The sequence below is a fragment of the Oratosquilla oratoria genome, chromosome 11 (assembly GCF_046742065.1).
Source record: "Oratosquilla oratoria isolate Oo_2021 chromosome 11, ASM4674206v1, whole genome shotgun sequence".
NCBI lineage: Eukaryota > Metazoa > Arthropoda > Malacostraca > Stomatopoda > Squillidae > Oratosquilla > Oratosquilla oratoria.
Genome location: NC_134787.1, coordinates 27865785 through 28009963, shown reverse-complemented (window position 1 = coordinate 28009963; position 144179 = coordinate 27865785). Strand labels below are relative to the sequence as shown.

The 144179-nt window shown below is 41.9% G+C and overlaps 4 protein-coding genes and 1 long non-coding RNA gene across 6 annotated transcripts; 2 read left to right on the top strand and 3 right to left on the bottom strand.

The window, feature by feature from the left end:
- Positions 1-37475: 37475 nt before the first annotated feature.
- On the top strand, positions 37476-78898 carry LOC143029694 (mitotic apparatus protein p62-like). 2 transcript variants are annotated; one of them, XR_012966865.1, is made up of 6 exons: positions 37476-37615; positions 39477-39580; positions 40868-40999; positions 44415-44585; positions 54118-54185; positions 78716-78898. XR_012966865.1 is itself a non-coding variant. In XM_076192533.1 (5 exons), exons 1-5 carry the CDS (start codon positions 37579-37581, stop codon positions 78737-78739), a joined length of 468 nt encoding a protein of 155 aa, XP_076048648.1. In that variant the 5' UTR covers positions 37476-37578; the 3' UTR covers positions 78740-78898. The 2 variants fall into 2 exon arrangements, 1 of the variants encoding a protein (XP_076048648.1); XM_076192533.1 differs by lacking the exon at positions 54118-54185.
- On the bottom strand, positions 70498-72515 carry LOC143029469 (uncharacterized). The gene is made up of 2 exons (XM_076192118.1): positions 72180-72515; positions 70498-71985 (listed from the first exon to the last, which is right to left on the bottom strand). The coding sequence occupies exon 2, from the start codon at positions 71367-71369 to the stop codon at positions 70641-70643; it is 729 nt and encodes a 242-aa protein (XP_076048233.1). The 5' UTR covers positions 71370-71985; positions 72180-72515; the 3' UTR covers positions 70498-70640.
- On the top strand, positions 73858-78709 carry LOC143029524 (uncharacterized). The gene is made up of 6 exons (XM_076192179.1): positions 73858-73871; positions 74098-74170; positions 74392-74636; positions 74744-74809; positions 75012-75356; positions 75514-78709. The coding sequence occupies exons 1-5, from the start codon at positions 73858-73860 to the stop codon at positions 75043-75045; spliced, it is 432 nt and encodes a 143-aa protein (XP_076048294.1). The 3' UTR covers positions 75046-75356; positions 75514-78709.
- A 32036-nt stretch (positions 78899-110934) lies between the features above and the next one.
- Positions 110935-124897, bottom strand: LOC143029468 (dynamin-1-like protein). Its single transcript, XM_076192117.1, has 4 exons — positions 124857-124897; positions 116550-118011; positions 115895-116085; positions 110935-113108 (listed from the first exon to the last, which is right to left on the bottom strand). Exons 2-4 carry the CDS (start codon positions 118002-118004, stop codon positions 112355-112357), a joined length of 2400 nt encoding a protein of 799 aa, XP_076048232.1. The 5' UTR covers positions 118005-118011; positions 124857-124897; the 3' UTR covers positions 110935-112354.
- Positions 124898-137284: 12387 nt separating this feature from the next.
- On the bottom strand, positions 137285-143866 carry LOC143029693 (uncharacterized). Its single transcript, XR_012966864.1, has 3 exons — positions 143587-143866; positions 138784-138916; positions 137285-137639 (listed from the first exon to the last, which is right to left on the bottom strand). It is a non-coding gene; the product is annotated as an uncharacterized LOC143029693 (long non-coding RNA).
- Between the last annotated feature and the right edge of the window lie 313 nt (positions 143867-144179).

Below are 144179 nucleotides of genomic sequence, written 5' to 3'. Positions count from 1 at the left end.
GTCAGGATGGTTAAAAGTTTGGGAATAAAATCGGAAGGATAAGAAAGAGAAGGAAATAAGATCGGAAAGAGAAGGATACGAAGGAGATGGAGGAGGAGACTTGGCGAGGGGAGAGCAGGGAGGAGGAGGATGTCTAGCCGTCCAAAGCCGTTTACTCGGCGTGTGAGGTGTGTTTGGGGGGAGGGGGAAGGAGGGGTAGGTGGTTTACGACCTCTCAAACACGGCCACACTAGCACCCTCGTTCAACTTATAAACAAGCTCGGCCTCGGGCGTTTCGATTCTTCCTTTCAAATTTCTTTTCCTAATTGTAGCTGCTACTGGCTCAGCTAGTCACTGCATCTGTGAGCCAAGCTTAGATTATCCATTCACGAGTCACTTAGAAACCTATCCCCTCCTTTGGCACTCCCCCCGCGCAATAAAAACCCCCAAAACACGGGAGCCACGCACACACACGTCTGCACACACACACGATGGTTTTCTAAATTGCTCTTTGTATTCTTTCAAGTTTTTTTTTTATAAGTTTTTTTGTACTTGGTGACCACATCGTTGCTGCATATTCCAATCTTGGTCTTATCAGAGTGATTAGTATTTTCTTCACCATTTCTTCATCCAGGTATGTAAATGCCACTTTGATTGTTCTTATTAAATTATAAGTTTCACCAAAAATCTTATTTGTTTCTCAGGTGACATATTATTCATAATGACTCCCAGGTCCTTCTCATTTTCAACTTTTTTTATTCTTTCTTCTCCCAATTTATATGATCCTGTTATTCTGTTTTTGCTTTTTCCAAATTCCATTATACTACACTTTTTAGTATTGAACTCCATCTCCCACTTCCTACTCCATTCCCAGACTTTATTTAGATCACTCTGTAGTGATTCACAATCTTCTTCCATGTTCACTTTTTTTTAATAGTTTTGCATCATCTGGAAGAAAGCTCATATAACTTTCAATTTCTTCATCCATATCATTAATATATATAGCAAACATTATTGGGGCCAAAACTGTTCCTTGTGGAACACCGCTTATTACTTCATCCCAATTTGAGTGTTTGTCTCTTATCACTACTCTCATTTTTCTTTCTTGCAAAAAGTCTTCCATCCAATTAAGCAGTTTGCCCTGTATTCCTCCATCAGTTTCTAATTTCTTTAGCAACTTCTTATGTGGTACTTTTTCAAAAGCTTTTTTTAGGTCTAGAAATGCACAATCAGGCCATCCATCTCTTGTATTATATATATTAGCCTTGAATAGAAACATTAAATTGGTGACGCATGATCGTCCTTGTCTGAATCCAAATTGTCTTGGATTTAGCACTTTTTTTTTTCTAAATATTTTACCCATCTACTTTTGACCATTCTTTCACAAATTTTTGCTATTGTACTTGTTAAAGAGACTGGTCTATAGTTGGTAGGGTCTTCTTTATTTCCCCCTTTATATATAGGTGCTATATTTGCTTTTTTCCAATCTTCTGGAACTTTTCCTTCTTTCAAGGAACTGTTTATTATGCTATGTATTTTGTCTGCCAGTTCATTCCTGCATTCTTTCAGAATCCATTTTGCTATTTCATCTGGTCCATGCGATTTTCTGACATCAAGATTACTCAAGTGTTTCATTATTTCATTCTTTGTTACTTCTATTTCTTTCATAGGGGGGACTTTCTCTTTCCATTCGATCTCTTCCGGTTGTATATTCTCCCTTGTAAACACTGATTTAAAATGCTTGTTCATCATTTCCGCCATTTCTATTTCCTCTGTGTATTCAACTCCTCCTTGTCTTAATTTCTCCGAATCTTGTTTGTTTTTCAGTTTGTTGTTTACAAATCCGTAATATAGTTTTGGTTGATCTTTACATTTTTCTATAACATCTTTTTTTCATATTTTCTCTTTTCCTCTCTGCACGCTTGTACATATTCATTTCTATAACAAGTATATATTTTCCATTTTTCAGGTCTTTTGTCTTTCTTCATTTTGTCCAAGCTTTGTCTCTTTTGTCTTTTAACTCCCTACAACTTTTGTTGTACCAGCACTTTACATATTCTTTTTCTTATGTTTGTCTTGGGACATATTTTTCCACTCTTTTTTTTTTATATAAATTTTTGTCAAAATATTCCATTTCTCTTCCACTGTTGTTTCTTCTTTGTATATTCCTTCCCAGTTTTCTTTTTGAAAGAATTTCTTATTTTATCAAAGTTTGTTTTTTCATACATCATTCTTCCTTTTCTATATTGATATATTTCATTTCTTTTCATGTATTTTTCATCATTTAGTTCCAGTTCAATCAATATGTGGTCACTTTTACGTATTGGTGTTTTATACTCAATTTTTCCCCTATTCTAGGTTCAGATGTGATTATTATTTCTAGTCTCGATGGTTCTTCTTCATTTCAATACCTAATGTTCTCCTGTATCCACTGTGTCATTGTATGGTCAATAATCATTTCGAGTAGAACATTTCCCCATGAGCCGTCTCCACCCTTTACTGTCATCTCTTCCCAGCAGACTTCTTTGCAATTAAAGTCGCCCATCATAACTATTCTTCCTCCATCTTCCATTATCTTATCTAATGTTATCCTTGTGTCTTCTAACATACTTTTATGTTCCCTCTCTTCCCACGAGGCTGTTTTTGGAGGCACATTATTTATCATAAACTTTCTGCTCTTCTTATCTCTGTCTTTCAATTTCGATCATAATCATCTCTACTGTATTCTTTCCATATGTGACACACCTCACGTTTATATCCTTCTTAGTCAGGAACATAACTCCACCCCCTTGTTTTGTCTCTCTGTTTCTAATCCAATAATTATATGCATCATGTCCTACACTGTTGGGTGGTAGTGGACCTTTTAATTTCGTTTCTACAATTCCCATTATGTCATGTCCTTTTTCCTTCAGATAATCATTCAGCTCATTCAATCCTGTTATTAATCCATCTATATTTGTGTAAGACACTCTTAGTTTTCTGCCACTTCCGTTGTATTCTCTGTTTCCCTTTTGTTTTTCTCTAGTATGTCGTATTTCCTTACTTTCATATTCACTACTCTCCAATAGAATTTCTCTTTTTCTGACTCTGTTCTGTTCTCGTTTTTTCCTTAGCTTCATGTCTTTTCATTTTTTCCTTCTCTCTTTCCTCTTTATTCATTTCTCTTTTTATCCATACCTTTTTATATTGTCCACTTGCTGCTAGTTTCCCTGTTTTTGCTAAGATATTCACTGCCGTTGTTTGTGACCTGAATTTAATCTTAATTGGTCTGGTCTTATCTGTACTATACTTTACGATTCTATACATCCCTTCAATTTGTTTCATTATTTCAGGTTCATCTTCCTGAAATAATTCTAGTCAACTGTTTACTTTTTCTTTTTCCTCATTGATTCTTGTGGTTCTATTTAGGTTATGTTTTTCTTCGATTCCTAATATAATTATACATTTCTTTTTATCTGCTAAGTCTCTTACCATATTCTCCTCCTGTCTCATCACTTTAATAACTGAGTCTTCAGTTTGTTCTTTCATTTGCTGTTTAATTATGTCAGTAAATGCAACTTTACTGTTTTCTTTTATTTTTTCCAACCCTGTGCTTCTTTTGCTATGGCCTCTTTGTTGTTTTTATTATTCCTCTTTAATTCTTCATTCTCCTCTTTTACTTCTTTTAACTGTCTTTTTAATTCTTCTATTTCATTAGTTAAGTTTTTGTTCACCTTCTCTAGTTCTTCCAATTTTTCAACTCTGCGCAATCTTTGCTATGTTACCGAACCTATTCTCCCAATGTTCGGTCATTTGTTCAAGTTTTTCCTCTAGTCTTGCTAATCGGGGTAGGTTGGTATCTGCTCCCCCCTCATTAAATCCCTGGAAATTATTATCCTCACCTTCCATTGTGCTGCTCTTATCTATATTTCTAATCTTTACATTTTTGTTAATCCCTTCACCAAAATCATCGGTCCTTCTCTTGTTTACAAGACGCCTGGCCTCCTGGACCAAGTCCTCCCCTTCCTCATTTCCTTCCATTTCCCTCAGTAATCCCTCCTCTTCTCCTTTTTCCTCACTTTCCCACTACACCACGAGCTTTCCCCTTCCCTATAAATACAATAAGGTACTTCCTTGACGTTGAGATCCACGAAAATTTCACTTTTTCTTCAGAACTCCAATCTTCGCCGTCCATCCGACGAAAGTGCGTGTGTGTGTGTGTGTGTTTCTTGTGATTGCTGGGATAGATTGCGTACATATACAGTAGTGTTCCCACTGGTGAGGAGCAAACGAGCTTCGCTGCCATTGTCAAGTACCGGACGTCGGGGGTACTGTCGGCTCTCAATCTATCGTGGGCTGAATCTGGGTCGCCGAGGAGGGTCCTTAGTTCCCGGAAGTGGTCTTCCAGTGCAGGGCAGAGGAGAAGGCAATGCCGGAATGATGCCAATTCCGTGCCGCAGACGCAGTAGGTACCAGTGTACTGGGTACGCCAGTGATCTACCCGTATCCTATTTATTGTGGAGGAGATGTGTGAGGGCAGTGAAGCTAGGGTGGGAGGGTTTGGTCCAAGGTAGGACGTGGGCCATCCACGGGCGGAGGCCGTGGCAGCGTAATCCTTCCATTGGACCCAGGCGGCACGGTCGATTCTTCTGATGGCGTCACTAGCTGTGGGGTGGATAGGAGTCTCACTATCTTTAGGTGCCAGGGCACCGTGTTTGGCAGCTTTGTCCGCCATCTCATTGCCGTGGAGTCCCACATGAGAAGGAACCCATTGGTACCGGAGACGGACTCCCATTTTGGCAGCCTCGTCAGAAAGGTGCAGGATATCGTTGAGGATTTCTGGACTCGAGGGGCAGTGGCCTCTTTGGATGACTACCAGACTGGATCTAGAGTCTGATAGCACTGTGACGCGCGATGGTGGGTCGGGAAAGGCGATGATTTTGTTCAGCGCTTCCTTGATGGCGACAAGCTCAGGCGTGAGGATTGTGGTGGGGGTAAGCTTCACGGAAAAGGACTCCCTTGTGGCTTCTAAAAAAAAATGCCCGCCTCTGTGCGACCATCTTCAAGTACTGACCCGTCCGTGTACACCAGGAATTCTTCTTGATACTTGAGAGCCAGCAGCTCCCGGGTGCGTGCAGTCAAGAGGTGAGGGTTGTCGTGTCGTCCTAGCCCGGGGATGTCAAGCTCGACCTCGGCTGGAGAAATTGTCCAGGGAGGAAAGAGGTCTACTTGGTATTAGGCAACCCGTCGACGGTCACTGGGCTGGAGTCCGGCTCTGAGGCAGAGATCCCTCACAGAGCTGGGCAATCCATGGATGGGTGCTGTGGGCGGGGCTGAAATCCATTCCTCGTACATTTCATCTTCTGTCGAGTTTGGCACCCTTGCTGAGCTGAAGAGGTATCTGCCGGCGTCCTTTTTTAAGCGGTACCGGAGTGGGAGGACGCCAGCCTCATTATACACCTGTTCGTGTGGCACTGAGTGTGGCAGGTCAAGTCCTAGACGGAGTGCTTGACACTCTATCTGGACCATTTTGTACGTGCTCTCCGGGGAGAGATCGTGGAGGGCAGGAGAGCCGAAGAGGAGTCGGGATCGTACGAGGCTCCGAACAATGGGGATCAGAGTTTCTCTTCGCTGGCCCCAGGGTTCACGTCGGATGACTCTGACTAGGTTGAGGGCCTTTCGAGCATTCAGACAGACTTGTTGGATGTGTCTGGTCCACCGTCCGTCTCGCTGAAAGATGACACCAAGGTAGCGAACGGATGTCGCGGGTTTCACGGGCGTGCCGCAGACTGTAAGCTGGTTCCAGTCCGGGTAGTCCCCTCTGTTGTATCCAATGCTGTGAATTGGCATATACATCGTCCGTCTTGGCCGCAGAGAGTGTGAAGCCGAGGTCCACAAGGTGAGACACAACCATGTCCACTTGCCTCTGGAAGAGCCGAAGTTCTGCTCGGTGTTGGGCAGAGTCCTTTTTGGGCCGCCGATGTCTTGATTTCCTCCACATGGCTATGTCATCTGCGTATGCTGTGATGATGGTGTCACTGCGCACCCCTTTTCCCACGTATGCCAGTAGCAGAATGAAGAGGAGAGGGGCTACAACAGAGCCTTGTGGGACCCCCCATGTCAATTTTTGCTTGGGAGCTGAGTGTTCCTCTCCATCGTACCGCTATGGAACGGTCGGAGAGGAACGTTCTGGTGAAGTTGTAAACCTCTGGAGAGACCCCGATGGCTTTTAGCTTGCAGAGCAGTTTCGTGTGCCAAACAGTGTCAAAAGCTTTGGCAATATCAAGAAAATATGTGTGTAGGACTCTTCTTTGTTTTTGGGCCCTGCGGACGTGCTCCGAGAGTCATACGACGTGATCGATGATGCTCCTTCTCTCCCTGAAGCCAGCTTGAAGCTTCGGTAGCTCTACTCTGGTTTCAACATGGTGCTGGAGGCGGCTTAGCACAATCCTCTCATATATCTTACCTATATGAGAGGTGAGGGACACGGGCCTATAGTTGTCAATCTGGTTCCTGCGCTTGCCTGCCTTGGGGATGGGGACCACAATAGCGTGCTTCCAGGCCTTCGGCACTACACCCTCCCTCCAGCACTTATTGTATATGGCAAGCAAGGCCTCTTGCAGGGGATGGGGAAGGTGTCTCAGGAGTGGGTAGGTGATGTTGTCGGCACCTGGGGACTTCCTGGTGGCTCTGGTTGCCCGTAGGGCCCAACGTAACTCGAAGAGGGTTAGGTCCGTTTTTCTCTCCCCGTAGGGAGAGATAGGTCTGCTTGGGCGTCTTGACCTTCGCGGAAGCGACGTTGTGCTTCTGGGAGGCTGGCTGTGGAGCTTGCACTGCTCTTTCTTCGGGAGTGCACAGAACCCTACCGTCAGGGGGATTGTAACGGCTCTTCAGTTCCTTGAACCACTTCCAGGCTGCAGTGAGATCTTGATGGTCGTCCTTGCTGTTGCTCCAGTAAGCAAGTTTGGCAATGGCCCTCTTGCACTGAGCCTTCTTCTCCTTCATGGCAATGTATGCTTCCTCGGAGTCGTCCGTCATGTAGCGTTGGTAGGCCCGCTTCTTTCTTTCCACGGCTATCTTGCAGTCGTCATTCCACCAGGGGTGACCTCGCCTTCCGCGTCCTGCGCTGGTCACGGGGATGGCATGTCGAACTGCCTCGAGCACTGTTTGGGTGAGGAGTGTGTTTAGTTCTTCCACCGAGCTGGTAAGGTCAGAGCAGTAGTTCGTGTCTACTAGGAAGGTTTGATACGCAGTCCAATCTGCCCTTTCCAGTTTGAATTTACCCTGCGGTGGAGGGAGGTGGACAATGGGGGTGAGATGGACGGTGATCATAATGGGGAGGTGATCAGATGACATTGGGTTATTCAGAGTTGACCAATCCGTGATCCCCGCTAGATTGGAGGACACGAAGGACAGGTCAATGGCGGACTTTCTGTGTACCGGGTTGTCAGGAATCCTGGTGTGACCGCCGTCGTTGAGGAGTACCATATCTGCTTTGTCTAGGTGGGAGACAATTTCTGGGGAGGAATGGGGATAACCCTCTTCCCATAAGGCGTCGCGGCGATTGAAATCGCCTACCACTATCCAGTTGTCAGGAAGGGCTCCCAGCCACTCGAAGTGACGAGATGTTTCAGGGTTATAATAGTTCAGGACCAGGGAGAAGCCAGGTAGCGACCCGGACTTAGTAGCCAATCCTTGAGAAACATAAGTGGCGACGCGCACCATTCCTGAATCATCAGTCCCTACAAACGGAGAGTTGTGGTATCCAGGCAGAGCCGGTAGAAGGTGGGGACGTTTCAGTAAGGACTGCAGTGCAATTACTTCGTATGATTTGTTTTCGAGATGTTGCACTAAAAGGTCCCAGGCGGTGTTGATCGCCCGGCAGTTCCACTGCATGATCCTAAGCACAGCCATTATTTGCAATTTCCAAAATGGTACGCAGGATCACGAAGATACCGTCTAATAACTTGGCCGCTTGTGGGTTAGAATGGGCCATATTATCTTGCAGGGACTTGACGGTGGACCGAAGGCTCCCGATGGTGCTGGAGAGAGATGTATCTTTGTGTGTGTGGTGGGGGGGGGGGAGTGCTGAGTGTATTGAGGACTCGCCAACTCTCTGTTTGGAAACTGCTCCCATCTCAGCAGGGGGGACAGCGTCCTCAGGTGAGTTGGATTCAGTGGTGGTCGCTGGGGTGGTGGGTTTGACGCGCTTGGCCTTTCTTTTGCGGTTCTTCCCCTCTGTTACGACAGCACCGGGTGTGTCTGAGGAATCTTCTTTTGGTGGAGAGCGTACGTTGGCGCTATAGCTCTTGCCGACTTCGGGGGGAGATGCAACGTCCAAGGAGTCGGGGGTTGGGGTGGGAAGGCTTAGATTTGCCTCCTTTTTCGGGGGTTTTGGGTTCTTGGGGGGAGCAGCGAAGTCTCTCTCTTTCGCCCATTCATCCTTTGAGTAGGATTCCCAACGTTCCCTGGCGATGACCAGAGCCTCTGCGAAGGGGATATAGCGCTGGTTTTTCACTTCATGCGCTATTTTCCGGATGGCTACCTCCGGACAGTTGGGGTACGCTGCGGAGTGTTTGCCACAGCAGTTGACGCAGAATAGTTGACTTTCCTTACAGTCTTGCGTGGCGTGACCCTTACCACATCGAGCACACCGAGGAGCCTTGCATCGACAATCCTTCCTGGTATACCCCAGTAGCTGGCACCTGGTGCATCTACGTACGGGGGCGACATAGGGAACCACCTGGTGAAGGGTGTACCCAATTTTCACTGTGGAGGGGAGGATGTTCATTTGGAAGGCTACTCTCACTGACCCGGTTGCAACGCCATCTCTTGTAGTGAGACGCTGGACTGTATCTACGGGTAGTTCCTGGGCCTCCAAGTCTGCCTTGAGAAGCTTCTCTGCATCGTCGTCTATGGGGACACCTTTCACAACTCCCACGACGATGGTTCTGGGTATTCTGGTCGTGATCTTCATGGATGGCTGCCGGGCTGATTTCAGGGTCGCCGTCCGTAGGAGCTGGCCCTGCTGCTTCTCCGATGTACAGCTTATAAGCCATTCTCCGGATGGTGTTCGGCAGATGCCATCAACAGGTCCTACTGCATCCTTTACAAGCTGTGCCTGTCGCCAGGATCCCAGCTTGAGGAATTGGGAAGGGTCCTCATTAGGCTTGATGAGGACCCGATATTTTGTGGGGCTCGAGTCGAGGCGGGGCTTCTAGGGACGTTGACGACGGTTGTTGACAACACGCCATTCTCCCTGTCCAGAGGAAGCAGTGATGGTCGCGTACGAATGACGTGCCGGTTCTCTCCCCTCTTCGTCGACGTTGCTGGTAGCGTCCGTAGCTGAGGGGAGGGTAGGGGGCTGGTCGGCTATTGGGCCGTCCGGCTGTGGGTGGTGTTCCATAGGTGGGGAGGATTCTTCTTCCATACTTTACGGTAGATCCCAGTATGTTTGTGACCTTGCGTCAGAGGCAGCTCCTCGTAGGCGCTTACTGCGGTGGAGGGTGCCCTGGAGTCTAGGTTCTTCATCTTCTTCTTCGCTGGCGGAAAAAATGCTCTTTGTACTCGGGGGTTCTTCCATGGCCGCCATGATGCACTCACGATGGCTCGTGGAGGATTTCCACGATGTGACGTCCACCGAGACCGCTAAGAGCAAGACGAGTGAATTGAAGCGTGATGAGCCAGCCAGTGATCTAATTGACGTGCTCATCTCGGCGAAACGCCGACCTTTTAAAGGAGGCTGGCGGGAACGTGGGGAGCTTTCCAAGTTCCTGATTAGCTGACCAGCGGCGCGTCACCACAATACTCCCCCCTTCTTTGGGAGCGAGCGCCGCGGATGTAGGGCGAGGCGCGAGTGATGTGGCAGAATCGGCTGCAATGGCGACAGTGGCGGTGGCTACAGCTGCAGTGGCGACAGCGGAGGTGGCTGCGGCTACAGTGGCGGCAGCTGCGGAGGCTGCAGTGGCGACAGCGGCGATGCGGCGATGACTACAGTGGCGGCAGCGGCGATGACTGCAGTGGCGGCAGCGGCGATGACTGCAGTGGTGGCTGATCAGAACAGTCCGGGCCTGAGCAGACCGGATCTGCGGGGCTGGGCAGGCCGGGGCGGCGGAGGTGGGCTGGGCATGCCTGGGCGTGAAGTGTAACTTGTGGGCCTGCCATCTTCCTGGTTGTCCTCACTCGGGGTCACCACTTTGGTTAATATGCTCGGAGGGAACGGACGTAGTCTCGTTGGGAGAAGGTCCGGAGTGAAGGCCTCATCAAGCGTCGTGGCTGTGGGCGAAGAGCCACAGGAGGGAATGAGACGACTTGCTGGCGGCTTGCTGGAACGAACTGGTCCCGAAGCAGCTTGCTGGGGAGAACTGCTGCTTGGAGTTGAGCCCGGGAGAGAAGTCGGTAAAGAACTCGGTAGAGAAGTCGGGAGAGATCTTCTCATCTCGGCGAAACGCCGACCTTTTAAAGGAGGCTGGCGGGAACGTGGGGAGCTTTCCAAGTTCCTGATTGGCTGACCAGCGGCGCGTGGTGTCTCTACCGACTTCTCTCCCGGGCTCAACTCCAAGCAGCAGTTCTCTCCAGCAAGCCGCCTCGGGACCAGTCCCCTCCAGCAAGCTGCCTCGGGACCAGTCCGCTCCAGCAAGCCGCCAGCAAGTCGTCTCATTCCCTCCTGTGGCTCTTCGCCCACAGCCACGACGGTTGATGAGGCCTTCACTCCGGACCTTCTCCCAACGAGAATACGTCTATTCCCTCCGAGCATTTTAACCATTAAACCTTAGTTTTAGTGTTATTGTGAGTCTCATTTTCCCTGGCTTGTACATACCGAACCAAACCCACCACAGAATGATTGGTAAAATTATTTAATGTGTGTTTAAGAGAAGGACTGGAAGAGTTGTATTGTTCCATTATATAGTACTGGACAAAAGTGATGGCTGGGTGGGGCAGGAGGACAAGAATTTTGCCCGTTTTATAACTGTGCCCATAGGAGATAGTATTGAATTCGAACAAATATGATGGCCGGGCTGTGTGTAGTGTAGGATAGTCTGAGTCACGTGGCAGCACAAAATGGCGGTTAATGTGCATCTAGCTGTTGTGGGAAGAGGATTGCTGCAGTGAGTGCTAATAGAATTTTCTCTCCGATGCATTGCATTTTTACCACTCCAGGCATTCCTACGACCCTAATATGAGCTCTAGGAGCGAATATTCACATGAAGCAGTTGCTCAGATAATTGCTTTAAAGGAATATGGCCTTCAAACCAAGCAAATAGTGCAGTAAATTGGTGCCAGTGATGGGTTTCTTCACAGGGCGGCACCTCTTGTAATTCAGATCCTTGATGTGGCAGCGTACTGTCCTCACAGACACACCACCAAACAGATCTGGGTCGTCCTGCTTGATTTTCCTGGCTGTGGTTCTTAGAATAGACTCCAAAATACATTTCAAAATATTGTGGGCCTGACCTGAAGTCTTCTGAGGCCTACCAGACCTTAGTTTTGGAGATGGCAGGTTGTTCCCTCCCTCCTCATAAAATCTGAAAACCCACCAGCGCACTGTTCTCTCACTGGCACCATTTTGCTGCACTATTTGCTTGGTTTGAAGGCCAGATTCCATTAAAGCAATTATCTGAGCAACTGCTTCATGTGAATATTCCCTTCTAGATGTCATATTAGGGTTGTAGGGATGCCTGGAGTAGTAAAAATGCGACGCGTTGGAGAGAAAATTCTACGAGCACTCACTGCAGCAATCCTCTTCCCACAACAGCTAGATGCACACTAACCACCATTTTGTACTGCCATATGACTCAGACTATCCTACACTACACACAACCTGGCCTCACTCTTGTCCAAATTCAATAATATCTCCTATGGGTATGGTTATGATATGGACAAAATTCTTGTCCTCCCGCCCCACCCGGCCATCATTTTTGTCCGGTACTTTAGGCCTACAAGAGAAATGGGGCCAAGTATGAAAGTAATAATTCAGAGGGATCAGTATTAAGTGCAGTTGGTAAGATGTATGGGTGTTAATGAGGGGAAAAATAAAAACTAAGAGAGGAGTAGAGGAAGAGCAGAAGAGTTTAGGAAAGGAGGAGGTAAATTTTCCTACTCCACAATACCCATCCGAGCACACACAGCCTCAAAACTAGAGGTATGAGCAAAATTCCACCTTATCTCAATATCAACCACACACATATACCACCAATTTCTGTGTAACACGTCTTATAGACTTTCCAGTGATGCCATGAGACTCAATAGGAATGAATGAATGTGTGTCAAGTTCAGACTTACCCTCATCCACCTCTCTCCTTTCCTGAACAACACTAAGAAATATACACCATTGTTATACAACCTAAATCGACCTCCATGTTTGACCAACCAAAATATTAATAAATTCCATCAGACAATGAAGTTATTGAAGATTCATCCCAAACTGGGAAAATATGTATATACTTTTCCAACAAACCATATGTGACTATACCTGTTTATAAGAAACATAAGTTGTATGCACATCCCCTACCTAAAAGGTTATTTCATGTACCTAATCCCCTCCCTTTCCTTACACAAGCCAAACAAAGAGGGACAGCAATCTTCATCTACTCAGCCATTTGGTATATCAGTAAACAGAATGTGAAATATATGAAAATGTGTGACAGCAGCGCAAGGATAGAAGTGTTGGAAACCACAGCCCATAATAACCAAATAACCAATTATCATACCTTGTTTTAAATTCATGTATGCTTCCAGTTTCAATTATATAATTTTGTAGGCTATTCTGTAGTATTACGGCACTTCCAGGGCTGATACCCGCTCAGACCTCAACGTTGTTGGTGGTCTGGAACTGTTCATATATGAACAGTTCTGGACCACCAACAGGAGACAGTGCATAATATACCACTGCAGTGACAACACCAGGAGAAAGTTGATGTATTACATACAGTACACAGTGGTACCCAAGTTGCCTCAGGTCCTGAGATGAACACCGGTCGGAGGCTATTACAGTACTCAGAATGGATGCCTTTCTTAACCTCTGTGCTGTGGCTAGGGTTTGAACAAACACCACAGCAGCCCCCCAACTCTCAACTGAGGCAAGCCTCAACCCTCCACCATGGTGCCCAGCTATGGCAGTAACCTCCCCAGCAAACAGCTTAGCTCACGGGCCCAGTTGAGGCTCAATCTGCCATCCCCGTGATTATGAGGCCAGTGCATTATCACTACCAGGAGGCACGCCACCTATTGTGGTGCACCAAAAAACATTATTCATGTTAACAATGTGTTGTTATTTTGTATATTTGGTGTTCATCACAGCATGAATGAGTATTGCTGTAATAACAGTAGAAATATGAATAAATGTTGATAGCAGTGGCTACTGGAGGAAAGCAAGGAAGCTGTACATGGATGTAATTACAAATAGTTTCCTGTTTTCTCATTTGCAAGTTTTGCACTTTTTCTGTAATGTAGCTGTATATTTCAAGAAGAATTAAATACTTAAATATACGATTTTTATCTATATTTCCTGGTGAATTCTAGGGGATCTTGAATACCCAGGGGTTTTACATGCAATCAGCTATGGCACTTAAGGGTGATTTATTTAGGTGATATGATAGCTGTCTTTAAAATCATGAAAGGTGTGGATAGAATTGCGGATTTTAGTATAGGATGAATGAATATCCAGCAAACATTGCAAAAGAAAATATACAACTATATTTTTTAAGAAATATAAAAAATGCAGCTTTCTGCATAAATCCATTGATTTGTGTAAAAAATTAGAAGAAATGATACAGGTAGACACCATAAATGAATTTAAAGCAAAGCTTGAGATAGAGACACAGAGATGGGACTTTATGAGCACAATTGCCAATCTTGTAAGTAATAGTGATTGTTACATATATACATACATATACCAAGGGTTTTCCCCCTTACAAGGAAGGTAGCCAAAAAACAAAGGCATAAAACCCACTCCCATCCATTCCATCCCCACATATTCCACTCCTATCCACCCTACTCCCTCCCTCTTATCATTGCGCCTACTGCCCTGGGTCAGAAGCAGTGTCACAAGATACAGCACATCCACAGCAAGGCCACTTCATTAAGTCAGTGACCCCCATCTCTGTCCTCTCATGCAGAAATGGAGAAGATGGGGAGAAATCCCTTCAGCCTGCATCAATTTATTTTTCACACATACTCCCTAACCCCCTTCCCCCACCCACTCCCCTTCGTGCATCACAGCATCATCCACACACAACCATTCTCCATTCACCCCTATCTTCTGTCTTCTCCCATATTTCCCCAACAGACATTCCTCTCTTTCCCAAATAATGACTGTTACCTTCAGTTATATTAACATGAAATTTGTATCTCCACAGCAACTAGTAACAGTTCTCAGGCTTTCTCATAGAACTCTCTGGGAGAAAACTTTGGACTGTTATCTGCATTGCATTAATGTGAGATTCTTTTTTATGTCACCAGCTTGTTGTTGCTCCCTAGACCATTTGGCCGAGCAGTCCCATCTCCCAGAGGAACACCACAGAACATAACATAACATAAGAACATAAGAATGAAGGAGACTGCAAGAGACCATAAGGCCAACACTAGGCAGCTCCATATCCATCACCACCTGTCATATCCATCCATAAAGTTGTCTAATCGTTTCTTAAAACAACTGATAGTTTCAGCGCTTTACTACATTATTACTAAGTCTATTCCATTCATCGACCACCCTATTAGTAAACCAATTCTTGCCTATTTCCTTCTTAAATCTAAATTTGTCCATTACTGTGAGTCCTGCCCTGTTGTTTTAATATGATGACCTTGTTTACATCACCCTTGTTAAAGCCTTTGATCCACTTGAATACCTCTATTAGATCACCCCACACTCTGCGTCTTTCCAGAGTGTAAGTTAAGGTACCTAAGCCTCTCTTCGTAAGACAAATTTCTGAGTCCATGTATCATTTTGATCATTCTTCTCTGTACTGATTCTAGTGAATTGATGTCCATTCTGTAGGACGGAGACCAAAACTGTACCGCATAGTCAAGGATGGGTCTAACTATCGCTAGATAGAGTTTGATAATTACCTCTGCACTTCTATTCATTACCATCCTAGCAATGAAACCTAATGCTCTGTTAGCTTTATTCCTGGCGCTAATGCATTGTTTCCTGGTTTTAAGGTCCGGACTCACTAGAACTCCTAAGTCTCCCTCACACTCAGTTTTCTCTAAAAGCATGTTACTAATCCAAGCTCTCATCCATTCTAACACTTTTCCTCCTATGCCATGGGCTTTGATTTTATTTAGTAGTCTCTGGTGTGGCACCTTGTCGAACGCTTTGCTAAAGTCAAGGTAAATAATATCGTAATTATCATTGTTATCTGACGCCTTATGCCGCGTCCACACGGTCGAGCTGTGCCTGGCAGACTTTGCCCTTACCGGGCAAAGTCAGCAGACTCTGCCCGCGAAGTTTTCCACACGGCTGACGATGGTGGTTGGAGGTTAGTTGGCCGCAAGCAGAGGTTGGGAAGGAGTGGTTCAGTGCGGTACGATAACCATGGTTCCCGCCATACTTGGAAAGAAGGTAGCACTTTACAGCATTATAATTGCTGCCTGCATTAAAAAGAAAAAAAAAATCACGGAGACATGTCTGATGCCGGGAGTGGTTACAAAGACATGATTTAATGGGAAGCTCAGTGACAATCCTACGTAAATTGCAAGATGAAAATGAACAATTGTTTGGCAATTACATTAGAATGAACATCATCAGCTTTTCTGTTCTTTCGAAAGTGGAGCCATATATACAAAGGCAAGAGACAAATATAAGGAAAAGCATAGCACCAAAAGCACGTCTTGTCGAGACCAGTACACACTAGACTAGGTGCGGACATGGTGGTAAGGTAACTTCGGTCTGTACTGAGCGGGTCTGCTAACTTTGCTCGCACCTCACCTCATGCGTTTGGCAGCGATGTCAGCCCTCCATCCACTCAAAGACTATATAGGAAAGACGGGAAAGCTCACGGAGAGCCGCATCGTCCACATACATTTTACTGTGCGGCTCTCTCAATAGATGGCGTGTACGCCAATCACCAGTTTTAACTGCATCGTCTGTTTGTTTACAATTAAGCGGGACATTCAATTATAGAGTGTGGGCGTTCATGTGTGGGCGTTCATGTGTGGTGTGCAAAAATTCCCCATCTAATACTTCAAGTTTTTCCTAAAGATAGAGAAAGGTAAGAGATTCAACATACACAATACATGGAAACTTTAACAGAAAATGGAGGAATAAAATAGAACATAGTTAAAATCTTCTTTATCTTTATGTCAGACTCAGTGCAGTGTCACTTAGCTTGGAAATGAAAATTATAGATGAATACCTTACAAATATCTAGAAATATGAATTGATCATGTCAAATTCATACCATATCTTTATGGCAGTCCCAGGCAGGCACAGCAACTTTGATATAGTTATGTCATGTTCTTAGCTTATGTGGTAAAGTTATAAACTTTTACCTTAATTTTGAATAAATGGCCAAATACACAGCAAAAAAAAAGTTGAATCGCATGTATGTTTCTTCTTCTTTTTTTTTTTTTTGGTAAGTTGTGACTGCTTCTTAAAGTTCTTTGGTAGTTTTAAAATTTAACGGTTTTTGTTGAATGATTTCTTTGTGTTATGCTTGTTCTTTTACGGTCTCAATAAACGTCGACCAACGCCGACCAAAGCCGACCAAACCCAAATAATGACGGCTTTTGCTCAAATGCATAATTTTATATAGAAATTAGCATGTGGTTGCATTATTTGACCAATTTTCTTTTTAAATGTGTGATTATCATGTAATTTGATCAAAGAGAAGTTACGTTTTTATCGTCTCCAAAATTACCTAAGTCGACCAACGCCGACCAAACCCAAACAATGACGGCTTTTGCTCAAATGCATAATTTTATATAAAAATTAGCATATGGTTACATTATTTGACCTATTTTCTTTAAAATGTGTGATTTTCATGCAATTTGATCAAAGAAAATTTACGCATTTATCCTCTGCAAAATTACCAACCACAGCTACGAATGCCGTCCGACGGTCCGACTCACTAATAGCCGACCAACGCCGAACAAGGACGGTTTATAATCAAATGCACGATTTTGTATAAGAAACTAGCATATGGTTGCATTATTTGACTTATTTTCTTTAAAATGTGTGATTTCCATGTCATTTGATCAAAGAAATTACGTTTTTATCCTCTGCAAAATTACCAACCGCAGCTACGAATGCCGTCCGACTCACTCATAGGTGACCAAATCTCAAACAAGGACGGTTTTTGCTCAAATGCATAATTTCATATAAAAAACTAGCATATGGTTGCATTATTTTACCTATTTACTCTAAAATGTGTGATTTCCATGTAATTTGATCAAAGAAGTTATGTTTTTATCCTCTGCAAAATTATTTTATGTATGATTGCAAATCTTGTTTGTTTGATTTTGTGACTTATTTCTTGCATGTTCATCCTTTTATTTTTGTCTATGTTTTTTACAATACAGTACCTGTCTTGCTACATATGTATATATTTTTGTTTGTTTGCTTTTGGGGTTTTCCTTTGTTCTGTTAAAAAATTTTGCTTTATTTTTGCTTAATATGCATGTTATGTCTGCTTCTTTGTTTAATTTTGTTTCATATTATTGTTTTTGATTACTGATTTTCCAATGTTTTGTTTGGTATTTAATATCTGATTGCATGTTTTGGTTGCCTGATGTATGGTTCATTTTTGAAGTTGAATAATGTTATTTCTTTTAGTTTGTTTGGTATATGTTCTTTACAAGACAGTATTGCTTTGTTGCAAATAAAAGAATCTCATGTATACCAAACTTTTACTATCCTTGTTTGTATAATTTGTGTACAGATACTTGAATAAGTATACAAAGTTCAAACATAAGCACAAGCACAAACAAGAAAAACATGATATTACAGAAATAATAAGATAAATATAACTAAAATAACCTTTTAAATTTTAACTGTTTACTCAATTTCAAATATTTAGTAATGAATGATGCATTGTGCAGAAGTATTTTACCAACTTTTGATTTTATAAATGTGATCATGTGTGTAAAGCATATATTAAATAGTCTTGTTTGCATGCAAAAGTCATAAAATTACTACTCATTATTGTATAAAGAGAAAGTAAAACTTTTTCGAGATGTTGATTATTTTAGCGAAAGGATCAGTTTTAAAATTTCCATAAACACTATATATAATACAAGTTAAGTATGATTTGAAAGCCGCGCTACGCCACTTCCGATTTATAGTTTGCGGCTTTGTCAATAGATGGCGCGCATTCACGCTGGATGGATGACGTTTTCTTATTAGTAAAAGATAGAAGCTTTCCCATCTTTCCTATATAGTCTTTGATCCACTGCCCGCAAATGGCGCCGGGAACGGACAGTTTGATGGTTTGCCCGATGAAATTGCCCGTTGTCGAGCAAAGCCCTCGTGCCCGGCGGATAGTGCTCGACCATCTGGACGTGGCATCATATACCTTAGTATCAAAGGATAGAAGATTAGTTACACATGACTTACCCTTGGAGAAACCATGCTGTGTATCATGAATTGAATTATGTCTTTCGATGTGTTCTCTAAGTCTATTTACTATTATTGATTCAAGCATTTTACCTATAACCGATGTCAAACTGATTGACCTGTAGTTGCATATAGATGATTTATCTCTCTTCTTAAAAACAGGAACAATGTTTGCCTGCCTCCAAGCATTAGGCACAACACCAGTGTCTACCGATTTCTTAAATATTTCAGTTAATTGGTTGCATATTTCAAATTTACTCTCATTAAGCATTTTCGGAAAAATTTCATCTGGACCCGGCGATTTTGTAGCTTTAAGTATTTCAATGTGCTTGACTACTTCTACTTTACTAATACTGATATTAGATAGACTACTTTCTTCATCCCCACTGAAAATTGGATCGCAGTCAGGTACTTTATCTAACCTCTCATTAGTAAACACCAAGAGAAAATATTTGTTAAACTCCTCACTGATTTTTTCCTCCCATTCTATCATGATATTTTCATAATCTTTAATTGGTCCTATTCTTTCTTTATTTTTTGTTCTATAGAGATGAAAGAAACCCTTTGGGTTGGATCTTGCTTGACTGGCAACCTTAATTTCATAATTACGTTGCGCTGTACGTGTATTCTTTTTAACCAGCTTTGCCATTTTGTTATATCTTGATCTTAGGTGTGTTTCTCCATTTTTTTATTTTTACATAAAGTCCTCTTTTCATTCCGATCTCATGTTTGGGAGTATTACTATTTTTCTGTATTGACTTCAGGGGGATAAATGTATTTTGTGCATTAATAATTAAATCAGATTACTATACACAGTTGGAACAGGGTTTTCCCACAAGTTCTACATAGAGTATACAGTATATTGTGTTATTGGTATGGCATAATTGTGTACAATGTAGTCTTCCATAATGTGTTGTATAGAATGGGGTGAAGTTTTGCATCCTGGACAGTTATCTGCTATGCAGTCATTTAACTTCTTCTGGTAGCATAGAAGGGCTGGATGATGGCCACACTGTATTCTGACCAGGTGGACTCTGTCCTATTGGTTGAGAGAAGATTCAGAGGGATGGCTATCAGGGGGTTTGGTATGCAACAATGTATTGTCTTTCAATTTGCTAATGGAGCAGGGAGTGATATGATTATGGATATATTTTTGGAGCCTGGTGTCTGGTAGAAGAATATTTGTTTGTGATATGGGTATTTGGGTGTTGTTTTGATGTTTCTTTACATATGCCAGTGTTCTGCTATGTAGTGTCGTGGGTGTGCTGTGTTTGTGGAGGCTGCAGTAAGTGTTTGTGTGCCTCTTGTGTCAAGGTGATTCATGACTTTGAGGACTTTCATTTCATGGTGTAAATGGTCTGTAGGTGTTGTATTTGTGCAGCCTGTAATTGTCTTTAGGGTTTTGTTTTGTATGGTCTATAGGGTGTTGTGGTGTGTCTTAGTGAGATTAGGGGCCCATGTGGGGCTCTCATAATTCATCACAAAGCATATGTATTGTTTGTATACCCGTTTGTATACGAGTTTCTTAAAACCATGTACTTTAATGCTCGCAGTATTAGGAATAAATTTCAAGAAATACAGGCGTATGTCAAAAGCGAAAATCTCGATATGATAGGAATAACTGAGACATGGTTAAATGGTACAGAGTTCGAAGCTGAATTTAATATTGTGGGATTTAAACATTTGCATCAAGATAGAATACCACAAGAAAGGTGGGGTGTTCTGTTGTACGTTAAAAACAATGTTCATGCTTGTGTTTTAGAGAAAGTGAAACAGGATGCATATGATAGTTTGTGGGTTGAGTTAACCCAAACAAATGGACAAAAAATGAATATAGGTGTAATATATAGGCCAACACATTATCATTAGCAGATGACAAACTGTTATTTCAAGAACTGTCTAGTTTCTGCAACCGGGATTTATTGATAATGGGTGATTTCAATTTTACTGACATTGATTGGATGACCCTTGAACATGGCCATATAGGTAGTCGCTTGATTGATTTTCTTGGTGACTATTACTTAATTCAGCATGTAAAAGAGCCCACAAGATATGGAAACTTACTCGATCTATTGACCACTAGCCGCGAAAGCATGGTAACTGATGTAGAAGTCGGTGAAACTTTTGCAAATAGCGATCACAAATTACTTAGATTCAAACTCCTAAAAAAAATTAGAATAGATACTTGTGTTTCTAGAATACCCGATTTCAGTAAAGCTCAGTTCATAGGACTACGTCAGGAGCTTCAGCTTACAGATTGGGAGGCAAAATTAAACAAAAGACCTGTAGATCAGATGTGGGAAATATTTAAATATACGCTCACTAAGATGATTCAAACTTATATTCCTTTTAAGGACAGACGTCCCCCCAAATCAGGCTCGCCCAAAGTGGCTCGACAAAGATACTGAAAAAAGAATTGCTAAAAAGAGACAGGCTTATAAGAAATATAAGTGCTCGGGTGCATCTAATGACTATGAAAGTTATGTATCAATACAGAGAGATTTAAAAAAGACAATAAGAAAAAGAAAACGACGATACGAAATGAACATCGCTGATAAATCCAAAGAGAATCCCAAAGAATTCTATAGTTACATTAGAGATAAAAAGATTGTTAGGAATCACATTGGTCCACTATTATCTGCTGACGGTCAACTTCAATATTCAAATGAAGGAATGTGTAATATCTTAAACAATTATTTTAGCTCGGTATTCGTAAACGAAACACCTCAAAGTGAACTCCAAACTGAAACCTGTGAAAAGTCTAGGGTAAACTTACTACGGTAAATATAACAAAAGAAAAAATTAAAAGGTGTATAGCTAAACTCAAAGTTAATAAAACACCAGGGCCTGACGGTTGGCATCCAAGAATCTTAAAGGAAATGAAAAATGAGATTGTTGTTCCATTAGAAATTATTTTCAAGAAATCCATCATATCCGGAGATGTCCCAAGAGAATGGAAGCTAGCTAACGTTACTCCCATATTCAAAAAAGGTGACAAAAAGAAGCCAAATAACTATAGGCCTATAAGTTTGACTTCAATCGTAGGAAAAACAATGGAAACTATCATCAGAGATGCTATCGATCATCATTTAGAAAGTAACCGTTTGATAAATGATAGCCAGCATGGTTTTGTGGTGGGAGTCAGGGATAAGGAAAAATGACTAAGCGGTTCGGGTTATGCAGCGGTACTGACTTCTTCACAGAGACTGAATTCTGAATTCTGAATTCCTAGGAAAGACCACCCGCTTGCGCGGGATCGGTTTCTGTGGGAGGGGAAGAATGTCTGTAAGAAAATGAAAAGATAGTAGCGTATAAAAGAGAGCTATTGCCACCGGGCGAATTAGCGAGCGATTTGGGGCAGTTGGTGGTCGTGGCTCGGGAGAAATAGACTGGGAGCTTGGACAGGGGCGCCGACGCTGGGATTAGGATCACCAACGAAAATTTAGAAAATGGTAGGAGGCGTAGTAGTAAAGGTGGAAAAACGGAAAAATCTTTAGTGGGAGGTAAACTGAAATGAGAAGATGTAGCAGAAGAGAAAGAAAGGAAGCGAATGTTAGTCGAAGAAAAAGTAAGTGTAGATGTTTGTGCGTGTGTCGTGGCTATGTTCGTGAGAGGTGTGTGTGTGTATCCTACGGGAAGCGAGTAGAGTTCACTTCCCGTGTGTAGAGCGCGTTCCTGATAAGCCACAGGTGGGGCCTGAGTAGCCTGCTTTTCCCCAGGTTGGGTTTGAGATCCTGTAGAGTTGATCCAGTGGCGGTGCGAGGGGGGGGGGGGGCAGGCGGGCGGTGTAAACCCGTCTGCCGACGTCAACGAAGAGGTCGGCCGGCAGCAGCAAGGGAGATATATCTCCTCGCCACCACCGGCGAGCGTGTAGAGCGCGTCCCTGATAAGCCACAGGTGGGGCCTGAGTGGCCTGCTTTTCCCCAGGTTGGGTTTGAGATCCTGTAGAGTTGATTCAGTGGCGGTGCGAGGGGGGGCAGGCGGGCGGGTGTTGTATTATCTCTCTCCTTCCAATCACAACTCTGAAAGCAGAGAATTACGTAATTGGGAATTGTGTGTGAAATGTCAGAATGCAAACTCGCTCACCAGCGTCAGCGAAGAGGCCAGCGTTAGGTTGCGGGCCGGTTGGACAGAGAGGCGTCCCAATTCCTCTCCGTCGACCAGCCTGCGAGCAGGTGAGGGTTCTGTGTAAGAGACGGTTTGGGCCTCTGTTAAGCCAACGAGCAAGTTGTGCGTGTGCCTCTTTTCTTCCAAGCACTACTCTGAAAACAGAGATTTACGTGACTTGGGAAATGTGTGTATTTGTCTTGGTGTAAACCCGCCTGCCGACGTCAACGAAGAGGTCGGCCTGTGCCAGACCGGCAGCAGCTAAGGAGATATATCTCCTCGCTACCACCGGCCGGCGAAGATTCCTGGGCGTTTGTTGAGAGAGCTGGAGTGCAGAGACGTCCGACCTCTAGGAGCGGCTTGCAGTAGATCTTCGAACGCTGCACGCGCGGCCTGTTCTTTATCTGGTGTCAAACGACGGGGGCGAGCAAAAACAGGTGCTGCACTGCCGGTGTCAATATAATGGCATACTGGCATGGTAGTGCAGGTGGATGAACGCGGTGCAACCAGGGCAAGGTGACTGGCGAGCAGCGGCTGTACAGGCTGAAGTCATTTACTACCAAGCCCACAGATTGCTCACTGCTGACGGTGGTAGGGACACATAGCGACGTGGTAGTATCTCTGAGACATCTTCCGTGGCAATCAACTACCAGGCGAAAGTGACTGAGGAAGTCGTGACCCAGTAATGGCGAAACTGCGTCAGAAACGATGAAGGTCCAGTTGAATTTACGACGCAGTTTTTGGAGCACAATATCAATCCTGACCTCACCATGCACTAACATAAGACGGCCGTTGGCTGCTGATATTCGGACGGAAGAGGGTTGTATCATCAGTTGGTTCACTAAGTTCCTCGGGATGGTGGAAACACCGGCACCGGTGTCGACTATGAAATCCACCCATCTGTTCTGGATACGGGCTGCGACTTTGAGGAGTGGCAGGCCATATGGTGCAGCAATCATGACCTGCCGGTCTAGTTTTCCGGCGTCGATGGTTTGGAGCGTACAACTGGGGAGGGAGAAGAGCTTCTTGACGACGGCTGCATGCTTAGATTATTTGGCTTATTCGGCCACTGACACCATGGCTGCAGGTGCGAGCTGTAGTTCCAAAAAATATATGGCCACGGCAGACTTTTGGTCGTTGGTCACTATAGAAGGGTTGTAGGCCAATGTGACGACTGGTGGCAGGCCGCGTGTGTTTTTGGCGCTCTTCTTGGCGGTGTGCAGGCTGTACGGCTGTAGCAGCTGATATAGCGAGGCACTGTGACTGCGCTTGTGCTAGTGGCATCAGCTCGTCAGCCAGTTTCCCGAGTTGGTCCAGTGGTGTTTGTCGTTGTGCTGCCAGTACAGGGCCGATAGCTGAAGGTAATGCTTGGGTAAACTTGTGCCGGACGAAGTCTTCCGACACACCAGCTTTGCGGGCTTTGGACTGGAGTTCCAGAAGGTACGCTGATGGACGGCCCGTCATAGTAGTAGTCGCCGTTAACTCTTCGAAAAGCTCTGGCTTGGTTTGCTCGAACAGTTGGATGACGGCAGACTTCAGCTCTTCATATTTTTGCGATGTTATGATGGAAGGCGACAGTTGGCTGACGATTTCCGCCGGAAGTGCAGCAACGACGTGAAAAAATTTGGTCGTATCTTGGGTGACGCCTTGAAGGTGAAACTGAGCGTCCATGATGGTGAACCATCCATCCACAGCATTGTGCATGAATGCAGGGGGCTTGATTGCAACCCGGTGCACCGTACTGCCGGAAGCAGGCATTTGGTCGGGCGGGTTCACCTGTTCGTCGGTCTTCATGTTCTCCATCTTCTACGTGTTCCTCACTCGGGTCACCACTGTGGTGGGAGTCAGGGATAAGGAGAAATGACTAAGCGGTTCGGGTTATGCAGCGGTACTGACTTCTTCACAGAGACTGAATTCTGAATTCTGAATCTCTAGGAAAGACCATCCGCTTGCGCGGGATCGGGTTTTGTGGGAGGGGAAGAATGTCTGTAAGAAAATGAAAAGATAGTAGCGTATAAAAGAGAGCTATTGCCACCGGGCGATTTGCGAGCGATTAGGGGTTTATTGGTGGTCGTGGCTCGGGAGAAATGGACCGGGAGCTTGGACGGAGGTGCCGACGCCGAGGTTTAGGATTAGGATTAGGATCACCAACGAAAGTTTAGAAAATGGTAGGAGGCGTAGTAGTAGAGAAAGGTGGAAAAACGGAAAAATCTTTAGTGGGAGGTAAACTGAAACGAGATGTAGTAGAAGAGAAAGTTAGAAAGGAAGCGAATTTTAGTCGAAGAAAAAGTAAGTGTAGATGTTCGTGCGTGTGTCGTGGCTATGTTCGTGAGAGGTGTGTGTGTGTATCTTACGGGAAGTGAGTAGAGTTCACTTCCCGTGTGTAGAGCGCGTTCCTGTTAAGCCACAGGTGGGGCGTGCGTTGCCTGTTTTTCCCCAGGTTGGGTTTGAGTTCCTGAAGAGTTGATTCAGTGGCGGTGCGAGGGGGGGGGGCAGGCGGGTCGTGTAAACCCGCCTGCCGACGTCAACGAAGAGATCGGTCCGTAACCAGACCGGCAGCGGCAAAGGAGATATAGCTCCTCGCCACCACCGCTGGCGAGCGCGTTCCTGATAAGCCACAGGTGGGGCGTGCGTTGCCTGTTTATCCCCAGGTTGGGTTTGAGATCCTGTAGAGTTGATTCAGTGGCGGTGCGAGGGAGGGGCAGACGGGCGGGTGTTGTATGATCTCTTTCCTTCCAATCACAACTCTGAAAACAGAGAATTACGCGATTGGGAATTGTGTGTAAATGTCAGAAGTGTAAACTCGCTCACCAGCGTCAGCGAAGAGGCCAGCGTTAGGTTGCGGGCCGGTTGGACAGAGAGGTGTCCCAAGTCTCTCCGTCGACCAGCCTGCGATCAGATTGAGGGTTCTGAATGAGACGGTTTGGGCCTCTGCTTTGCCAGCGAGCAAGTGTGCGTGTGCCTCTTTTCTTCCAAGCACTACTCTGAAAACAGAGATTTACGTGACTTGGGAAATGTGTGTATTTGTCTTGGTGTAAACCCGCCTGCCGACGTCAACGTAGAGGTCGGCCATGCCAGACCGGCAGCAGCAAGGAGATATATCTCCTCGCTACCACCGGCCGGCGAAGATTCCTGGGAGTTTGTTGAGAGAGCTGGTTTGAAGAGACGTCCGACCTCTACGAGCGCTGTGTTGATTCTGTCACCTGCATTTATTAGGTCTATTTATAGGTAACATAGCAGAGCATTGTGGGAGCTTTGCCAACGTGGACCAATCAGGAGTCAGGTATAATGTGTAACAATTAGATAACAGATTGACAAACAGACATGAGGAAAATATTATAAGTATAAATCCAAAAAATATTAATGACAAGTGTGTGAAATGTTATGAAATTAAACAGAAGCGAAGAAATCATTATTTCCATCCGATCACAGCGACACGGGCCAAAAAAACATAGCAACGGGTACACACATTTTCAATATTTAACACAATAACACACTTGTACGTGAGTAAACAGGAGTTTTTAATAACATATCGATTTATGGAACAAACTTCGTAGGTATACAAGTGCCATTTCTACAGAATTTGCGTCATGCGGCATTTCCCTTTCTTTCGTATGTAACTTCGTATCCTGCATTTGCCGCAGGACTAACTTACTCGAATTCTACAACACAGTTATCTCGAATTATGACAAAAGAAACAATATAGATCTAATATATCTAGACTTTGCAAAAGCTTTTGATACCGTCCCACACGAAAGACTACTTACTAAATTAGCTTCACACGGAATAAGTGGTAGCCTATTAAGTTGGACTAGTAATTGGTTGAATGGTCGAAAACAAAGAGTTGTTTTAAATGGAAAAACTTCTGGATGGAAAAATGTTACATGTGGAGTTCCTCAGGGTTCCGTTCGTGGGCCACTTCTATTGATAGTATAACTGTATATATAAATGATATAGACCATGGACTAAAATCTACTGTTTCCAAATTTGCTGATGATACAAAACTGTGCGAAATGGCAAATGATCACTTAAACCAATTAGATATTCAAGAGGATTTAGATCAATTACAGCAATGGTCTGAAAAGTGGCTAATGAAATTTAACACAAGTAAATGCAAGGTAACATAGGTAGAAATAACAGTAAGCACGATTACAAGTTATTTGGAAATTCATTGACAAAAGTGGATAGTGAAAAAGATCTCGGCGTAATTATCAGTAACGACCTCAAATCATCCAAGCAGTGTATTTCAACCTCTGAGAAAGCAAATAAGATTCTAGGACTGATTGCGCGATCTTTTGATTTCAAAAGTCCATCACTCATTAACAAGCTATATAAATCGTTCGTTCGTCCACATTTGGAATATGCTGTTTCCGTATGGTCACCGAATCTCATTAAAGACATTGACAGACTGGAAAAAGTACAACGGCGAGCCACAAAACTGATTCCAAATATCAAAAATAAATCATACGAAAATCGACTAAAACATATGAATCTGTTTTCCATAAAAAAGCGTAGACTCAGAGGTGACTTGATACAGGTCTTTAAGATTTTAAAGGGAATTGACAACATCAAAAGTGACAAAATTTTCACGTTGAATGAGAATCCGACAAGAAACAATGGTCTCAAACTGTCCGGAACTAGATTCAATTTGGAAGTAGGTAGAAACAACTTTGCCAACCGTGAAGTTAATGAATGGAATAAACTTCCTGCACAGGTAGTGCAATGTAGTTCAGTTCGAAGCTTTAAGAATCATTTAGATAAACACCTAAGCAATATGCTGTAATGATTATAATTTATTTTATATTCTTTGTTTTTGTTTTATTATCATTTGTCTGTTTGATTTTCATTTATTATTAGTTATATGTCAATTTATCATTATTCACTATTTACCTGTTTATTCATTATTTAACTATACCTATGCATTTATTTATGTATTTAATTGTTATTTACGTTATTATAGTTTTTATTTATTATCTTATTATTATTATGATTTTTTCGCATCCGACCTAGATATGGACCAAAAGGTCTCCTGTCGGCATGCTCCGCCTTTGTAATCCTTTGTAATCCTTTGTTTGTTTTTCCAAATGTTGTTCCTGCAATTGATTTAAGCACGTTAAGTTTGGATGTGCATTTAGTCCTTATGTTTATGATGTGTTGTTTGAATGACATGGATATATGTTATGCCAAGATTCTTGGGTGTATGGATGTGTGGTATGGAAGTGTTGGTGATATAGAGGTGTGGTGTGTGTTTCTGTTCCATTCTCCAATTGGTTAGAAGTGTGACTGTAGATTTAGTTGGAGCTATTTTGAGTCTATTTGTAGTGAATAAAGTATTGGGTTCTTAGAGCTTAAAATCTATTTTCAATTTCTAACTGAAATTTCTTATTATTATCCTTAACCTTTGTGAGGCTTCTTTTATATTTTAAAACTAGTTTATTTCTCTTGGCCCTGAGATTGAATTTAGCTGTGCAACCTACCATTCTATGGTCACTACCTATGTTGACTTTATTTATGACCGTAACATTGCTAACGCTTTTGCTCTCATCTCCTAATATGAAGTCTATTTTGTTCTTTGTTGTTCCATTTGGACTTCTCTGCGTCCATTTACGACCTACACACTTTTGAAAGTGTTCATTATCCTCATATTGCAGTTCTCTGCAAAACTGACTAACATCTCGCCTCTGTCATTTCTTTCACCTACTCCAAACTTCCCAACGCACGTCTCATCTCCCATCTTCTTCCCTACTTTAGCATTAAAGTCGCTTATTACCAAAGTGTATTTACTTATTTCTTGGTCCATTACTTGAGTTAAATCATCATAGAATGACTCAATTTCATTGTCTGAACTCTTAGAAATTAAAAATAGAATTAAAGCTCTAAGAACTAACGAGGATATCGTGGAAGATATTTATTTGAATTTAGAGAATATCATTGAGGAATCGGCAGAGAAATTGGAAGTACAAAAAACATTAGAGAAAATAAATACTCTAAAGCTACAAATGACCTAATTAAAAGAAGAAGGACTCTGCAGATTAAAAGCAGAAGAGACGAAATAGAAAGAGTAGAACTAAACAAGTTTATCAACAAATGGCAGAGATCAAAGAAAATAAAGAGAAACATTGATGAAATAGAGGAAACTATTCGGAAAGGTAAAAGTATTAAAGTGACCGAGCACAGACATGCTTTAGGAAGACAGCAAATGATATGTTTGAAAGATAGAAATGAAAAAATAATTAAATGTAGAGATAAAATGGTAAAAAGAGTAGTAGGATTTTACCAAGAGCTTTACTTGTCAAAGGCTGTAGTTGAGTCAGCAAATTCATGTGTAGACGTTAGTAGTGTACCAGAGGTTACAAAGGAAGGATTCTTCCTTAATTCTACTTAAGTAGAATTTACTCTAAAAACTATGAAACGAGGAAAAGCACCTGGGGAAGATGGTATATCAATAGATCTGTTGGAAGACGCGGGGAAATTAGTTCATATTAAATTAGCTCAGTTGTACACCCAGTGCTTACGTCAAGAAAGCGTTACTGATGCGTGGTGCAATGCTATAGTGATTTTGCTTCATAAAAAGGAGACCAAAAGGACCTTAGTAACTATCGACCGATTAGCTTGCTATCAAATGTATATAAAGTATTCTCCAAGATCCTTACAAATAGACTAAGTAATTTTTTAAATGGAAACCAACCGAGAGAACAGGCAGGCTTCAGGAGCAGATATTCGACTCTAGACCATTTGCAGGCAATAAACCAACTAATCGAGAAAACGACAGAATACAATATACCTTTGTGTTTAGATTTTGTAGATTACAAGCAGGCCTTTGACTCGATAGAACAAATAGCAATACTAAACTCGCTACGCAAATAGGGTACAAACGAACAGATCGTAAGAGTTTTAGAAAAGATTTATGCGAAATGTATCGCTATAATTCGATTACATAAAGATACAAAAAAAAAAAATCAAGATCGAGAAAGGAGTATGGCAAGGCGATACAATTTCACCCAAATTATTTACAGCTTGTTTGGAAGATATTTTCAGATTTGAGTTGGGAAAAGAAAGGTTTGAAGATTAATGGCGAATATTTGAACCACCTATGATTTGCGGATGACATTATTCATATTTCAGAAAGAGCAAAAGACTTACAAGATATGCTGAGCGATCTAAACAAGGAAAGTATCAAAGTAGGTTTAAAAATGAATAAGAGTAAAACCAAAGTAATGTTTAACACGAAAGTTCAAAGCAAAGAGATTGTAATTGATGGTGAGAGTCTTGAGGAAGTTGAAGAGTATAATTATTTAGGCCAGATGGTGAAGGTGACGAAAGATCACGATAATGAAATAAAAAGACGCATTGCAATTGGTTTGAAAGTGTTTGGTAAGTATAATAAAATCCTGAGAGGCTCTCTACCTTTATACTTAAAACGTAAAATTTACGATCATTGCATTATACCAGCAATAATCTACAGTCGTGAGACTTGGAAGCTGACGAGGGCGATGGAAACAACGCTAAGGACTGCACAGAGGAGAATGGAGAGATTAATTATGGGAATAACACTGAGTCACTGAGAGACAGAGAGTAAGTTGGGTGAGAGAGCAGACTAGAATAAAATATATTTTGGAGGCAGTAAAGAAGAGGAAGTGGAATTGGGCAGGTAAGTTAGTGCGAACGACTGATGAGCGATGGAACAAGTGTGTTACCGAGTGGACGCCGCGAGATAGGAAGCGTGGAATAGGGAGATCAGACAGAAGGTGGAGAGAAGAGATCGAGAAGTTTGCAGGAGTGAGTGGCAGAAAATGGCACGGTCGTGTGATTCAAGCAATGCCATGAAGGAGCAGTGGACTCAGGATGGCTGATTTGATTGATTAAAGTATTGGATATGCTGAGGTATGGTTGTAATATTTTTGCAGCTTTGTCTGTATTATGGTGTGTGCATATAATTTTTATGTCTGTGTAAGAAGAGATTTGTATTTTTGAGGTGTCAGGTGGTACCATGTTCTTAAAGTTTCTGGTGTGTAATGATTGGCCATTATAAGACACATAGGCATTTCTACTTGCCAGATAATTGGCCAGCCATCTTTTGGTATTGTTATGCATATCTATGTTATATATTTTGTTTGTGAGACTGTGACAGGGGGTGGTATTGAAAGCTTTACAAATGTCTAGTGTCATGAGACGTGTTCTGTGTGGGAGTTATCTGAACTGATACCATCAAAACCTCTGTGTGAAGTTTATCAGAAGAGTGGTGTAGTGGTCTAAAATTCATTAAGTGGGGTACGTGGAGTGATGAGTTGATATGAGGCATTCTGTGACTTTGGAAGGGGTGCAAAGAAGTGTGATGCTAAAAATGTTAGGTCTTTCTTGAGTTTGGGGATAGCGATAAATTTCCCATGCTTCTAGGCCTGGGGTATATTGGATGTATGCCATGTGGTCTAATATAATTTAGGTGGATGTTACTTATGTTATCAGGGCCACTAGCAGACGAGTGTTTGAGGTTATGAATTACATGCTTCATCTGGCTGTCTATGAAGGGTGTGTAGTCTAGGTCTGTGGGGAAGTCTTTCTTATGTTGAATGATGTGTCGGTCATGAGGGATGAGATGACTTATCTGTGCAAAATTATTTATGAACGTGTTTGCTTGTTGTCCGTTTAAGGATAAGTTGACTCTAGTTGTAGTTATTACAGTGTGAGAGCTTGTTGTATTAATTTTGGATTGTGTAATTCTGTTGGATGTCTTGTATATTTTTTTTATGTTTGTTTCATTAACAAGTGTGTCGAGACAAACACTAGCTTGTAGTAGTAAGAGGAAAGGAATAGTTGCCTGTTGTCAGCTCTCCTTGTGTTAAAAAGTGAAGGAAATACAATGTTGATAGAGGTCTCGGACACAGTCCAAGGGTCAAGTGTCAGCCCCTAGGGACTGCATCTCCAGACAGAAGGTACAACACGCTATACTAACATGTTTGTAGATAATGCAAAAATCATAAGAAGAATGAACAATAAGTGAGATTTCAAAAGGTTCTAAGAAGATCTAGAGAATGTGTATAAGCATGGGCTCAAATATGAAAGAGGAATTTTACACAAAAGTGCAAAGTGCTGGAAATTAGTAAAAAGTCAGATCAATTACTCAATGGAAAAATATTTAATTACTAAAGATAGGGTTGATGAAAGAGTATTATGATGGTTTGGACACATGGAAAGAATAAGTGAAGAAAGATTAGTAAAAGAGATGTAGAAGGCAGAGGTGGAAGGAGTGAATATGAGGGGGCGTCCTAGGATGAGATGGATGGATGGGGTGAAAGGGGAATTACAAAAGAGAGGAATGTCTGTGGAGGAAGGACGGGAGAGAACAGAAGATAGGGGTGAATGGAGAGGGTTTGTGTATGGATGATGCTGTGATGCATGAGGGGGAGTGGGTGGGGGACGGGGGGTGAGGAAGTATGTATAAGAAAAAAAATTGACGCAGCCCGAAGGAATTTCTCCCCGTCTTCTCCTTTTCTGCATGGGGGGACGGAGAGGGGGGGGGGTCGCCGAATTTATGAAGTAGCCTTGCTGTGGATGTGTTGTGTTTTGTGACACCGCTTCTGACCCAGGGCAGTAGACAGGATGCAGGGATGACCCGTCATCCAGGAGGTGCCAAGATAAGAGGGAGGGTGGAGGGGAGTGGAATATATAGGAAATGGAATGGGTGGGAGTGGTTTCTATGCCTTTTCCTTTTTGGCTACCCCCCATGTAGGGGGAAAAAGCCTTTGGTATATGTATGTATGTACTAAAGTAAAAGAGGATGAGGATCTGGGAATGGTCTTGTATGCCTTATTGCATAATAAAGATAGCAAGGGAATTGTTGGTGAAACAGATTTTGACTAACATAATATAATTTTTGCACTACATAAATGAGAGATGGTGGAAAAGTAAATACAGTGTCTGGTATGCCTTAAATCAGAATATGTAGGAAGTGTGGCCAGGGAAATCTTCGCTAATGATACCTTTATTGTAACCCATTAGTACCTGCCACATGGTCTGCTGCCTTGCAGTAACACACATTAATGGGAAATGCTTCAGGAGTAAACTTCAAGGAAAAATCAGGAGTTGGAGTCCCACAGGCAATTCGCTGTTGTATAACAACATTGCTCTGGCAATTCATATGACGCTGCTGGTGCCAAACTGTAATAACTTTGCTGTTCCTTTAGATTCATGAGTGACATGAAAGGGGGTCCTGTAGCCCGGGTGACTGCTGGTCCTCTATATCAGCTTGCCCTGTCTTGCGCCCTGCAGGGGTACCATGTCCATGATCAACATTGGCTGATGGAGGCCATCAAAGCAAGTGTGGTTTCCACATAGAGAGTAAAATAAAGACAAAATTGAGATGATTCAAAGAGCAGCAACTGAATTGGTTCCCAACTTTGAATATAATTAAAAATACTAGGCTTGTGATCAGTGGCGGTTCTTCCTATGGGCGGTCGCCCAGGGCGGCACTTGGGAGGGGGCGGCATTGGCCCCTTCCAAATGCAGATCAAACCATGAGCGCCTGAGTCTATCTATACCGAATGTATAAAAGTCCCATAAAAGGAGAGAGAGAGAGAGAGAGAGAGAGAGAGAGACGGACTTTGACGCGTACGATACTCGTAACGAGGAGAGAGAGAGAGGGAGAGAGAGAGAGAGAGAGGGTGGGGCTTTAACGCGTACAATACTCGTAACACATTACTGGTGACAGCGTCAATGCTCCACACTCTGCTTAACATCCTTGTGAGTGGCATCAGAGGTAAGTGAAATTTAAGGGTGTGTTATACTCTCTTTTGTTCTTTTTATCCTATTTTTTTCCACGCAACTATTCAATCTACTGTCTATTTGGGGTTGTGAATAAGTGGTGTGATGGATGAATCCTCATTTATTCAAGGTGAGAAAAGAAAAAAATTGTGGAAGGGGGGCGCCGAAGGTGAGGTTCGCCCAGGGCGCCATGTAGGCTAAGTCCGCCACTGCTTGTGATCATAGAAAAAAAGAAGAGAAAGAAGGGATTTGCTAGTAGTATTTAGGTCATTAAAGGAAAAAAATAAATGACAGAGAAGATGTTATGGTCTGTGACAAAAGAGTTATGAGGACATGGGAAAAACTTTAGAAAAGACTTGTCCATAAGTGTCTAGAAACAGTTTTTCATATACAGTATATGCACCAACTTCTAAAACAACTTAGTAATGAAATAACTCAAGTTAAGATGACACTGCACTTGTAAGAGGAGGGATTAAGGAAGTTAGTGGTGGAGTTTGGGAAGATGTGCGAAAGAAAGAAGTTGAAGATAAATGTGGGTAAAAGTAAGGTGATGAGATGTACAAAGGGAGAATGTGGCAGCAAACTGGAAGTGAATATTGAGAGATTGGAGGAAGTGGATATTCTTAGATACTTGGGTGCGAATGTGGCGGGAAAGGGAATAGAGGTGGAGGTAGAATGTAGATTGAGAGAAGCAAGTAAATTCTTTGGTGGATTGAAAAGTGAAATGAGAAATAGACATTTAGGAATTGATGCTGGGAGAAGATTGTATGAAGGAGTGATTGTGCCAACAGGACTGTATGGGGCAGAAACATGGAACATAAGAGAGGAGTTTGAATGTGTTTGAGATGAGGTGCCTGAGAAGTATTATAGGGTTACTAGGCTGGATAGAGTGAGAGACAAGAAGTTGAGGAGGAGAATGGAGGTGGAAAGGGAGTTGGGAGATAGGGTTGATGAAAGAGTATTGGGATGGTTTGGACACATGGAAAGAATTAGTGAGGAAAGATCAGTAAAAGAGTTGAGGAAGGCAAAGGTGGAAGGAGTGAACATGAGGGGGTGACCAAGGATGAGATGGATGGATGGGCTAGAAGGGGCATTGGGAAAGGGGAATGTCTCTTGAGGAAGGATGGAAGAATACAGAAGAGAGAGGTTAATGGGGAATGGATGTGTATGGATGATGCTGTTATGCATGGAAGGGGATGGGAGGGTGAGGGAGTATGTGTGAAAACAATTCGACACAGCCCGAAGGGATTTCTCCTCATCTCTTTTTCTGCATGAGGGGGGGGGGAGAGGGGAGGTCGCCGATTAAATGAAGCGGCCTTGCCGTGGATGTGCTGTGTCTTGCTACACTGCTTCTGACCCATCATCCAGGAGGAGCCAAGATAAGAGGGAAGGAAGGGGGTGAATGGGAGTGGAGTATGTGGGTATGGAATGGGTGGGAGTGGATTTTGTGCCTTTGTTTTTTGGCTACCTCCCTTGTTAGGGGAAAAAAGCCTTTGGTATATATATATATATATATATATATATATATATATATATATATATATATATATATTTATATATAAGATCACAAGCGAATTTAGAGGTAGATATGATAATTGGAGAAAAAGAGGGGCCCATGAGTTTAACAACTTTACTGTTAATTATATTGTGTTAAGGGGAAACTGGTTCTCTCATAGAACGCGTCCCCTCAGTGGTTTAAAACACGCTTCGTTGTATTTCACACATTACACGATTGGGTTTATTTGAGGTACGTGATTGGGGGTAAACTTATATCACTTCCGAATCACGACTCGCTATCACTTTTGGTCAGGACATGAACTACGTAAACAGGGAATCACGAGGTATTCGTCCCAATAAATTCACATGGTGCACACTTCAAATACAGTGTTCATGAGCATCACATTATAAAATTTTCTAAAGTTACTAAATCCTGTAACCTTAGAAACTAGAAAGAGAGAAAAGAATGAAAACGCACAAATACAAGCGCAATATGCCGGCCAGCCCCAAAGTTCACAACACTTCAAAGTTCAAAGTAACGTTTGGAATACTTTTTAATACATACCGAAATGAGTAAAAGCAGCAACGACTGCAACAACACTGTAGGAGAGAGGCCAAACGCAGAGTATGGGATCCAATATATTTAACGTTTCGCCCAGTAGGGCTTCGTTATTTCTGAAGAAGCCCTGCTGGGCGAAACGTTAAATATATTGGATTCCATACTCTGCGTTTGGCCTCTCTCCTACATAACGAAATGTTCACACAATATATATTTTTTAAAGACGCCGCAACCAATTTTATTGGTGGCTAATGAAACGAAATCGAAATGAATATATAATTGATTTAACACAGACAAAATAACGTGCAACTCTCAAGGTGCAATTAAAACTGCCCGCTTGGGGGACACCAAGCTAGGCGGAACTCTCGAATGAGCGAGCATAATATATGGTTCATATTTAAATGCATATATATAAGATACAAATAATATATACAAAAATAAATATGCAATGTTTCAAGTATACTATATTGTCCGACCGAGCGCCGAACGCCTAGTGACCTTCGACCTCTCGTTGCCAATGGTCTACGGGAGGTACAACCTCATCTTAACTGAGGTGAAAATTTTAAAACATAACATAAGAATAAAGGAGACTACAAGAGACCACAAGGCCTACACTAGGCAGTTCCATGTCACGATATACATACGTATAACAGATAATCCCCATATATGGGTATTATGGGTAATACACCAGAACCAATGCTCATGACAGAGAAGTCGCCAGATGGTAAGTTAAAGGATTAATAATGAAAATTATATATCGGTAACTCAACATTCCTGGAGAGGGTAGTAATTATGCTTGGTCCTATATGGTGTCGAATCCCTTACATAATGTTTTATGTAATATTTTCGTATATATAAATAAAAATATAGGCCATTCTGTCTAAATGGAAAAAGTAAAGTTGTATAATTTGTTATACATCCTTTTATACACTAAGCATTCTAGAATACTGATTTAATCATACAGGTTAACATGTTTAATTGCTGTGTCTCAATATTAGTCCTAATTCTATTTATGAATTCACTAAATTAACCTAGATCGTAACCACATGCCTACATTAATTTGTAATAAAAGAAACCATCTCTCTCGGAATCTATTCCCTACACCCTCTTGGCGGCAAAGGAGCATGTCTGGTTACAATTATACATTGTCAATCAGGGATTGCCTCAATCTAATCCCCTTTCAGGCTACTTGTATCATAGGACCTACTGAGGGTGACTCATTCTCGTCAATGGTTTCTCCACCTATTATGGGTGTTGGCTCTCGGTGATGGATTTCTAAGGGAACTAGTTTGTCCAGGGTTCTACTAATCATCCCGTTGCATAACACATCTACAATGCATACATTATATTCCACATCCTGATATAGCTTAACAATACATCTTAATGGGCACTGATGTTGTGGTCAAAGTATCTTTACTATCACTACCTGAAAAACGCCTCTGTCGGAACTTATTCCCGACAGGGACATAGAGCGGGGCGAGGGGTCGCGTAACACATACATCTTCTACATCTAAATATAGCTTAACAATATGTCCTAATGATAACTGATGTGGTCAAAGTCTCTTCACCATCACCACATTAAAAACATCTCTGTCGGAGTGTATTCCCGACAGGAACAGAGAGCGGGGGGAGGGGTCGCCGATTAAATGAAGAGGCCTTGCTGCATTGCTTCTGACCTAGGGCAGTGGGAAAGAATGCCCATTCATCCTCAGGAAGCTAAAATGAGTGGGAGGGAAGGGTGGTGGATGGAAGTGGAATGGGTGCGTGCTTTTTTACTTGGCTCCCTCCCGTATAAGAAAAAAAATGGTATGTACATAGATAGAAAAAACAATAAGAAATTCAGATCCAAATTTGGCCTTCTTGAGCGTTCATTTATATGCATGTTAATTTCTGTTAATTTTTCACATATTGTCACTTAACTGATTCTATAGTGACTTATGTATTATCTAATGACATGTTGTCTTTAATCTAAAAATATATGAATATTTTTCAATGAAGGTCATGGGAAATATTTAGGTTGTGGGAAAGAGAACCAGAATTCATAATTGTGACGTCAGAAGGGCGCCAACCAATCAAACTCTGGTTTTCATCCAACATTCAGAGGAAGCCGCACGTGTAAACACTTGGTAGACGCGAAGAAATCATGCGTTCGGGAGCGTTAGAAAAATCACATTTTTGGGGTAAGTAAAACAAAATTATATTCCTCGGGCAATAAACTAAGTAGTTTAGGCATTAGAGATAATATAGGGAAATTGTATAACCTATTGTATGTCTAAGAAACACAGAAAAGAAGCTGGAATTTATCGGTAGAGATGGGTGGAGACCAGTGAATGCAACTGCTCTCATACAAGCAAAGTAAGATTGGCGCGAAATAGCCACGGTATGAGGCGCAATGAAAATGTGAAATTTAAAGTAGCATTGAGTCTAGCTCAGATGTTATTAGTTATGCTATAAAAACGTAAATGTGAGGAAAGGGAATTTGAATCCTGATCATCAAATGCTTAGTACATGATTTTAGATCCGTCGGCTTTTTCTTGTTTTTTATATTGCTTTAATTCAAAGATTGAACCGGGTGAGCGTCTTCATGTGAAGGCGTTTTGGGAGTATATATTTGTACGTGTTGTATTAGGTGTTGGTGTAATTTAATACCGCTATTCTGAACAAAATAAAACGAGCTCTGCATTCTTGAAGAGTGACGCCAACGGAACGCGTCTTTCCGTTATCACTTCTAATTCTCCATTAGTGGAATCTAATTCTACACTAGTGAATAGAGAACTAAAGAAGACCAATAACTAATTATACTTTTTTCATCTAACTTGCAGTACACCTGGGCACATTTTAAAATGGGCATGTCTTTTACTGTCAGAGCTTGGGTGTGAAAACTACACTAGTAGCATTTACACTTTTTTTTTATCTGCTGGTACAGTAATTTTTCTTTTGCCCCTAAACAACACCAAGACTCAGGAGGTGGTGTTAATTTGTCTCAATTTTCAGGACCTTGTCCTTCAAACTGAGGCTGGGATATTATTACACTGCATACTAATTATAATAGGTATTCAGTTGAATTAATTGCTTTATATACAATCCACATGATAATAATGATTAAATATGCCTCAGTCATTTAGTCTAAGTCTTGGTAATTTCCATGTCGCCTTCCATGTCCCCTATCGTAGAGATGTTGATCTGTCATCAGTCCAAAACCAGAATGTTCGTGGTATGGTCCCCACATTGTAAAAGATATAAGCAAGATGTAGAGATACTAATTGTACAAGGATTACAAAGGGGGAGCATGCCGACAGGAGACCTTTTGGTCCATATCTAGGTCGGATGCGAAAAAAATCATAATAAAATAATAAATAAAAACTATAATAATGTAAATAACAAATAAAATACATAAATAAATGCATAGGTCATAATTAAATGGGTTACCAGCCTGGCAGATAGACTGACCATACAAGGAAAGATTAAAAGCACTGTATGTGCCAGCTTTGAAATATTGAAGAAAAAGAGGCCATATGATTAGTGTTAAGGTCACTAAAATGGATAGACTATTGACAGATCTTTTTGATTAGATATAGAGAGGCTTTAATGGGTCATGAGAATATTTTAATGAAGACATTATTCTAAAGGATGTGAATAAATGGTTATCCATATAGATGCATAAATATGTTGAGTAGCTTAGGTGATAGTCAGTTCATCACATTAACTGAATTGTAAATATGGTATTTGTGAATTTTTGTGAGATGGGCGAGATGGTTAGGTTAGGTTTCATGAAAAAATTGTGAGATAAAACTTCACAAATTAACAAAATATAAATTTGAAATCAAGGATATTGACTAAGTTGGAACCATACATGAATTTGAGGCTAGGTATGATAAATTTGAGAGTTTGATACAGGACCCAACTTGTTGCTCCTCTCCTGTATACTACAATTAGGTTAAGTACACACTCTTACATCTTGTTCTAGGATAGGATTGATGTTTTGATACATTGTCTTTCGTTGGAGCCACTTCAGTTATTTGTACAATTGTTTTCCATCAGCTGTCACCCTTGATTCTGATCACAAGGAGTACAAATGGGAGGGAACTGCTACAGAGAACACAGAAGATGGCACAGTCACAACACACACACTATATGTCAGACAGGTAAGATGTGTATAGGTGAGTTTATGAAATAAGTGTTAAATATAAACTTATATGGCACTTGTTGAAAATGAAGACAATGCTGTGAAAGATTGTTGCGCTCACTAGTAATGATTTATTCATAAACTTGGCAGTCAACCACTTTTGCAACTTTCCCTCTTCCTTCCCCCTACTTACTTCTTCCCCCTCCCCTTTTCTTCCACTTTGCTCCTTCCCCCTCCCCTTTTCTTCCACTTTGCTCCTTCCCCCTCCCCTTTTCTTCCACTTTGCTCCTTCCCCCTCCCCTTTTCTTCCACTTTGCTCCTTCCCCCAAGTTTTTCCTCCCTTCTTACCACTTCCCTTACTCATTATTCCTCCCCCCCTCCCCTTTAATTTCCACTCCTGTCTCTCCTCAAATCCTACCTTTCACTCTTCCAACCACATTTCTCCAGACTTCATGCTCTGTACCTCTCTTCATTTAACTTTCTCTTTCCTCTCTTCCCTCTTTTATCTCCCATTCCCTCCGTTCTCCCCCATCACCCTACCTTCATTCTCCCTCTTCCCTCCTTTCTCCATTTCTCCCAGCATCAATCCTTCCTCCCATTTTCCATTCTTCCTTTCCTCCCTCCTTTACTTTCCCTCTCATTTCCTCCCTTCCTCTCCACTCTACTCTCATCTTTTCCCTTCCCCTCCACTGTCATCTCTTCCCTTCGCCTCTACTCTCATCTCTTCCCTTCCCCTCTACTCTCATCTCTTCCCTTCCCCTCTACTCTCATCTCTTCCCTTCCCTGCTACTGTCATCTCTTCCCTTCCCCTCTACTCTCATCTCTTCCCTTCCCCTCTACTCACATCTCTTCCCTTCCCCTCTACTCTCATCTCTTCCCTTCCCCTCTGCTCTCATTTCTACCCTTCCCCTCTACTCTCATCTCATCTCTTCCCCTCTACTCTCATCTCATCTCTTCCCCTCTACTCTCATCTCTTCCCTCCTCTTCCTCATGCTCTATCACTTTCCTTTGTTACCCACCTTGCTTTCCTTCATTCCTCTTCTCATTGTCAATGTACATGACTTCTACATCCACTGTATAAAATTTAACTATGTTCCATGGATTAGGTTTTTACAATGGATGAATTTATCAGTATTAAAAAATGTTTACTTAACTAAGGGATTTATACTATAATTAACCTATCAAGTCTATTGTTATTCCATCAACTAATAGAATTTGTTGTTGATAGTTTAAAAGCATTTGAGAAGGACAAGTTGGTTGGAAGGAGTGGCATACTTTTTCATTCATTCTTTAATTTTCTTTTCAGGCAGTATTGTCTCCAGATGCAAAGGATGAAGCCAATGTGGTAGAAGTAGAGTGTGTAGGGTACAATGACAAGAAATACAAGTCTCCTGTATGTGTCATGACAACTGGGAGCTCGTACAATTCTGTACTTGAGGTGAGGTCATGTTTGAGGGATAAGCTCAAGGCTGAGTTTTTTAATGAAATAAGCTACTGTTCTTCGAGTCATTGTTAGGATCTTGTATCATTATATAAATTAACTTAATACATACATATACCAAAGGCTTTTTCCCCCTTACATGGTGGGTAGCCAAAAAGAAAAAGGTATAGAAACCACTCCCACCCATTCCATTTCCTATATATTCCACTCCCTCCCTCTTATGTTGGCACCTCCTGGATGACGGGTCATCCCTGCATCCTGTCCACTGCCCTGTTCAGAAGCAGTGTCGCAAGATGCAGCACATCCACAGCAAAGCTGCTTCATAAATTCGGCAACCCCCCCTCTCCATCCCCTCATGCAGAAAAGAAGACGGGGAGAAATCCCTTTGGGCTGCGTTGAATTTTTTCTCATACACACTTCCTCACCCACCATCCCCCACCCACTCCCCCTCATGCATCATAGCATCATCCATACACAACCCTTCTCCATTCACCCCTAATACAGAGTTAAATAATAAAACAATCATCATATGAGTTGGTTTACATGTTTGTAAATGGTAAATTGAAACTGAAAGAAATAAAGGTAATGGTGAGTAGTGGTTTTTGAAGAGGCTTCAGCTTCAGCAGAAGTAGTGAAAGTTTCCCATCAGTCTTCATCACATAGGGTCGTCTGACTTTTGTCACAGTGGGCCAGATAAGAGACGACAATTGCAGCCCACATAACCATTTTGTTCAATACAATACAGTGAATACACCAATAATAAGGACAACCTACATAGTACATGTATTTCAAAGGTAGAATTTATATTGTCAGCATTAAAATCATGCTTAATATTAAACCAATGTAAAGTCACAGGATTTTAATGCATACACCAAAGGCTTTCTCCCACTTACAAGGGAGGTAGCCAAAAAACAAAGGCGTAAAAACCACTCCCACCCATTCCATCCCTAACATACTCCACTCCCATCCACCCTCTTCCCTCCCTCTTATCTTGGCACCTCCTGGATGACTGGTCATCCCTGCATCTTGCCCACTGCCCTGGGTCAGAAGCAGTGTTGCAAGACACAGTACATCCACAGCAAGGCCACTTCAATAAATCAGCTACCCCCCTCTCCATCCCCTCATGCAGAAAAGAAGACGGGGAGAAACCCTATGGGCTGCGTCAATTTATTTCTCACATATACTCCCTCATCCCCCACCCAGTCCCCCTCATGCATCACAGCATCATCCATACACAACCATTCTCCATTCACCCCTATCTTCTGTCCTCTCCTGTCCTTCCTCAACAGACATTCCCATCATACATTGATGAATTTATAATGCCCTCTGAGTAGTTTATAAACAAGGAATTCCTCAATCTTCTTTTTCTTTTTTCTTCTTTTTTTTTCTTCTCCCCTCCTCCTCCTCCAAATTTGGGATGGTCTGCTCTACAACATCTTAACTGTGCCTCAAAATTGGTTGCTACTACACCCTACTGCCCACTACCTGGGTCAGAAGCAATGCAGCAAACACAGTACATACACAGCAAGGCTGCTTTACTTAATCAGTGCCGTCCTCTCATGCGGAAAATACAGAAGACTGAGAGAAATCTCTTTGGGCTACATCAAGGTATCATCCATACACAGCCATTCTCCATTCACTCCTATCATCAACTTTATCCCATTCTTATTCAACAGACATTCCCCTCTTGCTCAAAGCCTCTTACACCCCATCCATCCATCCTTGTTTGGCACCCTAAGTTCACTCCATCCACCTCTTTTTCTAATCTTTCTTCACTTGTTCTTTCCATATGTCCAAACCATCCCAATACTCTTTTATCAGCCATGGGATAGTCTGCTCTACAAAACCTTAACTGTGCCTCAAAATTGGTTGCAATACTACACCCTACTGCCTACTACCTGGGTCAGAAGCAATGCAGCACAGTACATACACAGCAAGGCTGCTTTACTTAATCAGTGCCCCCGTTCTCCTTACCTCCTCATTTCTTGCTATCCAATTTTGTAACCCCTATTTTACTTCTCACACTGCATCTTGAACACATTTAAAGGTCAGATATCAACAGATATACCATTCGCTAAAAATCATCTTATTGCTCGAAAAAGTACTTTTTAAAAGCATACAAATAAAGTTTTTACCTATTACAGAAGAATTTATTCAGAAAATTCACTTTTAATTGCGCCTCGCATACCACTTTTCCGAAGTCTAGTTATTCAGAATAACAATATTGTTTGTTTGGCAACTGTGACGTCACGAACGCGGAATTCCCCGAAGCGCACGGGCGGAATGTTTCGAATAGCAGACGACGCAATGAAATGAAGACAAAACTGATTTTTGCCAAATTTGATAAGATGTAGATGGTGGAATTATATAGAATACTGTTAGTATGTTTTTTTATGTACATTAAACTGTAAATACAAAAAGTTATTGAAGTCTTGATATCTGACCTTTAAAGGTCAGATATCAAGACTTCAATAACTTTTTGTATTTACAGTTTAATTTACATAGAAAAACATACTAACAGTATTCTATATAATTCCACCATCTACATCTTATCAAATTTGGCAAAAATCAGTTTTGTCTTCATTTCATTGCGTCGTCTGCTATTCGAAACATTCCGCCCGTACGCTTCGGGGAATTCCGCGTTCGTGACGTCACAGTTGCCAAACAAACAATATTGTTATTCTGAATATCTAGACTTCGGAAAAGTGGTATGCGAGGCGCAATTAAAAGTGAATTTTCTGAATAAATTCTTCTGTAATAGGTAAAAACTTTATTTGTATGCTTTTAAAAAGTACTTTTTCGATGATTTTTAGTGAATGGTATATCTGTTGATATCTGACCTTTAAATCCCTTTCTGCCTCTCTCAAACTCAGTCTTTGCCCCATAAAGTGTTGTCAGCACAATCACCATTTCATATAATTTCTTTCCATCCATTCCCAGATGCATATTTCTTGTAACCTTTTTGCATTCACTTGAACAAAGTGGGATAAAACTGCCAAGAAAATGGGAAATCTGTGGTGAAACATTGCTCATGTGAACTGTGCTTTAATGGAAGGGAGAATTCTGATGGCAGTACATAGAAGAAAAGGGAAGCAATCATCATGGATGGTGGTTAAGCTGTGGTTACACTAGCCAGTGGGATGGTTGGAGTCCTACTGAATCGTTGAATCAAACCATTCCATTGACTAGTCTAACTGTAACTTTAGGGTGGACCTGCCTTACCCTGAAAATCAGTTTATGGTATTGCATAGTAATGTAACTGTCATAACTAAAAGACCCCCTGTACTAGTGCATGTCAGTCAGTCCTGGTGCTGTGAAGTTTGGGTTTTAGGTTCAGCCATTTAACTTGATATGGTACAGAGTAGTCTTGTGGAAATTTTGATTGGGTTGTTAGTGTTTCTGGATTTTACAGATTTTGCTGGAGGACCAGGAGGCAACGTTCCGTCTGACCAGGGGAAGTGGACCCTTGACACTAATTGGCTCCCATCAGACAGAGATGACTCTACTTGGGGAAGATGGTTTAGATGAGGAGGAGGAAGAGGATGGGGCAGATGATGAAGAGTTGGATGAAGAGGAAGTACCGGTAAGTATATGATAGTGGAGCATAGTTACTCAAGTATTCTTCAGTGCTCTGCAGCCAACACCAAACTCGACTTCAGTTATCTGTGATGTTAGCAAGACAGGGCTGGCTGCCTACCCCATCTCTATACAGTGATCCCTCGTTTTTCGCAGTTAATGGGGACCAGAACCCCCCACGTGAAAGGTGAAAAACAGTGTGGTAGGATTCGCCCCTCCAGGAATTTTCGCGTATGTGGGTACCAGAATGTTTGAAATATGTAAACAGTATTTATACATACATACATATACCAAGGCTTTTTCCCCCTTACAAGGGAGGTAGCCAAAAAGGAAAAGGCATAAAATCATTCCATCCCTGAATACACTCCACACCCCTCCACCCTCCCTCTTATCTTAGCACTTCCTGGATGACGGGTCATCCCTGCACCTTGTCCACTGCCCTGGGTCAGAAGCAGTGTCGCAAGACACAGCACATCCACAGCAAGGCCGCTTCATTAAATTGGCGACCCCACCCCTCTCCGTCCCCCCATGCATAAAAGGAGAAGACTGGGAGAAATCCCTTCGGGCTGCATCAAATTTTGCTCACATACTACCTTACCTCCCATTTCACCTCGTACATCACAACATCATCCATATACAACCATTCTCCATTCACACATATTTACTTATATAGTTAATTATAAAACCTTATACAGTAATTAACATTTATTATACAGTAATTAATGGGGATCAGTAACACTGATAGAAAAATATTAATAATTTTTTTTTCTTTATATATATAGACTTGATATTTTTACAGTATAATCAAATTATTATTTTCCATATTCCATGAGCAATTGAATGATGTATGTCCATCTCCTCATCTGTCAGTCCGTATGTCATTGATGTCACAAATGTTTTCTGATCTTAATACTTTACCTAGACTAACCTGCTTTTGCATGTAAAATCTCAAATACCATACAAACGGCATGTAATTTAGTTTTTTCCTAAAATTTTAATCAAGATCAAGATACATATAGGTCATAAAATGCATGGCTTTGTGATGTACCGATAGCGTTTTTCCGATAAAATTCCCTCTAGTGATATTATTTATCATTTTAATCATTTATCAAAACACACAAAAAAAGGCCATGGGCACTGCAGCAAGACCTAGCACTTACATAGGCCCAACAGCTAGAACTAGTTTAACTTCGGTTTTATTATTTTCTTATTGCAATTGTCTTTGACCTGAACAGTGTGCTGAAGGACAGAGATGACCCTGCATCCATGAAGTACTAAGTTGGGAAGGACAAAGAATGGGTGTAAAGGTGGATATGGGATTGGTGAAGGGTGGATGTATGCTTTAACACAATCACCCCCTTGTAAGAGGGAAAAAGGCCTTTTGGTGTATGTCTGTATCTACCTATAAAGGTAAATTTTCTCCTTACAAGGGAGATAGCAAAGTCAAAAGGCAAGCACTCACTTCCATCCATTCTACTCCCATCCACCACCCTTTCCTCCCTCTCAATTTAGCTCCTCATGGATGACAGGTCATCCCTGTATTTCGCCCACTGCCCTGGGTCAGAAGCAATGCAGCAAGACACAGCATATCCACAGGTAGGGCGCTTAATTAGTGACTTCACTCCATCCCCTTTCCATCCAGTGGTGATGCCAAGGGGGGCTTGAGGCCCTCCCAATAATGAACCAAGGCCCCCTCAGCCACCCCAGTATTGCTGTCAGAAATGCATATAGAACTTGCCTGATTTGCCAATATATTGTAGCACTGGCTTTTTTTTTTCTTTCTATAAGTGCATAGCATTATGTGAGGCATGTATGTAGTGGGTTTCCATCAAATTTGGCAACTGTGCTCCTATTTATGGTGGCAGTGACATGAAGCAATATGCAGTGGACAGAAGAAAGATCAGAAAACTGTGGTCAGCATCTCTTCTTTGTTAATAAACGTTTTCAGTTTATGGCTGGTTATATCCTTGGTGAGTGATTGTGATAATTTCATAAAATATCAAATAACTAAAGAACGTGCCATCAGCCATAATTGGTGACCCTGATGATTTAGTTTCATCCAATTCATTCTTCCACCCAAATTATACTTGGATCAACGTTGGATTGTTTTTATTTGAATTTTGATGTTGGATTGAATTATGGATTTGATTTTTAACCTCTTCCATACGGTGCCACATATGTAGGCGGCATGAGGAGCAAGTGGATATGCGAGGCTGCCATATCGGCGTCTTGATTATATTTATTGTAGTTGCCCCTGCGTAATGACATACTCTCTAAACTGTCTTCATCACATTTTCTATGGTTATCAAAATTCACGGGTGAAAGAGAGAACGATCAATATAAGCAGTGACTATATTTTATAATGCGAGTATTATTACGACACATCGTACGTCTGGCAGATAATGCTGCCCGCGAGATTTTGGCCCGAAGTGAAGAGGTTAATGTTGGGATTGAATTTTGGATTTTGATTTTGATGTTGGACTGCTTTTGGATGAGTATTATCAAGTGAACTTAGTTTTGAGGTGGATATACTTAGAAAAATGGTATTACTTTACAAAATCTCAACAGCAAATGGTATTACTTTACAAAATCTCAACAGCAAATGGTATTACTTTACAAAATCTCAACAGCAAATGGTATTACTTTACCTCAACATCGAATTAAAAAAAAAACTCGAATACATTGCAAGTATCGGGAAATGTGGGAGAAGTGGGATTTGTGGAAGGGGGAAACATTTTAAGAGATACAAGACTAAGAATTTGAAACAAAGGATGAATTTATGATGTGAGAGACTGAAAATGTGAATTTTATCCACAATTGAAATCAAAAGTTTTGTGAGATGTAAAATATCCACAGCTGAGGACTCCCACTAAATTTGCATGCTGGCTGAGTCGTGGTGCCATGCTGTCTCATTAGTACGACATACAGCAGGAGATTGCCACCTTCCTAGTGCTGATCAATTCTCTGATCTGCGGTGGCTAGCTTGCCTGGCGCTGATCACGGCACCTGAACGCCCTGAACATGATGCTGCAAGGCAAAGATATTCTTGTGACAGACATGTACATGCACATCACTTCTTTCGAGGTTAAGCTGTGCTTGTGGGAGGCTCAATTGGCTTCTGGTCAGTTTGTGCATTTGCCTTGCTGCCTGTGCCTCTGACAATGTGGACCTGGACACTTGCATAAGTGTCGTCACCTCTGCGTGAGGAATTTGCTTCCTGTTTTGCAAGAGTCAGGGTGCTGGCTGCGGACTTCAGGCTTTCCACTGCTCCCATTGACTTCCCTGTGGAAGACACCCCTGCCTCTCTGCAGATGGAGTTGGTGGAGCTGAAGTGCAACGATGAAATGAAGGCAAAGTTCCGTGATCTCGTCCTCCCTTCTAATAATTTTCAAAAATACATCGCACATGTTCAGTGCATTGTGGCCATGTTCGGCAGCACCTACTGTCGCGAACAGCTCTTCTCCAAAATGAAGTACACAAAGTTTCACCTTTGCTCCCAACTCTCAGACTGCCACTTCAATGACATTCTTCTGTTGTGTACCTCAACCATCAAGCCAGACATGGAAATACTTCTTCATGGCAAACAGCACCAGCAGTCTCATTGATTTGTAGGGTGTTCAATGCAATTCTTATATAATTTATTCAATGTGTTGTACAAAATAGTAATTCTGGGGATTTCGTTTTTCATTCTGGCCCACGGCCTCCTTCCAAACGTCATCTGGCCCTCACTCTGAAAAGGTTGCCCCGCCCCTGATCTAGTTTTGCAAAAATGTCTGTGTTCCTGTACTGTTGGTGCCTGAAAAAATATTACAGTAATTCTTGTATTTAATGTAAATATGCCTTCTTAACTTATGGTGAGAAGTATATAAAGTAAAATGAAAATACAGTGGTCCCTTGTTTATCATGGTAGATTGGTTCCAAGACCGGCCACAGTAACTGAATTTCCACGAAGTAGGGACATCATATTTACAGTATTTATTTAATGTGTATTTGGACTTTTAAAACCCTCCCTATATTGTTAACAACCCACCCATTACAGTACTCTATTAATAACAAGGACAACTGTTAAGCAAAAACACTTATTATTAAAAAAATAAAGATTGTTACTGTACTCAACATGAAAGAAGTTGAAGTAAAATTTGAATGATGGTGAGGAATTTGCTGTGCAGTAGAAATGATGAAGAAGCTGATGATGACTTCAATTGTGCAGCTGATGATTGTATTTTATGTCTCTTCAGACAGTGGTGCCCTTTCCTGCGACACCTCTTCCACTTCTTCCAAAGGTGCAACCATAGTAGTAGCAGCAGGAACTGGCTCTTTTTTGCAAGGCTGCAAAAATATTGTGATAGGAAGTTGCTGCCGCTGCTTCTTTTTCCGTTCAAAGAGCATCTTGTAGGGATTCATGACTTTGTCGACCTTGTTGCAAAATTGCACAGAACGAACCATATCGTTGTCCCATTCCTGTGACCCCCCTTTCAATTCTTTAGCCAGGTTGCAGAGCTTGGCCAGCTGTTCCAAACTCAAGACAGTTTGTTTGACATCTGTTTCTTGCTGCGTTTCTTCTTCGCTGGCCAACTTTGTCAAGTCTTTGAGGTCTGTGTTGGTTAGCGGCTTGGAGTGGCAATCTAATAACTCGTCGATGTCTCCTGTGGTCATGTCTGCAAAACTGTCACCTCCAATGATCTCTTCCATATGGGTGATATTTTTATTATGAGCTGTAACCACTCTCTTCGCCGACTTATTAAGGTGATGGCAGTCGTCTTCCTAATGTTAGCCTAGTCCTTCTTGATGTAGCAAACGGTGGATTCGTTCACGCTGAAATGACAGGCTATGGCAGCGAAAGTTCTCCCTTCATCATATCCAGAAGTTTCACCTCGGCGATCGTCGTCATTCTTTGTTTGCATTGGCTCAGTACCAGGCTTGGAAGAAGCAGCATCCTTGGGAGTCATTGCATGGGATGAAAATGCAAAGAAACTAAAAAAAAAATCACACGCAGCACAGTGTAAAGTAGTACAGTAAACCTCTCAGCGAGAAAGCTTGAAGCGAAATGGCCGAGAGAGACAAAAGAAGATGCTGCGGATCTGAGCGTCAGTCAAAGCACCAATCACAGGCCAGATTACAAAGTGGAAAGCTGTGATTCATCATCTCTCCATTGCACCAATCACAGCCCGTCTTACAACGCACTTCGTCACCGAGATGATATGCTTTGTGTTTTCTCAACAACAGGATATGCGGGTACTGTATGCACATCACATTCAAGAAAATAGATTGTTCTTTTTTGTCATGTGAGTTACAAGCTCAAATACCCCTGTATATGTTTTTTTTGCTATTTTACACTTGTTTTGTTGTTCCTAGATTAGGAAATAATATTTATTAATATTTTAATGGATTTAATGAAAAATTTTAGGTGTTCATATATCACAATTTTTCTAGAATTTCCAGAAACTCCGCAATATATTTTCCATATGTATATTTAAAAAATCCATGATAGTTGAACCGCGAAGTAGCGAGGGATCACTGTATGGTTAAAGTTTTGCCTTTATCCTTTAAATATTAAATAGGAATAAGTGACATATCTCAAACCAGTAAATATCACTGGAAAACATTTCTAATTCTAGAGGGCAGTGTTGAGTAGAAAAGCAATAGACCTACTTTATCAGCCTCTGTAGAGTGTTTTGTTGTGAAAATCTACTTGATTCCTAAAACTGTTCCAGCTAAAGCTGCTCATTGATTTGATTTGTGCTGCTGTATTGTTCCGTGTTGTTGCACGCCACTCAGTCCACCATGAACATATTTTGCAGTTGAAAAGGTAGTTATATATCTGGGTCTGGTAGTCTTGGTTGCTTAAAAAAAAAGGAGCACGAGGCCCATGCAGCTCGGCCAAAACAATAGTGCCGAATATTAGATAATTTTGTGGTGGAAGGTTAAGTTGAGAGTGGAGGATAGATGAAGAAAGGGCAGAAGGTAGGGTGGTGCTTAAAGTAAACTACTTAAAGGAGGAAGAAAAGGAGGTTTACAAGAAGCTGAGAGAGGAGTGGGAGGGAGTGAAGGAGAGTAGAACTAAGAGTGGAGGAGAAATGGTGATGGTTCAAGGAGGGAGTCACAGGGTGTGCAAAGACGGTGTACGGAACAAGGAGGATGGGAGGAAATAGGAAGGATAGTGAGTGGTGGAATGATGTAGCAAAGAAAGTTGTAAAGAGAATAGAGCTTTCACAGATTGGTTATAAAATAGGATGAGATAATCATATGAGGGGCAAAGAAAAGATAAGTAAAACATAAGATAAAGTAGGCAAAGAGGAGAGCAGATGTGCAATGGGATAAGGGTATGACAAAATTTTGAACATCAGGAAGAGGAGGTGAATCAAGTAGAGAAGAAAAGGTAAAAGGTGCAGATGGAGAGATGATAATGGAAGAGAAGGCAGTGAGGGGAAGATGGGCAGAGTATTTTAGGGAGTTACTAAATGTGAGAGAAGGGTAGGGAGGGACAGGTAGTTGCATAGGGAAGTGCCAAGAAAATGACTGTGATAAGTGAGGAGAAATAAGGAAAGGTGAGGTGAAGACAGTTATGATGAGAGCATGTATAGCACCTGGTTTGGATGGGTGTCATGCAGAATGTCTATAAAAAAAAAAAATGTACAGTGATGGTGGACAGACTGGTGAAGTTATTTAACCCCAACAGCATCAGCAGCATACATCCTATGCCACAAATTTAAAAATTTGCTAAAAACGAGCGTTATGTCAAGGGTCACATCTGTGGTAATGACCAAGTCGCCCTATCCATTGGCTCTAAAAGACATCCAAAATTTTTTATCTATTGACAAAACTGGCAACCCTGGTAGCGATTTTTCAGGGGTAACTTGGGGTATAACATCGGCCTTTAGGACATAATTTAGGCAACTCTGGTGTACGAAACGGAGTACGGGGAGGTGAAGTTGTACTTCGACAGTTAGTATGTACTCAGATGTATAGAACTGGCTATTTCGTACTGCCAATTTTCGTAATAAATGCATAATACAAAATGTGGCCAGGCAATAATGATGTGAAAGATGCTTATTAAAACATTTACCAAGACAATAAGGAACACCACAATCTTTTATCCTCCATGAAATTATGAAGAAAAAATTACCGAAAAATCAATTTACCACATAACAGTGATAAATATTTGCCAAATCCACAAAAACAATAAACATGTTTTCCGTGACTGTCAGACTATTATGGGCGACTGTACATTGGTTTGAAACATCATAAATGTAAAATTCCTTCACTCTGAAATTCTAACGAAGCCTCCCCGAAAAATACGACCTCATTCGACCCACGTGAGGAGCGAAAGTCTATAGATGTTCTACCAAACTTTCACACGCATATCTCGAAAAAATCGACCCAGTTTCTTTACTTTTAGGCAAAGATGAATCAGAATAAGCAAGATTTGTTGGTTTTACATAATTTTGAATTGATTTAAGCAATGAAAAAAAATTATTTTGGCTCCGAGACTGTACGGGTTAATGTTTGTTTAAGATAGGGTAGAGTGCTGGAGAAGTGCCTGTATAGTTCCACTCTACAAGTGAAAAGTGAGCAAATGCAAGTGTAGTAGTTTCAAAGGGATCATTTTAGGTAGTTGAAAAGGCTTATGGGAGGGTTCTGATTGAGAGGATTAGGAGAGGAACCGTAATTGGTGAGGAAGTGTGGGATTAGGACAGGTAGGGGTTGCGTGGATCAGATTTTTGTGGTAGGACATAAATTCGTACGTGAGAAAGCTTTAGGAAAAGTTAAGGATGTTTTTGGGGCCTTTATGGATTTGGAAAAGGCTTATGACTGGGTAGACATGAAGACATTGGGAGGTACTGCAGATATATGGGATAGGAGGAAAGCTGTTAAGAACAGTCGAGTTTTTACAAGAATAGTAGAGCCTGTGTTAGAATTGGAAATTGAGAAAGTGAGTGGTTTGAGGTAAAGATGGGACTTTGTCATGGATGTATTATGTTGCCTTGGCTGTTCAGTTTATACATGGATGGGGTACTGTGATAGATAAATGCAAGGGTAATGGGTTGGGGATGGGAGATGGTTAAAGGAAATGGAGAAAAATGGGAGATAAGCCAGTTGTTTGTTGATGACACTGCTCTTGTGGGAGGATCTCTATAGGTAGGGATTGAGGAAGTTGTGACAGTAGAGAAGGTGTGTGAAGATGTAGGTAAAAGTAAGGTGATGAGATGTACAAGGGGTGAAAATGGCAGCAGACTGGAAGTGAGTATTAAGGGAGAGACTGGAGGAAGTGGATAGATTTAGATAGGTGTGAATGTGGTGGGAAAGGAGTGGATGTGGCAGTAGAATGTAGATTTAGAGAAATGAGTAAATGCCTTGGTGGATTAAAAAGTGTAACAAGAAATGGACATTTGGGAGTGGATACTAAGAGGAGATTGTGTGGATTGATTGTGCCAACAGCACTATGTGGCAGAAACATGGAACATAAGAGTGGAGGAATTTGAAAATATTTGAGATGAGGTGACTGAGAAGTATGATAGGGGTTACTAGGGTGGATAAAGAGGAATGTGTAGGTGAGGAGAAGAACGGAGGTGGAAAAGGAGTTGGGATGTAGGGTTGATGAAAGAGTATTGGGATGGTTTGGACACATGGAAAGAATGAGTGAAGAAAGATTAGTAAAAGTAGTGTGAAGGCAGAGGTAGGAGTGAACGTGAGGAGCTAACTGAGGATGAGATGGATGGATGGGGGTAATAAGGGCATTGGAAAAGAGGGGAATGTCTATTGAGGAAGGACAGAAGAAGATAGAGGTGAGTGGAGAATGGTTATGTATAGATGATGCTGGTGCATGAAAATGAGTGGGTGGGGGGTAAAGGAGTGTGTGAAAAAATATTGATGCATCCTGAAGGGATTTCTCCCAGTCTTCTCTTTATCTGCATGGGGATGAAATAGGTGGGAGTTGGGGGGGGGGGAATCACTGATTTAATGAAGCTGCCTTGCTGTGGATGTGCTGTGTCTTCCTCCAGTGCTTCTGACCCAGAGCAGTTGGCAAGATGAAGGGATGACCCATCATCCAGGAGGAGCAAAGATAAAAGGGAGGGAGGGGAGGTGAATGGGAGTGGTGTTTGGGGATGAAATAGGTGGGAGTGGATTTTGTGCCTTTGTTTTTGTTGCTACTACCCTTGTTAGGGGAAGTATAAGTACGTATCAGTTAGTAAAAAAAAAATCCGTATGATTCAGCTGTTTGTTTATAGCCGACTTGTTTTCTCTTTTATACTGAAAATAAAAGCTAAAAGTTGTGAGTAGCAGGCTGATATTAGAGAAGGGGTATCAGGTTGACGTTGAACTTTGGGGTATTGGGACTGAAAAAGTTTAGGAACCAGTGGTTTATGGTGTACAAGTACATGTGTAGTTCTTCATGGGGAGTACATCAATAGATACATATGCAGTTCAAAAAAATTGGGAAATAGGAACTCGGCATGAAATAAAACTTGCAAAACTAGCAATAAGAGTTTTTAATCAAATGAAAGCTTAAAACTATGAAGTGATACCTGGTATTGCAGTGAATGTAGAAAGGAATGGCTCCAGGCTACCACTTCGAGTTTCAGCTTTTCCTGAAAGATTCATCCTGGTAAGTAGAACCAAGGAAACTAAGTGCATACTGCATTTTTCAGAACATCTTCAATATTCTTTATGGTGAGGATGCAAGCTCTGTTTTTATGAAATGCAAAGAATGATACATAGGAACAAGAGCAAGGTTTAGGGGAGATGTTGAAAAATACACAGACATGACAGAATTGAATAGACACAAAAAATTGTTTAATTTATCAAAGAAGCAATTGATACAATTAAAGTGCTTATAAATGGTTCCCGTCTGGGGTATTGGCTGCAAGTTATTGTGGCAGAGTAGCATGCAGTTGATACTTTAGGGTCTATATGGGGTGCCCCTATGGACCAGAGCCATACATCATTTGTCTGTGATAGAGGAAAACTGTTCATAGAGAAATGATGACACTTTTATACAACGACTGTCCCTCCATTATGCTGTCCCCCAACCCCTTGTTACTGTCCTGTACCATTTCTCTGAATATTCATTTTATTTATTTTTTGCTTACCCTGTGGTGGGGGAAGAGAATGCTACCACCAAGTCTTTCCACTTGAGTCATAAGAGGCGACAAAAAACGGGATGGAGGATGGGATTAAGAGTCCTGCTACCTGTAGCCCCAAAGGGGACATTCCTAAAAAAAAAAAGTAAAAGCATAAGATGGTCTGGGAGTTTTCCAACCAGTACCCTAAGGTTTGGGTCTTTTAAGGGGGTCGTCGCGATAAATTTCCGAAAAAAATCGAAATATTCGAAAAAAAATCCCTGTCATCTAGTGGCCTTTGGCAAGCCAGTCCTGAAATATTTCAGCGAAATACCAAAAAATAAAGGAGTTATGGCTATTTTTCTGCCCCCCACCCCCACTTTCTAGTACACTTTCGCTGCACAAATGTTCGATTAAGTTATTTCATCGCAATAAAAATGGCACAAATGCGTTGTATTTTGTTATTTACTAATATAGACTACTTGGAAACACATCCTAGTCTGCGATCTGTTCACTCGGTACGTAAGTTGAGCGAATCATTGTGGAGAGAAATCGAATTCTCGTTCCTTGGAGATAGATAGATATATATAGAACTTTTATTTACTTTTATTTGAAGCTATAATCATTTCAAGAATGCCTAAACATTCGAAGAAGAAGCGTGTGTTTCATGAAAGCTAAGAAACTGAATAAAATCATTGAGATACTGGTGACGACTCATAGCAGTGACCTTGAACAGTGCTGCTGCTGCGCCAGCCCGCGACGCGCGAAGCGGGACATGTGTTAACCCTTCCTCCGCCCCCCTTATCCTCGTTTCTCACATGACGCCACCGCAACCATCGAGCATACGTTTCATACATCACGAGACTACAAATGACGCTCCGTGTGCTTTTTTTTCATCACGAGCGACTGTCATTGATCATAACTTTGGAAGGACACATAATCTTCTTTCTCACTTGGTTAGAGTCAATTCCATCATTACAAAAGCACTTGAACAAGACAAAAACGTTGATTCATTGCCAAATAAAGTCTATCTATCTCTATCTAACTATCTTTCAGCTCCGATTTCAAGCCGGGGGGTTTTATTAAGCAAACCTGGAGACAATGAGAGACGTCACTTCCTGAAACCCTCGCCTTCTGACCTCCTGATACCTCGTAAAACGGGGGATCAGGTACCAGCTACACTTTATAATAACATGTGAATGACATAGAATTCATGAAGATTGGCGCAGAGAAAAAAAATCGAAATGAAAAATACAAAAAAATGCAAGGAAATGTATTTTGAACTTCAAAGCTCAATATCTCAAAACTACCCTTTTCTCTACATTTTTTCTATCTCCTCCGTAACTACTCGGGCGATTTTAATGGGGTTTGGATCATTTGAAAGCTGAATAAATTTGCAAACTTTTTATTGTGGGGATTTTTTTTTTCATGATAGAAGTTGATATATTGCATTTTGAAAAAAAATATGACACGTTTCAAAAATTCTTTCTCCTAAACAAAGAGGAAATTCCAAAAACGCCACAATGATTTTTTAGGTATTGCTATGGAGCATTTGTGGAATTTATTTCAGCATGCTCAGTCAATGGATAAGTGAGGAGATAGAACTTTTGTAATTGGTCAAAAACTTTTTTACTAATAACTTCATTGTTTTTCAACCAAATGATATGAAAATTGGTGGTGAACATCTCAGTATATGTATATATAACATATTAACAATTCGCGAACTTCCGATCATAATTGACGAAGTTCGTTTTCGAGCGCGACGACCCCCTTAATGTGCGTGGATGTGGTACAGATGAGAGTAAAAGGGAAGATATAGGCAGTATGTTTGTGAGTGAAACTAAAATGAAAGGGAAGGGCGAGTGTGAGTTTGGGAGTGTAGCGGGTTGGTACTCAGGAGTGAAGAGGGGATGAGGGAGAGAAGGGGTGGCTATACTAGTAAGTGAAGAGATAAGTAAGCATGTAGTGGAGTGAAAGGAGGTTTCATCAAGGTTGATGTGGATGAAGGTGTTGCTGTGAAGGGAGATGTGGGTTTTTGTAAGTGTGTATGGGCCTGGTAGTGAGAAGAGTGTAGAGCAGTGGACAATATGCAGGGATGACCCGTCATCCAGGAGGTGCTAAGATAAGAGGGAGGGTGGAGGGGAGTGGAGTGTATTAGGGATGGAATGGGAGTGAATGGTTTTTATGCCTTTGTTTTTTTGGCTACCTCCCTTGTAAGGGGGAAAAAGCCTTTGGTGTATGTATCTTGTTTCTCACATTAACCCCTACAATTTAAAAAAATTGCCAAAGGCATTATGTCAAGGGTCAAATATGTGGTAATGACCAAGTAGCCCTATCTATTGGCTATAAAAGGCACCCAAAATTTTTATTGAAAAAACTGGCAACCCTGGCAGCAATTTTTTGGGGGGTACTTTAGGGTATAAAATTGGCCTTTAGGACATGATTTAGGCGAGTCTGGTGTATGAAATGAAGTATGAGGAGGTGAAGTTGTATTTCGACAGTTAGGCAGGTGCAGTACATATTCAGACGTATAGAACTGGCAATTTCGCATTGCCAATTTTTTTTAATAAATGCGTAATACAAAAATGTGGCCGGGCAATAATGCTGTGATGGGTGCTTACTAAAACAGATACCAAAACAATAAGAAATGCCAGTCACCTATCCTCCAGGAAATTATGAAAAGATACCAAAGAATCAGTTTACCACATAACAAAGGGATGATATTTGCAAAAAAAAAAAAATTCACAAATCTATAAACACGTTTTCGGTGTCAGACTATTATGGGCGACTGCATAGACTTGAAACATAATCGTCAAATTCCTTCACTCTATGAAATTCTAACGAAGCTTCTCGGAAAGAATATGACAGACATTCTCGTTCAACCTGTGTGAGGAGTGAAAGTATATGGATTTTCTACCAAACTTTTGCATGCATATCTCAAAAAAATTGGCCCAGTTTCTCCACTTCTAGGCTGAGGTGAATCAAAATAACCAAGATTTGTTGGTTTTACATCATTTTGAGTTTAAGAAAAGAAAGGAAAAAAAATATATATATATATATATATATATACATACATATATAATTTGGCTCCGACACGGGGGAGGGGGAGTATATACAACATTTGCCCAGTGACATACGAGTTAAACCTTGAACCCCTATTGTACTTCTCAGACACATTTTAACTTCTCTTGCCTCGCTTAAATTCTAAGTATGCCCCATACAGTTTTGTTAGCACAATCACCCCTTTATATAATTTATTTGCATCCATTCCCAGATGCCTATTTCTCATGACACTTTTTAATTCCCCATGGCATTTACTTGCTTCTCTCAATCTACAATTTACCTGTCTCTACTCCCTTTCCTTCCACATGCAACCCCAAGAACCTTAAACTATGCACGCAAACAACACAACATACACTCTATAAAGGATTTGTGGGAAAACCCAGTTTCGGCTGTGGCCTTCCTTGTGGAGATGGGACTGCTCGGACAGACAGTCTAGGGAACGACAACAACCTTAAACTATTCACTTCCTCTAGCTTCTCTCCTTTAAGACCTTCCAACTCTGCCATTCTCTCTCCTTGTACATCTCATCATCTTACTTTTACCCATATTTACCATCAACTTTCTCCCAGGATCTATCACATACCTTCCTAAACTCCATCACTAACCACCATACTCCCACCCTGTGACCCTGCCACAAGTGCACTGTCATCAGCAAACAACTGGCTCACTTCTCCACATTCTTTAACCATCTCCAGTTCCCTGCCCATTACCCTTGCATTTACCTCCCACACCACTCCATACATATACCAAGGCTTTTTCCCCCTTACAAAGGGTGTAGCCAAAAAGAAAAAGGCATAAAATCATTCCCACCCATTCCATCCCTGAATTCACTCCACACCCCTCCACCCTCCCTCTTATCTTAGCACCTCCTGGATGACGGGTCATCCCTGCACCTTGTCCACTGCCCTGGGTCAGAAGCAGTGTCGCAAGACACAGCACATCCACAGCAAGGCCGCTTCATTAAATCGGCGACCCCCCCCTCTCCGTCCCCCCATTACATAAAATGAGAGGACGGGGAGAAATCCCTTCAGGCTGCGTCAAATTTTGCTCACACATACTACCTCACCCCCCATCCACCCGCCCATTCCACCTCTTGCAATCACAACATCATCCATATACAACCATTCTCCATTCACCCCTGTCTTCTGTCTTCTCTCCTTCCTTCCTCAACAGACATTCCCCTCTTCCCCAAAGCCCCCTTCACCCCATCCATCCATCTCATCCTAGGACGTCCCCTCATGTTCACTCCCTCCACATCTGCCTTCCACACCTCTTTTACTAGTCTTCACTCATTCTTTCCATGTGTCCAAACCATCCTAATACTCTTTCATCAACCCTATCTCCCAGCTCCTTTTCCACCCCTGTTCTCCTCCTCACCTCCTCATTTCTCACTCTATCTAGCCTAGTAACCCCCATCATACTTCTCAGACACCTCATCTTAGACACATTCAAACTCCTTCTCTCTTCTTCTCTTATGTTCCATGTTTCTGCCCCATACAGTGCTGTTGGCACAATCACTCCTTCATACAGTCTCCTCTTAGCATCCATTCCCAAATGTCTATTCCTCAGTACACTCTTTAATCCACCAAGGCATTTACTCGCTTCTCTCAATCTACATTCTACCTCCACTTTCACTCCACCTTTCCCTGCCACATTTGCACCCAAGTATCTAAAACTATCCACTTCCTCCAGTCGCTCTCCCTTAATGCTCATTTCCAGTCTACTGCCACTTTCACCCCTTGTACATCTCATCACCTTACTTTTACCCACATTTATCTTTAGCTTTCCTCTATCCATATACACACTGAAATACCATGGTGACATGACACAGCCTTGACACAGCCCCACCTTTACCAGTTGCTCTCCCAATTCCCAATTCTATCAATGGGTCTAATGTAATAAAAACTAGACCACCCTTAATTGCTTTCCTGACTACCTTGCCCAGCATTTTCCTTATAAAAAAAAAAAAATCTTTACCTTTTGCTAAAGCTTTCTCACAGATCGTACCACAAAAATCTAATCCACACAACACCTACCTTTCCAAAACCTACTGCTGCTCCCCAGTTACTCTTGTTCCTCTCCTAATCCTCTCAAGACTCTCCCATAAGCCTTCCCTCCCACACATGACAGTAATCCCTCTAAAACTTCTGCAAACACATTTGTCCCCATTTCCTTTGTAAAGTACAATGCCACAGGCACTCTTCTAGTCTTCTGGCATGCTACCCTCCCATAGGCACAGATTAAAATCTCGCTAGCGAGTCCACTATTACTATACTATTTGTTTACTTAATTGATATTTATGCAGTTGGAACAAGGTTTGAACAAAAGGAAAAATAAAGGTTGCAGAGCACTGATATAATTGGATTAGTCTTTTATGTTAGGAACATGTATGTGAATGTTTAGAATATTGTGGCAACATGTTTTGCATCTCTGGATGAAAATAGTTTTTTGATTTTGTTCCATGGATTGAGTAATACACAACAGCTTTTAAATACAAAGTTTTTATGCTGTTTGTAGTTGCTTATGCATTGTCAGCTTCATCTGTTCTTTGTTCCAGGTCAGGGAATTACGCAATCATAGATTTATTCAGTACACTCATAGAACCAAGGCTTTGTCAAAATCATTTTAATTGCTGCAGTTGTAATGTTTTATTTGCTAATTGCATGTACTGTGCAGATTAGACTGTAAAGCTGAATTGGATGAAGAAACCCTTTAATTTTTGAAACCTCTGCAAGTGTGAAGTTTAGTAAATGGGAGTAGAAGAGAGTGGGATTACTGGGCAAAGGCTTTTTGTTTAAAAAATCAGTAACTGTTAAAGACAAGTCAGCCTGCCCTAGATTACTGTTTATTAACTGCTCCCTCTCTCCCCCCTTAAATAAGGGGGGGGGGGTATTATTTGAGCTGAGGTTACTGCCTTCACTCATATGTTATGTAGATTTAAATTGTTTCCATTTCCTTGTATGTAAATATTTATTTGAATGAAAGTCATTTGTTGTTAAAGCACTACATATTTGTACCTGTGGCTTTATCCCCCTTACAAGGGGGGTAGCTAAAAACAAAGGCACAAAATCCACTTACCTATTCCATCCCCACATACTCCTATTCATCTCCCTCTTGTCTTGGCTTCACCTGGATGACAGGTCATCCCTGCATCATGCCCACTGCCCACTGCCCTGGGTCAGAAGCAACGCAACAAGACATGGGACACCCACAGCAAGGCCGGTATATTTAATCGGTGACTCTCCCCCTCTATTCCCCCTCATGCAGAAAAAGAGGGAGAAAACCTTTTGGGCTGCATCAGAATACCAATCGCACATACTCCCATGTATGACAGCATCATCCATACACAACCATTCTCCACTCACCTGTATCTTCTGTTTTTACCTTTCCTTCCCCAACAGACAACCCCCTCTTCGCCAAACCCCTTTTTACCCCATCCCCCCATTTCATCCTTGGTTGCCCCCTCATGTTCACTCCTTCCACCTTTGCCTTCCACACCTCTTTTACTAATCTTTCTTTGCTCATTCTTTCCATGTGTCCAAACCACCCCAATACTTTCATTAACCCTGTCTCCTAACTCCCTTTCTACCCCAGCTCTCCTCACCTATTTTCTCACTTTATCCAGCCTAGTAACCCCTACCATACTTCCCAGGCATTTCATCTCAAACACATCCATTCCCAAATGTCTATTTCTTATTACACTTTTTAATCCCCCAAGACATTTCCTGCTTCCCTCAATCTACATTCTATCTCCACCTTCTTCCTTTACTGCCACATTCGCACACAGGTATCTAAAGCTATCCAATTCCTTCAATCTCTTTCCCATAGTATTTGTTGCCAATTGGCTGCCCTGTTCTTGTGCATCTCATCACCTTTTACTCATTTATTTTACTTTCATTTGCACACCTTCCCAAACTCCCTAACTTCCCTAATCCCTCTTATCCTGCAATAAACAAGGTCATCAGCAAACAACAACTGGCGTATCTCCCATTTTTCTTCCATTTTCTTTAACCATCTCCAATCCCCGGCCCATTACCCTTGTATTTACCTCTCACACCAACCCATCCATGTATAAATTGAACAGCCAAGGCAACATAACACATCCTGGGTGAAGTCCCACCTTTACCTCACGCCACTCACTCTCTCAATTTCTAATTCTAACACAGGCTCTACTCACTTACAACTCTTGACTGCTCTTAACAGCTTTCCTCCTCTACCATATATCTGCAATACCTTTGTGTCTTTCTGTCTACCCAGTCATAAGCCTCTCAAAAATTGCCCTTGCCTTTTCCTAAAGCTTTCTCGCATACCTGCCTTGCCACAAAAATCTGATTCACACAACCCCTACCTGTCTTAATCCCACACTGTACCTCTCCTAATCCTCTCCATCAAACCCTCGCATAATCTCACCTACACAAACTGATCCCCTCTGAAACTACACACACACTTATCCCCTTTTCCCTTGTAAAGCAGAACTATACAGGCACTCCTCCAGTCCTCTGGCATTGTACTCTTTTAGACAAAATTCACCCAGTCCACCATTACTGTACCTCCCTTTTTTAAGACACTACATGACAACCATCCAACCCAGGTGCCTTACCTGCTCTCATCCTTTTAATAACTGCTTTCACCTCGTCTTTCCTTATTTCTCCTCCATGTATCTCATTCATTACTCATTTTCTTAGTGCTTCCCACTGCAACTACCTTTCCCTCCCTCTCCTTCACATGTAGCAGTTCCCTAAAATACTCTGCCCATCTTCCTCTTACTTTTCTCTGCCATTGTCATCTCTTCATTTACACCTTTTACTTTTTCTTCTCATCTTGGTTCACCTTCTCTTCCTCTTAATTTCCTTCCAAAGCATCATTTTATTACTTTAGAAAATTTCTCTCATAATCTTACCCAATTTCACACCTGCTTTCCTCTTTGCATCCATTATTTATTTTTTATTTTATTTTATTTATTTATTTATTTCTTTATTTATTTTATTTATTTATTTATTTTTTTGTACTTGTATTCTCATCATATTTTGAACCAATCCATCAGTGCTTATTTCTACTTTTCTGCAACCTTCTTTGCTCTATCATCCCACCACTCGCAATCCTTCGTTCTAATTCCTCCCATCCTTGTTCTACACGTCTTTGCACACCTTGAGACATACCCATTCATTCTTTACTCCCACTCTATCAGCATATTGTACTCCTTTTCTTTCTCACTTAAGCAGTTTACTCTAAGCACCTCCCTACTTTGTCCTTTTCCTCTTGCTCCATCTATCCTCCACTTTAAACTTGCATCCCACCAAAAAATTATCTCGTATTCCACACTCTCTCCCCTTAGAGCAGGGGTCACCAAACTTTTTTCACTGCGGGCCAGATAACTGAAAGAATGACGAGCGCGGGCCGCATAATCATTCTGTTCAATACTTGCAAGCCAGAACGAAAGCTCTGGGAAAAAAGACGAAAAACTAAGTTTAGCATTCCATGTTAATCATAGGTGTGGTGTGCATTGCACAAAAAACAAAAACAACCAACATGTTTATTTACTAAAAAGTTATCAAAGAAGCGACGTTAGCAAAAAGATAGTTACGTCAGACATAATGTGCACATATCTGAACCTTACAAACTAAGCAGCAAAAAAGGTTAGTGAGATTTGTGAAACTGACATTTGGCTTTCAAGATATCATTGTTTGGTTTGGAATTGCTGCATCCAATCATGAGAATTGCTTTCAAATGTTCATCAGTCAATCACATTCTATGTGTTGACTTCACATACTTCATTTTTGAAAATGTTTGCTCACAGACATAAGTTGTTCCAAACACTGATGCCATACCAGCAGCAAAGTTCTTCAGTTTCGGAAAGTCGTCATCAGGTAAGCAGCAGTAAAATTCAACAAGTTTTCCTTCTGTGTTTCCCTTTCAACAAGTCATTTGCTTGCAAATCAATGAGCTCCATCTGTAGTACAACTGGCACATCATCAAGGTTACAATCAAACGGATTCTGGAACAGAAGAATGTCACTCTCAATTCTGTCAAGATCTGAAAATCTCTTCAAAAAATGCTCCTTCAAGTTACGAATACAGGTAAACGTCGACTTACGATGGCATTAGGTTTCGATAGAGCCATCGTAAGACGATCTCATCGTAAGTCGATCCCCACTCTGTTCCGTGGTCACTGTACCTAGCCTACCTGTATATTAACCACCAGAGATACTGAATATAGCCTATTAAACATGTACAGTAGTTTATTTAATTATTTTTATCCTTTTTACCATATTCAAACACTATAATATGTATTTTCAGTACGGAACTTAAATCTCGCGGGCAGCAGCCAATGCCAGCCGTACGACGTGACGTAATAATACTCGCATCATAAAATATAGTCACCGCTTATATCGATCGTTCTCTCTTTCACCCGCGAATTTTGAAAACCACAGAGAATGAATCATTTGAGAGAATGTAAAAACACAGGGGCGACTACAATAAATATAATCAAGACGCCGATATGGCAGCGTCGCGAATCCACTTGCTCCTCATGACGCCTACGTGTGCGGCACCGTATGGAAGGGGTTAAATTATCATATCGTCGTCGTCGTCGTCGTCATCGTAAAGTCGAACAATCGTAAGTCGCGGCCATCGTAAGTCGACGTTTACCTGTAATCTTTTTCGGAAAATCGAGGTTGACATCTTCGGCGATTGTAGTGCAAAACTCTTTGAAACTGTGAAAATGAGAAGTTTTCTCTTTCCAGTTGTGCTTCAAACAATGACAGCTTTCTTCGAAATCCTTTCTGTAGAGATCACAGATGAGGTTATCCTTTCCCTGAAGTTTCAAGTTCAGTTCATTCATGTGGGATGTGATGTCGACCAAAAATGACAACTTTGACAGCCAGGTAGGATCTGACAGCTGTGGATCAGCTCTATCTTTTTCAGTGAGCATACATACATATACCAAGGCTTCTATTTCGTTTTGGAGGTTGTAAAAACGAAACAGGAGTTTACCGCAGCTGAGCCACCTCACTGCTGTGTGATAAGGCAAGTCACAGAAATCAGAATCAATTTCTTCAAGAAAAGCCTGGAACTGATGGTGGTTGAGTGCATGTCCCCGAATGAAGTTCACAGCAGAAACGACTGTTTGAGTTTCTAAACAACGTTTCATGGACTCATATTTCTCAGAGTGTAACTTTCCAGAAAACTTTGAATATGTTGATAGATGTTTTGTTTCATAGTGACGCCGAAGATTGTACTCTTTCAAAATGGCAACGCTTTCGCTGCATATTACGCAACTAGCTTCCTGGTCCTTTGCGCTACAATCGCCGAAGATGTCAACCTCGATTTTCTAAAAGATTATTCGTGACTTGAAGGAGCATTTTTTGAAGAGATTTTCAGATCTTGACAGAATTGAGTGACATTCTTCTGTTCCAGAATCCGTTTGATTGTAACCTTGATGATGTGCCAGTTGAACTACAGATGGAGCTCATTGATTTGCAAGCAAATGACTTGTTGAAAGGGAAACACAGAGAAGGAAAACTTGTTGCTTTTTACCGCTGCTTACCTGATGATGACTTTCCGAAACTGAAGAACTTTGCCGCTGGTATGGCATCAGTGTTTGGAACAACTTATGTCTGTGAGCAAACATTTTAAAAATTGAAGTATGTGAAGTCAACACATCGAACGCGATTGACTGATGAACATTTGAAGGCAATTCTCATGATTGGATGCAGCAAATCCAAACCAAACATTGATGATATCTTGAAAGCCAAATGTCAGTTTCACAAATCTCACTAACCTTTTTTGCTGCTTAGTTTGTAATATGTGCACACTATGTCTGATGTAACTATCTTTTTGCTAACGTCGCTTCTTTGATAACTTTTTAGGAAATAAACATGTTGGTTGTTTTTGTTTTTTGTGCATTGCACGCCACTCACCCATGATTAACATGGAATGCTAAACTTAGTTTTTCGTCTTTTTTCCCAGAGCTTTCGTTCTGGCTTGCAAGTATTGAACAGAATGATTATGCGGCCCGTGCTCGTCATTCTTTCAGTTATCTGGCCCGCAGTGAAAAAAGTTTGGTGACTCGATCCACATTAACCTTGAAGAAACCTCCTTCCACTCTACCACACAATTACTTATCTTTTCTAGTATGACCATCCCTTCTCTCCCTTGTCCTCTCTTCACTCCTGTGACCCCACCTAGACACTCAAACTCACCCCTCCCTTTCAACTTAGTTTCACTCAGTTCCAACACATCCACTTTTCTTCACAAAATTACTGCCTATCTTTTCTCTTTTACTCTCATCTGTACCACATCCATGCACATTAAAAGACCCAATCCTTAGGGTTCTGGTTGGAAAACTCCCAGACCCTCGTACAGATAATTTAAGGATAGGTAGGTAAGAATTTGGTAATAGTTTAGGGATTGATGTTAATCAGTGGTTTTCAAAGTGGGTGGTACCACCCTCTGGGGGTAGTGGAAAGATCTTGTGGGGGGGGGGCAGTATTGCATTAGCATGCATACATACACACCAAAGGCTATTTTCCCCCTTACACAGGAGGTAGCCAAAAGAAAAAGGCATAGAAACTACTCCCACCCATTCTATCCCCTACATACTACACTCCCCTCCACCCTCTTCCCTCCCTCTTTTCTTGCCACCTGGATGACAGGTCTTCCCTGCATCTTGTCCACTGCCCTGGGTCAGAAGCAGTGTTGCAAGACACAGCACATCCACAGCAAGGCCGCTTCTTTAATTCGGCGAACCCCCCTTTCCATTCCCTCATGCAGAAAATGAGAAGACAGGGAGAAATCCCTTTGAGCTGCATCAATTTATTTCTTGTACATACTCCCTCATGCATCACATCATCCATACACAACCCTTCTCCATTCACCCCTATCCTTTGTCCTCTCCCATCCTTCCTCAACAGACATTCCTCTCTTTCCCAATGCCCCTTTTACCCCATCCATCCATCTCATCGTAGGATGCCCCCTCATGTTCACTCCTTCCACCTCTGCCTTCCAGACCTCTTTTACTAATCTTTCCTCACTCATTCTTTCCATGTTCCCAAACCATCCCAATACTTTTTCATCAACTCTATCTCTTAACTCCCTTTCCACCCCTGTTCTCCTCCTTAGCTCCTCATTTCTCATGCTATCTAGCCTAGTAACCCCTATCATACTTCTCAGGCATTTCATCTCAAACACATTCAAACTCCTCCTCTCTTCCTCTCTTATGTTCCATGTTTCTGCCCCATACAGTGCTGTTGGCACAATGACTCCTTAATACAATCTCCTTTTAGCATTCATTCCCAAATGTCTATTTCTCATTACACTTTTTAATCCACCAAGGCATTTACTAGCTTTTCTCAATCTACATTCTACCTCCTGCCCCACTTCTCCCTTTCCTGCCACATTTGCTGCCACTCTCTCCCTTTGTACATCTCATCACCTTACATTTACCCACATTTATCTTCAATTTCATTCTTTCACACGCCTTCCCATACTGTCACTAACTTCCTCAATCCCTACAAGTGCAGTGTCGTCAGCAAACAGCTGGTTTATCTCGCACTTTTCTCAATTTTCTTTAACCATCTCCAACCCCCTACCACCCGTGCATTCACTTTTTGCACCACCCCATCCATGTCTAGATTGAACAGCCAGGGCAACATAACACATCCCTGATGAAGTCTTGCCTTTACCTCAAACCATTCACACACTCCATTTCTAATCCTAACACAAACTCTACTACTCTCATAAAAACTCTTGACTGCTCTTAACCCCTTCCATACGGTGCCGCACACGTAGGCGTCATGGACTTAGATCTCGGTGGCAGCAGCCAATGCCAGCCGTACGACGTGTCGTAATAATACTCGCATCATAAAATATAGTCACCGCTTATATCGATCGTTCTCTCTTCACCCGTGAATTTTGATAACCATAGAAAATGCGATTACAAAAGAATTAGAAAGAATGTCATTATGGAGGGGCGACTACAATAAATATAATCAAGACGCCGATATGGCAGCCTCGCGAATACACTCGCTCCCCATGACGCCTACGTGTGCGGCACCGTATGGAAGGGGTTAACAGCTTTCCTCCTCTCCCAAATCTGCAATACCTCCCACAGTGCCTTCCTGTCTACCCTGTCATAAGCCTTTTCCAAATCCATAAAAGCCCTAAAAACATCCTTCCCCTTTCCTATAGCTTTCTCACATATGTCTTACCACAAAAATCTGATCTACAAAACCCCTGCCTGTCCTAAAACCACACTGCTCTTCACCAATTACTCTCTGTTTCTCTCCTTATCCTCTCAATCAAGACCCTCCCATAAGCCTTCCCAATTACACTCAACAAGCCGATCCCTCTGAAACTACTACATTCACACTTGTCCCCCTTTCCCTTGTAAAGTGGAACTGCTTTAGGAGTTAATAAATATAAAAATGTGTGTGTGTGTATATATATATATAATATATATATATGGTGAGGTTATTTAATGTTGCTGGAGAGGGGGTGGAGGGCTGGAGAAGTGTATAGTTCCACTTTACAAGGGAAAAGGGGACATGTGAGTGTAGTAGTTTCAGAGGGATTAGCTTGTTAAGTGTAGTTGGGAAGGCTTATGGGAGGATCTTGATTGAGAGGATTAGGAGAGGAACAGAGGGAGTAATTGGTGAGGACCCGTGTGGATTTAGGATGGGTAGAGGTTGTGTAGATCAGATTTTTGTGGTAAGACAGATATGTGAGAAAGCTATAGGAAAGGGGAAGGATGTTTTTTGGGCTTTTATGGATCTGGGGCTTATGACAGGGTAGACAGGAAGGCGCTATTGGAGGTTTTGCGGATATACAGGATAGGAGGAAAGCTTCTAGGAGCTGTCAAGAGTTCTTATGAGAGTAGTAGAGCATGTGTCAGAATTAGACATGGAGAGAGTGAGTGGTTGGAGGTAAAAGTGGGACTTCGTCAAGGATGCGTTATGTCGCCCTGGCTGTACAACTTGTACATGGATGGGATGGTGCGAGAGGTAAAAGCAAGGGTAGTGGGTCAGGGATTGGAGATGGTTAAAGAAAATGGAGAAAAGTGGGAGGTGAGCCAGCTGTTGTTTGCAGACGACATTGTGGTTGTAGCAGGATCGGAGGAGGGATTGAGGAAGTTGGTGACTGAGTTTGGGAGTGTGTGTGGAAGAAGAAAGCTGAAGATAAATGTGGGTTGTAAGGTGATGAGATTTACAAGGGGTGAAAGTGGCAGCAGACTGGAAGTGAGCATTAAGAGAGAGCGACTGGAGGAAGTGGATAGTTTTAGATACTTGAGTGCAAATGTGGCAGGAAAAGGTGGAATGGAGGTGGAGGTAGAATGTAGATTGAAAGAAGCGAGTAAATGCCTTGGTGGATGAAAAAGTATAATGAGGAATAGACATTTGGGAATGGATGCTAAGAGGAGACTGTATGAAGGAGTGATTGTGCCAACAGCACTGTATGGGGCAGAAACATGGAACATAAGAGAGGAGTTTGAATGTGTTTGAGATAAGGTGTCTGAGAAGTATAATGGGGTTACTAGGCTAGATAGAGTGAGAAATGAGGAGAACAGGGGTGGAAAGGGAGTTGGGAGATAGGGTTGATGAAAGAGTATTGGGATGGTTTGGACACATGGAAAGAATGAGTGAAGAAAGACTAGTAAAAGAGGTATAGAAGGCAGGTGTGGAGGGAGTGAACATGAGGGGACGTCCTAGGATGAGATGGATGGATGGGGTGAAGGGGGCTTTAGGGAAGAGGGGAATGTCTGTTGAAGAAGGACGGGAGAGGACAGAAGACGGGTGAATGGAGAATGGTTGTATATGGATGATGTGATGCATGAGGTGGAATGGGTGAGGGGATGGGGGGTGAGGTAGTATGTGTGAGCAAAATTTGACGCAACCCAAGGGGATTTCTCCCTGTCTTCTTTTATGGAGAGGGGGGTTCGCCGATTTAATAAAGCGGCCTTGCTGTGGATGTGCTGTGACTTGCGACACTACCTCTGACCCAGGGCAGTGGACAAGGTGCAGGGATGACCCGTCATCCAGGAGGTGCTAAGATAAGAGGGAGGGTGGAGGGGAGTGGAGTGTATTTAGGGATGGAATGGGTGGGAATGATTTTATACCTTTTTCTATTTGGCTACCTCCCTTGAAAGGGTGGAGAAGCCTTGGTATATGTATGTGTGTGTGTATATATATATATATATATATATATATATATATATATATATATATATATATATATATATATTTACCTAGTTGTATTTAATGGGAAGGGGACTGAACTAGCCTAGTACCATCAGGGAACTCCCAGGTCTTAGTCCAGGTCATTTCTTTTGTACGGCCTAGCTGGCTCAAAGAGTCTTTGCTTCATAATAAGCAGTTACTAAGGCAAAGGTTCGAGTCCTTGTGGTGGAGCATATTTCCATTTGTCACAATGATGCACAAAGTATGTATATTTATATGTATACATATGTGTGTGTGTGTGTGTATATATACATACATATACCAAAGGCTTTTTTTCCCCACATAAGGGAGGTAGCTAAAAAACAAAGCCATAAAGGCCACTCCCACCTATTCAGGCCCTATCATACTCCACTCCCCTCCACCCTCTTCCCTCCACCTCCTGGATGATGGGTAGTGATGCAATTTTTTTTTTTTTTTTTTTTTTTTTTTTTTTTTAACTGCCAAAGTTGCTCAGATATTAATATTGAGTATATAAAAACAGGTGTAGTTACTTGATTCATCCCTCCACATATCTGAACCTATCTTCAGACACTAATAATAAGCACAAATAATTGACTTTTTTTGTCAGATGCTGCAAGTATATGCTGTATATGGGCCAATATGGCAACCTTACAAAATCTGAATAAGCATGAAGCTATTTGCCAATATATTGTCTGCATACACAAGCAATGTCATCAACCTGAGAACAAACAAGCATTGATCACCCCTATGTGCCTTTATACAATAAAGGCATGTGCTGTACATGCATTTGGTGGACTGCTATAAATGGTTTCCTCCATGTATATCCATCATAGTCCTTTAAAATCCACTCTAGTTGTAGCATAATCTTCAGGGATTGAACACTACAAATTTTCCTTACTACATCACTCCATGTCATGTGGCTCCTGCCGTTCCTCCTCATGACTGGGCCAGGGCTGGACAGATCATCAATTGAGTCCTCAGAATCTGCTTCAGAATGGTCCAAGCCGTCTGACTCAAGCTGGAAAGTGGGGATGCTGTTTGAAGCAGTAGAATCCCTGCTGGTTGATGGCTGTGGTGGTGGTGGATTACTGGCATGAGCTGCATGGGGAGGATATTCATGGGCATCGTCCATATTGCCTAGTGCCAAGTTTTGACCAATAAACACCAATTTGGCAGCTCTGTCGGTGGTCAAATGATTCCTTCTCGCAGAATGTACCAATGCATGTCTGCTAAAGGATTGCTTGACAGATGCACTGGTTGGGGGCAGTTGCAGGGTGTTTGAGGCAACACTGTACAGCTGAGTTGAGCAACAGATTCTGTTCCACCAACTAGATGCTGATGTCTTATCAACAGCACTCCAAACAAATGGCTTTGAAAAAAAGTTTGATTTGGACCTGTAATCTGCCAACTCAGCTATTACTTGGGTCTCATCAACATTTGGCAGTTGTGCAGCATTTTCATAAATGGCATGCATTGCATCCGCCTCAAAATCACCAATATTTTTAGTACAAGTATATGATACTGCAACTTGTATAATTTTAAAGAGATACTACTAGTAATTTAGGTCAGGTGAATTCAGGTCAAGTAAGACTTGGAGGCATGTGCAGTGGCATATGGGCAAGACTGGAATTTGGGGGTAATAAGAACATATTATTACAAAATAAAAATACTTACCGCTTCTTCACCCGAAAGGTGACATCCACTGTAACAAGGATCCACCTAGTTGGCTTCAAGGTGAATACTTTTCACCAGGAATTTCTTCCTTTCATGAATTATTCCTTTGAAGGCATCTTCACTCTTGAGGATTTGGGATGAGGAGAGATTCTCTTAAAAGGACAGCTTTAATATATCACTGAACACTTTCATTACTAGAGAGGGTTTTATTGTCTCCTTTTATGGCAGTGATGGCATCTGCCACTGGCTTCAGGAGCTTGAGAATACTCTCAGTCCAATCCCAAAATACTTCTGAAAGTAAGAGCTTCCTAAAGGACAAATCCAAAGATGGCTTGGCATCATCATTGGTTGCATGAGCCTGAAGTGCATGTTTGTTAATGCATACACTCTTCAGACACTGGATAATGGATCCCCATCTGAAACAAAGGAGGACAACAGTATTAGTACCAGTATGAATTCTAAATTCAACAGCTCAGCCATGAGAAACATTAAATTAAATGTACCATTAATAAAGAATTCACAGCAAGTTTACTGGCAAAAGAATGAGATTTCAAATACTATTTTGCAAGATGTGATCTTTAGCAATGAGTAATATACTAATAATTCTTACCTTGTTTTAACAGGTAGTTTAAGTGTCTGCTGTTGCCCCTGTGGCGACTGCTGATGTTGTTTGATTAGAGCAGTGTGCTTTTGGGACTGTTTGACTGCTTTGGAAACTTTTATGCAGTCAGACTGGATATTTGTGCAGGCTTGATCTTTTTTAGGTCTATGAATATCAACTGCAGAGTGTGAGCCATGCAACCATATGGTTTTATGTTGGGATACTCCATCTGAAGCAGTTCCCAAGCCTTTTCATATTAGGCATTATATGTGTAGACCCCCAACACTTTCAATGGCCTAATGCCACTACTTTCTTTAGGAGATCTGCTATGTACTGCCCAGTGTAGCTTTCTGCACCTAATAATAAAACGGAAGCTATAATTAGATATTGCAGCATATTCCAAAAGTACAAAACTAATGAAAATCGGAATACAGAAAATTGACTAATTGATATTAATCTCTTAAGATAGGAGGTTTATGTGAAATACTTTATTTTATTGTCAAAGTTAATTTTGTAATAGAGTTGTAATTGACTGCTCTTTTAACTGAAACTAACCTGTTGCAATCCTGCTCCAAAATATGAGCCTTGGCTTTGTCACAATGAAGTTTATGATCCCCTCATTCCTGTAATTATCCAGTATTTTAGGATTAATTAGGGCAATGATTATTTATAACAATTGATTAGGAATAGTAAGTGATATAATGTTACATATTCCTACAGTTCTTACCTGAAATTAGTATAACTATCACACATTACTGCAACACTAGAAGCAGATGCTACTAGTTCCTTAATAGTTCCAGAACACTACTGGTAGACCCTCTCAAGAAGATTGTTTGAGAATGAGTCCCGGCTCGGAATTTTGAAAGATGGCCACAGAGTCTTCAAGTAATTTGCCCACAATTTGTTACCCACTATGCTTAGTGGACAGCCACTTGCATAGATAGCCCGGGCTAACTGCAACTGAGCCTCTTCCTGTAATGCTTTTGATTTCCATTAATCATGATACTGATAGATTACTAAATGTTGACATTGGAGACACATTAGTATATATAACTATAGCATAGTATATACTTACTGTTTGTGTTTGTCATTTTGTCAACATATGTGTATGAAGCAATCTTCTGTGTTAACTTTGCCTTTGGCAGGAGTGGAAGTCACTGGAGTGATTCCAGAACTGACAGACAGATGATCTAGGACTACTTGTTGTGCCTGTGGCTGTGTCAGGTCTGGGCAGAGCCATCAGAAGTGGACTTGTGAAAAATGAATCATCTAATGTCCTTTGCACTGTATTAGTGCTTGTACTTGTTGCACTTGTATCATGCAAGAGCAATTGCAGTTCCATGTCTGAGTCATTGTCTATGCCTTGTGATCTTCCCTCAATAGTTTCAGCATCGATAAGAACTGTTTTTTGGTCTTTACCACATGTCAAATACTTCTTGATTTTTTTCACCACATTTCTTGCACTGAATTATATGGTTTACCATCCGTCTTCCATATTTTGACAGTACTGTTGAGCAAAATAAGCATTTCACTTTTGCCACTTTCCTTTCACTTGGGACATCTGTGAACAATTTGGCAACTGGAGTCTTCTCCCTGCCTTGCATTGTAGGTTTTACTCACACTACCCAAATGGTGGTTAAAGTGGCATAAGTGAAATGCTTATTTTGCTCAACAGTACTGTCAAAAAATGGAAGTCGGATGGTAAATCATATAGTTCAGTGCAAGAAATGTGATAAAAAATCAAGAAGTATTTGACATGTGGTGAAGACCAAAAAACAGTTCTTATTGATGCTGAAACTACTGAGGGAAGATCACAAGGCATAGACAGTGACTCAGACATGGAACAGTTGCTCTTGCATGATAAAAGTGCAACAAGTACAAGCACTTGTACAATGTAAAGGACATAAGATGATTCATTTTTCCCAAGTCCACTTCTGATTGCTCTGCCCAGACCTGACACAGCCACAGACACAACAAGTAGACCTGGATCATCTGTCTCTGTCAGTTCTGGAATCACTCCATTGACTTCCACTCCTTCCAAAGGCAAAAAATTAACACAGCAGAAGATTGCTTCGTACACATGTTGACAAAATGACAAACACAAACAGTAAGTATATACTATGCTTTAGTTATATATTGTATATACTAATGTGTCTTCAATGTCAACATTCAGTAATCTGTCTATCAGTATCATGATTAATGGAAATCAAATGCATTACAGGAAGAAGATCAGTTGCAGTTAGCCCGGGCTATCTATGCAAATGGCTGTCCACTAAGCATAGTGGGTAATAAGTTGTGGGCAAAGTTCTTGAAGACTCTGAGGCCATCTTTCAAGATTCCGAGCCGGGACTCGATCTCAAACAATCTTCTTGAGAGGGTCTACCAGGAGTGTTCTGTAACTGTTAAGGAACCAGTAGCATCTGTTTCTAGTGTTGCAGTAATGTGTGATAGTTATACTCATGGCAGGTAAAAACTGTAGGAATATGTAACATCATTATGTCACTTATTATTCCTAATCAATTGTTATAAATAATCATTGCCCAAATTAATCCTAAAATACTGGATAATTACAGGAATGAGGAAATCATAAACTTCATTGACATTGCCAAGGCCCATATTTTGGAGCAGGATTGCAACAGGTTAGTTTTAGTTAAAAGAACAGTCAATTACAACTCAATTACAAAATTAACTTTGACAATAAAATAAAGTTTCACATGAACCTATCATACGAAGAGATTAATGTTAATAGTCAATTTTCCATATTTCGGTTTTCATTAGTTTTGTACTTTTGGAATATGCTGCAATATCTAATTATAGCTTCTATTTTATAATTGGGTGCAGAAAGCCACATTGGGCAGTACATAGCAGATCCTGAAGAAAGTAGTGGATGACATTGGGCCATTAAAATTGTTGGGGGTCTACACATATAATGCCTCTAATATGAAAAGGCTTGGGAACTGCTTCAGTTGGAGTATCCCAGCATAAAACCATATGGTTGCATGGCTCACACTCTGCAGTTGATATTCATAGACCTAAAAAAGATCAAGCCTGCACAAATATCCAGTCTGACTGCATAAAAGTTTCCAAAGCAGTCAAACAGTCCCAAAAGAACACTGCTCTAATCAAACAACATCAGCAGTCGCCACAGGGGCAACAGCAGACACTAAAACTACTTGTTAAAACAAGGTAAGAATTATTAGTATTTGAAATCTCATTCTTTTGCCAGTAAACTTGCTGTGAATTCTTTAATAATGGTACATTTAATTTAATGTTTCTCTTGGCTGAGCTGTTTTGAATTTAGAATTCATACTGGTACTAATACTGTTGTCCTCCTTTGTTTCAGATGGGGATCCATTATCCAGTGTCTGAAGAGTGTATGCATTAACAAACATGCACTTCAGGCTCATGCAATCAATGATGATGCAAAGACATCTTTGGATTTGTCCTTTAGGAAGCTCTTACTTTCAGAAGTATTTTGGAATTGGACAGGGTATTCTCAAGCTCCTGAAGTCAGTGGCAGATGCCATCACTACCATAAAAGGAGACAATAAAAACTTCTCTCTAGTAATGAAAGTGTTCAGCTGTCCTTTTAAGAGGATCCCAAATCCTCAAGAGTGAAGATGCCTTCAAAGAAATAATTCATGAAAGGAAGAAATTCCTGGTGAAAAGTATTCACCTTGAAGCCAACTAGGTGGATCCTTGTTACAGTGGATGTCACCTTTCGGGTGAAGAAGTGGTAAATAGTTTTTATTTTTATTTTGTAATAATATGTTCGTATTACCCCCAAAATCCAGTCTTGCCCATATGCCACTGCATATGCCTCCAAGTCTTACTTAACCTGAATTCACCTGACCTAAATTACTAGTAGTATCTTTAAAATTATACAAGTTGCAGTATCATATACTTGTACTAAAAATATTGGTGATTTTCAGGTGGATACAATGCATGCCATTTATGAAAATGCTGCACAACTGCCAAATGATGAGACCCAAGTAATAGCCAAGTTGGCAGATTACAGGTCCAAATCAAATTTTTTTCAAAGCCATTTGTTTGGAGTGCTGTTGATAAGATATTAGCATCTAGTTGGTGGAACAGAATCTGTTGCTCGACTCGCTGTCCAGTGTTGCTTCAAACACCCTGGAACTGCCCCCAACCAGTGCATCTGTTGAGCGATCCTTTAGCAGACATGCATTGGTACATTCTGCGAGAAGGAATCATTTGACCACTGACAGAGCTGCCAAATTGGTGTTCATTGGTCAAAACTTGGCACTGGGCAATATGGACGATGCCCATGAATATCCTTGCCCTGCAGCTCATGCCAGTAATCCACCACCACCACAGCCATCAACCAGCAGGGATTCTACTGCTTCAAACAGCATCCCCACTTTCCAGCTTGAGTCAGACAGCTCGGACCATTCTGAAACAGATTCTGAGGACTCAATTGATTATCTGTCCAGCCCTGGCCCTAGAGTCATGAGGAGGAATGTCAGGAGCCACATGACATGGAGTGATGTAGTAAGGAAAATTTGTAGTGTTGAATCCCCGAAGATTATGCTACGACTAGAGTGGATTTTAAAGGACTATGATGGATATACATGGAGGAAACGATTTATGGCAGTCCATCAAATGCATGTACAGCACATGCCTATATTGTATAAAGGCACATAGGGGTGATCAATGCTTGTTTGTTCTCAGGTTGATGACATTGCTTGTGTATGCACAATATATTGGCAAATAGCTTCATGCTTATTTAGATTTTGTAAGGTTGCCATATTGGTCCATATACGCATCTACACTTGTTGCAGCATCTGACAAAAAAGTCAATTACTTGTGCTTATTTCTATAGTGTCTGAAGATAGGGATGAGTCAAGTACTTTCACCTGTTTTTATATACTCAATATTAATATCTGAGCAACTTTGGCAGTATTTTTTCTCCTCCACTATTTTTTCTCCTCCAAAGCAAGGCCACATTATTTTATCAGTGACCCCTCCTCTTCATACCTTCAGGCGGTGTCAAATTATTTTTCACACATACTCCCCCCCCCCCCCACACACACACTCTCTCTCTCTCTCTCTCTCTCTCTCTCACTCTTTCATCCATCACAACATCATCCATACACAACCATTCTCCATTCATCCCTATCTGTCCTTCCACAACAGACTTTCCCCACTTTCCTAATGCTTTGATATGTAGTCCAAAGTTGGAGAAATTTGGGACCACGTGATGTGAATAATGGAGACTTATTTTGTGCAAAAAGATTTAATATTTTGATGGTTGTGAAAAAGTTCTTTATAAAAAGCCAGTTTTATGATGCATCTGTTAAGATTTTGATTCTGCCTGTTGCTCAGTTTTAGAATATGGCATGAATTTAGATTTAGGAACTGGTAGAAGCAATTATTTGTTTTGTATAATTTACTTCTTGTTCCACACACCATTTTTGCACACTTTGTGACTCCCTCCTTGAACCATCCCCATTCCTCCTTCACTCCCTCCCACTTCTCTCTCAGCTTCTTGTACTCCATCTCCTTTTCCTTTCCATATAAATAGTTCACTCTAAGCACCTCCCTACCTTTTGTCCTTTTCCTCTTTCTCCATCTATCCTCCACTCTCAACTTACCTTCTACCAAAAAATGATCTGATATTCCCCCATTCTCTCCCCTTAGCACATGTACATCCTTAACTATTTCAATTATACTCCTATCTACCACTGCATAGTCATAGTCCATTAATGCTCTATCTACCATCCTTCCATCCACCATCCTCTCCCATGTGTACTTATGCTTGACTTTCTTCTGAAACACTCTGTATTTGCTATCATCAACTCTCTAGACACATCTCCACCATCAACTCTCCTACGATTCTTTCCTGGAACTCCACATTTCCCAACCACTCTGTCAATTGGTTCATTTCCTACCCTAGCATTAAGGTCTCCCAATACTACTACATTGACACATTTGACGCAGCCTGAAGGGATTTCTCTCCGTCTTCTCCTTTTCTGCATGAGGGGATGGAGAGGGGGGGTCGCCGATTTAATGAAGTGGCCTTGCTGATTGCTGTGTCTTGCGACACCTCCTCTGAACCAGGACAGTGGACAAAATACAATCAAGAGTAGAGGGTGGAGGGGAGTGGAGTGTATTTAGGGATGGAATGGGTGGGAATGGTTTTTATACCTTTTTCTTTTTGGCTACCTCCCTTGTAAGGGGGAAAAAACCTTTGTTATATGTATGTTTAATTTACTCAAATAGAATAAAATTGCATGTTCAATATGCATTTGTTTTTCCTGTGTATGGTTCGAGTTAAACGTTATTCAGTCTTGGTTGTGACAACTAGTATTTTATATCCTGAAAGCATTATATAACTAGTGAAATTAGTTTTACATTAAATATGTCATACAAATGGAATATAAAAGGATTCTTGTGCAGTCCTTACAATTAAAATTTTGTATTGCAAGACAAATATGAGTAGAGGTGCTTAAACAATTAACATGTTTAAGTGTTAAAGAAAATGTGTTGCTGATTAATGTATAAATTGTTTTGCTTTTCAGCCTAAGAAGAAAGCCAAGATTTGAAGATAATGGGTTGGAGCCTTTCTTAAACGTGAGAAAAAAAATTGATTTACCAATAGTAAAGAATTATAAGCCATTTTTGGTTTTTGAAATTTGTTTTTCTTGAATGTAAGATTTGGCGTGATGTGAGACTGAATGATAATAAAAGTCACTTTGATATAATGTTGGTTTTCTTCTCATGAGTATTTATTATACAGAATTGAATATGTAAGGGTGTGCCATGGAGATGATGTAACCTGATAGTGACCAGAATTGAAATTGTCACCAGATTAGACTCATTTGCTCCTCTGGCATTTATGCCTACAGTCCCATGGCCAGCTTCACTAAGCCTCGCCACATTCTTTGATTAGTTGTGATTTCCTGCCATTTTGCTGGGTTGGCTACATACTCTGATGTGTGATGTGATCAATTCATCTATATCAGTGGCTCTTTACTGGGGGGGGGAGGGTTATTTATTTTATTTAACCTGTTGCATAATGAGGTGGGAGTGGGTATACGAGGATGCTGGTGTTGGTGTCCTGATTACATTTTGTAGTAGCCGAGTGAACGAATTATGTGAACTGGCTTGATCATGTTTTCTGTTAATTATTATTAGTATTCAGGGTGAAAGAGAAGTAAATCAGCAGTGACTATATTTTATAATGATAATATTGTGATGCATCATTGTACATTAGGCATCCAATGCTGCATGTGAAAAATTGTTGTATTGAAGAGGTTTGTTTATCAATTAATACTTGGGTAGAATGATAGCTTATTTACCACTGATTCCACATTTTAAAACCAGTTTTAAGTACTACCCTAAACATTCATGAACTTCACAAAGAAGCACTTACCTGAGTTTAATGTTTATATCAATAGGAAAGTATTTAAGTGTGATTGTAAAATACAGGGAATAGATATCAAACCAAAAAAGTCTGGCAACCGTACACAAATGTCGATTGACACTTCCCAGTGTGTTAGATTTGTCTTTTGTCAGTTGAGCTGTTGGCATGGTTAAGAGTAGACTACTTCATTTCATCTCTTCACATTCCATGTGTGTGTGTGTATATGTATATATATACCGTATATCCCATTTGGGGTATTGGCTGCATGTTATTGTGGGGGTAAAAGCTGGTAAGTAGCATGTAGCTGATACTTTAGGGTCTATGTGGGGCACCCCTATGGACCAGAGCCATGCATCATTTTGTGTGTAGTAGAGGAAATCTGTTCATAGAGAAATGATGACACTTTATTATACTGCGACTGCTCCTATGTTATGCTGTCCCCCCCCCCCTCTTGTTACTGTCCTGTACCATTTCTCTGAATGTTTATTTCCTAGTTTTGCTGAACCCTGTGGTGGGGGAAAAGAATACTGCCATCAAATCTTTCAACTAAAGTCATATGAGGCGACAAAAATGGGATGGCGGATTGGACTAGACATCCTTCTCCATGTAGTTTCAAAGGGACATTCCTAAAAAAAAACAAAGGCATAAGAGGGTCTTGAGAGGAGTTTTCCAATCAGTACCCTAAGGTTTGGATCTTTTAATGTCTGTGGATGTGGTACAGATGAGAGTAAAAGGGAAGAGATAGGCAGTAAGTTTGAGAAGACAGATGAATGTGATGGTATGGAGTGAAACTAGGTTGAAAGGAAGGGGCAAGTTTGAGTTTGGGAGTGTAGGTGGAAGGATCTTAGGAGTGAAGAGAGAACAAGGGAGAGAAGGGGTGGTTATAGTAAGTGTATAGTGGAATGGAAGGAGGTTTCTTCAAGGTTAATGCGGATGAAGGTGAAACTGGGAAGGGAGATGTGGGTTTTTGTAAGTGCGTAAGGGTGTGGTAGTGAGAAAAGTGTAGAGGAAAGGGAGGCTTTTTGGATAGATTTAAACGTCAATGTAGTGGTATTGGGAGACCTTAATGCGAAATGAACCAATAGACAGAGTGGTTGGTACGTGTGGAGTTTAAGGAAAAAATTATAGTTGATGTTGGAAAGGTGTCTAGAGAGTTGATCTTAGGAAATGCAGTGTTTTTCTTAGGAAGAAAGTCATGCATAAGTACACATGGAGAGGGTGGTTGGTGGAAGAGTGGTAGAGCATTTATGGACTATATGGTGGTAACCAGGAGTATAGTAGGAAGAGTTAAGGATATACATGTTTTAAGGGGAAAGGGTGAATGTGTTTGAGATAAGGTGCCAAAGAAGTATATGGGTTACTAGGCTGGATAGTGAGAAATGAGTAGGTGACAACTGTCGGAATTACTTTATGTATATACACATACATATATTGTTATATATATAAATATAGAACAATAATGATAACAATGATGATAAATGTATAGATGTTGGTTGGTGTTTGTCAGTCACTAATCTGATGTCTAACGAAATCCTTTCCTTGGCAATTGGTTTATTTCAATTAAATACACCAAAGGAGACTTCGAGTATCTGCCTTGGATTTCAAGCTTTTAATACATACTAATGATTTCGGTACACCTCGGTTCTTTCGAAGTCTGTTTTACACCTTTCATGTTGGTAATGATAATGAAATATATAATATTGATAATGTCATATAGTATAATAGTTAATCATGTACTTACATTTTATCTAACAGAGTTGACTAGCTTCATAATGCAACACATTTTATTCCTATACTTAATGTATATGTAACTACTAGCATGTTATGAACTTGTCAACAGGGGTGTGATCATTGTTTATACTGGAGCTGCTACATTCTGGAATACAGTATAGGTTATTTATTATACTTTTACTCGTTACATATGTGTATTCTTGTGTAATATAAAAAAGTGGGCCAAAACAAGTCAATCAGCCATACAGAGTCCACTGCTGAACAAAGGCCTCCTTCATAGCATTCCATGTATCGCATGACTGCGCTATCCCCTGCCACGTCACTCCTGCAATTTTATATATATATATATAGTTTGTAGTTTGCAAAACAAGTAGTGATACGTTATTGGGAAACACAGACCTACATATACTAATGGCTTTTTCCCCCTTATAGGTAGCCAAAGTCAAAGGCATAAATCCACTCCTGCCTATTTCATCCCCACATCTCCACTTCCATTTATTACCCCTCCCGCCCTCTTCTTGGCTCCTCTTGGGTGACTGGTCTTCCCTGCATCTTGCCCACTACCCTGGGTCAGAAGCACCACAGCAAGGCAGCACATTCATAGCAATGCCACTACATTTAATCAACAACCCCCCCTCTCCATCCCCTCATGCAGAAACAGAGATAGGGAGAAATCCCTTCAGGCTGTGTTAAAATATTCACACACAACTCCATCAGCCCCCATTCCCACCCACACCCCTCCATGCATGCATGCATCATCCATACACAACCATTCTCCACTCACCTTTATCTTCTGTCTTCTCCCTTCCTCAACAGACATTCTCCTTTTTCCAAGTTCCCCTTTTACTCCATCCATCTCATCATTGCCCCTGCATGTTCACTCCTTCCACTTTTATTAATCTTTACTCTTTCTTTCCATGTGTCCAAACTATCCCGATACTCTTTCATCAACCCTTTCCCCCAATTCCCTTTCCACCCTTGCTCTCCTCACTTCGTTTCTCACTCTATCCAACCCAGTAACCCCTACCATACTTCTCAGGCATTTCATCTCAAACATATTTAAGGTCTTCCTTTCTTTATATTCCATGTTTCTGCCCCATATAGTGCTGTCGGCACAATCACTCCTTCATACAATTTCCTCTTTGCATCCATTCCCAGATGTCTATTTCTCATTACATTTTTTAACCCCCCAAGGCATTTCCTTGCTTCTCTCGATCTACATTCTACCTCCATCCTCACTCCTCCATTTCCCACCAGATTCCCTCCCAAGTATCTAAAACTATCCACTCCCTCTAGCCTTTGTCCCTAAATACTCACTTCCAATTTGCAGCCACCCTCTCCCATTTTACATATCACTTTATACCTACATTCTTCTTCAACTTCCTTCTTTCGCATGCCTTCCCAAACTGTCACTAACCTGAATCCCTCCTTTGATCCCGCTACAAGCACAATGTTGTCGGTAAACAACTGGCTCATCTCCCGTCTTTCTACATTTTCTTTAACATGTTTGTGCAATGGTAAATAATAGTTGAAGCGTTCAGTTTTTATTTCACTGATATATATTTATATCAGAACACACCAGCCCACTTGTGCACACCTCTAGGTCTCGCCTCCGATTGACTAATGCGCGTCACCCTAGTTATGGAACGGCGTGCCCGACGGTTGCTTTCACCCAATTTTATAATATTCTCTCGCACACAGAAATTAATATACTCAAAATACTATAATGATTTAATTTTAATAATAATAAGTTATTTTCCATTCATTCGACTTTTGCACTTACATAAAAAAAAAAAAGATAATTATGTAAACAGAAATAGTCAATTATGCTGTCTTCGAGAAACTTCCACACTTGGTACACGGACGCACATACACAAATACGCATCACTTTTATTTCGTACAGTTTTACACAATGCTAACAGAATTGATAAAGATTAATATATACAAATGCTCGGCCAGCTATCTGTCGCTGACCTCGGCGATGTACATTGGAATTTGATAAGGATACATGTAGAATTTGAAGATGTAGGTAGGGTGAGATCAGAGGAGCTTGTTCGGAATTACAAGGTCCTTCAGGAGATGAAGGAACGTGGGAGCCGTCACGTAGTATGTGGGATCCTCCCGAGGATCTATGCAGGCTCGTGTTGGAACAGTAGAGCCATAGGGATCAATGATAGGATATCGCAGTTGTGCACAATTGGGATACCACTTTCTTGATCCTTGGTATCTCTTTTCTAGGCGCCATGACCTTTACGCTTCTGATGGGATCCACCTTACCCGCAGAGGCAAAGATGTTCTTACAAACCTCATTGTGGGAGTTTGTAATGAATTAGCTACTTTTTTAGGGTAGAAGACCAAAGGGAAGGGGAAATAGAATGTACTTGGGAAAACAGTGTAGGTATAGCATTAATGTAGAACAATGTGCCAGTATAGGACAAAATATAATTTTAGGATATAATGTCGCTAGAGGACGAAATGTTACATTAGGATGTAATGTCATAGGACAAAATGTCGCAATGGGATGTAATGACAGTGGAGGACAAAAGATCACGATGGTAAGTAATGATAGTGGAGGACAAAATATCACGATAGGTGTTGGGGTTTTTGGTGGTTTCTAAAACACGGATGGTTTCGTGTTTTTAATTGGTGAGTCTACAAGTTCTGATACAAATTGGTTATCGCACCTCCGAAGAAAACTTTGGAGGTGCCAGATCTTCCTAGCTAAGGAGATTAATAAAAAAAAAAAAAAGGGGGGGGGCGTGCCCTGCGAGAAGGCAACCAATAAGAAAATAGTAAAATTTCCGTAGGGTGGCACTCTTGTGGTGCCAAAGCCGTAGACGTGAACTGTCGAGCGTTGACCTCTGACCCTGACTTGAGCGAGACTTCATGTTGTTTGGGATGATCTGGCAGATGTATGGGAGTGAAGGTCACATCGTGACCTCCGAGCTCAGCTGCGGGTCCGAGAGGCCTCGCATACTGAAAGGCCTGTTCTTCATGTTGGAGAGATGGTGGAGGGAAAGAAATCATCTGCCGCCTCGTGAAGGATGGAAATCGTCTGCCGCCTCACATTGCTCGGCCACGCTATCGTCACCGTCCCGGTGACTGTACACTTAGAGAAACAAGAAGCAAAAACACAAGGCAAGGCCCTAAACAAGGCCTTGGCATGAAGGTTATATACATATAATTTTGGCAAATGGGTGCCGTAAAGGAAATATACAAGAACAAAACATGAAAAACGTGAGGACTTAAAATTAAGAATATCGGAAAGTAGATATTGTTTCCGTTCACCTAGGCAATAATATACATTTATGAAGTTGTGGCTCTATTACGAAGACTATGACGGGGAAGTGGCAAGGGTGGAATTTGTGAAGAGGTTTGTGTGTTCTCGTCTCTGTTCTGATTAGGGGGAGCTGGAGAAATAACAGTTTCTATGTCTAAGCCTCGGGGAACCTTTTGTTCCGAAGAATACAAACTCTTCGGTACTCCTTACAATAGGATACTTTCGCGTAGCGCAAATATTTCTACCGCTAAATTAAAATCCTCACTCTGTGGGTCTGGGCAACGCTTATCCTCAGTAAGGGGCCCTATTGGGGCAAGGGGGGGGGGGCATTGCCCTCCACCCCGTCTCGCACACTATATCCATTCTCTTCGCGGTAGTGAACGAGTTAACATCTCTCAACTATACATGTTTAGTTTTTATCGGTTTCCCCCTTAATGGGCCGATTCTCAGTCAAAATCCATTATTAGCACGGCAGCGAACCGTTAATTAATCAACGGTTAAATATTTACGTATGTACCGAAAATCAAGCAACCCGCTTCGATTGTCGCCAGCTCCCTCCCAGGACGCTAAGGAGTTCGTCTTCTTTCAATTTCATCGGGGTTTCCCTACGCCATCCTGTGTCCTGGAATTTATTGAGTGCCATCTCCCTTTCCTGTATTATTCCCTTAACCGCCACTGGGTATCCTACCCTTCACTGTAAGTATGGAATCTGGTTCCAGTATTGTTGTTGTTCAAGATGGGTTGTGTGCCTTCGCCGAAGGGAACCTTTGTCTCACCCCCTTACCGCCAGCCCAAGTGGATCCTCACATTTGGTGTATCAAGTGTTCACCTTCATCCCCGTGTGAGACGTGCATTCAGTGGGATGGTAGTCAGTGGTCCGTGTACTTTCATGTTCACAGGAATGCACATGCAGGGAAACAGGTGCGCAAGCATAGAAAATGGCATCCCTCTTCACCCCCCAAAAACAAGAGAAGGCAGACTACGGCTTCAGAGGAGATGAGCAATTCTCTCCCTCCTCCAAAGCGTAGTAGACGGGAAAGTGGTACAACGTCCACCGCGAGTCATTCTCAAGCCAAGTTGTCCTCTATTCCTTTGACCAGGACGGTTAGCGTAGACGGGCATGCGCCTCAGGCCACCTCTAGCTACCGCTTCTGTACGAGATTTTTCCCGGATGAGGTCGCTTGCGGCTTGCCCTCGACCCATCCCGGAAACTCTACTGTCCCTCCTCCAACGCGTAGTAGACAGGAAAGTGGTACAACGTCCACTACGAGTCATTCTCAAGCCAAGTTGTCCTCTATTCCTTCAACCAGGACGGTTAGCGTAGACGGGCATGCGCCTCAGGCCACCTCTAGCTACCGCTCCTGTACGAGATTTTTCCCGGATGAGGTCGCTTGCGGCTTGCCCTCGACCCATCCCGGAAACTCGGCTGTCCCTCTTCCAACGCGTAGTAGACAGGAAAGTGGTACAACGTCCACTTCGAGTCATTCTCAAGCCAAGTTGTCCTCTATTCCTTCAACCAGGACGGTTAGCGTAGACGGACATGCGTCTCAGGCCACCTCTAGCTACCGCTCCTGTACGAGATTTTTCCCGGATGAGGTCGCTTGCGGCTTGCCCCCGACCCATCCCCGATGGTTGTTAAACCCTCCTGCTCAGAGATCCTCTCTAAAGTTAGGAGAGCTAATCAACTGAGCCTTCCACAAGAAGAGGAAGTCACGTTCGAGTCTGAAATCTTCAGGACGGGCAATTCTCAAACAACGAAACCACCTCCAATCCAACTCCCATGGAGTACACAGACGGTACGAGCCATGAGCCAGGCCTCTGACGCACTCATCACCCGGGCAACCGAAAAACCGCGCTGGCGCTATGTTCCAGTGGAACAGCAAAAACGCTTCTACCCATCAGGGACAAACCTTAAGAAGCCTTGATCCCGGCTCGGTTACCAGAGCTTGTCAAAGCGGACGTGGATTCACTGCTCAGAAGAAACGTCATCCTTTCCGGCAGAGAATCCAGGGACCTCGTTCAGGGCCTGGCTCTCTCTCTCGCGGTGCACTTCTGGCTGGAACGCGTCTTGGCTTCAGTAAGGGAGTTTTTACCCGAGCTGCAACCCCAAGAGGAATGCAACCTCCAGTCTCTATGGGAAAGCTCGAGCAGAGCTCTGAAGCATCAAGCGGCCTGCCTCTTAACGTCTTGGGCCAACATTGGGTCCCGCAGGAGAGACACCTTCCTAGGAGACCCCAGTGATCCCCTCCTCAGAGAAATTTATGCTCCATTGAAGAGGGCCCCCCTTCTAACCCGCATGCTGATTCCCCCGGACAAGGTGGATTCAGCAAGCACTAGCAAAAACCAACTGACCCATAACAGAGCCATCGAGAGAGTAGCCGTCCCTACCTCGAGGCCAAGGCCAACCCCCCATCGGCCCCGAGGACCCCTCAGACGCAAAGACAGCTGTTTCCTCACTCGAAGAATGAAGAAAGGCCACTCCAAGTCGAAAAGGCAGACAGGAAAGCCCCGTCCCTTTACGACTAGAGATCCTAGACGCAAACATTATAGAGGCTCCGGACTCCCTCACAGGAATCCTATGAATTCGCCAGCCCCTCCGCACAAGATAGGGGGTTGCCTCTCCCTCTACTGGAGAGCATGGGAAGAGGCCGGGGCAGAAGACTGGACCCTCCAAGTCATCAAGACAGGCTATTGTCTTCCCTTTCACACTGTCCCAAACCTCTACCCCTATCCCATCCAAGTCAGCAGCTACCACCCGGACTCGGCTCGCGGGCGGGCCCTAGTGGAGGAAATCTCCGTTCTGCTCCAGAAAGGAGCTTTAGAGGAAGTCTCGCATCCGGACCCAGGGTTCTACTCAAGGCTATTCCTAGTAGAAAAGACAACAGATGTGTGGAGACCAGTCATCGATTTGTCTCCACTCAACAAGTTCCTTTTCCTGACAAAGTTCCGACTGGACACCCCAGAGTCCTTAAGGGCATCTATCAGGGAAGGGGACTTCATGGTGTCACTGGATCTCCAAGATGCCTATTTCCACATACCAGTGCATCCCTCCTCCAGGAAATTCCTCAGAATCGTCCACAGGGGCAACACCTTCCAGTTCCCTTGCCTCTGCTTCGGACTTTCCACAGCACCCCAAGTCTTCTCCAGTGTGTTCAACCTTGTTTCCGCGTGGTCCCACTCCAGGGGAATTCACCTACTCCGTTATTTGGATGACTGGCTGATCCTTGCACATTCCGCCCAGCTATGCCAAGAACACCTGAGAATGGTCCTAACCTTTGTCCGGAAATTGGGCACAGTAGTCAACCCGGAAAAGCCAGATTTCTTACCAAGACAGAGAGTCACGTACCTGGGTATGGTCCTGGACTCCTCCCTAATGAAGTCCTTCCCAGTAGAAAAGGTGATCCAGAATCTCGCTTCTCTAGTTGCACAGGCACTATCGACCAGGTTCCTGACGGCGAAACAATGCCAAATCCTCCTGGGCCATATGGCCTCCGTAGAGAGATTAATCCCCAGGAGTAGACAAAGAATGCGACCGCTACATTGGCTCCTCAAGTCTCAGTGAGCCCCGCAAGAGGGAGAACCCCTACAACACATCTCCCTCACTGAAGAAGTCAAGGATTCTCTTCTCTGGTGGAAGGCCCGTGCAACCTGCTCATGGGGATGCCCCTCGGCCCATCTCCCCCAGAAGTCCTGTTCTCCGATGCCTCCAAGGAGGGCTGGGGAGCCCACCTCAACGACGATCACATCAGCGGTTCCTGGTCCACAGTCGAGCGGACAGCCCATATCAATGGGCTTGTTGAAAGCAGTACTCCTGGCTCTCCGTCACTTCAAGGATCAAGTCTCGGGCAAAGTAGTGGGCATAATGTCGGACAATTCCTCGATAGTAGCCTACCTGAATGAGCAAGGGGGGAACAGTCTCCCAGGAACTATGCCTTCTGACGATGGACATCCTCAACCTAGCCAAGAATCTCCAAGTGTCACTCAAAGCCCGCTACATCCCGGGGAAGAGGAATGTCTGGGCGGACCACCTCGGCAGGAAGAATCAGATAATCAGCACAGAATGGTCCCTCTATCGAGAGGTAGCGAACTTCATCCTCAGCAAATGGGGCTCCCCTCTAGTGGACCTTTTTGCAATGAGATGGAATCACCAACTCCCAATATATTTCAGCCCTCTCCCGGACCCTCTGGCAGCAGGAGAAGATGCTCTTCTGCAAAGTTGGGACAACCCAGACTCCTACGCTTTCCCACCATTTCTCTTGCTCCAGAAGGTGGTACTGAGAGCAAGACACGCATCCTACCTTCGGATGACTTTGATCGCTCCCTGGTGGCCCGAAGCCCCATGGTTTCCAGACGCCCTCGAGCTAGCAGTAGAAGAGCCTCTGGCCCTTCAGGGAAGACCAGATCCTCTGCATCCACCCATCAACGGGGCTTGGCACAAGAACACTTCAGCACTCAATCTTCACGCGTTCAGACTATGGTCCGGATCCTCCTAAAGAAGGGTTTTCCCAGAGAAGTGGCGGAGGACATGTCCGCTCCTATTTGCTCTTCCTCAGCTAACCTTTATCAAGGGAAATGAAATGCCTTTGCAAAATGGTGCCACTCCAGGAAGATAGTCCCAGATCGAGCCACCATTCCTGAGATCGCCTCCTTCCACTTCCTCAGGAAGTCCAAGAAGATCTCCCTCTCGGCACTACAAGGCTATAGGGCAGCTCTAAATCAGGTGTTTTCTCTGAAGGGTATGGTCCTAGCCCTTTCACCGGAAATTTCCATGCTCTTCAGGCACTTCAAAGATCATGCCCCCCCCCCCCCACCCCCGGGAAATAAGTTCTCCTCCGCGGGATGTGGCATTAGTCCAGAACTCTCTGCGGGGTACCCCTTACGAACCCCTCCGAGAGGCACATCTGAAGGACCTCACCTTGAGGACAGTTTTTTCTGCTAGCCCTGGCATCTTCCAAGAGAGTAGGGGAGTTACACGCCATCTCTTATAGAGTCGCCCATTCCAAAGGATGGAAAGAGGTCTCCTTCACTTTCATGCCTCAATTCATTGCCAAAAAACCAAGATCCTGCCAAATCCGACCCTAGATTCTGGTCCTTTAGTGTTCCGTCCTTAGACGAATTTGTAGGGGGAGAACAGACTGAAACAGTACTATGCCCGGTACGAGCCATCCGGACCTACCTCAAGAGAACCGAACATCTTCGACCAGAATTAAAGAGGTTGTTCATTTCTACTAAAGGTAGACCGAAGCCCATCACTAAGAATTCCATTTCTTACTGGACAAAGGAAGTCACCCGCAGAGCCTAGGACATGAACCACACAGATTGCCCATGACCTTAGGGCAGTAGGGACCTCCCTAGTCTTCAGAAAGAATCTGTCAGTCAACCAGGTTCTTCAAGCAGGTATATGGAAGAGCCAGAATACGTTCACTTCCTTTTACCTCAAAGAAGTTATGTGGGAATCTTTAGGGAACTTATCTTTGGGCCCCATAGTGGCCGCCCAAGAAGTCCTGAAATTATATACCCCTCCTCAAGAGCACACAGCCGACACTGACAACTCATCCAGGTTCTGGATCGGCAACCGCAGGGATAACTTTCCAAAGTCCTTGTCATACTCCTACATTCCCTTACCTCAACCGCGGGCTCTCAAGCATTCCAAGGGAATCAATTCAAGCCTTTCAGTGGTACAAAAGTTATTATAACCTGTCTGTCTCCACTCCAGGGAACAGAAAGGGGTGCACTTCAAAGTGAGGGGAATATATAGGGGTCTGGTCAACATAGTCTTAGCACACTAGATTTTCCTTACGGCGGTTTTCCAGGCTAGATAACAACTTCCTTCCCTCCTAAGTCCGAGTCTCCTATTGTAAGGAGTACCGAAGAGTTTGTATTCTTCGGAACAAATGTAATTTTCGCAGGAAAATTAAATTTTCCCTGATACAAACCTGAGGTACTCCTTACCTTTAACCCCTTCCATACGGTGCCGCACACGTAGGCGTCATGGACTTAGATCTCGGTGGCAGCAGCCAATGCCAGCCGTACGACGTGTCGTAATAATACTCGCATCATAAAATATAGTCACCGCTTATATCGATCGTTCTCTCTTCACCCGTGAATTTTGATAACCATAGAAAATGCGATTACAAAAGAATTAGAAAGAATGTCATTATGGAGGGGCGACTATAATAAATATAATCAAGACGCCGATATGGCAGCCTCGTGAATACACTCGCTCCCCATGACGCCTACGTGTGCGGCACAGTATGGAAGGGGTTAATGGCCCTCCTCAACCACCCCTCTAAACAGTTCCTTCTCCTTGCCTGACAAACCTTGTGCTTAATTTCATACCTGGCTCAGAGAATGGTTATAGTGTGCGAGACTTGGGGTGGAGGGCAAGGGCCCCCCCCGTTGCCCCAATAGGGCCCCTTACTGAGGATAAGCGTTGCCCAGACCCACAGAGTGAGGATTTTAATTTAGCGGTAGAAATATTTGCGCTACGCGAAAGTATCCTATTGTAAGGAGTACCTCAGGTTTGTATCAGGGAAAAATTAATTTTCCTGCGAAAATTACATTTTTATGTGATCTTTATGCAACAGGGTCTCTGTCAAATTTGGCAAACTGAGTGCCTTGACTTTATTGTTAGATTCGTGGTTAATGATACGATAGGGTCCCGAGAATTTAGGTGAGAGTTTAGAGGTAGGTGTGTGGTTAAGAGTATAAACAATGTCTCCAATATCAAAGGTATCAGTTCTGGCTGATTTGTTGTGCAAACGGACCATTTCGTCCTTTGTTAGATGGAGGGAATTATGTATTCTTTTGAAAAGGTGATTGAAATTAGCTACTATAACCTTCACAAAATCATTGAAGTTATAGATTGGTGGTAATTCTGAAAGGAGAAGATCAATAGGGAGCTGTTTGTCTGAACCAAAAAGAACAAAGTGGGGTGACTCCGATATGGATTTATTTATCGCAGAATTTAGACACGCTTGAATCATGGGGACATGTTCATCCCAAGAAGGTTGAATATCAGAAGCAAGATGTCTGATAACATTGAGAATCTTTCTATTCTGGCGCTCAACTAGACCATTTGAACTAGGATGATAAGCAGTAGTATTACATTTATTGATTTTAAAATAATCGCAAATGTGCGAAAGAATCTCATTGTTGAACTCACTTCCGTTGTCAGAGATTAGAGTCTTAGGTGTCGTAAATGGGCATATGAGTTTGTCAATAATTGTCTTTGCAACGTGCTGTGCTGTCTTCTCTGGTAAGGGGGCGAGAATACAGAATCTAGAAAAGTGGTCGACACAAACAAGGAGGTACCTGTTTCCATTAGTCGTAATGGGTAACTTAAGAAGATCAACAGCTACTGTGTCGAAGGGTTTCGAAGGTGTAGGGTAATTCAGAATTGGAACATGACCGCTAATGTGATCTTTGTGACTCGCACAGGAATGACAAGAGTAGATGTGCTTGTGTATGTCCTTACGCATGGTTAGCCAGAAAAAATGTAATCTAGCCTGAGCAACACATTTGTCTTTGCCAGGGTGTGCAGCAATAGGGGAATCATGTATAAGTTTCAAGACTTCCGGAATGAGATCTGTAGGGACTACTAGTTGGAGGACCGATCTGTTGGGTTCTTGCTTGTTTGTTAGTGTTGTTTTATGATAGAGAATGTCATCCACTAGTGTGTAGTTGTCAATATCTGGAGGAAAATTGTCTGTGTCACATGTGTCTGCAGATTCGAGGAAATATATGACACGTTTCCAAAGAGGGTCTGATCTCTGAGCTGCTGCTATGCGTGCTTGTGTAATATTAACTGAAATAGGGTCTTGAATAACGGTCGCAATATGTCGACTAAGAGCGTCTGCGACAACGTTAGCTCTTCCCTGAATGAAATGGAAGGTAGGCATGAATTCCTGTATGGTGAGGAACCATCGGGCAAGTTTCCCGGAAAGATTTTTCCCTTTGAACAGGTGTAAGATTGGTTGATGGTCTGTGTATATGTGTATTTCGTATCCGAGGATGATGTCTTTGAAATGCTTGAGGGCGTATATTACTGCTAAGGCTTCTATTTCTGTGACTGAGTAATTACGTTCGTGCTTGTTAAGTGTGCGGCTCGCATATGCAATAGGTCTGAGTTTTGAGTTGTGTTCTTGCATGAGAACAGCGCCTAATCCGGAATATGACGCATCTGTGTAAATTGTAAAGGAAAGCTTGTGGTTTGGGAAGGCAAGGACAGGTGCTGTGGTTAAGGCTTTCTTTAAGTCAGTAAAAGCTTTCTCTTGGTCAGGTGTCCAATTGAAGGGTATGTCCTTCTTAAGAAGTGACGTCAAAGGCGAGTCGTTTGAATTGATAGTGTCCTGTGGGTGTGCTAAAAGCTGTCAGAGGCCTCGACTCTGGTGCAAGGGGGATCTGGAAATATCCCGACATAAGGTCTAAGGTGGTGAAGACTATATTGTTTTCACCAACAGAGTGGAGGAGCTCGTTTAGAAGTGGAATCGGGTGTCGGTCAGGTATGATGAGTTTATCTAGTTCTCTGAAATCTACTACAGGTCGGAAGGACCCGTCTTGCTTTGGCACTACAAAGAGTGGAGAATTCCATTCACTAATAGACGGTTCAATCACGTCACGTCTTTAATAAGGGTATCTACAATCATGCGTTTAGAGTGTGGTAATCTGTATGCGGGAATGTAACACGGTTTGGAGTTCTCACGAAGGGGTATATGATGCTGAATGATATTAGTGGCTCCAAGGGGTTCACCTTCTGTGGCAATGGTCTGTCTGAACTTGTTGCAAAGTGCAAGCAAGTCTGCTTGTGCATCAGGGAAATCAATTGGGTTAAGTTGAGATGCATCAATAGGTTCCTGTGCTGCTTGCACATTGGGAACTGTGGCACAAACTTGAGAAGTTGGGAGCTCGTCATCCATGATTTTAATACGTGAAGGATAAATTTGGAAATCACAGATGTTTGTGCCAACTGTGAGGTGGAGGGGTGCGTTAGTGTCATTGGCAATTAAAATGCAAGTATGACCTTTCCTTGAAGTGGAGCTGATGGCTGAAAACAGGGAGATGCCATTTACGCGGCAAGTTTCTGGCATACAGAGTACATCGGTGTCTGGTGCTTGGAAGACTCGTATATGTATGCGTGTGTACTCACGAGGGAACAGTGTCTTTGGACTGATAAGTACTGCGTGAGTATGTTGGAGAGTAGATAACACTTGAGAGACTGGCGCGGATTGTGTGTGGAATTCCTCTAAGAGGGGCAAGAAATTTGCTTCCGCTGGTAAAAGATCAACGTTATTTACCTGTTGTTTCGTCTGTCGCTTAGCAGATTTTGACCTATGAGAAGATTGTGCGCGCCTGTTACGCTTGGAACGTCTTCCTACAGCTGGTAGTGAAATGGAGGGGTTAGAGTCATGTGCATGTGTCTGTTTGTAGGTGCCATAGTCATGTGCATGTGTCTGTTTGTAGGTGCCATCAAGGGCTGTTTCATCCTCGTGTGATGAAGCAGAGTTTGTTTGAATAGTTGGGCTAGAATTACTTGAAGTTAAGTTAGGTTTTTCCTGCTCGGTCACCTTGAGGTGGTTGACTGTAGGGGAATTTGCTGAAGGCAATGCTGGGAGGAAATGATTTGCATAAATGATGCCATGTTGAGCAGGATATATAATGATATTATGTTGCTTCATCAATGTTAAGCCTATGAGGACATCAGCAGGGAAATGAACATCTGCTACGTAAGTAGAAACTGTAATGGATGGGCACTCGTCTTTGAATTTAATGTCTAGAATTTTTTTTCCAATGATGGGGAAGGGGATCCCATCAACATTGCACAAGTTTACGTCTGGGGGTTCTAGAATGGTTACTCGCTTTGTTTGGGTGCGCAAGTTATGAAAACTGTTCACAGACATAATGTTCACTGGTGAACCCGTGTCGAGAAAAACTTTCAATTTGGTGTTTCCAGACGTGGCGTTGAAGGTTAATGTATGGGGAGATGTATCTGGTACGTCCAGTGTGTGAACTGGCAACATGGACGTATGTATGTCAGTGCAAGGGTTTTCTGACCTTGACCGGCCTTGCGGCTTCTTGGGGAGAAGTCATGCAGGAGAGGAGTTACGTGAATGGTTATCAGGGGATGAAAGACGCGCATATCTCGCAGATGTATGACGTGAGTATGTCGGGGATGAGTTACGTGAATACCTTGTAGGGAAGGTGGATCCTCGGTAGTGTGGGGATTGTGAGCGTAAGACTCTACATCTGTCTGACGAATGAAAACATGTCCCATGATAACTGCAGTGCTTGTTGGGCGATTTGGGGAATTTGTGATAACGTGTTTTCTGTGTGGCCTATTTTCTGGCAATAGTTGCAGAACTTTCGTGTCCTCGAGGGGGACCTGTGACGTGACTGATGACGTGTGCGAGATGCATGTCTCGATCTCGTGATAGGTGGAGTGGCCTGTGTTACCTGCGCTATCATGTGGTTGCGTGTAATAGGTATAGTCTGGCTCTCTATTTCAGCGGTCACCTTGTCCGAGTCAGGAAATTTCCTAGCGAACCTAGCTAACTTTACATCTGGTTTGAAAGCGGAGGTGCCAGCTCGTTGTAATGTCTCTGGGTGCAACTGAGAAAGGAAAACAAGGTATGCTACCATAGATACGACATGTTCCACATCCATCTTTCCGTTTGTTACCCAACTTGAACTATTGAGATTGTCCCTCAATTTTGTTTTGACGGTGGTCGCTATACTCACTGCTCTGTCCTTAGACTTGTAAGGTGGGTGATTTAACTCCTTGGCTACAGAATAAAGAGTTGAGAAGGCGCCAAGTGGCTCAAAACTATCAAAGGCCTTTTTAAATTCGTCGACAAAGTCTGCATATGTGTCGAGTTCTAGAAATGCATCTGAGTGAATGATGTCTCCCGCGATTGTGTCGTGTTTGTCAATCCTAGATGTCAATATGGAGATTTTAGTCTTGTCATCTGTGGCTCCTCTACGTGCTATTTGAGTCTACTTCCGTCAGGAAGTTGTGTACCGGTATGTTCCTACCATTGAAAAGAGGCAAGGTTGTCTCGTCCTTTATTACCGTAATTAAATTTTGAGTGGTCACGGTATTTGCACCTTGTGCCGAGGTGCTAGGTTGCTGCTCGGCCATGTCTTGTGTCTCAGATATTCGCGCAGAGTGGCTTCGTGTGATAGGTCTGTCTGTCGCGTAAGAGTGGTGTTCAGTACTATTCATTAAAAAAGAAAAAAACTAAAGAGATCCTGTTGCTCTAGGTGGAAATATTAAAGGAATGTGTAATATCTTAAACAATTATTTTAGCTCGGTATTCGTAAATGAAACACCTCAAAGTGAATTCCAAACTGAAACCTGTGAAAAGTCTAGGGTAAACTTACTACGGTAAATATAACAAAAGAAAAAATTAAAAGGTGTATAGATAAACTCAAAGTTAAATGCTATCGAACATCATTTAGAAAGTAACCGTTTGATAAATGATAGCCAGCATGGTTTCAGACGGAAACGTTTTTGCGTGACTAACTTACTCGAATTCTACAACACAGTTATCTCGAATTATGACAAAAGAAACAATATAGATTTAATATATCTAGACTTTGCAAAAGCTTTTGATACCGTCCCACACGAAAGACTACTTACTAAATTAGCTTTACACGGAATAAGTGGTAGCCTATTAGGTTGGACTAGTAATTGGTTGAATGGTCGAAAACAGAGAGTTGTTTTAAATGGAAAAACTTCTAGATGGAAAAATGTTACAAGTGGAGTTCCTCAGGGTTCCGTTCTTGGGCCACTTCTATTCATAGTATATATATATAAATGATATAGACCATGGACTAGAATCTACTGTTTCCAAATTTGCTGATGATACAAAATTGTGCGGAGTGGCAAATGATCACTCAAACCAATTAGATATTCAAGAAGATTTAGATAAATTACAGCAATGGTCTGAAAAGTGGCTAATGAAACTTAACTCAAGTAAATGCAAGGTAATGCACATAGGTAAAAATAACAGTAAGTACGATTACAAGTTATTTGGAAATTCGTTAACAAAAGTGGATAGTGAAAAAGATCGCGGCGTAATTATCAGTAACGACCTCAAATCATCCAAGCAGTGTATTTCAGCCTCTGAGAAAGCAAATAAGGTTCTAGGACTGATTGCGCGATCTTTTGATTTCAAAAGTCCATCACTCATTAACAAGCTATATAAATCGTTCGTTCGTCCACATTTGGAATATGCTGTTTCCGTATGGTCACCGAATCTCATTAAAGACATTGACAGATTGGAAAAAGTACAACGGCAAGCCACAAAACTGATTCCAAATATCAAAAATAAATCATACGAAAATCGACTAAAACATATGAATCTGTTTTCCCTAAAAAAGCGTAGACTCAGAGGTGACTTGATACAGGTCTTTAAGATTTTAAAGGGAATTGACAACATCAAAAGTGACAAAATTTTCACATTGAATGAGAATCCGACAAGAAACAATGGTCTCAAACTGTCCGAAAATAGATTCAATTTGGAAGTAGGTAGAAACAACTTTGCCAACCGTGTAGTTAATGAATGGAATAAACTTCCTGCACAGGTAGTGCAATTCGAAGCTTTAAGAATCATTTAGATAAACACCTAAGCAAGATGCTGTAATGATTATAATTTATTTTATATTATTTGTTTTTGTTTTGTTATCATTTGTCTGTCTGATTTTCATTTATTATTAGTTATATGTCAATTTATTATTATTTACTATTTACCTGTTTGTTTATTATTTAACTATACCTATGCATTTATTTATGTATTTTATTTGTTATTTACATTATTATAGTTTTTATTTAATATTTCATTATTATGATTTTTTTCGCATCTGACCTAGATATGGACCAAAAGGTCTCCTGTCGGCATGCTCCGCCTTTGTAATTCTTTTGTAAGATAATTGAATTATATGAACTAGAATTAATATGCATACACAAGGAACTTTGTATATATATACATATATATATATATATATATATATATATATATATATATATATATATAAACATAATATATTAAAAGTTTGGAAAGGATGGAAGTGGAGAACATTTTAGCATCTATGTCATTGATGGATAAAAGAGTGATCAGATTACATTGTAGTCTACAGTGTAGTCTGAACACTGTTTATCTATTAATGTATCTATCTTACTCATACCTGGGTTACCTATGTACATATGCATATTAGGATTTATTACATAGTTTTAAATCATATTTCTGAATGAGCTGTTCTTTATATGGGTACAATTTTAATTCTATTGATTAATTAGTACAAAATTTTATCATTAATAACTAATCAACCATAATGAAAAGTCATAGGATTCTATTCAATTTCATTAACAATTTGTCATCTCTCGCCTCCCCTCTAGGTTACTGCAGCTGAAATAACATAGGTATACCACACAGTAAAGCATAATCTTAGCTACAACAGTGCTGACTGTGCTCACAAGCTAAATAAAAAGATACTACCTGATTCCAAAATACTGAAGAAAATGACTTTGGGGAGAACAAAGGCAGAGGCCCTGTTGAAAGATGTCCTAGCTCCAAAGGCAGTGGGTGATGTCCTCAAGGCCCTAACATCACCCCTCCCATTCTCCATACAGACGGATGCCTCAAACAAAGGAAACCGGAAGATGTTTCCCTTTGCCGTCCAATACCTCAGTCCAGAGTATGGAGTCACAAACAAAATGCTTGATTTAATTGAGAATTCGGATGAGTCAGCTGCCGGGACTGTAGCTCTCCTGGAACAATCCCTTGATAAATTTGGTTTGTCATTGGACCAAGTAACAGCATTAAGTGCAGACAACACTAATGTTAACTTTGGTATTCACAACTCAGTTTTCACCAATCTGAAAATGAAGCATAAAGATCTGCTGCAAGGAAACTACCATGCCCACATAGTGCACAACACAGTGAAGCACGCCCTTGACAAGCTCTCTGTAGATGTTGAGAATGTTGTGCTGAAGGTATATGGCCACTTCTCCATATCAGCCAAACGAAGGGAATCCCTCAAAGATTTTTGTGACTTTTGTGATGTGGAATTCCAAGAAATGCTACGACATGTAACTACCAGGTGGCTCTCTCTTAATCCAGCCATCCGCCGACTGATACAAACTTGGTCTGCACTGAAATCTTACTTCATCAGCCTGGGGGATGACTGTCCAAAACAACTTCGAGCTTTGTTGAAGCTCAGTAAAGTGTCTGAAGATGCAAATGAAGAAGATGGAGACATAGTAGAGGTGTACCTCCTATTTTGTAGTAATATCCTATCCCTCTTTGAGGAGGTTGTAAAGAAGCTGGAGAGTAATGCAACCACCTGTGACGGTGGATAACTTCAAGCAAAAACTCACGCAGAGAAGAGATGACCAGTTTTATAGCTACTTAACTAAGATGAAGCTGCAGCACCTCCCTCCACAAGATGTAAACATGGCAAGGACAGATTTCACTGCATTTCTAAACACAGCAATCTCATATGTTTTCAAATGGTTCAACTTCTCAGAGGACAACTGGCTGTTCTCACTGCAACCTCTCTCTTTGGACCATAACGCCTTGACTTTCAATGACATCGAGAAGGTGGCTAGTAAGATCAACCTCATCAATTAAATCAACATGGATGAACTCTGTGATGAATGCACCACATTCAATATCATTCTGAAGAAGTTCAGAGAAGATGCTGAATGGAAGACCAAAGATGTGGGTGCTAGGTGGATGTCTGTTTTACAAGGAGCTGACCTTCCTAACATGTTGTCTATTATAAGCCACATACTGAGCATCCCAGCATCCACTGGATATGTTGAAAGGATCTTCTCCAGGATGGCCAACAAGTGGAGTGAAAGCAGGAACAGGTGCTGAAATCTAAAACCAGAGTCCGCACAACCTACATATTCGATCTTCAGTATGCTGATGATGCAGCATACCCAGCCCCAACACAGCAAGCACTCCAGAGAAATATTACAGCCACCAATGATGCATACCGAGCAGGAGGTATGCTGGTCAATGCGGACAAGACTGAGGTACTTCAGTACCTATTCGAACCCCAACGGTGTAACCCCAACATACTCTCCAGGTTTACGGTGGAAGGGGAAGAACTAAAAAACGCGGATGTCTTCAAATATCTTGGTAGCATTCTCTCTTCTACCTGCGAGCTTGAACCAGAGATTCAGAACCGCATTCGCCAGGCCACAATAAGCTTCGGCAAGCTCAGGGAGAGGGTATATACAAACCGAGATCTGACTGTTAAAACCAAAGTCAAAGTGTATGTTGCCATCTGTCTTCCCATTCTACTGTACGGCAGTGAGTCCTGGACGCTTTACAGTAAACAAGTCCGCAGATTGGAGGCCTTCCACATCCGCTGTCTACAGTGCATTTTAGGCATCACTTGGCGTAACCGTGTACCACACGTCGACATTCTTCAAACTGCTAACACCACCAGCATAGAGTCAATGATAATCACCCGCCAGTTGCGCTGGGTTGGACATTTCATACGAATGCTAGAAAACCGTCTCCCTCGACAGGTTCTCTATGGTGAACTGAGAGATGGGACCCGTGCGACTGGTGGACAGAAGAAGAGGTTCAAAGACCAGCTGAAACGAAACCTTAAAAAATGCGATATAGAACCAAACCAACTGGAAACCCTTGCCTCGGACCGATGTACCTGGCGCTTAACCATCAAGCAAGCAGCTGAGACTTTCGAGGAAAAACGCACAGCTGCCAGAAACCTCCAGCGAACCCGCAGGCATGAGTACCAGGCCCAAAACCCTCTTCCACCTGGGGACGGTATCCCATGTCCAACATGTGGAAAGCGCTGCGCCTCAGAGTTTGGCTTGAGGAGCCATCGGCGCATACATCAGTGACATCGATAATGATCTTACCAATGTTTTACTTTATAAACTTTCAAGAGAGAGAGGACGTCTTCGTCGTCAACGACGGACTGCCTTAACTAACTAACTAACTAACTAACTATAAGCCACATACTGAGCATCCCAGCATCCACTGGATATGTTGAAAGGATCTTCTCCAGGATGGCCAACAAGTGGAGTGAAAGCAGGAACAGGTGCTCTGTGGAACTCATAAGGAGTGAGCTCCTGATCACTCTCAACTTTGAGCAGTCCTGTTCAGAATTTCACAGCAGTGTTTTGAAAGACAAAGAGTTACTCAGTGCTGCAAGGAGCAATAAGAAGTACACTTGAAAAAAGAATAAGTAATAAAGAGGGAATACTATTGACTTGTGTATCCAGCCTTATATAACAATGTTCATTGGTAATAAAGAACTTTAAACATGACTAATTGTTTTCTTGACTACTCCTTTCCTGACTACTAAGTGACTCCAGAGGCTAAGTGATCTATGCATTTTTCAAGAGTTTGGGCCTTTATAAACAACCGGGTTTCTCCCTGGCCACCGGAACGCACGCACGCGCCCGGAACGTCCCTGGTAGACGGTAGAGGTGTCCCTTATTTTATTTTGCAAAAGGTGGCAACCCTATCTATATGGTTAGAATGTTCAAGAGGTATGACGGCTGTGAAGGTTATAAGGGTGGGAGACAGGATACGTCGAATGGTACGGAGAATAGCTTAAGGGTGTCCAGTTGCATGATGGATTCTGTGTCTGAATGTAGATGTTTTAATTTGTAGGTTCGAAGGCGAGGACACGGAAGGGACCAAGGAATTTTGGTGAAAGCTTTGGAAGATGGAGAATGTCATTGCAATGTTAGATTCTCTCGCATTTTTACTGTGAAAACGGACCATCTCGTCTTTGGCGAGAGAAAGCGACTGAGTGATTCTCTTGAAGAGAAAGCTGAAATTTGAAAGTAAAAACTTTACAAAATCATCAAGGTTGTAAATTGGACCTATATCAAGCAAGAAGGTCATATAGGAGTCGCTTGTCGGAAGCAAAGATGATATGGACCTATTGATGGTTCTGTTGAGGCAAGACTGAATCATAGGGACATGGTGATCCCAGGAGAGATGAAGGTCGGAAGCGAGGTGTCGGAGAACATTGAGAATCTGTTTTGGCGTTCGGCAAGGCCATTTGAACTGGGATGGTATGCAACTATATTACATTTTGTTACCTGAAAGGATTTGCAAATATTGGAAAGAATGTCATTGTTGAATTCCGTGCCATTGTCAGAGAGAAGAATTTTGGGGAGTAGTGAAGGGGCAAATAACTTTGTCAATGAAGGTCTTTGCAACTGTTGTAGCAGTCTTGTCGGCAATAGGTGGATACAGAATCTGGAAAAAATGGTCCATACACACAAACAGGTACTGATTTCTATTAGAAGTGAGTGGTAACTTGAGAAAGTCAATTGCAGCCATATCAAAGGGTTTGCTAGGGATTGGATATTTCAAAATGGGAACTTTACTGTGAATTGACCTTTATGGCTAGCACATGAATGACAGGCGTCGATGTAGGCATGGATATCTTTTCTCATAGTAAGCCAAAAGTACTGAAGTCTGGCCTGTGTTAAGAATTTGTCTTTGACTGGATGTGCAGCAAGCGGAGAATCATGTAAAAGGAACAGAATTTCAGGTACTAAGTCAGAAGGAACTACGAGTTGTTGTACAAGTCTTGTTTGGTTCATGCTTGTTGGAAAGTGTGGTCTTGTGGTAAAGAAAGTCATCGACGAGTCTGAAATGTTCCAAGGGGGCAGGGAAGTCTGTAAGATCTGATGTATCTCCTGACTCGAGAGAAAACATCACACGTTTCCACATTGGGTCGGATCGTTGAGATGCATGAATACGCGCACGAGTAAGAGTGACTGGCTGAGGGAGGGAATTGATAGCAGCAACATTCCTAGAAAGTGCGTCTGCAACATTGTTTGCTGATCCGCGGACATAAGAGAAGGTGGGATTGAATTCCTGAATGGTCAAGCTCAGCGAGCAGCAAACATCCAGCATCTGTCGGGCACGCCGTTCCATAACTAGGGTGACGCGCACTAGTCATTCGGAGGAGAGACCTTGAGGTGTGTACAAGTGGGCTAGTGTGTTCTGATATAAATATATTCCTGTGAAATAAGAACTGAACGCTTCATCAACTATTATTTACCATTGTTGCACAAACAAATAGTGGCAAAAACGGTGGGATACGAACACCGAACATTAGACAAGTGCATTTCCCTCCCACCCGCCCTACCCAACAGAAGTGTGGTTCAACGTATTTCAAGCTTCTGACGCCGTTAAACTGTCTTGTATCTACGGCATGTACCGGCCTATGTGACCACTATTATCTGCTACTCCAAGAAATCTCCGCCCCTACAAGACGGCATTCGAGATCTACTTTAGGGTCACCTCCGCCTCCACAACCACGTTCATCAGGAGTCAAATGTAGCACATATCGAAGCTATTTTCTGTCTACACTAGCCCTCCCTCCATCTCGCCCTCCTTCGCTGGCTGACAACAGGAAGAACTGTCAATCAAACGCGTGGGTCAACTCATACCTCACCCCACCCCCAACATACGCGTCTCTCGAGCCCGCTTCTCCACCTCTTCCACTCCACTACCTCCTACGTGGATTGCCTGCTTCCCGCTCCCGTATCATACGGCCGCGTCGACATTCCGTCCATCTCACCCATCCACTATCTCCCAAGTGGGTATCGGCGTGAAAGTCCGCTCTTCCGTCCTCACGACGCAGACCAAACGGGGAATCCTCCTCTTACCCCCAACCACCACCAGTCTCTTCGGAGGCGTGGGTTCGAATCCCACCGCTGCCACTATTTGTTGTTTGTGCAACAATGGTATATAATAGTTGATGAAGCGTTCACAGTTTTTATTTCACAGGAATATATTTATATCAGAACACACTAGCCCACCTCAAGGTCTCGCCTCTGAATGACAAATGCGCGTCATCCTAGTTATGAAACGGCGTGCCCGACGGTTGCTTTCACCCAATTTTATAATATTCTCTCGCACACAAATTAACATACACTCAAAATAATATAATGATCTAATTTTAATAGTATTAATAATCTATTTTCCATTCATTCAACTTTCACACCTACAAAAAATAGAAATGATAATTATGTAAACAGAAATGGCAATAATGCTTTCCTCGAGAAACTTCCACATTTGGTACACGCCCGCACATACACACACATACACACACATACAAATACGCATCACTTTTATTTCGTACAATTTTACACAATGCTAACAGAATTTATTATGATTGATATATACTACAGACACTCCAATCCTTGGCTCATTACCCTTGGATTTACCTCTCGCACCATCCCATCCATATATAAATTGAACAGTGAAGATGACATAACACCTCCCCTGGTGAAGTCTCACCTTTACCTCAAACCACTGTCTCCATTTCTAATTCTAACACATACTCTACTATTGTAAAAACTCTTTACTGCTCTTAACAGCTTTCATCCTATCACATATATCTTGAATACCTTCCACAGTGCCTTCCTGTCTACCCTGTCATAAGCTTTTTCCAAATCCATAAAGGCCCAAAGACATCCCAACCTTTTCCTAAAGCTTTCTCACATTGTTTTACCACAAAAATCTGATCCATACAACCCCTACCTGTCCTAAATCCACACTGTTCCTCACCAATTGCTCCCTCTGTTCCTCTTATGCTCTCAATCAAAACCCACTCATAAGCCTTCCCAACTACATTCAACAAACTGATCCCTCTGAAACTATACACTCACACTTGTCTCCTTTTCTCTTATAAAGCAGAACTATACTTGCACTTGTCCACTCCTCCAGTACTCTACCCTCTTTTACACAAACATTAACCAGCCAGTCCACCATCACTGTGCCTCCTTTTTTAGACACTGCATGACACCCATCTAACCCTGATGCCTTACTTGCTCTCATCATTTTGATAACTACTTTCACCTCGTCTTTATTTCTTCTCCATTTTCCTCATTCATCACTTACGTTTTCTTAGCGCTTTCCACTGCAACTACCTTTCCCTCCCTATCCTCCATCACATTTAGCAACTCCCTAAAATACTCTGCCCATCTTCCTCTTATTGAAGTCTCTTCCATTATCATCTCTGCATCTGAACCTTTTACCTTTTCTGTACTTGATTTGTCTCCTCTTCCTCTCTTAATTTCCTTCCAAAACATCTTTTTATTACTTAAAATGTTTTTTGTAATGCTCTATTTCTCAACTCTCACTTTTGCCTCCTATATCTTATGCTTCTTTCTTTGTACCTCTCACATTATTCTCTTGTCCTATTTTGTAACCAATCTGTAAAAGCTCGTTTCTTCTCTTCTAGAACCTTCTTTGTTTCCTCATCCCACCACTCACTACCCTCCTTTCTATTTCCTCCCATCCACCTTGTTCCACACACCATCTTTGCACACCTTGTGACTCCCTCCTTGAACATCATTCCTCCTACCCTCCCACTTTTCTCTCAGCTTCTTGTAATCTTTTTCTTTTTCGTTTAAGCTGTTTACTCAAAGCACCTCCCAACCTTCCGTCCTTTTTTCTCTTTGTCCATCTATCCACTCTCAACTTACCTCCCTCCAAAAAATTATCTGATATCCCCCAACTCTCTCTCCTTAGAACATGTACAACTAAAACTTTTCCTACTCTTCTGGTTACCACTATGTAGTCCATTAAAGCACTATCTACAACCCTTCCATCAACCACCCTCTCCCATGTGTACTTATGCTTGGCATTCTTCCTAAACACTATTTGGCATCATCAACTGTCTAGACACATCATCTCCCCACTATGATTTTTTCCTGGAACTTCATACTTCCCAACCACTCTTTCTATTGGTTCATTTCCTACCCTAGCATTAAGGTCTTCCACTACCACTACATTGACATTTCTCCCTAAACCCTCTATGCACTCGTTTAAACCTATTAAAAAAAACTCCTTTCCTCTACACGCTTCTCACTACCAGGCTCATATGCACTTTCAAAAACATATATCTCTCCTCCCAGTTTCACCTTCCTCCACATTAACCTTGAAGAAACCTTCCACTCCACACAATTACCTATCTCTTCACTTAATAGCATGACCACCCCTCCGTCCTCATATGGTGTTTAACTCGCCACCCCTTCTCTCGCTTGGCCTCCACTCCTGACACCCTACCAACTACTCCCAAACTAACTCCTCCCTTTCAACCTAATTTCACTCAATGCCAATACATCCATCTTCTCGCAAACATACTACCTATCTCTTCCCTTTTACTCTCCATCTGTACCACATCCACACACATTAAAAGACCCAAATCATAGGGTACTGGTTGGAAAACTAGACCTTATCCCTTGCCTTTTTATAGGAATGCTCCCTTCGGGACTACAGGGAGAAGGATGCCTAGTCCTATCCCTCTCCCATTTTTCTCACTTTTTACGACTCAAATGGGAACACTTGGCAGTATTCTTTTTCTTCACCACAGGGTTTGGCGAAAAAAGAAAATAAATATTCAAAGTGGTGCTGACAACACTGCTCTTGTACCAGGATCAGAGGAGGGGTTGAGGAAGTTGGTGCGAGTCTTGGAAGGTGTGCGAAAGAAGGAAGTTGAAGATAAATGTGGGTAAAAGTAAGGTAATGAGATGTACTGGGGGAGAAAGTGGCAGCAGACTGGAAGTGTGTATTAAGGGAGAGAGACTGGAGGAAGTAGATAGTTTTATATATTTGGGTGCGGATGTGGCAGGAAAGGGAGGAGTGGTGGAGGTAGAGTGTAGATTGAGAGAAGTGAGTAAATGCTTTGGTGGATTAAAAAGTGTAATGAGAAATAGACATTAGGAAATGGATGCTAAGAAGAGATTGTATGAAGAAGTGATTGTGCCAACAGCACTGTACGGGGCAGAAACATGGAATATAAGAGTGGAGGAGTTTGAATGTTTTTGAGATGAGGTGCCTGAAAAGTAAGATAGGGGTTACTAGGCTAGATACAGTGAGAAATGAAGAGGTGAGGAGGAGAACGGGGGTGGAAAGGGAGTTGGGAGATAGGGTGGATGAAAGAGTATTGGGATGGTTTGGACACATGAAAAGGATGAGTGAAGAAAGAGTAGTAAAAGAGGTGTGGAAGGAATGAACATGAGGGGGCGACCTAGGATGGATGAGGTAAAAGGGGGATTGAGAAAGAGAGGAATGTCTGTTGAGGAAGGACGGGAGGGGACAGAAGACTGAGGTGAATGGAGAATTGCTGTGTATGGATGATGCTGTGATGCATGAGGGAGAGTTGGTAGGGGATGGGGGGGGGGAGGGAGTATGTGTGAGAAATAGTTTGACGCAGCCCGAAGTGATTTCTCCCCGTCTCCTTTTCTGCAAGAGGAGACAGAGAGAGAGAGGGGGGGGGTCGCCGATTTAATGAAGCGGCCTTGCTGTGTCTTGTGACATTGCTTCTGACCCAGGCCAGTTGGCGAGTGCAGAGATGACCCGCCATCCAGGAGGTGCTAAGATGAAAGGGTAGAGGGGAGGGGAGTATGTTAGGGATACAAGTAGAATGGGTGTGAGTAGTTTTTATGCCTTTGTTTTTGGGCTACCTCCCTTATAAGAAAAAAAAAAAAAATAGCCTTTGGTACAGGACAGTAACAAGGGATTGCGGGACAGCATAACAGAGGGATAGTCGCAGTATAATAAAGTATCATCATTAGATATTCCCTCTACAACAGACAAAATGATGTGTGGTTGTGGTCCATAGGGGCACCCATATAGACCCAAAAGTATCATCTGTATGCTACTTAGCAGCTTTTAACGCCACAATAACATGCAGTTAATAGCCCAGACAGGATATGTATATATATATATATATATATATATATATATATATATATATATATATATATATATATATAGAGAGAGAGAGAGAGAGTGAGAGAGTAGAGCGAAACTTTGGATTATATAATTTCCTGCATCGTCTTCGTTTTACTCCCACCATGCAATCTCACTTTGTCCTTCTCCGTATATATATATATATATATATATATATTATATATATATATATATATATATATATATATATATATATACACTATATATAAACCTCCTCGAGTTTCTCGATGTTAATGGCTTAGAATTAGAGTGAATTGTGGAAGATAAATGTATATATATATATATATATATATATATATATATATATATATATATATATATATATATATATATATATATATATATATATTCACACCGAGTTTCTCGATGCTGATGGCTTAGAATTAAAGTGAATTGCGGTTGATAAATGTATACGCACACACATAATATTATATATGTATATGTATATATATATATATATATATATATATATATATATGCATACATATACCAAAGTCTTTTTACCCTGTACATGGGAGGTAGCCAAAAGACAAAGGCATAGAAACCACTCCCACCCATTCCATCCCCCACATACTCCACTCCCCTCTACCCTATTCCCTCTTGGCACCTCCTGGATGATGGGCCATCCCTGCATCTTGTCCACTGCCCTGGGTCAGAAGTAGTGTCGCAAGACACAGCACATCCACAGCAAGGCCGCTTCATTAATTCGGTGACCCACCCTCTCCGTCCCCTCATGCAGAAAAGGAGAAGACGGGGAGAAAACCCTTCGGGCTGCGCCAGTTTATTTCTCACACATACATACTTCCTCACCCCCCATCCCCCACCCACTCCCCCTCATGCATCACAGCATCATCCATACACAACCCTTCTCCAATCACCCCTATCTTCTGTCCTCTCCCGTCCTTCCTCAAAAGACATTCCCCTCTTTCCCAATGTCCCTTTTACCCCATCCATCCATCTCATCCTAAGTCGCCCCCACATGTTCACTCCTTCTACCTCTACGTTTCACACCTCTTTTATTAATCTTTCTTCACTCATTCTTTCCATGTGTCCAAAGAATCCCAATACTCTTTCATCAATCTTATCTCCCAACTCCCTTTCCACCCCTGTTCTTTTCCTCACCTCCTCATTTCTCACTCTATCTAGCCTAGTAACCTCTATCATACTTCAGGCATTTCATCTCAAACACATTCAAACTCCTCTCCTCTCTTATGTTCCATACAGTGCTGTCGGCACAATCACCCCTTCATACAATCCTCTTAGCATCCATTTCCAAATGTCTATTTCTCATTACACTTTTTAATCCACCAAGGCATTTACTCGCTTCTCTCAATCTACATTCTACCTCCATCCCCACTCCTCCCTTTCCTGCCACATTTGCACCCAAGTATATAAAACTATCTACTTCCAGTCTCTCTCCCTTAATACTCACTTCCAATCTGCTGCCACTTTCTCCCCTAGTACATCTCATCACCTTACTTTTACCCACATCGATCTTCAACTTCCTTCTGTCGCACACCTTCCCAAACTCTGTCACTACTCCCTCAACCCCTCCTCTGATCCTGCTACAAGCGCAGTGTCGTCAACAAACAACAACTTGCTTATCTCCCACCTTTCTACATTTTCTTTAACCATTTCCAATCCCTGACTCACTACCCTTGCATTTTCCTCTCGCACCACCCCGTCCATGTATAAGTTAAACAGCCAGGGTGACATAACACAACCCTGACGAAGTTCCACCTTTACCTCAAACCACTCACTCTCTCCATATATAATATACTGTACATATATATAGCCAGGATAGGAGCGAGAAGGGTAGCGGAGGAGGGAGTAGGGGTGTGGGTGAGGCAGGGAGAGGAAGAGAAGAGGTAGAGGGTCAGGAGGGAGGTCGGAGGAAGGAGAGAGAGTGGGAGGGAGAGGGCGGACCAGCTGGAGAAGAGGTGGTGTGCAGGGGAGGGAATGGGGAGGGGAAGCATTGGGATCGGAATGGATTGGAACGGAAGGGACGCGGGACGTCGGAGGGATGGAGGGTGGCAGAAGGGACTCGGATTGGAAGGGAGGGGAGGGGTAAAGGAGGGAATGTGAAGGGGAGGGAGGGAGGTGAAGGGTGAGGATGGAAAAGGAAGAATGGAAGGAAAGGAGGGGAGAGAGGGAGATGGGTACGAGGGAGTGGAAAGACAAAGATGCAGACACCCACATTTGGTAAAGAGGCAGCCACAGACAACAAGACAGACCACCACACCATTGTCACTACCAACTATCATCATCATCACTACCCACCACCACCGCTTCTGCCATTACTACCACCACCAACACCGTCACTACCAACCACGACCACAACCACTGCTCCCACCACTACCACCTCCACATTTACCACCACTACCATCACCAACAATGACCGACATTACCACCATCACTACTACCACCAACACCTTTACTAACAACCACACAACCACTGCCACCACCATTGAAATTATGACCACAATCAGCACAAAATAATTTATCAAATTCATGTAGATCCTGGGCTCTCAACCTATTTACACGTACACCCCGTACTTATGCATTGCTATTCTTTAACCTCCTGGAGATGACTTCAGCACTAAATTTAATCGTTTTGCATCCACTAACTGATATTGGCTTTCGGTTGGTGGCCCCACTTGTGATCCACCATGACCCAATAAGGTCTTATGGACCACAGGTTGAGAACCACTAATGTAGATGGCTGTTCAGTGGATGCAAATGTCTTGACCAATACTAATTTCTTTCACGAGTTAGACAACTTGCCCAGTTTCATCGTGTTGTGCACTTTATGCGCATTCGACTGGTTGGACGTGCATCAGGCGATTTTATTAACAGGTGAAAGGGAAACCCCGGCTTGAGTGGGGGTCCCGGTCGATCGAGGGTTCAGGCTGGGGTATGCCTTCTTCGTCTGGTGCTGGCCATAAGAAAGACTGTCGGGTTGGCCGAAATGGTCTGTGAGAAGAGGGGAGGGGAGTTTTTTTTTTTTTTTTTTTTTTTTTTTTTTTGGGAGTGAAGCATCAACGACGCCATTGACCTTAGGCACTTTATGTGGACGATGTGTTTTCCAGGAGAAGGAAAAATTTTAAGTGAATATTTGTATATTTTTATTTGTCTGTTTGCTCATATTTTTTCCTCAGTAGCTTTTTCTTGTTGGGAAATCTTACTTAAAAAAAAAAAAAAAAAAAAAAAAAAAAAAAAAAGATGACGGAGGCCCACGGCCCTCTCGCAAATGTCTTGAAACCACAACATTTTCAATTTTTTTTTTCGCATGTCATACATTTGCACACAGTAATAATGAAACGACATTTAGTTTATATTACATAAGGCATCTATCTGTGTGTATACCTAGTTACTCATTTAAAACGGTCATTCATCCTGTATGACCATTACGTAAACAAACTCACTGTCTAACGTAAAGTACCCGAGTTGTTGAAATAGTTGTTCATCCCATGCCAGTGGCGGATCCATGATATATATATATATATATATATATATATATATATATATATATATATATATATATATATATATATATATACAGTATATATATATATATAGGGGGGGGGGGCTAACCTGAATTTTGTGAATATAGATGACGTTTTTTAGCAGATGTACTCCGTAGCACGAATACGATGATTTTGATTATGAATTGAAGTATCTGTTCTCACTTGATTTAGTTTCAAATTATTGGGCAAAAGTAATGCTAAATCTTACATTGTTAAAAATTCACCCTTAGTAATGTGTTGAATATCCTTCCAATTCTCACTGATGTGTTATTAAATGTTGGAGAAAAAGTCTGCCACTGTATTACTGCTTTCTACCACCTACCGATGTACACAAGGCAGGTGTAATGAGTCTAATTACCTCTGCAGTGAGGTAATGAAAAAAACTTTTTTTTTGGGGGGTGGGGTGGGGTGGGGGGCTTCAGCCGCCTCCCCCTGGATCCGCCACTGTCCCATGCTGTTATCATTATGAATATCAAGTAAACAAATACACTAATATCTTACCTATTATGACCACATTAATTAGTTTAAAACGGTAATTTCCCCCGTACTATTGCTGCCAACAAATACTTTGGTGCCACATCTAACGACCTAACATAACACGCCAAGCTCGTGCCAGTATCGATCACTTGAAACTACGTGAAACATAGTGTAGTCAAAATTGAAAGGTGTACTCATAATTTTGTTTGACGATTACGTACATACAATGAAACATGATGTCAGTCCTGTCACACCTGCCTTCGGTTCTTTTACAAGCACGGAAACTGTATTGTTGGTCTGATGACATTCCGTATAACAATTCCTCGTACCGCATCAAGTTTCACGAAATTCACTCGCCTCGACAGTGGTCCTCGGGCCTCCCTCCCACAGATCTCTTTATGAGGAAAATCTGAGCTGTTGTTTGTGTTGTATTGGTGTAAGACTGTTTCTATGTGAACGACGACGACGACGACGACGACGAGGAGGAGGAGGAGGAGGAGGAGGAGGCAGTCGACGTTTGTCATATCTCCTTCTTTGTGTGAAAAGGCGGAGGAAATGCAGTCGAAGCTGATGGAGAAATATTGGACCTACTGGTGCGAGGACTGAGCGCCAGCCTCTCGGGGCTATAATGAAGGATGTTTACGGATTTTCAAGACGGGATGCTGGGAGGTGATTCTATCTGACGTCCGTCTCACAGGACCACTACTTGCAGGTAACCGTCGTTGGTCACAAATGTGCTAAAAGATAAAAAAGGGAAAAGTGCCAATGGCGATAACAAGTTTTGCCATTAATTGAAAAAAATATATGTTAACGAGATGAATCAACAACTACCTCTGATCGAACCTTCTAGAAAAGTCACCACAGGGCGCCCGTACATTCATCTAAATATTCACTCGTTCGTTCCTATAGGCTGCGGGTCTTCAGCAGTAGAGAACCGGGGCACAGAACTAATTCACCCGGACTTTGATGATCTCGCAAGCTTTTCTCAGCTCCACCACCATTCACTAGGCTTTTCTCATCACGAAGGAAGACCTCTGCAAATGATTAAAGCTCATATCGTAGTGGACCTTCTCAAGCTTCTGGTAGACCTCTTGCAAAGTCTTCAGAACCTCTTCTATTTTTTTTCTCTTTGCCAAAGACTCCTCCGACTCTTGCAAAGCTTCTGCGGCTCGAGAAGGAGTGAGCATGTTCCCCATCAAGTGAGCGTGAGTCTTCTCGACGGAGGCGTTGACAAGGAAGTTCATAATTAATTTTGGCACGAGGTCCTCCACGCTCCTGATTATGACGTCCATGTACTTCTCGATGAAGAACTTGACGAGGGAGCCCTTCTGCGGCTGCTGGCTGGCGGCGGTAGCGAAGATGACACTGCTGTTGGCGTCAGTTGCAAGTTTTGGAGGAGGAACAGCAGGAGGAGGAGGAGGATGTGGAGGCGTAGGCGCCTGAGGAGGAGGCGTTGTGGCATTAAGATAATTTGACGCCGAGTACAGTTTCCATTTGTCGCCTTCAGGGACAGGAGATGCCTCAAGTTGTGTCGACGTCTTTCTTTTTCCGATGGCACTCTTTCCGAGACCGGACTTCCGGGTCGAGCCCCTCTCCAACTCCATTTGGGCGGTCTTAGCCGAGGCCGGGCCCAAGGTCTTCGAGGAGGAGGAGGAGGAGGAGGAGGAGGAGGACGAATCTTTTTTGCGGTGAGTTCGGCCCGACCCGTACCAGAGTCGACTGAAACCTCTCCGGCTGCTTTCTTCGGTGTAGGAACCCCTGAGGAAGAAGAAGGAACAAGTTGTGTGTGAGAAACGAAGTGATATTCTTAAGCCAAAAGTCGCTTAGCAGTATTGCAAAAGCCAGGGCAAGTGGCAGTCATCGTTAGCCGTGGTCAGTCGAACTCGGGTCCACAGAGTTCTGTGGATCCGAGATCGAGGTTAGATGAGTGCCCCATCTTCTTCATGGGCCTCTGTGGCACTCCTGGCATCATTTGACAAATAAACTGTCTTAATTTTTATTTGTTTATCTCTCTCTTAATCTATTAATCAATTCGTCTATTTATTGACTGGTTGGTTTATTCATTCGTTTATATATTTGCTGAAGTTCGGCATCCGCTGCATGCCAATCTTCAGCACTTACGTCAGATGTTAGTTAACAATGGTTACTCTAACACAGATTTTGATCAAATGACTAAATACTTGCTAGACCGTCGTGCCTCTGAGTACTCTCCGTGTCAGTAAAACAAAATCACAGTTTACTACCAAAACATTTTTAGCAGTTCATACCGGGAAGACAAAAAAACGTATTAAAGATACCGTCTTCAGAAATTGCAAACCGGTGGAAGACAGCCATGTCTTACGAATAGTAATTTTTTATAAGAACCCCCACACTTGCTCCTTAGTGCTGAAAAATTATTTGTCTGGCAAGTCTGGGACTCTGTCAAAAACCAATGTGGTGTACAAATTCAACTGTAATTATGGAAACTGCGCGCTCTACAAATGTGCATACATTGGGTTTACGACCTGTAGTCTCAGCCGTCGCCTAACGCTCCATCTCCAACAGGGAGCGATTAAAAATAATTTTCAGCTCGAGCATCAATCTTCTCTTGATAGAGCAACCATTGTTAACAACACTGAAGAATCTACACAATGTAATGATGTTAGAGAGTTAAGGATGCTAGAGGCTATGTATATCAGGGAATGGGCTCCTAGCATTAATATACAATCTAATATGGTTACAGCCATTTCCTTATTCAATAGCTCATCAAGACATGTGAGAACTAATCCCACCAATAGTGGGATTATGTCCACCCTTCTCACATTGCCTACTACCCCGACCCCCCTTTCCCCTCCCCCTCCTTCTCCCCCTTCCCCTCCCTCTCCCCCTTCCCCTCCCTCTCTCCCTCCCCCTCCTCTGAGAAGATCGGCCCGGGTCAGGTCAACACTATTGTAAGCTTTTCTATGTATATGGAAAGACGTCGCCTTGTTCAGTCTGTGAAAATGTAGTTGTTCTGTACCTGTTTAAATGTGTTGTGTTGAATTATTTTGAGAATGACTCCTTGAAGTCGAAACATCAAATTGGACAATTGGTATACGATCACCCTCCCAGAGTCTGAACTATAGTGAGGAGAATTGAAAATATTAGAAAGAAGATAAATAATTGTGACAATGCTGTGGTGTTTAACTCACTATATATATATATATATATATATATATATATATATATATATGTATAAATATATATATATATATATATATATATATATATATATATATATATATATATATATAGGGGGTGCATAAAATATCTTATGGCCACCAGAGGCCACGGGTATGAATTATACATAAAATCGTAGACAAAAGTCCCGCACCATCTTTGGGAAGGGTATGATTTTTTGCAAGCAGTAATGACAATAATGATGATCATGATAATGATGATGATGATGATGATGATGATGATGATGACAATGATGATGATGCAATAGAATGATTTGACCTCAGTAAAGTCTCATTGAAACTCTGCCACCAAAGAGGTTTTGTCCCACGAACCGTGCAGTTGTTGCCACTTCTAATTATAGTCAGCGCAAGGAGAAATGACCGATAAGGCGGGGCTAGGAGATTTCCCGGTGTTGCCACACATGGGCATCCATGGCGAGAACGTGCGTGTGGATGCAATGTTTTCTGAATGCAGTGTGAGGGGGGCGGGGCCAGAGATTAGATGTAGCGGCAACGTCGCTCTCTCTTTTCCATATGCCATGTCTACACTCGAAGAAACGAAACCTTTGTATAGAAAACATTGCTTTGATTTTTACCTCAGTGGTGGTGTGTGACAAAAATTATAATATAATCATATGTGGCAACATTATAAAATCATAAAATAGAATCATAAAATAAAATAAAATTATGAAATAATTAGATGTGGCACCACAGGGGAACTCTCAGTGCAACGGGTATAGTACTCCAGTGGTTGATGCCTTATTCCAGGGAGCTGTGGGAGAGGAGTATCTTACCTCAGGGTCTTACATTTACGATGTTGTAGATCCCTTTACGACGTTGTATAGTCCTTTACGACATCTTAGAATCATTTAAGACATTGTCGATTCCTTTACGACATCGTAGAGCCTTATGTGATGCCGTAGTCCTCTACGACGTCATAGAGTCCTTTACCATGTTGTAGAGCATTTTACGACGTCGTAGAGTCCTTTACGACATAGTAGAGTCTTTTGCGATGTCGTAGAGTCCTTTACGACATTTTAGAGTATTTTACGATGTCGCAGAAGCTTTTACAACCAAACAGACTTACTAGTGCTGTAAATATTCAACGCAAAGAAAACTGCTCTCGCTGCAGCTTCACAGAGGACGCAGACAGGACACTTTTGTACCTGGAGGTGACGCCCGCCAGGTGGACGTGTCACAGGGGCGTGGCACTTGATGCCCTCCCTCCCTCCCCACCGTGGGCTCTTTGAACGCGAATGCACTCCTCTTTCGTCCTCCCCCCTCCCTCACCCTCCTTTCTCTCTCTCTCTCTCTCTCTCTCTCTCTCTCTCTCTCCCTCCCTTTTACCTGTCAGCGTCGCTGATCGACAAAACGTCGAAGTTGTCAGCGATGCGGTCTTCTTCGTCGGGCCACGGCTTTGGTGGTGGTGGTGTTAGCCGGGTCCCACCCACCTCCTGACCTCCTCCTCTTCCTCCTCCTCCTTGTCTGAGGGGGTCAGGCACCACGGCACTCGACCCAAACGTCCTCTCGTGGACGTCCTGTGCGAAGCATCGACAACACCATTAGTGACAGTGACGGTGGCAGTGAGAAGCGGTGATCAGTGACATTGATAATGGCAATTACAGTGATAATGATAATGACAGTAACTAACAGTGCTAGTGACGATGACAGTGACAGTTATAGTGATAGCGATACCGATTATGATTATATGTATGTAGCAATGGCCTTCCACCTTCTCCCCCCCCCCCAAAAAAAAAAAAAAAAAAAAAAAAATAGAAAAATAAATAAATAGATAAAGAACAAAACACCACCCCTTCCATATAAGCACCTTGGGGTTGAAGCTTCTGCTCCCCACCCCCGGAACCCACTCCAACTCCCACTCCCGGAACACATTTTCAGTCAAATGCAGTGTGCCGAGGCACATCTCTACGGTAGGGTCCGGCAGTCGAGGCTGGTTTATCCCCGCCACTTCAAGATACGTGTGTACCACACTTTGGTTTACCTTGAAGAAATCTGGGTGGCGGTTGTTGATGTAGGCCTCGTGGCAGAGTATTAGCGTCTGGACAGCCTTGATGGCTCGGTCCGCCGACTCGTTTAGGAGCTTCTCCATGCATTCGAAAATCATACAAGTCATGTTGGGGAAGCACTCTATGTCGGGGCCCAGCTGTTCGAGGCACGTGTGCACCATGTTTTGCATCTCCACGTGGACCAACTGCACGCAAATGACAGAGGGCCTCATGAGCAACCGCATCTGTTGCTTGATGATCATCTGGAAGGCCTTCTCGTAAGGGAACATGCTTGCGTCCAAGCAGTAGGATTTCCGGATGGCCATGTTCAGGTCGTCGTCGGTGATCCCACTGAAGTAATCAATCTCTTTCATCATGGTGTGATAATCCTCGTTGAAGATCTGGAAGATCCGGGCGCTCCCATAGATTTCGGACCTCGTGTAGAAGACCTCCGGAGCTTTGAAGTAATCTTCGTATTTGGTCACGAACTTGCTGACGATGTCGATGACTTCCTTGTAGAGGATCTTTGGTGGTCTCCGGGACAGGTTCTCAAAGGTGTCTTCGTACTTCTTCAGCAAGTCGAAAGTCTGCCCTCGAAGGCGAGGCAGACGCGACAGGATGTGCTTGGTGAAGAGTGTGAGGATATCATCGACCAGGAAAGTGGACCCCATCCTGAAAGGCAGATTAGGATAATTTTTCCGAAAGAAATGCCTTTCCTCCTCCTGCTTACTCGCGATGGATAGGTCGACTTTGATTTCGTCTTCAGTTCGACCGAGCATGGCAAAGATTCCCAGCTTGAATGACGTCAGTGCGTCGTCGTTAAGGGGTTCGACAGCATGCATTCCCTTCTCTGTGAGATCGAGCTTGGTGAGGACGGCTAAGGTGCGTTCGCCATCAGGGTCCGCTCTCCGGGCAATTCTATACCCCGACGAGGTTGCAAAGCGTTTATTTGCATTCATGACGGCAACGATAATGGTGTTCAGGTTAGAGGCGTATCTGAGGGCCATGTGCTCTATCTCTCTGCGAGAGGTCTTAGATTCTAGGCCCGGGAGTTCGACGAGAGAGATCGAGGGGACGTCTGGAGATATTATTGTGAGGACAATCTCCTCGTTGCTGAACTCGGGTGTCTGCATGCTGAGTTCGGCCAGGCGCTGAAGTTCCTTCTTGACGCCCTCCATGTCCTTGAAGACTTCCTTCGAGTGCTTGAAGTAGGCAGACACCCTACTCTCATCTTCTGTCTGCTGGCGGAACAGCTGTAGAAGGAGAGGTTGCCGAAAAACCAGGCCCTCGTCCCGAGGGATGAAGGAGGTTCTTGTGAAGGCTTCCAGCAGGCTGCTCTTCCCTGCTGACCTCGATCCTAAGACGATGACCTGAGGCGTGCCAAATTTGACGGTGTCCTCCCTCTCCTCCACGCTGCGTAGCACCTCCAGCACGGCCAACAGGGGCTCCATCCTGCGCCTGAGGAGAAGACAAAGAAACTGATCATGAGAACAAAGGAGTAGAAATTTCAGACATAATATCGCTAACCCCTCCCGTACCGGGGTGCATGCGTTCCTTTTATTCTGGCTGCCGCCTTGAGGCTATTTCACTCACCTCACTGTAGTACCTGACTCTCGGCAGTGAAGGAGGGTCGTGGCCTATGATCTCTAACCCCTGCCATATCGGGTGGCACTTTTCCTTTTATCATAGCCGTCGCCAGGCGACTTCATTCATTTCCGAGTCACCTCACCCTCCTGGCGTCAACCTAGAACAAAGTAGGCCATGTGCTCGGACTTTCGGGATTCGAACGCCTGGTCCAGGAACCGAATATCAGTCCCTCCGGGCTGCACCTCTTGCCAGGGCCCCGACATGGGTAAGTGTCGCCCAGGGGCGAATCGAAAAGTGCCCCCCCCACACACACCACCACCTTCCACATCTGATGGTCACTAGCACGATTCACATGTAACATTCATCCACAAAACAACGTTTATACACACATCATTCATACACACAACTCATGATAAATAAATCATGCATTAAAAGTACATTAGGGGGAATTTTCTTTACCTTCTCTTTACGAAAAGTGCCCCCACCCAAAAAAAAAGTGCCACCCCGGGTCATTCCCCCCCTCCCCCCCTGCCCCTCCCTTTGTCGGGGCCCTGACTCCTGTTGAAGGTGAGAGTGTTGACCATCTTTGAAGACGAATGATTCTCTGTGACACTTACCTTGGCAAACTGGGAATTCATTCCCAGCGGGTTCCCTCCCCAATCTCGGATACTTCGCCCTACCTCCCCCCGGCCGGCCCCCACGATCGTTGTTCTGATGTAGTGGTGGCACAAACTACACCCCACGTGCAATGGTGATTCTCGTCGGGTATGTCAAATAAGGTTAGGTTTGGCTAGACTTGGTCAGTTTAGAATAGGTTAGGTAAGGTCAGGTTAGGTGAGTGTGGGGGAGGGGGGGCGTTGAGAAAGAATTTCTGGCGTTGACGTCTGTCGTAGAGGTGGCAAGTGCGTGTGCGAGAGGTAGGGGGTGGGTGGGGGGTTGACTGAATTCGTTCCCTAGCAACTTTGTTTACAAGTGGCCGAACGCCGCGCCGCCGAGCACTACTGTTTCATGCAGCCGGGGGTGGGGGTGGGGTGATATGGACCCCGACCTGAAGGGCCCTTCGGACGTGAGCCCATTTCAGCGGCATAATCTCTCTTCCTGTCCTTCACCAAAATAAAACATATGAAGTGCGTCGCCGTGTTGAAAGGCTCTACGCGTTTTAGTTGCTTTAGCGATTTCACTACTAATGATGACGTATAATACGCTAGTTTTGGCTGCCGCCAGGCAATTTTATTCAGCCAAGGAACTACCCCGCCCCCCGCACCCCCAGTAACCACCCTTTTACCGCAGGGAAAGTGTTGAAACCCAGCTTTGTCGTTCTCTCTTTCACTGCTGATCACGACATTTTTTCTTCTTCTTCTTCTGTCACCAGGCCATTTCTTCCAGCTAAGAAGAACCCCTCCCACTCTTCAGCCTATGGTGGAATCTTACGGGCACGTTGGTTGTCTAAAAAGAGGAAGAAGTCTCGTCCTTATGCCCTGCTGTTGTGGCCCTTGAAATATTGATTGCCCTGAGGCGGTGGCAGATACAACACGTAATGATCAACATGTAGACACACAAACAATTGCACACACTGCGAGATACAAAGGCGGGATACCACGAGCGTAGCTCCCCTTCCCGCAAAATACAACTAGGTAAATACACACATACATGATCATAGACATGCACATGCGCCCGCGTACGAATATACATGAACACGCATACACACATGCACACATAAATGAGCATGCACATGCAGGTATAGAAACGCACACACTAACACACACGAACACACACACATACACGCACACACACCACTACGCCACGACTCGTGGCGTAGTGGTAGAATTCACGACCGCCACTACGGTGGTCCGGGTTCGAATCCCGCCCGGGGCTGAAATGATTTTAGTATCGTTGCGCTGCGGGTCGTTACTCCACCTCTCGTATGCGTGAGTTGTGTGTGTGTAAGGTACTAATAGCATTACTCACAGATCGGTCACATATAAGCTCTGAGCTCTTCCGGGAGGGAAATAACTGTCGATTACCAGTCCAACACGTGATCCAAGACCATGGTGAATCTCACACACAAGCACACACATATGCCCACCTTTTCTATTGAATCGATATGGCTTAACTTTATTCCTTGAGAAAATATTTAATCTTCTCCCCTTCACTAAAATAATCTACATTAGCCAAAATAAAACCAGTAAAGTAGGTCACCACAATAGTAATGACCCGCAGGGGGCAAAGTGAAGGACAATACTAATAATGATAATATTGATAATAATAATAATTGATAATTATAATAATAATAATAATAATAATAATAATAATAATAATAATAATAATAATAATAATAATGATAATAATAACAATAATAATAATAGTAATAATTATTATAATAATACAACATACAACCAACGGCTTTTCCCCCTTACAAGGGAGGTAGGCAAAAACAAAGGCATAATATTCAATCCCACCCATTTCATCCCCACATACTCCACTCTCATTCACCCCCCTCCCTCCCTCCCTCTTGGCTCCTCATGGATGACGGATTATCCCTGAATCTCGCCCACTACCCTGGGTCAGAAGCAATGTAGCAAGATATAGCACACCCACAGCAAGGCCGCTTCATTTAATCGGCGACCTCCCCCCTTTTCCATCCCTTCATGAAGAAAAAGAAAAGAGGGGGAGAAATCCCTACGGGTTGTCAAAATTCATTCGCACATACTCCCTCACCCCCCCTATCCCCCCACTCACATGCATCACGGCATCATCCATACACAATCATTCTCCACTCACCCCTATCCTCTGTCTTCTCCCTTCCTTCGTCAACAGGCATTCTCCTCTTTCCCAATGCCACTTTTAACCCATCCATCCATCTCATCCTTGGTCGCCCTATCATGTTCACTCTTTCCACCTCTGCCTTTCACACCTCTTTTACTAACCTTTCTTCACTCATTCTTTTCATGTTTCCAAACCATCCCAGTATTTTCTTTATCAACCCTATCTCCCAACTCACTTCCATCCCCGCTCTTCTGACCTCCTCGTTTCTCACTCTATCCAACCTAGCAATCCCTACCATACTTCTCAGGCATTTCATCTCAAACACATGTATTAAAAACAGTTTAGATAAAATGAGATATGAAGACGGGACACCACGAGCATAGCTCCCCTTCCCGTAAAATACAACTAGGTAAATACAACTAGGTACAACTAGGTAAATACATCTAAACTCTTCCTCTCTTATGTTCCATGTTTTTGCCCCATACAGTGCTGTCGGCATAATCACTCTATACAATATCCTCTTAGTATCCATCCCCAAATGTCCATTTCTCATTACATTTTTTTCGTCCCTCAAGGAATGTACTTGCTTCTCTCAATCTTCATTCTACCTCCACTCCCCCTGTCCGGGGTTCGTCTTCATGGTTATACCAGAGTAGCGAAGGACAGGCAGGACCGAAGGAGCGAAGGTCGGCGGCCTAGTAATGGGGATTTTGTCCAGAGTGAGATTTTATCATTATGAGCTTTTTGGATGTTGGTAGCAGCATGTTCGTGCCTCTTTTGTCTAATTTTGTAATTTTTTCTCCATGTCGTTCTAGACATGTGTAATTGTTTAGTTACGTATGAGGCCCTTCATATTTTTGGATGAGGGCGGGGGTTTTTACAATGGTGAAATTTTGTAGACCTGCAACTCTGCTCAATCTGGTGGGATCTGTCCCAGGGAACACTTACAAAGGATTACAAAGGCGGAGCATGCCGACAGGAGACCTTTTGATCCATATCTAGGTCGGATGAAAAAAAAAAAAAAAAAAAAAAAAAAAAAAAAAAATAATATTAATAATAAAATAATAAATAAAAACTATAATAATGTAAATAACAAATAAAATACATAAATAAATGCATAGGTATAGTTAAAATAATAAACAAACAGGTAAATAGTAAATTATAAATTAACTTATAACTAATAATAAATGAAAATCAGACAGACAAATGATAACAAAACAAAAAACAAATAATATAAGATAGATTATAATCATTACAGCATCTTACTTAAGTATTTATCTAAATGATTCTTTAAGCTTCGAACTGAACTACATTGCACTACCTGTGCAGGAAGTTTATTCCATTCATTAACTACACGGTTGGCAAAGTTGTTTCTACCTACTTCCAAATTGAATCTATTTCCGGACAGTTTGAGACCATTGTTTCTTGTCTGATTCTCATTCAATGTGAAAATTTTGTCACTTTTGATGTTGTCAATTCCCTTTAAAATCTTAAAGACCTGTATCAAGTCACCTCTGAGTCTACGCTTTTTTAGGGAAAACAGATTCATGTGCTTTAGTCGATTTTCGTATGATTTATTTTTGATATTTGGAATCAGTTTTGTGGCTCGCCGTTGTACTTTTTCCAGTCTGTCAATGTCTTTAATGAGATTCGGTGACCATACGGAAACAGCATATTCCAAATGTGGACGAACTAACGATTTATATAGCTTGTTAATGAGTGATGGACTTTTGAAATCAAAAGATCGCGCAATCAGTCCCAGAATGTTATTTGCTTTCTCAGAGGCTGAAATACATTGCTTGGATGATTTGAGGTCGTTACTGATAAATACGCCGAGATCTTTTTCACTATCCACTTTTGTTAACGAATTTCCAAATAACTTGTAATCGTACTTACTGTTATTTTTACCTATGTGCATTACCTTGCATTTACTTGTGTTAAATTTCATTAGCCACTTTTCAGACCATTGCTGTAATTGATCTAAATCTTCTTGAATATCTAATTGGTTTGAGTGATCATTTGCCACTCCGCACAGTTTTGTATCGTCAGCAAATTTGGAAACAGTAGATTTTAGTCCATGGTCTATATCATTTATATATACTATGAATAGAAGTGGCCCAAGAACGGAACCCTGAGGAACTCCACTTGCAACACTTTTCCATCCAGAAGTTTTTCCATTCAAAACAACTCTCTGTTTTCGACCATTCAACCAATTACTAGTTCAACCTAATAGGCTACCACTTATTCCATGCAAAGCTAGTTTAGTAAGTAGTCTTTCATGTGGGACGGTATCAAAAGCTTTTGCAAAGTCTAGATATATTAAATCTATATTGTTTCTTTTGTCATAATTCGAGATAACTGTGTTGTAGAATTCGAGTAAGTTAGTCACGCAAGAACGTTTCCGTCTGAAACCATGCTGGCTATCATTTATCAAACGGTTACTTTCTAAATGATGTTCGATAGCATCTCTGATGATAGTTTCCATTATTTTTCCTACGATTGAAGTCAAACTTATAGGCCTATAGTTATTTGGTTTCTTTTTGTCACCTTTTTTGAATATGGGAGTAACGTTAGCTAGCTTCCATTCTCTTGGGACATCTCCGGATATGATGGATTTCTTGAAAATAATTTCTAATGGAACAACAATCTCATTTTTCATTTCCTTTAAGCTTCTTGGATGCCAACCGTCAGGCCCTGGTGTTTTATTAACTTTGAGTTTGTCTATACACCTTTTAATTTTTTCTTTTGTTATATTTACCGTAGTAAGTTTACCCCAGACTTTTCACAGGTTTCAGTTTGGAATTCACTTTGAGGTGTTTCGTTTACGAATACCGAGCTAAAATAATTGTTTAAGATATTACACATTCCTTCATTTGAATATTCAAGTTGACCGTCAGCAGATAATAGTGGACCAATGTGATTCCTAACAACCTTTTTATCTCTAATGTAACTATAGAATTCTTTGGGATTCTATTTTGATTTATCAGCGATGTTCATTTCGTATTGTTGTTTTCTTTTTCTTATTGTCTTTTTTAAATCTCTCTGTATTGATACATAACTTTCATAGTCATTAGATGCACCCGAGCACTTATATTTCTTATAAGCTTGTCTCTTTTTTAGCAATACTTTTTTCAGTTTCTTTGTCGAGCCACTTTGGGCGAGCCTGATTTGGGGGACGTCTGTCCTTAAAAGGAATGTAAGTTTGAATCATCTTAGTGAGCGTATTTTGAAATATTTCGCACATCTGATCTACAGGCCTTTCGTTTAATTTTGCCTCCCAATCTGTAAGCTGAAGCTCCTGACGTAGTCCTATGAACTGAGCTTTACTGAAATCGGGTATTTTAGAAGCACAAGTATCTATTCTAAAATTGTTTAGGAGTTTGAATCTAAGTTGTGATCGCTATTTGCAACAGATTCACACTATTCACAGATTCACACTATTTAATTGATTCCTTTTTGTGACATTGTTTTGCTGACATTGTATAACCCTGAAGACGAACCCCAGACAGGGTTCGAAACGTTGGACGTAAATATGTTACTCTGAGTCCAGTGTTTGAATTTTTACGATAATATATACATGCACACACACACACACACACATTATACTGTATATATGTCAGGAATAAACTCGGAACGAGACCCGTGACTCTCTTTTTCCACCTTTTTCAACATATATATGTATGTATATATATATATATATATATATATATATATATATATATATATATATATATATATATGTATAGGCTATATATACACGTATGCATATACGTTTGTGCCAAAAGACTTTATCCGGCACTTAACATTACACTGGAGTACTCCCACACTTTACGTGAAGCACAAGGTTCTGTACATTTTTTTCCTTATGTTATTATTTTTTCACCTTGACCTGGTCTTCAGTATAAGATAAATTGACAAGTAAATGAAAAATGTTTCCCCACAATACACACTCGAATGTCGAAACGGTCCAGCGAGGTGTGGTCGAAGCAGAACTCCGTGGCACTCTGCTCTTGCATATCGTGACACGAGGCTGCCATTCCACTCCACTCCTCCCCCTCCCCCCTACCTTCGCTACTCCCAACCCCTTCCCTTTGTCTATCTCCTCACCCCATCTTCTACTTTAAACACACACGGCGCAGTGGTGGCGTTCGGAAACACTACTCCAACTTTCGTGGGCGTGGAGTTGTGCGTGTGTGTGTAACAGCATTATCCATACATCGGTCATAGATGAACTCTCATCCGGGAGGGTTATAGCTGTCGATCACGAGTCCAACACATGATCCAAGACCATGGTGAATCACGCGCGCGCGCACACACACACACACACGTTCTGTTTCTCAACGTGTCGATGTCTCGTTTGTTTAAATACGGCCTTCGTTCTCCGACGCCTGATCCACCACCACCACCACCACCACCTTCTCTCCGCACTCCTCATATCATCTCGCCCTCACATGTCTCCCTCCTTTATTCTCTCTCTCCTTTCCTCTATTTGTATTATACTACACTAAGCCTAGGTAGTATGGTGTGATGGCTAAGATAATACAAATGAAAACAAAGTATTTATATTGTAGATATGGAAACTTTATATTTATACATACATACATATATATATGTATATGTATATATATATATATATGTATGTATATTTGTACACACACACATATAATTTATTTCTTCCGACTGTCACCCCGGGATCGACCGGGGTCTAGCTGGTTTGGCAATGCGCTGGGCCAGAGGTTCCCAAACTTGACCATACCAAGGACCCCCACAGACACGATGAGTCCCAGCCGAGGACCCCCAACCAAACAAAATTTATCAATACCATACCGGGATACCCAGTATTACCCAGTACAACGTAGTGCATTTAATATTTACTTATTGCTGCACATCGCATAAATAAAAAAAATATATATTTTCAATAATCTTTATTTCTTTAAATTCAGTGCAAAGTAAATTTAGTACAAACTGCCAAAATAGATAGATAATTACAGTATGTACTGTCACCACCGAAACCAAGTACCTTCATATAAAGAAGGGTATAACTAAACATAAATCAGTCTGTCAGACATATCCTGTCTAGTGGGATGGATGGGCTTGATGGCTCTTGCACAATTGATCAACGTGGGGCCTGATGTTAGCGAGTACCAGACGCACATCGTTGTCCACCTGTAGGCGTGCTCTGTGCTTGGTTTTAAGTACTTTCAATGTAGAAAATCCTGATTCACACAAGTAGGTTGTGGCAAATGGTAAAAGGCATTTTAGAGCCTTCTCAGCCAGGGCAGGATATTCAGTTCTTGAGTAGATCCAAAACTCTGACAGTGGAAGGGCAGAGAACTTCATTTTCCTACTTCCATCATTTGACATTTCAATGATTTCCTCTTATGACCATGATGAGTGAGGAAAATGGAGGAGAAATAAGGAAGGATGAAGTGAAGGCAGTTGTTAAGATGATGAAAGCAGGTAAGGCACCTGGTCTGGATGGATGCCATGCAGAATGTCTTAAAAAAGGAGGTACAGTGATGGTGGACTGGCTGGTGAGGTTATTTAATGTTTGCTGGAGAGAGGGTAGAGTGCCGGAGGACTGCATGTATAGTTCCACTTTACAAGGGAAAGGGGGACAAGTGTGAATGTAGTAGTTTCAGAGGGATTAGCTTGTTAAGTGTAGTTGGGAAGGCTTATGGGAGGATCTTGATTGAGAGGATTAGGAGAGGAACAGAGGGAGTAATTGGTGAGGAACAGTGTGGATTTAGGACGGGTAGAGGTTGTGTAGATCAGATTTTTGTAGTAAGACAGATATGTGAGAAAGCTATAGGAAAGGGGAAATATGTTTTTGGGCCTTTATGGACCTGGAAAAGGCTTATGACAGGGTAGACGTATAGGCACTGTGGGAGGTTTTGCGGATATACGGGATAGGAGGAAAGCTTCTAGGAGCTGTCAAGAGTTTTTTATGAGAGTAGTAGAGCTTGTGTCAGGATAAGAAATGGAGATAGTGAGTGGTTCGAGGTAAAGGTGGGACTTTGTCAAGGATGCGTTATGTCGCCCTGGCTGTTCAACTTATACATGGATGGGGTAGTGCGAGAGGTAAATGCAAGGGTAGTGGGTCAGGGATTGGAGATGGTTAAAGAAAATGGTAAAAACGTATCTTTTGGGGTATAATATTTTATAAGTAACACAATTACCAATAAAAGTCATATTTTGATGTACCATTTATTATTTGATAACTATGATTTTTAAGGGGGACGGAGAGGGGGGGTCGCCGATTAAATGAAGCGGCCTTGCTGTGGATGTACTGTGTCTTGCGACACTGCTTCTGACCCAGGGCGGTGGGCAGGGTTCAGGGATGACCCGTCATCCAGGAGGTGCTCAGATGAGAGGAAGGGTGGGAGGGGTGTGGAGGGTATTTAGGGATGAAATGGGTGGGAGTGTTTTTATGCCTTTCCCTTTGTGGCTACCTCCCTTGGAAGGGGGAAAAAGCCTTGGTATATGTATGTATGTATGTATGATTTTTAAACAAAAGTTTGAGTTTTTGAATATTTTCAACAGCCCGCTGATAAGTAGAAAAAAATTCCTCATGTCCTTGTGCAGTTGCCACATGCCGCTATTTTACTACGTTTTGGTACAAAATTCTACGAAACGGCAGCCCTGGTGGCGGCTTGACTGTGTCGGATTTGAGTACACGTGTACGGCCGTCGCTGCCACCTACCGGACAAATAGGGAACTTTGCTTGAAAAGTCCCACCTTTGTTCATTTCGACTGGTCATACGAGGGTCCGGGCTTTCAAGGTTCGACTGTATATATATATATATATATATGTATGTGGTCAATCAATCAAATCAGCCATCCCGAGTCCACTGCTGAGGAAAGGCCTTCATAGCATTCCATGATTCACATGACCGCACCAACATCTGCCATGTCACTCCTGCAAACTTCTCTATCTTGTCTCTCTACTTTCTGTCTGGTCTCCCTCTTCCATGCTTCCCATCTCGCGGTGTCCACTCAGTAACACACTTGCTACATTGCTCATCAGTTTGCACTAACTTACCTGCCCAATTCCACTTCCTCTCTTTTACTGTATCCACAACATTTTTCACTCTAGTGTGCTCTCTCACCCAACTTACTCTCTTTCGGTCTCTCAGCGTTGTTCCCATCATTGATCTCTCCATTCTCCTCAGTGCAGTCCTTAGCTTTGTTTCCATTACCTTTGTTAGCTTCCAAGTCTCACACCTGTAGATTATTACTGGCAGAATGTACTGATTGTAAACTTTACATTTCAAACATAAAGGTAGAGAGTCTCTCAGGATTTTATTATACTTGCCATTTTCCAACCAATTGTAATATGTCTTTTTATTTCATTATCATGATCTGTCACTTTCACCATCTGGCCTAAATAATTACACTCCTCAGCTTCTTCAAGACTCTCACCATCGATATATAATATCTTTACTTTGAGCTTTCATGTTGAACATTACTTTGAATCTTATTCATTTTTAGGCCTACTTTGAGACTTTCCTTGTTCAGATCACTCAGTATATCTTGCCAGTCTTTTTCTGAAATAAGAATAATGTCATCTGCAAATCTTAGGTGGTTCAAATATTCACCATTAATCTTCAAACTTTTCTCTTTCCAACTTAACCTTCTGAAAATCTCTTCCAAACAAGCTGTAAATTATTTGGGTGAAATAGTATCCTCTTGCTGTATTCCTTCCTCAATCCTGATCTTTTCTGTATCTTTATGTAGTCGAATTATAGTGGTACCTTTTGCATAAATCTTTTCTAAACTCTTACGATCTGTTCATTTGTACCCTGCTTGCGTAATGAGTTTAGTACTGCTATTTGTTCTACTGAGTCAAAGGCCTTGTAATCTACAAAAGCTAAACAAAAGAGGTATATTGTATTCTGTTGTTTTCTCGATTAGTTGGTTTATCGCCTGCAAGTGGTCTAGAGTTGAATATCCGCTCCTAAATCCTGCCTGTTCTCTTGGTTTTCATCTAAAACTTGACTTAGTCTATTTGTAAGGATCTTGGAGAATACTTTATATACATTTGATAGCAAGCTAATTGGTCGATAGTTACTAAGGTCCTTCTGGTCTCCTTTTTTATGAAAGAAAATAACTATAGCATTACACCACGATTCAGGAATGGTTTCTTGACGTAAGCACTGGGTGTACAACCAAGCTAATTTAATATGAACTTCTTTCCCTGTCTTTCAACAGATCTAGTGATATACCATCTTCCCCAGGTACTTTTCCTAGTTTCAAAGTTTTTAGAGCAAATTCTACTTCTCCCTTTGTAATCTCTTGTACACTAACGTCTATAGATGAATTTACTGACTCAACTATGGTCTTCAATGAGTAAAGGTCTTGATAAAATTCTTCTGCTCTTTTTACCATTCTGTCTCTGCAGTTAATGATTTCTCTATTTCTTTCAAATATATCATTTGCTGTCTTCCTAAACCATGTCTGCGTTAGGTCCCTTTAATACTTTTACCTTTCTGAATAGTTTCCTCTATTTCATTCATGTTTCTCTTTCTTTTCTCTGATCTCTGCCCTCTTGTTAATAGGCTTGTTTAGTTTCTGCTCTTTCTATTTCGTCTTTCCTGCTTTTAATCTGCAAAATATATATGTTAGGTGAGGAATATGTATGAATTATATTTTGATGCAGCCCAAAGGGTTCTCTCCATCTTCTCTTTTTTCTTTTTTTCCTGCATGAGGAGACAGAGGGGATGGTTGCTGGTTTAATGACCCAGGGCAGTGGGTGAGGTGCAGGGATAATCCGTCATCCAGGAGCCAAGAAAAGAGGGAGGGAGGGGTGGTAAATGGGAGTGGAGTATGTGGGGATGAATTTAGTGGGAGTGGATTTGACTTTGGCTACCTCCCTTGTAAGAGGGAAAAGGCCGTTGGTATTCGTATGTATGATAGTTGATTAAATTAAAGTGAACTACAGTGAAAATAACCTATAAAAATTTTGTCGAAAAAGGATCCTGAACTACAGTACTGTGACAACTAATCACATAAAATCTCATTGAAAAGAGAAATATTGAAAATCAGTTGAAACCAGAAAAGTGAAAAACCGTAATTGAAAACAGAGAATGAAAATTTAAATTCTAATGATGCAGAAACAACATACATATACCAAAGGCTTTCCCCCTTACAAGGGAGGTAGCCAAAAAACAAAGGCATAAAATCCACTCCCATTCATCCCCTCCCTTCTTCTTATTGTGGCTCCTCCTGGATGATGGGTCATCCCTGCATCTCGCCCACTGCCCTTGTTTAGAAGCAGTGTCGCAGGACCCAACACATCAACAGCAAGGCTGCTTCATTAAATCGGCGACCCCTCTTTCCATCCTCTCATGCAGAAAAAGAGAAGACTGGGAGAAATCCCTATGGGTTGTGTCAAATTATTTTTCACACATACTCCCTCACCCCCCCCATCCCCACCCAGTCCCTTTCATGCATTGCAACATAGTTTAATTGAATGTTTGCCATACAATACATGTAAACCCCTCTTTTCACTAGAACTCAATCAAACCAAATGTACAGTACTCGCTTGTGAATATCTCCCATTAAGGACTTAATACCTATCATAACATCCTTTTACAATTATCAGTGCCAACATCGCTCCATCTCAACCTTGACCCAAGGTATGAGGATGCACCATTCTCAGAGGTCGGGAGGCAATATGTAACTATATACCACAACCATATAACCATGTTCTAAACATATATAACCTTATGCAACTCCCACATGATACATGTCCCACAGACCATCAACAGGATGTTGATATCCATTGGCACCTTTTAACCCCACATTTACACTAATCAATTCCACTAATCCCTTGCTGACCTCCACATTTCTAAATCACAAACAAACAACCTGAGTCAACATATATCACACGTCATGCCACTGCCCAATGTAAAGTTCTGAAACGAGTACATTGTGTCACTAGACACACACCAATTATCCTTATACCTACCAAAGTACTAACTACAAACCACCCACCACATTGAAACATTTAATATTAATGACTAAATCAACTATATAACTCAAAATGTATGAACAGTATAGAAAATATAACCACTGTAAACCACTACTGCAAACCCTCATGGAGAAATGTGAAATTACAAAAGCAAAAGAGGAGAAAGACTTGGGAGTGTTGATAAAAGATAATCTGTCACCTGACAGACAAATCAGCAGGATTGTGGGAGAGACATATGGACTACTGCGGAAGAATAAAGTGGCATTCCATTATGTGGTAGAAGAGATGATGAAAAAACTCATCAAAACCCTAATCCAAGACTGTAGTATGCATCAGTAGTATGGTCCCCACACAGACTGAATGATATGCTAAAAGTACTGGGTCTACCAATTTTGAAAGATTAGAGAGAAAGTGGTGACATGATTACAGTGTTCAGGTCATTAACGGGGATAGATTGAATTGATAGAGATCTCCGGATTAATAGATGGGAGGGCCTGAAAGTCATGGAAGTAAATTAAGAAAGACCACATGTTGAAAGGATGTGAAGAAATCCAGTTTTCCATACTGATGATATGTGGAATAGCTTAGGTGATATAGCCCAAGTTCAAACAATACAATTAGGTAAATACAATAGGTTAAGGGGGTTCTCTCTCATTTCGGTGAAAAATATTCGATTTTGTCAAACTTCGTGTGTGGGCTGGTGTGGTGTCCCTGAACACCGCGGGACTGGTTTCCAGACGTATAACGCCACCCTTCTCAGGTAATGGCGGGTTTAAAGGGCCAGAGATTTAAAGGTCCGCCCGTCAGCCACGCCCCTTTCTTTGCTATGGTTTGTTTTCCTTGTATTTTATCGTTTTTTTGTTGTTGTTTTTGAGAATTTTATACTCTGATATTGTTGTACGATAGGTTAGGCAGCAGTCACCACACTCAGTGCGATCGAAAAAGGGTTCAGCGTATGCGTGCGTCATTTCTCCACATGCTATCCTGTTTTATACATTTCTTGTTTATAAATTCACTACCCCGTCTGGGGTATTGGCTGCTTGTTACTGTGGCAAAGTAGCATGCAGTCGATACTTTAGGGTTTATATGGGGCGCCCCTACGGACCAGAGCCACACATCATTTTGTCTATGATAGAGGAAAACTCTGTTCATAGACAAATGATGACACTTTTATACTATGACTGTCCCTCCGTTATGCTGTCCCCCAACCCTTGTTGCTATACTGTACCATTTCTCTGAGTATTTTCTTTTTCTATGGTGGGGGAATTCCCTGTGGTGGGGGAAAAGAATACTGCCACCAAGTATTCCCACTTGGATCGTAAGAGGCGAGAAAAAAGGGACGGGGATTGGGACTAGGCATCCCTCTCCTTGTAGCCCTACAGGGCACATTCCTAGAAAAAAAGGCAGAGGCATAAGAGGGGCTGGAGGGCCTTGGTCCAGCACCCTAAGGTTTGGGTCTTTTAATGTGCGTGGATGTGGTACAGATGAGAGTAAAAGGGAAGAGATAGGTAGTATGTTTGTGAGAAGAAAGATGGATGTGTTGGCTTTGAGTGAAACTAAGCTGAAAGGGAAGGGCGATTGTAAGTTTGGGAGTGTAAGTGGGAGGTTATCAGGAGTGAAGAGAGGGCGAGGGAGGGAAGGGGTGGCTATACTTGTAAGTGAAGAGATAGGTAAACGTGTAGTGGAGTGGAAGGAGGTTTCCTCAAGGATAATGTGGATGAAGGTGAAACTGGGAAAGGAGATGTGGGTTTTTGTAAGTGCATATGAGCCTGGCAGTGAGAAGAATGTAGAAGAAAGGGAGGCCTTTTGGATAGATTTAAATGAGTGCATAGAGGGTTTAGGGAGAAGTGTAAATGTAATAGTACTGGGAGACCTTAATGCTAGGGTAGGAAAGGAGCCAATTGATGGAGTGGTTGGGAAATGTGGTGTTCCAGGAAAGAATCGTAGTGGAGAGTTGATGGTGGAAATGTGTCTAGAAAGAGAGTTGATGATAGCAAATACAGTGTTTCGGAAGAAAGTCAAGCATAAGTACACATGGGAGAGGGTGGTGGAAGGAAAGGTGGTAGATAGAGCTTTAATGGATTATGTAGTGGTAAATAGGATTATGATAGGAAGAGTTAGGGATGTACATGTGCTAAGGGGAGAGGGTGGGGGAATATCAGATCATTTTCTGGTGGAAGGTAAGTTGAGAGTGGAGGACAGATGGAGGAAGAGGAAAGGGACAAAAGGTAGGGAGGTGCTTAGAGTGAACTCTCTAAACGAAGAGGAAAAGGAGAAGGAGTACAAGAGGAAGCTGAAGGAGGAATGGGAGGGAGTGAAGGATAGAGTGGAGGTAGGTGTGGAGGATGGTTCAAGGAGGGAGTCACAAAGTGTGCAAGGATGGTGTGTGGAACAAGAAGGTCAGGAGGAAATAGAAGGAAGGGTAGTGAATGGTGGGATGAGGAAATGAAGACGGTTGTAGAAGAGAAGAAGCGAGCTTTCACAGATTGGTTACAAAGTAGGACGAGGGAGTCATATGAGAAGTACAGGGAAAAGAAAAGAGAAGTAAAGAAAAAGGTAAAGGAGGTAAAGAGGAGAGCAGATGTAAAATGGGGTAAGAGTATGACAGAAAATTTTGAAAGTAATAAAAAGATGTTTTGGAGAGAAATTAAAAGAGGAAGAGGAGGCGAATCAAGTAGAGAAGAAAAGGTAAAAGGTGCAGATGGAGAGATGATAATGGAAGAGAAGGCAGTAAGGGGAAGATGGGCAGAATATTTTAGGGAGTTGCTTAATGTGAAGGAGGATAGGGAGGGAAAGATAGCTGCAGTGGGAAATGCTAAGAAAATGAGAGTGATGAGTGAGGAAAATGGAGGAGATATAAGGATGAAGTGAAGGCAGCAGTTAAGATGATGAAAGCAGGTAAGGCACCTGGTCTGGATGGATGCCATGCAGAATGTCTTAAAAAAGGAGGTATAGTGATGGTGGACTGGTTGGTGAGGTTATTTAATGTTTGCTGGAGAGAAGGTAGAGTGCCAGAGGACTGGAGGAGTGCGTGTATAGTTCCACTTTACAAGGGAAAGGGGGACAAGTGTGAATGTAGTAGTTTCAGAGGGATTAGCTTGTTAAATGTAGTTGGGAAGGCTTATGGGAGGATCTTGATTGAGAGGATTAGGAGAGGAACAGAGGGAGTAATTGGTGAGGAAGAGTGTGGGTTTAGGACAGGTAGAGGTTGTGTAGATCAGATTTTTGTGGTAAGACAGATATGTGAGAAAACTATAGGTAAGGGGAAGGATGTTTTCTGGGCCTTTATGGATCTGGAAAAGGCTTACGACAGGGTAGACAGAAAGGCACTGTGGGAGGTTATGCGGATATACGGGATAGGAGGAAAGCTTCTAGGAGCTGTCAAGAGTTTTTATGAGAGTAGTAGAGCTTGTGTCAGGATTAGAAATGGAGAGTGAGTGGTTTGAGGTAAAGGTGGGACTTTGTCAGGGATGCATTATGTCACCCTGGCTGTTCAACTTATACATGGATGGGGTGGTGCAAGAGGTGAATGCAAGGGTAGTGGGTCAGGGATTGGAGATGGTTAAGGAAAATGGAGAAAAGTGGGAGGTGAGCCAGCTGTTGTTTGCGGACGACACTGCGCTTGTGGCAGGATCGGAGGAGGGATTGAGGAAGCTGGTGACAGAGTTTGGGAGAGTGTGTGATAGAAGAAAACTGAAGATAAATGTGGGTAAAAGTAAGGTGATGAGATGTACAAGGGGTGAAAGTGGCAGTAATCTGGAAGTGAGCATTAAGGGAGAGCAACTGGAGGAAGTGGATAGTTTTAGATATTTGGGTGCAAATGTGGCAGGAAAGGGTGGAGTGAAGGTGGAGGTAGAATGTAGATTGAGAGAAGCGAGTAAATGCCTTGGTGGTTTAAAAAGTGTAATGAGGAATAGGAATCTGGGAATGGATGCTAAGAGGAGACTGTATGAAGGAGTGATTGTGCCAACAGCACTGTATGGAGCAGAAACATGGAACATGAGAGAGGAAGAGAGAAGGAACTTGAATGTGTTTGAGATGAAGTGTCTGAGAAGTATGATGGGGGTTACTAGGCTGGATAGTGAGAAATGAGGAGGAGAACAGGGGTGGAAAGGGAGCTGGGAGATAGGGTGGATGAAAGAGTATTAGGATGGTTTGGACACATGGAAAGAATGAGTGAAGAAAGACTAGTAAAGGAGGTATGGAAGGCAGATGTGGAGGGTGTGAACATGAGGGGACGTCCTAGGATGAGATGGATGGATGGGGTGAAGGGGGCTTTGGGGAAGAGGGGAATGTCTGTTGAGGAAGGACGGGAGAGGACAGAAGACAGGGGTGAATGGAGAATGGTTGTATATGGAAAATGTTGTGATGCATGAGGTGGATTGGACGGGGGAATGGGGGTGAGGTAGTGTGTGTGAGCAAAAATTTTGATGCAGCCCGAAGGGATTTCTCCCCGTCCTCTCCTTTATATGGGGGGACGGAGAGGGGGGGTCGCTGATTTAATGAAGCGGCCTTGCTGTGGATGTGCTGTGTCCTGCGACACTGCTTCTGACCCAGGGCAGTGGACAGGGTGCAGGGATGACCCGTCATCTAGGAGGTGCTAAGATGGGAGGGAGGGTGGAGGGGTGTGGAGTGTTTTCGGGGATGAAATGGGTGGGAGTGTTTTTGTGCCTTGTCCTTTTTGGCTACCCCCCTGGCAAGGGGGAAAAAAGCTTTGGTATATGTATGTATGTATAACTAAATATGTCAGATGTGATAGTTGCCGAAGTATTTTGCTCCATTCTGAACCTGAGAAGTGCAAGAATACTCACCTTAGCAAAGGGATTGTAATGCATGTGTACCATTCATTATGTGAAGGATATGGAAGGTTAGGATTGTCACGATTCTCAGCTGGCATGGGTATAAAAGAAATGTAATGAACATCTGCTGCTTACTTCCCAGAAATGGTCAAAGGAATATGTAAGTAGATATGTGCATTTGATACTCTTTGGAGGCAATTTTATGGAGTAGTGAATATATAAACATGGAAATGGTCTTTTCTCAAAACTAGTTTTTTCGCACAAAAGTAACTATAACTTCGTGTGTAAATAAGCAATTTTGATCATTCTTGTTGGAAAATGATCGTGATACTTATATCTAACAAAACTAGTAAATTCATTCTTAACCTACTTGATATATATTTTTGAAAAAATTTTAAAGTCAATTTTTTTTTATATAATTTGCTGTATGGCTGACTTTCTTTTTCACTTATAATTACGAGTATACTAGTTTAGGTACATCTGGATGTCTACTAACTGTACACCAAAGGAAATCATTATTCTCCTCATACTTTTGGAAAAATAGACGTTATTTAAAAAATAACTCAAAATTGCAAGTAAATCGTCTGTTGTGTAAAAATTTCTTAATGGATTTCAATGAAATTTCTGTCACAGATGCATCCCATTTCCCTGCACATTGTGTTAAATTTCCATTGTCTTACATGAAAAGATAAGGTTGGGAGGACCAGAAATGCATAATCCGATCGAGCGAATCACCGAAATGAGTCAACCCCCTCAATACATGTATTTTTGCGTATAAATGCTGGCAACTGTATTGCCACCTCTGGGAATACATCCTCAGACTAGGGACTTCTGACCCTACAGAGATTCTTACTGACAGGACTCCTGTCCCTGTCTTTAATTCATATTACTGCTTTACAATAAAATCCAAGAAAAAGGTCCCTGCTGGCTTTAACTTACCAACACCAGACAATATGTGGCTACACACACCAAAGAACCACTTCCAATGGCTACACAGGTGCCTACCAGTTCTCTTAATTTTCATAGCTCCTTGTACCTCATCTTTTCTTGTATCTCTTCCTTTTTACTCTCCCATCACCATTATTTCCTTAGTGCCTCCCAATCCCTACTCCACATTCAACATTTCTCTAAAATACTCTACCCATCTTTCCCATATTAGTAAAGGGTCAACACAGAGAGGAATCTCTAGCCCATTTGCTCTGTCCCTTTATATGGCACTATGGCTGGCTGGGAATACAGTGACAATATTCTTAAGCCCCCACCCACTCAAGCTGGGGTGGCAGTTAAGAGTTAATGTTGCAACTTTTGAAATTTCCTGGTCTGCATCAGTCAATTTTTTTTCAGTGCAACTTCACACACCTGGTTACTAGGTAATACCATCTAATCAAAGGGTTAAACACTTATTAGTTGATAGTGCTTGCTTTTGTCTTATAGCATAAACCAAACAAATGTCCTCAGATAATGGGGGTTTTCCTGCTAAAGGAAGGGTTAGGTGGTGGCTGCTATGACAGCCACATTTCTGTACCAATGTACATCTTTTGTTTCAAACTAAATCAACTGTTTTCATCTCATGTTATTTTGCTGGCACAGGAAAGTAAAAGAAAAATAAACAATATTCATATATTTACATAAATCACTTACATATTAATATTCACATTCTCTGTCCTATTTCTAATCAATCCATTCCACAAACTTGTTTCCAGCTTTTATTAAGTTACATTTATGAAATTTTATATTATCATTTTTTCTAATCAGCTGACCTCTCAAAAAATATAGTATTTCTTTCAACAGGGTTTCCTTTTCTGGTGAGGGGGATATACTAACCTTTCAAATTATAATATTTACCCATTTTACAAAGCAAGATCCAACCTTTAGCAAGAAATGATAAACACTAAAATACTCAGGGCCAAGATGGTTTCTCTCCTTCCTCCATTTCACGATGATACAAAGCAGACTTGTCTCTGTAAATAGAAATACTCATGAAGTCTACAAAACCATGGTACCCCCCTCAAGTTTAACAAGTTAAAATCAGCACTATTACTATTATCACCATTACCATCATTCCTCTATCTTCTTTAGTCCCTTCAACTGTGATATTAATTCACAAAACTCTGGACTTCCTCTACTTAAACACAAATGCATGCTGCAGAAGAGTTCATGATATACTCATTTGACGAAAGCTTCAGATGAAAGCTTCAATCATCAGATATGGATCAAAAGGTCTCCTGTCGGCATGCTCCGCCTTTATAATCCTTTGTTACTGTCTCCTTTGAGATTGGGTACTGGTATGTGGTGTAAGAAAAGTCAGTGCTCAGGTTCAGATAGCCAAGCTCCCAAATCCAGCACATGATTCACCAAATGGCATTTCTATTTTGTTTTGTGTGTTTTGTTGGATCATGTACTGGATTTGGTCAACAGCTACCTGGATTGGAGCTCAGCTATCTGAAGTTGAGTGCTGTGACTTCTGCACACCAGGAGTGGTCCTAGTGTGGTAACATTTTTGTCATGGGACCGCCGAACCCCAAGGCTTAAGGGCCACAAAATACCCCTGCCACTGGCTCTCACACAGGTGGCACTGATCCCTAGGAGCAGCTTCTGTTACTAAGGCGAGTACCGCACCCCTTTTTACAACAATGCATCTTTGCATTTTTTCTGCACTGAGGGGTGATTCTCTGGCGATCATCCCTCTTTTCCTACTATTAGCTTGAGATGAAGAGAGCAATCCTGGGCCCAGCACACAATACACATGCCCAACATGCTCCAAACCCATCATCTGAAGCCAACAGACAAATGGCTCAGTTCAGTGCATCCATGTAAACATAGAATAACCATGGAGAGAGAACACAAACTTGGCAGTCCCACCTTAACCACTAATCATTCATTCTCACCACTCCTAACCTTAACAAATGCTCTACTACTTGTGTAAAAGCTTCTCATTGCCCTTAATAGCAACAATTATTATTACTACAGCATATAATTCATTCCATTCCACAAATGTTTCAGTTTCACCTGGTAATCATCCTATTCCCTCACTCAACTCAACTTTCACTACATCTCTCTCTCCGTTCCTTTGATGATTACCATTACACAAAGTCTTTACATTACCTGAACATTGTCATTCTTTCAGTTTCTTTCCTGTCAAAAAAGGCTCCAATCAGTATTCCTAAGACAGGCCAGCTGGCTGCCTTAAACACCCCCTTCTGCATCCAATTCACATGTGCAAAAAAAGACATTTTATCTGTTAAACAAGAAAGAAACTTTAGAATGTCATAATGATAGGAAGACGATCTGTATTAACTCAAATTCAATATTATCAACATATTAATAAATTATTCACTTAATTCTAAAGCATGCAAAACATTAGATTATACATCTAATGCAATGGAATTTCTTGCCAGGAGTTAAGATGTAAAGGAAAACACTTAACTTTATGAAAAATTGGATTTCATAGTACTATGAGACTTCAACATGTCCATTATATGCTGGCCTTCTAGAAGACTGGTTTTTCATACATGGATCATCAACAGGCACCCTTTTTTGGACTAATAGACAACTTGAACTTTGAGCCCACATGAAAACACAACATACTTGAATCTAGTTTTGACTAATGATACAGAACTAGTACACGGTTAGTGTTCATAAAACAGCATTCTCGGATGATAACATGGTTGAGGTGACAAAAAATTCAGTTAGCACTGAGAATAATGTACTCCAAGTGACTATTACCCACTGATAAACCAAATCTTGGATACACTTCTTTAGTAATAAATTCTGCTGGGAACTGCTCAACCAGTCTCTATGAGAAGCAAACTGGGATGAGCTCTTGACACCAAAGACTACAGTATAACAAAATGCTGGACATTTTTCTTGACCACTGTATGTCTGTCATACCAATGAGGATATTACATAAATGTAAAATCCCAAAGGGCAGGAGGGTGCTAATGAGGAAACGAGGGAAGCACCAAAAGAACCTCCAGTTATCACCACTCAAAGATGAAGTAAAGCACAAAATTAACCAGCAAATTGTAGACATTGAACTGAAACTTAAGGAATCATTTCTGAATGAACAGGAGTGAAAAGAATTGACAGCAATAAAACAAATTTTTTATGCTTTGGCAAAAAGGAATTTAAAAACAAATGCAGGTATAGGTCCCCCCAGCATGATGGACAGCTTGTAGAGGCAGACAGGCTCTTGATATCACTTTTACAGTACAAGATGTAGAAGCTGCTATGAAAGAATGGAGACCAAACTTTGTTGCTGGACCAGACAATATACCTGGAATTTTGTTGAAGATATGTTGCAAAGTACTTGCACCACCCTTACACAAAATATATAGGAAGTCATTGGACATGGGAAATTCCTGATCTACTGAAAGGTATAGTTTCCTCAGTCTACACGGGGGGTTTGAGAGGTGAGCCAAAAAGCTACAGACCACTGGCTTTAATGTCTCATATTACAAAGGTAATGGAAAGAATATTGAGGAAAAGGATTGTCCAATATATGATATGCAATAACAAATCCAATGAGGGACAACACAGTTTTTGTAGTGGTTGGTCATGTGTATCACAACTACTCCAGCATTATGACACTACTCGACTGTAAATAAGGGTATGAACGTAGATGTTATATACCTCAACTTTGCCAAAGTGTTTGATGCTATAGACTATATCTTCCTAAGAAAGTCGAAAGAATTTAAAGTGGAGGAAAAATAAGTATATGGTTGCATTTTCTTAAACAAGAGGAAGCAGGTGGTCTACATCAATGATGCAGTGTGCCACTCAATCATGACATCACGATCAGTGTCGAGACGTGCATTAGTTGTAGCCAATTGGCGATGATTATTTCAAACATCCTGCACAGCAGTTTGTAAAGCGAGGTGATTCACGGTCAGTTTGAATCTAAGAGTGGCTATGGCAGTTGTGTCAATTTTGTGTCCTGGCTGTCCGTACAATTATTGGAGATTTGTGTACAATTTCCATTCCAATAATGAAAACACACTGGTATATATGAAATCACAGAGTTCTATCTGCTGTGGATAGTCCAAATTGTGAACTTCCCTGTTCATTCACTTATGGTTGCTGCTGGTAATCTCTACAAGCCTCACAGGAATCGACAGGAAAATCATCCACAGTACCACGTCAATACCTTGGATGACAATCCAGATTTGCCATCAGGAGATAGCTCATCACCAGATAACCCCTTCCCATCCACCAGCTGACAATAAACAAGTACCAGTAGAAAACAGCTGAGAATTCTCTAGGTTGGAGGTTTGGTTAGGTTAGGCTTGGTTAAGTTAGTTTGGTTTGGTAGGTTAGGTTTGGAGGGTTAGGCTTAGTTAGGCTTGGTTAGGTTAGGTTGGTTAGGGTAGGCTTTGTTAGGTTATCAAAAATAGCAGTTTTTTGCTAGGTAGCATCTTTGGTGATTGAGAGGTTGGTAAACACGAGTTTAAATGACCTCCAGAAATATTTTTTCTTGTTGATTGTGTTTTTAACAATTCTGATGTGTGTAGTTGTTGGTATATGGCCTCCAGAAATATTTTTTCGTGTTGATTTTGTGTGTTTTCAACAATTCTGATGTGCATAGTTGTCAGAAATTATATACTTTTTTTTTATTATCTTTGAAAAGATAAGAGCTACATCAAAAACAAGTAATTTTCACCAATAACTAATGCTAGAATAGTTTAAAACACATCAAAATCAACAGGAAAAAATACTTCTGGAGGTCGTGAGTTGTATTGTATAGAAATGCAAATTTCCCTTAAATTGTATCTTAGGTACTTTAGAGCATTATTACTGTATAAGTTGTATACATGATTTAGTTTCAGTTGTTTATGTGGTAATGAACTGGCAACATTCCCAGTTTTACAAATTCCTCAGCTCCTATATGGCTCCTGCAAGGCATACATACATATACCAAAGGCCCCCTTACACAGGGGGTAGCCAAAAAGAAACAGGCACAGAAACCACTCCCCTCCACCCTACTCCCTCCCTCTTATCTCGGCACCTCCTGGACGACGGGTCACCCCCGCATCCCGTCCACTGCCCTGGGTCAGAAGCAGTGTCGCAAGACACAGCACATCCATCCATCTTGCAAGGCATGACTAATATATATCTTATGATCTTATTCTGAGCCACCTGCAGGATACTTTGATCCTTAAGGATGATGGAATATAATACCTTGACTGATAGATCAATATATATTTTTTCTTTACTTGTCTAATGATACACAAGATACAACTTGGTAGTAGTCCCAGCTGTTGGCCCCCTCGGAACCCTCAACTCCTCCTGGTGCTAAATACGGCACAAGTAACCACCAATTTTGGCAAATTACGGAGTCGATTCAATTTAGAACACATGGTAAAACTCCAAAAGCATGCAAGCATACTTAACATGAAACTATTGTCCAATAGCTCCTAACGCTTGCTGGCTAGCTCGGCCAATTGCAAACTTGGCCCATTGGCTGCTTGAGAATCTTTGTTTTGATAGATGTGGTTGTGGAGGTTGAAGAAATTAAATATGGCATATTTGTCTACTCTAACTTAACCATGCACTTCTTAAAAAAATAAATAGATAAATAAAATGGAGTTAGTCATGGCAGGTCAAGGTAGTGTTTTTGTTATAATTTTGGCTGACTTGGTCAAGTGGGTCTCACTAAACGCCAACCAAAGTCGACCAACGCCGACCAAAACAACACAATGATGGTTTTTGATCAAATGCATAATTTATATATAAAAAATAGCATATGGTTGCATTATTTGACCTATTTTCTTTAAAATGTGTGATTTCCATGTAAAATCATCAGAGAAAAGTTACGTTTTTATCCTCTGCAAAATTACCAACCGGCAACCAACGCCGACCAAACCCAAACAATGACAGCTTTTGCTCAAATGACAAAAACGTATCCTCTTTGATGATTTTACATGGAATTCACACATTTTAAAGAAAATAGGTCAAATAATGCAACCATATGCTATTTTTTATATATAAATTATGCATTTGGGCAAAAACCGTCATTGTGTGGTTTTGGTCGACGTTGGTAATTTTGCAGAGGATAAAAACATAACTTCTCTTTGATGATTTTACATGGAAATCACACATTTTAAAGAAAATAGGTCAAAGAATGCAACCATATGCTACTTTTTATTTAAAATTATACATTTGAGCAAAAGCCATCATTGTTTGGGTTTGGTCGGCGTTGGTTGCCGGTTGGTAATTTTGCAGAGGATAAAAACGTAACTTCTCTTTGATCATTTTACATGGAAATCACACATTTTAAAGAAAATAGGTCAAATAATGCAACCATGTGCCATTTTATATATATAAATTATACATTTGAGCAAAAACCGTCGTTGTGTGGTTTTGGTCGGCGTTGGTCGACTTTGGTCGGCATTTAGCAAGACCGGGTCAAGACAAGTACATGAAGTTGGCAATGGGCCGAGTTGACCATACACTCTCCTATCCTAACCTACCTTACCTTCCATAGAAATAATATTTTTTCAGATACAAAAAAGAAGAAAAAAATTGTGTTAAACTTAATGGAAACGAATTAAATATAAAGGGATTAAAGGTAATCCATTTTACTGTGTACAGCTCAGAAAGGTAGGGGAGCAATGCTAGTTATTAGTTGTGCCAAATCAATAACGACAGTTATAGAAAACTATCTACAGATATGTAACACCTAGATTGAAAGTGCAATTTCCCGAATTAATCTCCATGTGTAAACTTTGACAAACAAGAAAAACCTACATGGTCATTATACAGTAATAATTTGGTTGTTCCCGTAACCTGCAAATGCATTTACCACTTAGCTTTTTCATTTGAAAATTTTATTCGTCTTTGCATGCTTCTGGAATTTTACCATTCATCTACCCTACGAAATATCATTCCCTCACAGCTGCAAAATATTACCTTAAATTATACTATGATGCAATGCCTCCTGCTCGCGTTAACTTATCAGCTTGATCGGCTTTCCACTTCCGAGTATGAAGAATATCTGCTCCTATGGCTAATGCTGTTAAGGTTGGGAATATAATGACAACCTTATACTTCTTAAATGCTGACCACCAAACGCTAGTAGCTCGACCCATTGTTTCTCAAATATCCTACCCTTTGTGTTATAAAAACACTTCGTTACACTTTATGTAAACTTACATTTGCTTTCAAGATGGTAGCCACCTAAACACCAGTCTGACCGATATGAAACGAACAATGTGATAAAATGGTGAACAGACGATGTAAAAATTATATATGTATATTCCTCTCAGTGAAATTAGTTTATAAAGTACTTTCCATATTCCATCAATAAGAGAATTACCTGCAATTCAACCAAGGTATTTCATATTACAGATAAATAGTTATTACAGAGAACGATTTTTAAGTTAAGGGTAACTATGACTTTCATAGTATTTTACCGATATAAGATAAAACAGATCGCTATGCTCTGATGACTAGCGATGTCCTTAGCAGATCTTATTCAAGTGAATGTCAAATTTATTCGGCCT

What these genes read in the sequence shown, in the direction of transcription:
- LOC143029694 (XM_076192533.1), top strand. Translation starts at nt 37,579, where the DNA reads ATGCGTTCGGGAGCGTTAGAAAAATCACATTTTTGGG. An exon ending in AGAAAAATCACATTTTTGGG is followed by an intron (nt 37,616 to 39,476) that starts GTAAGTAAAACA and finishes GTTTTCCATCAG; the next exon opens with CTGTCACCCTTGATTCTGAT. An exon ending in ACACACTATATGTCAGACAG is followed by an intron (nt 39,581 to 40,867) that starts GTAAGATGTGTA and finishes TTTTCTTTTCAG; the next exon opens with GCAGTATTGTCTCCAGATGC.
- LOC143029469 (XM_076192118.1), bottom strand. Translation starts at nt 71,369, where the DNA reads ATGCATGCCATTTATGAAAATGCTGCACAACTGCCAAATGTTGATGAG.
- LOC143029524 (XM_076192179.1), top strand. An exon ending in GATAGTTATACTCATGGCAG is followed by an intron (nt 74,637 to 74,743) that starts GTAAAAACTGTA and finishes GGATAATTACAG; the next exon opens with GAATGAGGAAATCATAAACT. An exon ending in TTGGAGCAGGATTGCAACAG is followed by an intron (nt 74,810 to 75,011) that starts GTTAGTTTTAGT and finishes AATTGGGTGCAG; the next exon opens with AAAGCCACATTGGGCAGTAC.
- LOC143029468 (XM_076192117.1), bottom strand. Translation starts at nt 118,004, where the DNA reads ATGGAGCCCCTGTTGGCCGTGCTGGAGGTGCTACGCAGCGTGGAGGAG. An exon ending in GCCACCCAGATTTCTTCAAG is followed by an intron (nt 116,086 to 116,549) that starts GTAAACCAAAGT and finishes TGCTTCGCACAG; the next exon opens with GACGTCCACGAGAGGACGTT. An exon ending in TCGATCAGCGACGCTGACAG is followed by an intron (nt 113,109 to 115,894) that starts GTAAAAGGGAGG and finishes CTTCTTCCTCAG; the next exon opens with GGGTTCCTACACCGAAGAAA.